Source organism: Pseudopipra pipra, chromosome 5 (assembly GCF_036250125.1).
Source record: "Pseudopipra pipra isolate bDixPip1 chromosome 5, bDixPip1.hap1, whole genome shotgun sequence".
NCBI classification, from domain to species: Eukaryota; Metazoa; Chordata; class Aves; order Passeriformes; family Pipridae; genus Pseudopipra; species Pseudopipra pipra.
In genome coordinates, this window is record NC_087553.1 from 41,327,311 (window position 1) to 41,471,489 (window position 144,179).

Below are 144,179 nucleotides of genomic sequence, written 5' to 3' on the forward strand. Positions count from 1 at the left end.
GGATATTCTGTGATTCAAATCTATGATTCTGTGACTTTAAATCTCACTGTAACAGGCCAAGAGACCATGCAAGAGCAAATGAAAAAGTCAGAAAAATCCTGCCCAACTTGCCTGTGACAATCTTGGGGGTGTTTGAGTTTTGATGCAGTTTCCTGAGCTCTTCAATTTGTGCTGCAGACTGTACTCAGCCACATCCCTGTGTCTGCTGCTCTGAGTACCTGCTTTTCCTAACTTAATGGCTGCATAATGGAAACTCCATGAACTTGGATGCAAACTGCAATATTGCCTAAAAAGAGAAGGCTTGTCACCTTGGTGGACTCCTGAGAGGAGGGTCTGAGATGAGGCAACAAAACCCATATCAGCCTGGCCCATGCTATGATGTTCCCTGTCTGGAAGGCAGGATTGCTGGTCTCCAAGTACATGGTTTAGTCCTTAGCTCAGCACAGCGAGTTCCAGGCCAGGAATGGGAATCTTTTGGGGAGCCTCATAAGATGTGTCCCTCTACTAAGCCCTGACTCCTGGTGCCCCTAACAGCAAATGCACTTCTTCTCAGGCATATGCCTATGGTCATGGGACAAAACAAAGGCTACTTGCATGTAAAAGATTTTACAAATTTGGTCATTGTGACCAAACTTTATTACTCATTTTATGGAACTGTGACAAAAGTTTAGGAATCAAACAACATGGGGATCACAGAGGCTATTATGTTTATTGTGCTGAACAGACTGTGATAATCCATTAAAGGAACATTTTCAACAAGCAAGCGATTTGAAGTACAATCATAGACAGCAACTCTACATGAAGAACAAAGCAAAAAGTTAGAAGATGCTCAAAAGCAAAAGTACACTGTAGTTAAACATCTTGAAGTGATTTTTTTTTTCCTGCAAACACACCTCTCTTGCAGAAATGGTAGAAGAGTTACATGTCCAGTCATAGTTAGCAGTGACCAATAACAGCAAAGAACAGTCGTATAAAATTTATCTCCCACAAAAATAAACTATACATATAAAAAAATTTTATGATGTTCTCACTGAGTCAATGGCCACATGCAATTTTTCAGTCTGAAAAAATGAGGTATAGTAGGCCCTAAGAGGTAGTAATGTGTTTTGATTGTACTACAATATATAGAAAATGTATGATTCAGTTCATCAGAGTGGTAAGTCTCTCGGAGGTTGAAGAGTGACATACACCCAGCAATTATTTCTGTGTCATCCACTGAATACCGTGGTTTTAGAAAATGCAAAAAAAACCCCTTAAATCCTAAAAGGGACTTGCTAAGGCTTGATTCAATGCCCTTTGATGTCAGCAGAATTCCTTTTACTGCCTTAAAGTGACACTGGAATTGGCCTGTTAGAGCTACTGTATAGCTAGGATTTCTCTTTTACTTAATATTAACGTGTCTAGTTGTGATACTCCGATCAGCTCTTTCTCAGCAACTTCCACTACTGAACTCTCAGTCTTTCAAGGAGGTCTGCATTTCTTGACACTGCCTCTTGGAAGAAGCCAGTAAGTAGTTATCTTTAACTGCATTTGGCTCAGTACTAAAGCCATACCAAAGGATGCCTTCCTGAGAAACTACCCCGGCCCAGTTATTAATACAATGGTACAAAGTACTGACTAGGAAAGAGAAGAAGAAGGGAAATAAAACAGAAATAGAGAAAAATGAAATTGGAGGGAGGAGAGAGAGAAAGAAGGAATAACAAAAGTCAGAGAGGGGAGAATAAAAAACCTCTACATTAGAAGCATTTAAAATAAATCTGGCTGAAACATTACAAAATCACATATGTCTAAAATACATGAAAATACTTGTCAAGTATTTTCTTACAATCTACTAATTTTTTTTTTAAACACATATTTGTGATTGCATTATGCAAAAGCTGAGCTTGCTGCTTTCCACCTACAAAGCTTCAAGTTTCTTTGAAGGTTTTTTTTGTTAGTTTTTTTTTTTAATATGAAAGTAATTTAAAATGTGTTCATTTTCCACAAGTTATTTTACAAAAATAGTTTTGAACTAGGGATTAGTTGCAGTCCTAACCGTTTCAAACATCTCAAAACTAATGCTGAAAGTAACAAGTTCATTCCATTTAAAGTCTGGAGGTAGGTCTTTGTCAATCAATTAGTCCATTCCTTTAAACAATTCATTTGAGGTACAAACTTGGACAGTAATATTTAACATTACAGCTAAATTTTTTCTATGTCATGTAGTGTCACTGAAGAAAATTATCCCACAAACCTCTCAGCAATTCAGTACAAAAATATATTCAAGTTAACAGTACATTACACAGAAGTCTAGCAGAGAATAGGGTAAGTACATAAAACAAAACAAAACAAAAAAACCCCCAAAATCCACACAGAAAGAAAAAAACCCAAACAAATCAAGCGAAAAGAAAAACACAGTCATGCTGAAACACAAAAAAAAACACTGCTTCCTTAACTGCAAATAATGTTGAAATAGAAAGAAAGGGAGAATGCAGATACTCATTATTATCTACCCAATAAAAATTTCCTGCATTGAATGTGTATAGCAGCATGTATTTAACAGTCTGTTGAGTTATTTGTAAAAAATCAGAGGTAGTATTGAATAGTGGGGTAATATTGCATCTGGTGCTAAAAGTGCTGCTTTGAATGAAAAGATGGAGAAATGCCACTGGCACAGAGGTGCTCAGTGAACCATCCTATGTCAAAATACATTGCTTAAGGTAATGCACGAGCTTAGTTGAGGTACATGGTGTTGGTTCTAACATTGTGACTGATGTGTAATGAGGAGATATTCAATTCTTTCAAAATACTGGTACAGGGTGAGGGAAATTAGTTAAAACAAAGCAAAAATCTGGATTATTTTTGTTCAGATAAATGTGTGATTAATTTTTAGGTACCATTCTGTATGTTTTAAAACACTTTTATCGATAAAGACTTAGTCATTAATGGCATAAGAGAGTTTGGTGTCAGTCATTTTTGTTTCCACAGAGAATGCCTCGCTCTATAGAGAGCCAACTCCCTGGCTTCCTATTATCCAGGTGATAAGGGCTGTTCATTTTGTTTACTACTATTTCTGCTGATATGTTTGTATCTATAACCATACAATGTATCTTTGTCTTTCTTCCCTTTTGCAAAATGAAAGTACCATTTTCGTGTTGATTTCTTTCTTCTGATTACCAGCTGAATGAAGTGAAAGATCATCTTTCATTTTTTTCCTGAAATAACAGTAAGTCTTATCAAAAAAATAAAAAATCAAGTACAAGTCTACAAGAAGGTTACAAAAGAAAAAGAGTAGTATCTATCCTTATCTTTGGTGATCTAAAACAGGGAGTTCACTAAGTAGGGAGTGGGTTGCTGGAAGTGTCTGCAAGGCATAAGTGTTACAACACTCAGCCTTTCCTATTTCAATGCCCATTGTAATGACTATGTTACAAGTTTCTTGTTTATATGCAGTGCAGTGATGACATAAACCTGATTTGGAGCTCTTCTGGACCCATTCACCCTTACTTAGCAACTCAAACAAACTATTAATAGGAAAAAAGAAAACAGTAATTAAAAGTTGCATCGTTAATCTGTGTCCCCTTTCTGTTACAGCAGTTTTTCACTAAACCTGGGACTGTGAAGGGATTACAAAGATGATTAGTCAAATCCTTTTTAAGGTTATGTGATTCCCCTCCCCTCCCCCCCCATCCCCTTTCAGGCAAAAGTGGAAAGATCATGGCAACAGAAAGTAAGTGGTCAAGGCAGTGTCTTCTCCCTTCAAAAGACTGCTGATGAGGTAGAAATTGCATGGTGCGGTGTCCTAGTCTTCCTCTGCAGACTCTTGTGAGGACGTTTCTTCAGTCTCTTCCTAGAATACATAAATAGGAATAATATATGATAATAATATGACCGTGTATCTTAAGCTGCTGCTTCACTGTTCCCTCATGCAGCTGACAATTACCTCCTGAGCTAATAAAATGCTCTTTACAGCTGCTGTGACACCTCAAGAAGCCACCTTGGGGAGGAAAGGAAGGTACCCTGCTCTCTGATCCCACCACTTTGCCTTGCCAGGTTTTTCTTCTACCCCAGGAGACGTCAAGAAAAAGTAATCTGTGCCATGCTCTGTCATAGGTCTCCTATGGCCAGCAAACATGGGCAGCTAGAAAAGAGAAAGCGTTTTGAGCAGGTATCCAATGGTAAGCTGTTGCTCTCCTTCTCCTCCCCATTGGCCCTTTTACTGCTTCATGTTTACCTTCAGCAAGCCTGACCAAATGTGATGCTCTTATCCTGATTTTTTTAATGAATGTGCAGTACCCTTCAGGACATGGGTGGTGAACTGGGGGCAATAAACATTTATAATAAAAGGGGCTGTCAGTGAAAAGTTGTTTTTTATCAAACACTGCACATCATTGCCTAAGACAGCACATGAAAAAGATCTATGAAGAAGAGGAATTTGCCTCCTCAGCCAACTGAGACCTTTGAAGAATGACCGCTTAAAACAGCTTATAACAGTCTTCATACTTTAATAGATTTGATTTTCCACATGGCTTCATTTTGTCTGGGTGGCTAACTGACACAATTTATAACTCTCTTCCTTTCCCAGGCCACTACAGTACACCATTCAGAAAAGCTTGCCTTAAAGCTTGCCTGCCTTATGCGACCAAACTTCCATTCATTAGTGTTTGAAACACCTCAGCTGTGAAGGGCTCCTAAATGCTACCATGTGTGACACTGCTGTGGAGGAGCAGCATCAAGGAAAAACACTGAGCTTTAATCACAGGCCACTGCTCACTGCAATCTTCTTTCATAAGGTTTTGACCTCCCCCCCACCTCACTGCAAGAAAAGGCTGAAAAAAAAGCTGTAAATCCAGGGAACAAACATAACTATAAATGAATGGATGACAGCTTAAAAAATATAACCATAGCAGCATCAAGCCATGAGATTTCACACTGGTTTTGTTTAGTCTGCTTTGGGTTATGTGGGAAAAGTGAAAAGCATGAAGGAAATGCTCCCTCCTCTTCCTTCATGCCCCCACTCCTGCTAAAGCTTGGGCCTCAGATATTCAAGCCAGTAGGTTTATACCTCTTGACTAGGACCCAGGCTGTGACCCTGGGGTACTATCTTGAGCACCAGACACAAAGAAAGATGTAGCATGATCAAAGCCATGGACAGAGGAAAGAGAGCAAAATCAAGTGCCAGCTGCCCTATGACACTGAATTTTCAATTAATACTTAAATTCCAAAGGACACTGATCTATCACAAGATGAACAATTTCTTCCTCACAATAACTTTTGTCCAGTTGTAGCAGGTTATATTCACAGTGCTGCAAAAAAAAAAAGATCCCCAACTCACAAAATGATCAAGTGAATTTTACTCTGTCCCTGGTGGCATGGGGCTGGGGGGGGATCTGAGCTCACACCCCATTGAATCCAGTAACTGTTACAACATTTCAGTCAAGAATAAAAATCGTATCTTCAGACACCTAACAGAGGGCTGATTTGGGCTGCATGTGGAGAGACAGTGCAAAATATGTTGGTTTGAGCCTTGGTAATTCAGAACTCGGAATGATCGTGGAAAACCCCAGCTTTGCCTCCAAGCCAAGTATTTCAGTTAAAAATTACAACTGTGGGTTCTGTGCTCTTATAATACAGGTAGACATGTTTTGATATTTGATGATGATCACATGCTTAATTTCTTACAGCACTGTGGTCAGCCCTGAGCCTCTGATTATTGTTTCCTGGAAGGCAGCAACACACGTGTGGGAACAGAGTGGCAGCTCTCTTTGTTTTATGCTTGGCTTGTCAGGAGGCTACTGAAACCTGATGAACTCATTTTCCATGAAGGTAGACTTCCAATCACAGTGTAAGAAGGATGGGGGAGAGGCAAAGTATGTGGAAGGACATACTTCAAAGCCAAGCCAGGGTGGCCACAAGAGAGCTCTTTTTAGTTAAAAAGCCATCCACTCTAGTGCTTTTTACTGTGAATCTCACAGTATTTTTTTTCTTGTAGCCCTGCTGTAGTGACAAAGGAAATTAATGAGAAGCTCTTCCTTCATGCAATGTTCATGCAATGAAGGCAGAGTTGCTCTCATCTGCATACGTGCATGCAAATGTGTATATCTGCAGTACCTTGAAGAATGAGAAACAAAAAATTAAGATAACCCACCCAAATATTTAAATAATAAACTAATTATTAAAATATATTTGAGACTGGCAGATTTCAAATTCACATCAGTCTTGGGAAAGACTTCTTCATGAAGAAAAGCTGTCAAAGGGTTCAGATTGTTGTTCATTCCTTGCAAAAGTCCAAGATAGCTCAGTTACAGATGAGTGGTTTTAAACCAAACTATCATGTAAGTTTCTTGTCAAGACAACAGATGGAGACATGATTGCTGCTCTGAAGTGCTTACAATTCAAACAAAGGGATAGTACCAATCAGACATATATGCATGGAGGGAGCCAAAGGAAGAGGTCAGTAGAGGAACTGAAAGAGAAAATACAAATGTATAAGGCAGGAAAAGAGAGGGATTTTTTGCACTTGTGAAAAACTGGTTGCGAATACCAGAAGGTTGTACAGCTGTGATCTTCAACCCACTCTCTAGCTCTACAGCACCCATACGCACACACACTTCCCAAAGATGGAGGGGGCTAGGCGTTTTGAGAACTGTGCAACCTGTGGAAATTGAAAACCAGCTCTGTGCTGAGTCATTTCAGTAAAGTGCATTGCTTGGCAGTCAGGCACTGGGCACCTCAGGGGAAGGATGCTTTAGCATCAGTAGGCACCCTCTAGGAACTTACAAGTCATCACAGATCCCCGTCAAGGTTGATGGTATAACCATGTATCATAGGGGATCCCTGAGTCAAAAGTTGAAGGAGGAACTGGGGCGGGAGTTAAACACTTTGTAAGTCCAGAAATGCTTCTGATAAAGTTGAAGAGAAGGGAAAAAATTAGGAAGGAAAGCATGGTCATTAGACCAGATATCAGAAATCCAAGTCACTCAGTCAGAGCATGATAGCCATGCAGAGCATAAATTCAGCAACACCACAAGAAGCTTCAGCCACAAAGCAAAGGTTCCAGGTTACATGGCAGCCTTAACTCAGGTTGTTCTCTCTTTAGTTGCATTCACTGTAGCATGGTGACATGTTAATTGAGCATAAGTCAACCTAATTTTGCCTTGAAGGGCTACTCCCCTGGTTTTTTGTTTTCTGCTGCAGCAAACTAGCAAGAGGCTGGGCTAGCAGACTGCAAAGAGAAACCTGAGAAAGCTACAAACCATGTCGAATCCAGCTAACAGGGCTGGATGGCCATGGCCATAGCCATGAAGAGCTCAGAGTGAATAGGATTAACACCTAAAGGGCAGAGTAAATACTCACATGCATAGCTCAGGCTTTATTCTTGCTTCTAAGACAATATCTCAGGTGACTTCCTATGCGTCTGTGTATACATCCTCATACATGTATCCTCAGGGACTGATTGACACAAGGACCTGCCACAGAAGCAGTTTTACTTGGCGCATACTGTCCTTGGTCATCCAAGGGTGCCATGCATGGGTATGTTTATCCTGAGTTGCTACAGGTCATAGCATGATATTGTATGACAAACTGCAAGCTAGCACCCTGAGATATTTCCACCCTTAACTGCTATAATTGCCCTGTCAAGCAGGGATGATAGGGAGCTGGTGTTTCTCCCAAAACAGAGCTGCAAGGCAGCTTTCTCCAAAGCTCCTATGTGCACAGATGTTTAACAGGTCTTTTCTTGAGCGGTATCACTGGCAAGGGGCTGGCAAATGAGGACACTAGCCTGGACCCTCAACTCTCACATATGTTGGACTCCAGCAGGAGGGAAAGGACATATGTTTTGCAATGACTCACAGAAGGTATCTGCCCTCAGAAGGGCTACTCTGTGGGGGACTGGTACTGTTGTAAGCCCTGATTTAACAGTGGTGAAGGTAACCAGGAGGCAGGACAGCAGGCTTCAGTTATGAGTACCTATTTGGGCTTGCCCAACACACGATTTTAAAATATGACAACCTTGGTGGCATCTGGTTGCCTGATTATAGGAGCCTGAGGCTGTTTTAGATGCCCTGGATATCTCATCTGGTAACCAGCAGATAAGCCAGAAAGGTGCTGGTCTCCTGTGCAATGCCCACCTGCTCTGTGTGGCTGCCTGTGATCCCTGCAGACACTCAATGGGCACAGAACAACTGTGTTAAGATTTGTGGATCCATGAACCCTCTCCAGAGCTATGAAGTTCCATCTCTGCTTTATAAGTTTCTCCACTGTGGAAAAACAAAATGGTGTACACTGCAGAAATATGCAAAGTGACAACCACTAGCACATGCACTTCACAGGTTCCTGGGGTGCATTGAGAAGAGTGTGGCCGGCAGGTCGAGGGAGGTGATCCTCTCCCTCTACTTGGCCCTAGTGAAGCCACATCTGGAGTGCTGTGTCCAGTTCTGGGCTCCTCAGTACAAGAAAGAAAAGGAGCTACTGGAGATGGTCAAGCAGAGGGGAAGAAAGATAATTAAGGAACTGGAGCGTGTCTCTTATGAGGAGAGACTGAGGGAACGAGTCCTGTTTATTCTACAGAACAGAAGACTGAGAGGGCATCTCATTAATGCATATAAATATCTCAAAGGCAGGTGTTGAGAAGATGGTGTCAGGCTCTTTCTGGTAGTGCCCAGCAACAGAACGAGGAGCACTTGCTATAAACTAAAACACAAGAAGTTTCACCTCAGCATAAGAAGAACTTCTTTACTGTGAGAGTGATAGGGCACTGGAACAGGCTGCCAAGGGAGGTCATGGAGTCTTCCTCTCTGGAGACATTCAAAACCCACCCAGTTGCATTCCTATGTAACCTGCTCTAGGTGACCCTGCCTTGGTAGGGGGTTGGACTAGATGATCTCCAGAGGTCCCTTCCAACCCTAACAATTCTGTGATCCTGTGATTCATTCCTAAAGCTCAGAAGTGGCACCATCTAGAACAAAGCTGTGCCACAAATGATTGTATTTAAACTTCAGCACCTTTTCAGGTCAAAGTCACGGCCTGACACCAAGATCTTCATTTGGTGATCCACATTTTGGTGGTGCAGGCTATTTTTCTGGAAGTACAAGCAGCCAGCCTAATGACCTCAAGAACAGATATACTTAGTTTGGTCTTTGTATGTCCTCTGCGTTCCTTTTTCTGCTGGACTCGCACAAAGTGGTTACAACAAAACCTGATGAAGAGACAATTACTGGTGTTTAAGAGAAGCATTCCCCAACCTGCAGAAGGGTAACTGGTATTTTTGTAAAAATGTTTGCTCTGTTCTAATACCCTGGGGCAAAGCTTTAAGAATAATTGTCTTTACCCCATGAAACTCACTGGCAATTCAGCTGCAATTCAGTTTTTTCACCTTTTGCTCATGAATTTCCGAACTGCAGATTTAAAAATTAGAACCCATTTTGTGAAACGAACTTCAGGATCATCGTAATGCTGCATGTGGAGCCTCTGAATTTGTCAGAGCTTTTATTTTATAATGAAGTATTAGCTATTGGCACAGATTTTGCTCGCTGCTTTCTAAGCCCAAGAGGGTAAGCTTGAATAGATACGTCAAAAAGAACTGCTGACAAGAGCAACTTGCAAACTGTGGACCATTGTCTGCTGTTAACTGCTCTGAAATCCACTGGTATGCAAGCTAGTATTTTCAGAGAAGACCCTGAAATACAGGGATAGGAACAGATGGCTTCTATAGCAAATGCAGGGGCCCGGACTCTGCTCAGCTGAGACACAGTGCCATCCCGATGGCTCCACAGCCAATGCACCAAACTGCTGTAGAAATTCTTACAGCACTAACACTCAGAGTGCTGTTTCCTTTGTATGAAGCTTAGGGTGGGATCTGCTGCTTTGAGCTACTGTACTCTCTGCAAAGCACAACAGAGAGCTCAGTGACAGTATCATTCAGCAGTAAGGCAAAGTTGAATTCAGAAGCTGGATTCGGAGCTCAAATTGTTGCAGATATACTTCACATATCACAACGTATGCATTTATTCAGGCAGAAGAGATCATCATGACCATATACAGAAAAGGCCACACAACTCTTCTTACTGCTGGATTAAAACACAATTTTAAGGAAACTATGTCAATACAGAAACTCTGCATTCAAACACATATAAGTAAACCAGCCCACAAGCAAGCAATTTCTGTGCACTGCAAGTGCTAGTATGGTAGGAGCACAAATTCTTTACCTTGGTGGGTAACAAAACAGTTAAAAACTCTGCTCAGGGTATCTGAGATACCCTGCCCTCTCTCAGCACTGTTTCTGCAGTCATAGACTAAGGCATGGGACAGCCCATGGTATAGTGAGCAGGCAGGTCCCCCTGAGGAAGTAAAACTTTTAGTACTTAAATGACACTGAATATAAACAGAGAGACAAACAGAGAGATGGCAGACGGTGGGGCAGTTTTGGGTTGAGATTTAGGGACTGCAAACCAATATTCTTGCTTTAAATGTTTAAGTTCCTATGACCCACTTTGTCACGGATTTGATCATAGCATGAGTTCAATATTTAGATACCAGCAAGCAGCTGCTACTTAACTTTACCGAAGCCCAAATGCTTTTTGGTGGGCATGTTTAGAGCTGTCTAATGCTCTTAGGAGCAGTCTAAGGGATAGCAACTGTCTTTAAGGTCATTTTGACTTAGCAATTTCCTCAAAGTTTTCACACTCAGGAAGGCAATCCATAACAGACAGCAAAATTAAGAGTGTGCATGAATGCAATAGCACTGGTTTGGATTCAAATGTAGACTTATTCTGAAATCCCCATGCTCTCATTTGAAGTAGATACTTCAAGCTGGGTTTCCTCTCTTCTAAGAGGAAGCCTCCTCACTAAACTGTTGTGTATAGAGGACGCATTTTCTTCTGTTGAAGACACTCCACTTTTATATAAATAATCAAATATTCTGTTAAAGACAGAAAGGGAGTAGAGGGAATAAAGCAAAAAACTGATGCTGTCCTGCAGGTGACCAGCATGTGCTTTTTGAGCTGCATAGTTAGTAAGCAAATTAAGTGTGTCCTCTCCTTTTACTGCTGGAATAGCACTGCTTGACTAGCAAAAAGGCTGCTCATGGGGATTACTGGATAATCCACATCCCCAGCTGTTGGAGGAAGTGAAGTAGCTGAGGCAGACAGACTGAAGTTGCTGGGGCTGTGCTGGGATTCAGCTGGTTCAGGTCAGAGAGAGTTACCATCCTTGCACATTTAGAAACCACTCCTACAGATCCCCTTCCTCTTCTGGAAGAAGTGTCTCACCAGGCTTGGCCAAGTTTTGGTCCTTAAGCAACAGGTTCAGGCAACTGGAGGGGACCAGGACACTGTGCAGGAGGATTCTCACAGGACAGGACAGGACAGGACAGGACAGGACAGGACAGAACAGAACACTCCTCTTTAAGTTAGAACAGCTTATTTTAAATATAGATTCAAGTATCTTCTTCCTGTTAGGTTAAGGGGGAATCAAAAACATTTCTCTATCTCCTAGCTTATCTCCCACTAGGAGAACTGTTTGATATAATGGAGTGATAATGAGTCTCTCTGGTTACTTTGATAGAAAGGGCTTATCTAACACAGGATTTTTAAATCCAGGAGGGTTTACACTGAGAACTTCCAGAAACAGGAATTAGGCTGCCTGACATTTAGATATCCTAAAAATTACCTGCCTTGGGTTCTGCCTCTCAGCTTCTCTTACAGATGGGCTTGAATGAACCTCAGCTTCAGGTGTCCATATTTGCCATGGATTTTAGAGCAGCCCTGAAGTTAATACAGCAAAGAAGTTTCTGCAAGGCAGCAGGTCGCTCAGCACCAAAGCTTGTGCGGCTGAAGCCTTGAAATTGAGACTCAGCTGTCTAAATTACGTCAGGCCAGATTTCTTAAACGCGTTTTGGCATCTGAGTAGAGCAAGTGCCTTTTTGACCTAAGCAGGTCAAAACACTTTGAAAAAAATCTGTTCCCCATGTGATTAAAAGGAGACTGAAAATCTCCAGCAAAATCTCAGTACTGGTCAGAAGAATTTTGCAGGAAACACCATTTAAAGTCTGCACAGGCCTAAAGAGAAAATGGTGCTTGAAGCAATTGCAAGTGCTATGCTAACACTGACAGAGACGTATTTTGTCTTGGAGAGCTTCAACTCTACAAGATACAAACAGTTCTGGTGGGAAGGAAATAAAATATTAAGAAAAAGAAGGCAGTGGTGCTATTAGAAACATATACAACTGAGCTGGACTAACCCCAACTTTGAGAAGCTGCTCTTAAAACCTCTTGTGGAGGCTTAAACTGTAGTGGTAAACTGCTCTGCATTCACAGCCAAAATCCAGACTGAAGCATAAGGCAAGCAGAGGCTCTAATAATAGTCTCTAACCACTAATATGTATAGTCCATAATTAGATGAAAGAGCAAAAGACGACGGATGCCAACCTTTAAAAATTCTTAGACTTGTCTAGTTCACTGAAATGCTGTGGGTGACTGCGTTAGCTCTGCTTTCTTGTGGCACTGAAGATGGAAAAGCCCAAAAGGATACTGGAGCCCCTACAGGTAAACCTGTAGGAGTCTGCCTTCCCCCTGAGCCTTTGAGGTACTCAAAACAGCACCAGTTTCTGTGCATATTTTATGCTGAATGACAGAGGAAAGACTACAGCAAAGGTCTCCCAGAATGGAGTAGGGAAACACTAGTAGAGGCTTTGAAACTGAGGTCAAACCCACATCGTTTAGGTTCTGCCCGCCCCCCCCCCCCCCCCCCCAAATTTAGAACATGAAAAGAAAAATAAAATAAGGCCTGTTCGATTTTGATTCTGCTTTTCTTCTCCCCCTAAAATCGACCACTGGTTACAGACGGGAAGCAACTGCCAAAAGTTATTCACCTCCAATCCTTTATCACTTAAAAAAGCATTGTGGCTCTGCCCACGGAGCCACTGGCAACAGCAGTTTGGGAGCAGCTATCTATCTGCAATTATAAATAATAAAATAAAGCGTCTTCCCTTTTGAATCCCAGCTGAGAGATTTTGTCAAGTGATCAAACTTGTCTGAACCTTGGAGTAGCAGCTTTGAAGTAATAAGAAAGAGATTGAAAACTTGCAGCCAAGAGCCGCACACACCTCATTAGGGTCCAGACATGCGGGAAGGCCGAGCAGCAGCCGCCGGGTCCAGTCCCAAGTACCCACTGGAAAGGGGCTGTGGGAAGGGGAGATAAAAGCGCCTTTCACACTGGAAGCGCAACGGTGACATTTTTATGAACGCCAGCCCTGAGGCTGAGCGGCCCATGCCATGCTGCCGCCCACCAGGGCAGCCCTCAGCAGGGCAGGGCACGGGGCTCTGCTGCCACTACCATCATTGCTCTTCCTCTCCCTGGCTTTTCCTTTCTTTTTTCTTTTCTGAAGGAGAGATTTGAATGTACAGGGCTCTACCTTGCCAGGGCCATTCTCAGAAAAGCCCTCCAAAATGAGAAACATATTTCTGAAAGACAGCAAGCTCTACTGAGCCGATTCAGTACAGTTCACATGAGACTTTCTGGTGTAATTCAGAAAATGATTTTTTTTCTTAAAAAAAGTGCAAACCAAAACAAAAACAATAAAGCTTAACAGACTTGTTAAATGCTTTTAAAAATATCTGAAGAGTTTAATCATGGATCTTGCCACACAGACACTGGCAAGGCTGTGTGCTTCCAGCAACGCAGAGTATTTAACTTTGAGAACTGAAGTTCTGGGTTTAATTTTCAGTTTCAGACTAAACAGCAGGTCTGCAGCAAAAGGCAGGCGACAGCTCCTGAACACAATGGGTAATGGAAATGCTTCTCTTGCAAACTTTACTGATTGTGTAACCATGGAGCACCTCTTTGTGCAGACGAAAGCGCAAAATCAGAGAGGTTTGTGTTGGTTTTAATAAACTCCCCCACCCCTTCTCTTTTTTTACTGCAAAGAATTCAGCTGCTATTTTATTATGTAATGCTGCAGGCTAAAAATATAACCCTAATTTAAGCCACCCTGCCAATAAATCTACAAATACCAGGTAATCAAAAAAGGGTAGCTATGGTTTAATGACATACTCTTCTTGTCATCTTAATACCTTCAACTGCAAAAGCATTTAGAGTGATGCATTTAAAGGTTTTCTCCAACTTCTTGAATATCTCTACACAATCTGGCGGAAAGGGTGAGAAAGTTTGGTCCCTTCTCAGCATAGAGCAACAACCCAACTTTTTGAGCTTGATCTACACAGTGTCCTGCTACCACAGGACAAAGCTTTTTCTTTCTCTAGGCAAGACAGCCTGATTCAAAGTGAGTGAAGCTGTCCAACTTAACAGACAGTGATTATTTCATTTTGATTATAGAACCTTTTATGGGAATTTCTTTTCCAGTTGATCACATCTATATTCTATAATCAAATCAGAGAAGGTATCCTGGTGAAAACGTGCATTCAAAACATGTTTTCTTTTAGGATCAACACAGATTTACTGTAATTTATACCTCAATGCTAATCTATTCTCCTCTTTCTAAACATAAAAAAATACTAATACAAATTACAGTTAATGCCTCACTATATAACAGAGCTCTCAGGAGACTATTAAAGCAATGTGTGAGTCCCCTAACTTACTTTAACTGTGTCTTTGCTGTTCTGATTTCAGTTTCCAGAATTTGCCTCAAAATAAGCATGGGAATCAGGGAAGGGGAAGGGGTAGAAGCCATTCACTGCCCTGAATCTGATATCTCCTCAGTCCTAGAGCTCACATGTTCCTCCTTCCTTCCTTCCAGATTCAAGTCTGGTTTCAATGGAGCTCTCATTTTTCTTCCCACTAATCCTGCCGTGAGATCAACCACTGGTAACTCTGTGAGAAATTAAATACCAGGATGTGGGAAATCTGAGATCTGAATTCAGGCAGAATGCGGGTGATTCTTTTTTTTATTTCTCTCTTTCTCTTTTCCCATGGTTGCTGTGTGTCAAATAACTCTTCAAACCTGAGATCAGAGATCAGCCCTGAACAATGTGACTACACTGACAAAACAGAGGCAAAGCAAGATGTACACTGGCAATATTATATCCTTTTCTAATATATGCAGCAGTCACTTCTAAAGTGAGATTTCAGCCAACATTTTCTGAAAACATTCTAGCACTTCCAGAAACGTCTTACAGTGAGATCAGTAGCAGAACTTCATCATGGTGACGCTCACCATCTGCTGGAGCAGACTTCATAAAGAATTTAACATTTCTTGCATTGGGATCCCAATGAAAAAGGATCCATGAGATATGGATCAACGCTATGATGATGCGAGTGCCATGAGATATGGATTAACGCTATGACTATGCGAGTGCTACAATGCCCAACAGTCAGGCAGTGGTTTTGAATAGCTTTTCTCCTTCCTCAGTCAGGGAAAAGCACATTTAGTTATTTAGGTCCTATAATGATGAACTCAAAATGCTTACAAACTGCCCAAAGGTTTAGATCCTTCATGCACTGCTCATGTCTGAAAACCACCTATGTATTTCTGTAGCCTTCAATGTGAAGTATCTAGGAGAATAATTCTCACTGCATGGTCTCCTATGAGGCTGTGACACTCCTATACTTCTTATTCTGTCTATAAAGACAGCAACCCCATGACTACAATATCCAATGAGCAATCTATGACCTGAACAGTCCCCCAAAGAGCAGCCAGCCTATCACAGCCTGTGCTTGCCATCTGTGTTGCTTCACTCCATCACAGCAGTAAGGAACAGTACAGTGAGAGCACCAACAGAAGTGACATGGGATAGAAGCTCCACCAGGAAAAAGATTTTAAAGTGTCTGTCATGATTTTGTTTCACACTGACTATAAATCCTTCACCTGAGTGGTCCTCTCTAGACTGCAATGGAGGAGGCATGCTCATAGCTTCAGCCTATCCCCCCCCGCCTTAATGTTTGGCACACGTGTCACAAGCGGACAGGCTGATCGAGGAGGCCAGATGTCACCCCGGGGTAGCATGGCAACACTGATTTCAAGGAACTAAATTCATCAAATTCCACAAATGCCCTACAGAGAACTGACAGAGTAGCTGTGAAATGCTTCTTATTTTTCTATTCCAAGACTGTTATTCAGGACAACAAGCAGACCTTGTAAAATTCCCCAGATGTCAGGGAAACCCCAAAATAAAATATTTGCTTCTTATTACTTCCTTCCGAAACATGTTTAAATATGTATATCAGTTAATAAGGGCTGAGTATACTACTCTTTTCCCTAGTCAAACTTTCATAGTGCTGGTATGCAAATACTGTAACTTTCTTAGCAAATTATTTAACAAACAAAAACCTATTTTCATAGGTCTTAACTTTGATTTTCTTTGTATTTATCTCATTACATATGCACCTCAGCATACCTCATTTTTAACATAAAATTTGCAACAGAATTTATACGGCCCTGAAATGGAATGGCAAAGATGGAGCAATTTTCAAGAATGGTTACACAGGAGGTTTGTTTCCCTTGTTTTTCGGTGCAGCAATGAGCAAGGATACAGCCCTTGAGTATCTGTTAATAATATTTAAGTCAGGAAATATGGCATCTTTCAGTGACTTCAGCTGGATGTGGAGGATTAAAAACGATGCTGACTGTTAAAAATGCAGAGCCTTTATGAAAAGCTCAGGAACCAAGCTCTCAGCAAAGAGCACTTTCTTCCTGCACAGCCTTCTCACGCACCTCATCTTTACTAATTAGCATTTTGATTATTTTTGTTCCTATAAGTCTGCAGACTGATCATTCTAGTATTTTCAACTTTCTGTATATCACTCTGTAAATACCTTAAAGGAATCCAGATTTTCAGAGGATAGCCAAGTGCTGCTGAGAATCTTGTATGTCTGTGAAGCAAGATACCCAAGTGTTAGCAGCACTGACTCTTGCTACTCTTGAAATCTCTGCCAAAATACGTAGTATGTGTATGCAAAAATAGCACTGTTCAATTTACACTTGACTGACATTTTTTAAACACTGCTCAGCCATGTTCCTCAATGGTGCTTCCCAAGTACACACCACAACCCCTTCTCTTCTGGCTATTATTAGTGAGACTTCAGTTCATGTCAAATCACAGCCAAGTTCTGAACTGAATGGAGTACTTGCATAAACACCTTGCATAGCCACAGCCATGGGGTCAAACACAAAGCCACCCTGTCCATACACATCACCTGCCCATCTTGGGCTCCTTCCACAAGCAAAGAGAGGGGAGGGAGGAGGTGGGGAGAGGGTGAAGAGGAGCCTTGCTGGCTTAGGGAAGTGTTTTAGTTTACCCCTTCCTCCTCTAGCCTTCTACCACCAAATTTTTATGAAGGTGATTTTTATAAAAATGATCCTATGGTTACAGTGTTCATTGCATGACACTGTACTTGGTGGCAAAGTCTTTGTCATCCCAGAACTGAGAGATCACTATGTACCTACCCACTATTAATAAACTATTAAAATCCAAAAAAATTTGCCTTATAGAGCAGCAACCTACCTCTTCAGATCACTGCATGTCTTTCCAACTTTTGACTCTTTAAAAGTGACTGAGTATCTGAATATATTCCTGTTCTGAAGGGTATTATTTTCCTTTTCTTCTGGTTTTATAATATCTCAATTTTTAAAATTTATTTACAGCCAAATTTCTGGATGCAGCCATCTCTAAAATGTTACTCTATCATAGCTATGTAATAAATGACAATCATAAATACTTACAGCCTTGGGTACATGAGTCTTACAATGATTTGCGTATTTAGGCATAGCCTCATTGAATTACATTATTCAGAGTCTATTCAGAAGTTATGTCATATAAATAAGAAAGTATTTGCTGTCAGAAGTATGTGACATCCCTTTCTAGGCCTCATTCTTTAGCCCAGGTTAGTGCTCCATCTGTTCGTAGAACTCGTAATTGCATCTTCTATATTTTCCCCCAGATTCTTTTTTGTTTTATTCCAAAAACCTGCTCTTTTTTTTTAAAGGCATCAGACAAATTATTCAGTCTCTTCCTGTCATAATAAACTGATTATAAAAAAAGAAGACTGAATATGTCTTCCTTTTGAAGTCACGTCATGCAGTTGCCACCATTTTGCCTTGAAAAGAGAAAGAAGGCAAGGATGTAAAGCCCAGTACCCTCCATGAGATTCCATTTACTGCATCCATGAAGAAAGCAAGAGGCTTTTCTGATTTCCCATGCTCCACAACATACACTTGCTCAGCCTGTGTTCACATGGTACCAAGAACCTCCAGTACATATAAGATGGCCCCTAGTGCTACCTTGGGGAAAACATTCAATATTTGCTTAAAAAAAAAAAAAAAGGCAATAATGAAAGAATGGTAACTTTCAGAGGATGTTCTGGAATGGCCTATATAACACATATGCACTTATCTTATGCTAAAGTACAAAATTCCATGTACTATTGGAAAAGCAAGTTTTACCCCTCTGGGATCTGAATTTCAGGAGTTCCCCTGGGAACTTTCTGACTCTCCATATCAGTAGATACAAAACAAGTCCACAACACACAACACAGCTTGCTGGATGCAGTGGGAAGGGCAATGAAACCCCAGGGCACTCGGTCAATTTCCAGGGCAGAGGTTTTTCAATATTTCTACAGTCAAGGCTCAGTGGAGTAAGGCTGCAGTATTCCTGGCTTGGCAGGACACAGGGTGGCCCCTTGGACAGTGGCACTCACTCTCTTGGATGTGTATGTGCACCTTGCTTGGGTGCAAGGAATTTACCATCCTGTCAGTGACACTGGAAGCTTCTTTTCAATCTATGGAAGTGGGTCTCGAGTACTTCTACCACATATCTGTCTGAGATTTCCCAGAAGGGAAAAGGCTAAATTCACATGTGGTGGCTAGCACGTAACAGAACGCCTGAAGCTTGTCCAAGTGCAGATTTATTGCATGGCAAAGAGAGGGGATAAAGTATTTGAACCCTAGGCCTACTGGCCAGGGTATCCCAGCACACTGGACCTGCCACACAACCATCATGGGTCCCAGGCTCAGCTCTGCTCACAAAGTCTGTGACTTTTGGGCTGCATATGAATGTGCGAATCACGGATGTAGCTCCTGGGCTGCAGAGTCTGTCTGATGCTTTCAGCATTTACTGTGTCCTACATTGAGTAGACATATGTGATGGGTGCAATTTGAGGTGTATATATATTATGACTAATTAACATGTATAACTTTATTGATACCAAGATTGAGAAATGAGTAGCAGCAAAAAATATAGCAAATCTGCATCTTCTTTCCTATACAAAATAACACTTTAAAATGTTTATTCTTGTTGGGATTTGATTTTTTTTTGATGTTGTTTTAAAAGCATCTACTACATTTTGCATTAGGTAGAGAAGTATACTTTATGTGTTCTTTTGGCGTACACTTTTTTGTGCACGCTTTTCTATGTACACTTTATGTGTACTTTTCTGACTGATACAATATTTTTTCTGATCTATACACTGTCCTGCCGACCTGGTATGCTGTCTTTTGGAATCAGATATTAAGGATCTGTGAGGATCTGAGATTTTAACAGATCTCCGAAAGAGATTATAAGATTTTCAAAGGGCTGTTCTACATGCACAGTACTTCTTCTTTCCAGAAATGATAAAAATAAAACATATCTTGTTTCCAGAAAACTTTGATAGCTTCAATTATGTTTCCATAAAAATATCTATTTCCTTTGTATTACTTAAGAGTGCAACTCCCCCATATAGCCGAGTCTACAGCTGCTACAAATTGCCTAAAAATGAGGAAATGGAGAAATTTCTACTTGGATTGTTTATTTTCACACCTTGATAAGAATATTACTACATCTTGATTGTAAAATCTGGCTCTACGTTCTTTGGGGACAGGGAAGATTTCAAAGAGTATTGTTTTGAGATTTAGGCAAATATTTATGTGGAAGTGCTAAACCTACCAATGTCATACAGTCTGTCTGGCTATTTTTTCTTCATTTACTCAAGTAAGTGTGAGAGTATGCATCAGTGATCACCACAAAGATGTGTGTAGACTACAGTATTCAAAGGTTTGTATTAATTATATAGGTGTGCAGCTTTCCAGTGGATTTTACTGGTGCTATTTACTGTCTGTCTGGTGGTAAATTCTGAGAGCTCCGGGAATGTTTTAAAGATACTGCAAAACTTTATACAGGCATCTGTATGGCCCCAAACTGGACAGCAGATATCCATAAAGAGATTTAGAGCATGGCAGAGCCCTGCATGATGCTTAAAATCTGGGAAATGGTTATAGGAACAGAGCTGTTTTTCATAAAATGAGAATTTTATCTGGTCCTACTGCTTCTGTATTTTAAAAAATTACACAAGCCCAAGAGATATAGATGCTAGCAGCAATAACAAGAGTAATGGTGATGTACACTAACGCTCATGGAAATCTTTGAGAATACACCTACAATTCAAAGCACATGAGAGCACTTGGGATGAATCCTGATCAAGAGTTTCTGCCACTTGTACCAAGGGAGGCTTACCATCACACAGCAGTTCTTGACTGTAACCTCTTACAGTCCCCAATAATGAAGACAGGATACATTCCTAACTTAATCCAGACTGCCACATGGTAAAGCCATCTGGGAGGATATTTTGAAGGAAACAGATGGAAAAGGAAGAGGTTGCTCTGAATGTAGTATAAGATTTACATTATCCTCCATGAACTTCCATGTAGTCCCCATGTTTACACAATTTATCACTATTTCCTCAGACAGCTCAGATTAGGAAGCCTGCATTAGCTCATGTTCTTGTTGTTAATTCTCAGTCTGAACCTTCCTACTTTAAAGGGAAATTCAGTAGTATAAAAAGAAATCAGAGAAAGGCAACAAGACTTGAGTGAAACCCAGCAGCACGAAGTTCCTGATCGTCTCAGGAATTACATTGTTTTACCTCTCCTTCTTTCAGCCTGAGGACAACACTGTCATGGGCATTTGCTCACAATAATAATTTTTGTTCTCTGCCATGCACCTATACCAGCAAAGCTGCAATTCTGTGCTACCATAAGCATGGGAGCAGGGTCTATTGATACCAGGAAGGGTTAAAGACATGTCAATAATTTCACTGAACGTCCTTCAGGCCAAGGATTAAAAAAAAAGAAATGTTCTTTGTGTAAAGACATGGCTTAAAAATAATTTTAAAAGTGTTATTTCACTACTCAGTTGCGACAACTGGAGAATTGTAAACAGCCTTCTCTCTCTTTTCATGTATTCTTCTGTGCCTCCTTGCTTTCTGCACAAACACTTCCATTATTAATGGGAATGCCAAAGGACTTTCTTTTCTCTCTCTCTCTTTCGGTCTCTGACCACAGAGATGCTGCCAAGGCACTGCTGCAGGAGCGGTGGCATCCTGGTTGAAACACGCTACAGCATCCCCACCAGAATCAGTGCTTCAGCAGAGGGACAGGAAAATTCATACAGGGAACACCGGTGCTTTGGTTCAAGTGCCTATGTCACTTTGCCACCAATTAAATCTGTCATTACTTTGTTCTCCTACCAGATGACAGAGTCCAGGTCCCCTCTTTGTCCTCCTACACCCCAGACCAGCCTCAGTCTCTGGCATTTCTTACTGTCTTGCACTCAGGCTTGCACGATTATTGTTCAAACAAAACTTGCAGGAGTAATGCCCAGGGATCTTGTAGACTTGGTGACACCACACAGGCCATTGGCAGCAATGGTTTCTGCCAGGCTAGGCTTCAGGCACAGCCACCAACTCTAGATCCCTTCTTCCTGCTGACCCCAGTGATACGTACTAGAAGAAAAGGCAACACAAACAGCCTCCCGGGAGTCTTTGCCTCCTGTATTTGGCCTCCTCTGCACAGCAGGGTTTAAGCCTCCGAGTCTCTCAGGTGCCACAGAGGAGATAGCTGGCTTTGTGCACTGGCAGATTTACTATCATGTTGTAACAGGAACAGCCTGATTGCAGCCATAACATTTGAAGGATATAAGCGAGACCAGGGAGGGGAGATATCTTTTATTAGAACAACTTGTGTTTTGAATTGTGTGGTATAGTCAGAAGGTTATACACAGTGAGTCCCTCGGAACTTACACTGTGTTTCTTGCATAAGCTGGCCCAATAAAAGACATTACCTGTCCTTGCAAAACTGACCTTACTTGAAAGTACTACTACATTCACTCTGTATGTTATGTCCACCATTCAGAGACACTAACCTGTGCATGGATTCGCACTGCTGAGACTGTCTTGATTTCTTTTGTAGAAATCTGATTCCTGCACATGCTTTGGAGAATTACATCATTTTACCCCTTCAACTTATGGTTAGGATGTTTTCTGTTTCTTATGTAACAGATCCTAATTCAGATTACAGTGGATATTACAACAATATACACTGTACAATAATGTATTAAAACCATAAGGTGGAAAAGTGAAAGTATTATTCCCTTCTGAAAGCAGACCTCTTTCCAGAAAAGCTATGGACCCCTTATGCTCCTGACTCAGCAATCATCCATCTGCATGGAGATACAGCAGCACAGCCCATGGACTCTGGAGACCCAAGGATGGACTTGCTCTCATGCCCACAGGCTTTTCTGCTGCTGCACATGTAAAAGAGTGCTAGAGTTAGGTTCTTGGGGTTTTTAACACAGGGCAGACTGGGAAAAGAAAATGAAGATGATTGTAACTGCAGTGTTTGACTGGTTTCACCTTGTGGCTTGCATCTGTCCAGAGTGTTAAAGAAGAATAATACCATCCAATACAAAAAATTCAAATGTGTTAGTCTTTATGACGGATCCAGTCTAGTTACAAAGTTCAGTCTATTTTATTTTGTGGATTTAGGGAATCTTTAGACCAATGGGGAGACTGGTTTTATGCATATGCCCCTCCTTGCTGTAATGCAGTCCCCAGCTACCTATGTTCAGGATACACAGAGATATCTATCACATACTGGACTCACACCATGGAGGTGTGCATGTGTGTCTGCATTACCATTGCAAGGTGAGACATGCAGAAAGAGGACAATTCTAAGCAAGCACCATCCACTGCTTCCCCTTCTCTTTCCCAAGGGCCATCACGTGAATTGCTCTGATGGTTGTGCCTAGCAAGCCAACAGCTTTCCCCCAGCTCATACGACTGATGCATTTCCCTTCTTTCTTTACAGTAAAAGAGACCAGCTGAAATACTAAAAAGCTATTTTACTTAGTCTAAAGAATTTAAATTAGCTTTTCTTACCTGACCAGGCTTCTTTTGAACCACTTGTTGAGGCTGAAAAGTAAAACAAAAGCACAGTGAGAAACAAAATTCCCTGAGAGCACTTAACCGTGATTTCACAAATGCTAGGAAAAATGTTTTCAGCAACAGAAATAAAACACAGGCAAAGCCCACATTCAGAAGTGGAGAAATGTACATACCCAGCTCTCACACCCAGCCTCTCCTACACCTATCTTGCTCTGAAGTAGTTCAGATTACCATGGAAAAAGAGGAGTATGTTAAGTTTGTATCATTAAAACCAAAGTGAAGTCCAATTTAGCATGTTACATCTTTCAGTTCTTCTATGGTACTGCTAAATTTCCTTTGCTGTATTAACTTACCAGACCATGGGAGTGGCCTGATTTTGTAACTGTATTTTTTTGTCTACACTGATGCTGTTCTCTCTTAGGACTCTCTCTCAGACATGAGTGGAGTGTCCTGCTGTGGGGAAGCCCTCCCTCTTGGTCATGAGCACAGCTGGGGCACAGCCTGGACAGAGAGGTGAAGGACACATAGCCCCATTCCTGAGCCATGGCTTCCCACATGACCAAAGCCATCCCTGCCAAAATCAGGAGGCTGGGGTGGGCAGTGGTTCCAGCCCTTGGAAGCTCTGGTTTCAGACCTTTGCATGAAGGTGATGCTCATGTGCTGACCCTCCTTGAGCCTACTGACGTGATTTTGGGGATGCCCATCCTCAGGCAGGTTGGCTGTATCCACCTGCCTATGCAGGACCTGGTGCCCCAGTGGTTCCTCAGCAAGTCTCCCTCCTGGCTGCTCCCACCCAGGACTGGGAAACATGGTCCTTACATGAGTCAAGAGACCCACCAAGGTGCCAGTGTACTTCATCCCCACCTGGGGGAGGAGGAGTACCAATTAAGGAACAAATACAGACATGCTTAAAATCCACTACCACTACCCACATGATGTGATGATGCTTGTGGGTGCTAGGAGCAGCATGGAACAATAAAACCACAGATGAAGGATGAAATCCTGACACAGAAAGAACAAAAGAGCTTTTCTTACTTCAGAGGGGTAAAGCTCCTGCCTACCCCCCTTCCCTGCACTGTTTTCAAAGTCTATGAATCGCACCCAATGATTTTCTTTCTGCCCTTCCTTCCTGCTTTATCCCAGTCCCAGCCACGATTTCAGTGCCTTGCTTGGGCAGAAGCCAATATGCTGTCCCTCTGCATGGCCAAAAACCTAATTTTCATGACAGTGTAGTAGGACATAACTGGAATATTTCTGAATAAGCAGTTCAATGTAACTGGCCTTTCAGAGCAATATTTCAGTGGGAAGGATCAATGAAAATGTAAATTAAATGTAACTGATTCAATTCAGACTGCCCATCACAAGCGTCCCATTTTAACAAGAGATGCTCTGTTTATTTTCAGTCTTTTTCTAACTCAGCAGAATCCTAGTGCTGTTATACTTTTGTATCTGTGCCTCAGGCTCCAAATTCTGCTCTCAAATAAATATGAGGAAAAAAATTACATGACGGCTGGGTCTGTCTTTAAACTTCAGGGTGGACCCTCTTTTTTCCATTAAACTCCCTTGCAATGGAGCAAGTATTACCAAGGCACACGTTTTATTGATGGCTTCTCCAGGTGGACTGCAAGCCCTGAACTCGATGGACATTTGCTGCCCTTGGGCTAAGGAATTATTTGTTTCAAAGGAATCTCTCATAATTAAGGAACTTACTGAGCTCTTCTGTAATCTGCCACTAGTGCTTTTACACCTCATTTTCTTTTTTTTTGCCTGCTGATTACACCTGTACATGTGTTTACTCCCAAACCACATGAAATCCACAGACATTTTTAGAGGCTGACTGTTTTCTCCTACTCAGAAATCCCCATATATTTTTGGCCAAGCACTCTACATTCATGTGACTCTCACACACTGTGGCTCAATGAAATCTTCTGAAAGAGCTGCCAACTCACCAAATTTTCCATGAATTAGGTCCCGTCCTGACACTTCAGTGAGAGGAAAGACAATGTCTGAAACAAGGCCAGCTCTGGCTTTCTGCCTAGTATGTGTCACAGTAATTCTACCAGCTGCCTTTCTATACAGCAGTTCATACTTTTCAGACCACCAAAAAGCCCCTTGAATACTTTCAGTGATAGCTGGGGCTTGAGCTGCCAGCATGTTTTTCCAGCCTCTGGCACCCAGTGGCTCTGGACTGGACCTAGAAAGGTTTTTGTGTGTGTGTTTGGTTTGTTTTGTTAATTTTTGTGAATGGCTTCCACAGGGGACTCCGACTCCAGCACAGTCCTATCCAGCCATTCATAAAAAGCAGAGGGAAAATATTGTACTTTGCCCAGTTGGAAACTGTCTCTCATACTGATCAAGGCTTGCAAGAATCTTAGTCATTCAAGACCTTTGCTATCATACTGCTCTTTGGTAGTGCTTGTTTACTGCCAGCTAGGTTTCCACTGGATCTGGGATCTGGAGTTCAGTGTGTGATATGCTTTCTCCCTTAAATGAAAGCAGCTCAGCTATGCAAGTTCAGAAGCACGGCTTAGTCCCTCAGCTGGTATTAGTGGCACACAACACTGACATGATAGGAGCCATGCCCACTCATGTCACACTGAGGGCTATGGCTTATGGCAGCTGAATCACTGCAAGGGCCAGTTTTCAGGGGCATTGCTTTTCCTGCTTCAGCTTGGCTGTGTGGGAGAGCTAGCTGGACAAATAAATCCAGAAAGGTCCAATCCTGTAAGGACTGCATGCTTACTTAGGTCACCATGCCCAGAAGAACTGAGGTGTAGGGGAGTAACAAGAAATTTCAAAAGCACCTCTCTCATTTCTTTAACTGTTGTGGATGTGATGCCTTTGGAACCTTTTTGACACACTAGAGATACTAATGCCTCAACTCACTAAACTTTGTGTTCACTGAGTTATCTTTTTGGAGCTTCAAAAGAAACATCTCTGATTTACAAGCGTGTTGCAACTGCATGTTCAACTAACTGGAAAGAAAGAGAATCTGCCTTGGTTATTGAGAAGACTGGAACCATAAAATACCCACAGACAAAAGACTTTAAAGAGGTGCTCTGGAGGAAAATAAAGTTGTACACAAGATACGAGAGCTCTGAACTATTCTGTATGCTCCCCGCCAGGAGCCTGCATAGTAACATGATAGAATTTCTACTCTGTCAGAGGCTCTCTCACTAATGTCAGTGATCCTAAGTAAGGAGAGGTTCATGCAACACAGCACTTTCACATTTCATTTTTATCCTAGGTTTGAAAAACAGCTGTTGTACACTGCATGTATATCAGCTGAAGTTCCATACACTTCAAAGCAAACTTCAGGGTTTTTTACAAAGTCAACATTAAGTATCTTTCCTAAATCTACATGAGACATAAAGAACAAGTGACAGTGTTGGAAAAATCCTATGACCAGGTCTTCAAATATCCATCATGCAAGAACAAATCTGAAGTACAGAAGTATTTCTTTTGCCGGGTTTTAAATATTAAGTATGTGAGCTAAGGCAAAAGATAACAATTTAGAACTTCAGGCTAATATTCCTAACTTTGAACAGAAAAAAACCCACAAAACACCTGAAAAGGAATGTATAGGAAGTTTTTGATTGTTTTATCTTTGCTGTAAATTTTGGACGTTCAAAGTCCAACTGTCTATCTTCTAGAAGACACTTCTTCCACTCCTCCTTTGTCACCACATCCCTCATTTTTTTTTTTTTATTTTCAAATTCTGCTACTTTACTCTTTGTCACTATCTTAGATGCATCCTTACAGCCTATCGTCACTGGTCAAACAATTTCCTTGCCTTCTATATGAGAAAATGTATATTATGTGATATATTAATATTCATCTTGTACCAGTGGTCAATAGTTGTATCAAATTCAATTTGTCACACTTCTCATTCACCGGAGTCCTCTTATCCTGTGACTTTTCATAATATTTGAAAGCTAAGGAAGGAAAAGGGTAGGATATGGGTAAGTCTATTTCAACTACTACAAGCAATGCTGGAACATATTTTTAATGATCAGAGATAAAAGCACTGGTTTCAATGCAAATCATCTTCTGACTGCTGTGCCTGAAGCTCCAAGGGCAAGCTGCACACTCACAGTGCTCCTAGATTTTGTATTTGTGTCTTCCTCTTCAAACTGAGTATTATGAAAATGTCTGACGGATGCTTCTTGGCAACACCGATTCTCTGGTTTTTTCCAACAACCTGACACAGACATGACATTTCCATGGAGGTAGCTCTGCTGGTGAGACTAAATGACCATGGTGTAAACTACTATTCAGTTAAGATGACATTTATAGTGCTGACAGCTCAGAGATCATTAAAATAATTTCATAGGTCACTCAAACACTTGTAGTTCTAAGTTAAAAGATGAGTAAAACCATATTTAGTCTTTTTGTCTACACATCTTTGAAAAATCAGCAAGTTCATATTATATCTGTTGAAACCAATATAATCCAAAATAAATCATGTCTTACAAGCAGTTCCATATGAGAGCAGAGTAACTACCATTTTGCCCTACAGCTTTAATTGGTTTGAGTCCAGCCTTTTTCTCCCTCTTCCAACAGAGTGATACAGCCCTGGGACCAAGGGCCCACACAACCCACCAGAGAACCCTCGCCTTCAAGCAAATCCACGTGCAACTTCTTGATCATCAGCAGGAATCTACCCCAGATTGCATGGGACAATGTGCCTGCCATTTGCTCCTCAGGTCAAGGTATGCTCATGGCTTGCTTCAGAAATTATCTCCCTTTTGAGGCAGCAGCAGAAATGCTTCTTTATCCCATCAATAGTGATGGTGGAAGTCCACTCTGCCCAAGTAGGACTAGCTTGTGTTTTGGAAGCACGGGTCATGAATTCTCCTGCCTCCATCACATGTTTGCAGTCAACTGGCAACTGTGATGTCTGTGTATGCACACTGCTGTGGGTCATTAGAATCTAACAGCAAAACCATCTGGCCCTTAGAGTTCAAAGGATATTTCACAGTTCTCTGTGCAGTCCCATAAATGAGGCTAATAGTAATCTGTGGAGAATTCTGGCAAAATCTATGGAACTATTCTTTATTTCCTATCCTACTTGGCAATCCTCTGAGTTTTGAATACCAAATACAATGTCAGGTCATTAAAAAATATTTATTAGCTTTTAAACTGACCTTCCTTGACTGATGTTGGAAAAGCCTGCAGCATGTCAGGAGCTGCACCAATTAGTTGATAGCAAAGAGTATTTCTATTCCATTTGTTGAGGAGAGCAGAAAGCATGAGAGTTTTCCAAGTACACAAAGTGAGTTTTAACAGTCATTTGACTGGTAACAAAGTTTTATATTTTAATTGGCAAATTCAAAACACACTACTTCAAATAACTCTTTCGGTAGTCTGAAAATTCAGGCAAAGGCACATATATCCAGTTAGGTATGTATATATCCAATGGAAGTCAAGCAGCTGATTTCATCAGGGTTAGGATTTCATACGTTTTGTTTACAGAAACCTACCTCCACTACAAATCATCTGTGAATTGCTACATTTGCAATGGTTTTATGTTCTGAGAGGAATAAAACAGTGAAAGGAATTTATTAAAGAATCAAATTCTGTTTTCTTTTATGCTCATATAATCCATTACTTTTCAGTTGCTTTGACCCAACCTTTCTCCCACCATTACAGATCTTCATAAGTACAAATTTAATGATTAGAAGGGGAAGGGAAAACCCATCATTTTTATTCATCTGCTAGCTGAACTGTTAGTTCAAGCACAACAATATTCTGTTGAGCTTATCAAGGATATAATCAAAACTCAAAGCACAGTAGCTGTCAGTTCAGTGCTCTTGATAGATTTTTATTAATTCTTATAATGTTTCAGCCAGTATTGGTTACGTTTCTATAAAATATTTAGGGTAATGCAGCTTATGAAATAGCCATTTAATAAGCCTTATATCTATGGTTCAATACTACAAGCAAAGTTTAAATTGGTGTACTGAGCTAAAATCAATACATTTTGTCAGCAGAAGGATCTGCTGTTGCTGACTGCTCATGTTCAGAGTCATCTCTGCATTATTGGGTTCCCCTGTTTCTTCATTATCATCCATCATGTACTTGATAAGCTTTCCTGATGCATTTGGCTTACGTTTAGTTTGGCATCCTGTGCATTTTCTGCTAAAATATTACAAAACATTTTCTGTCTTTCAGAATAATTCTAGTACATAGTTCAGCATTGAGGGTTTTTTAGATATATACATAAGGAAACATGAGCTGTCTCTTTTGTCTGGCAAACGTCATATGTGTCTGTCTATTTATAACTCCTTACATATAGTCTGTCGACTATTGAGAAAGCCAAAGGGGAATTTTCAGTTATTCTTACCTATAGTGTAAAGAAAAAGCCCTACATTTTAGTAGACAGAAATAAATTATAAGTTATTCGCAAAGAAACCAAGCCCTCATTATTCAGGGATACAGTGATCAGAAACTACTTAGCTTTATACCTTGCAGACCTCTCCAGACAAATAACTATTGTGCTATTTATCTCCAGACTATCTTGTCTGTTTGGATACAGCAACTCCTGTGTTCACCATGCATTTCTCTTGGCCCATGTGGAAATGATTTTTGGTCACGACTAAACAGGCTAGATTTGAATTGATGACCTAGAGGTGGAAAGCACTGTATCACATTACCATCTGGTTCCAACTTTCGTTTTAGAGTCTTCTCTCCTTGATCAGGCACCTCCTGCCATATGGACTGAAAACTCAGGGCAGTTCCTGCTGCAGAGGCCATTCTCAACAGAAGCACTGACGGCTGCATGGAGCTGATCAGAGCTGCAGAACTGTCATCAGTGGAATCATCTCTGGACCTGACTGCCAGGAGCTCTGGAATCCCCCTGACCTTTGCACTGGTCTCCAGTAAGGCAATAGAGTAAATGGCACACTAAAGTTCCAAACAAGCCAATCTGCTGCAAAATCTGCTGCTGTTTGGAAAGTGAACTCTAAACTTCAGTGATTTTGCTCAAAATGTAACTATTGTCAGGTAACATTCGTCTTTCTGATCTCCTATGTTCATTCTTTGCCTCATTTTAAGGTCACAAAAACCTTCACTCATTTGGTAACAGTGTCCTTAGTAATTTAGAAATTTGAAAACATGCACATCCCATTTTCCACAATGAAGGCTTATATACAAGTAATCAGCTTCATTTCCAGGCCTATGAAAGCTTCTGCCAACAACTGGCCCAAGCTTAGAGGCAGGAATGAACAAAGAACTGAAGTGGTAGTGATGGAAAACAAGGGTTTGTAAACTGCTCCTCTGGGCAACACTGGGACTACAGCAGTGTCCCAGCAGTATCAGGTGGCAACTCTAACCCTAACCTTCTCCATCTCCGCCACAGTGCTACTGGAATGGCCATGCCACAGCCCAGACCTGCACTTCATAAGAGCTCCTGAAGGAGGATACTGGTGCAAATACAGTATGCACTTCCCTTGGCCCTTAGGCACCTTCATCACCCTGGAAAGGCAGCCATTCGAGCTACCTTGAAGGTAGTGAGATTCGAGCTAAGGAGTCTGTGTCCTCCCTTGGGTAGTTCCCAGTGGCAGCCTGTGGCATGTTTCTTCAGTTTAGTTGCATGCTACATGAGAGATTTGCACTTCATGTTTTAGCGAGGCACATCTCAACCAGAGGAGGACAGCGTCAGAGTGGGCACTAGGTAAGGCAGGTGCAGGAGACTGTGATCTGCATAGAAAACCTTCAGACTTCACCAATAGGAGAAAACAATCCAGTTCAGGACCTCAGCCTGGCTTGCATACATACGACCTTTCCTCCTACCGCATGGAGCCATGTCTTCCAGACTGCCTAGAAGAAGGAGCCCTGGGTTGTGCTACTTCCTTAACAACATCTGTTATGTGGCAGAGGACAAGACGGCGAAGGAAAGAATGCTCCCAGCTGCATGGTGCAGAAAACTGTAGGGCAGTGCTTGACACTGTCTGTGTTCAGGCACTATTCAGCTCACTGAGCACAGACACAGCTCTAGACATTGTTAGGAAGAGCTATCTGTCCCCTCATCTGCACAAACTGGGGTAAGGATACAAGGGATATAGGCAGCCTTTTGGCACAGTCATTTCTACCCCTTCAGGGATATAAATAAAGCACCTTGTACAGAGCTTATGTGGTCAGCCCCAAGGGCGGTCCTAAGCTCCTGCAGGGGCTTCCTCTTCCCATCCAACCCATTGCCTCTGTGACCTCCCATTGCCCTGTGACGGCTGGGCAGGGTTTTTCTCCAAAGAAAAGGCACACAGCGAAGGAAGGCCAATCGACCGTGCCTGGCTGATTTTCTGCAGCTGAGGATCTGGCCTGAGGCACTTCTCTTGAACTTCTTTGTCTGAGCAGATCCATTGGTAGCCACATGGCTGGCTGGGGATGTTTTTCTATGTCTGGGATATACAGATGTCTGATTTCTGTCTCTCTATTGAATAGATTTGACAATTATTACTGCCTCCAGGACACTGATGCTGCTAAGATTGTCTGTCAGAGTCCAACCAGAGACTGCTGATATTCTGGCATAGTTTCACAAAGAAGTCAGTGTCCAAAACAGAAATACATTTTCCACGTACTTGAAATATACCAGGGGCTTGGTGATGAGTTGTTGTAATTAATCCACTTCCTGGCTTGATATATTTTGGGATCATTCTGGTGTGTGGCATGTTAAATACTGACCTCAGTTCATATTCTTATTTTTTAAATGGAAATTACATTCATTATGTTCAAAGGCCTGACTTCTAGGCCCTCCCTGCAAAGCAAAAAAACCCGCCTCCACCACATTGCATTTCTAGTGTGATTTTACTCTTAACAGCAATTTCATCACATGAATCGTGAAATCCATGCAACACAGTAATATATTTTAAACGACAGTGGCAAACCCATTTTCTCTTTTATCTAGCTAGAACTCATTTAATAAAAGATCGCAAAGTCAACATCTACAATATCCTATTGTCAGCCTCTCAACAGCATCAGAAATATGAATAGTGTCTGAGTACACATGCTTCCCCTGGTTTGAGAGTGAAAAAAGGGGGAAGAGAGGGAGCAAGAAAGAGATTCTGTTCTTGATAATCCTGGTGTAATTTTGAAGTTGTTCTATTTATGTCCCTGGACAGACTCTGAATTTAGCCCAATCTAGGAGAGAAGAATGTGACCATAATTTTACAGGACAATTACCTGACTGTCTAGCTATAGTTACTTAATACCCTTTTGGAAGCTACATATGACCTAAAGATCCTACTTGTTGCTTGGATCTAACAATGTGAACATCAAAGGTTATGTGTGTAAGGTATGCATGCAAATCTCCTGCAGATTTTTCATAATAGTATTGAAACCTGATACCAGATCAAGAATGCAGCGCCTGGAGCACCTTACTACAGCCCCGCTCCCTGGTACAGCTTAAAGTGGTTTCCTTGCTCACAGAGCTCCATTGGCCTCTTGGAAAGCAGCCGGCTTTTAAATGTTAGGGTTGCTAGTCAGGGCTTGTGAAGGTTTTACCAAATGCAGGTTATTTCAGAGAATAGGACTGATGGATATTTCATCTCACTTCCTGAAAACTCTTCCATATTTTGTTGCTTCTGTTGCTGAAGTGACAAAACCTGATTTTTCATGCTGCAAAAAAACCTAAACTAAATCCTGTCCTTGGCTAAATTCTGCCCTTGGTTCAAACCAGTTCCAGAGTCTACTCTGGTAGAGGTAAGTGCTTCCATCTCCCAATTAGTTACATTTTATTGTGCTTGGAACCTCGGTGGCTTGGGACATGCCAAAAATATACCAGCTGGTAGTATCTGTGGCTAGGTGGTCATAGCAGAAGAGGTGAAAGCAGCTTGCTGGATGAAGAAGGAGGAGAGCTGGTCTCCAAATGGTGCTGTAGTTGGCATAGAGAGGCACACCTTTTCTGGGAATTCGGTACCCTGGGTAGACAGAAACTTGATTCTGAACACAATGTGCCTCGGTGAGATCAGCACCAGACTGCTTAACAGCAGCTGCATGATCATTTTAGCATTGGCAGCAATGTGGCCAAGGATACTCTGCTACTTTAGATATTAACAGGTAAGGGTGATGGTGCGGAGCAAGGTCTTTCTGCTGGTAGTGGCTCCCAGGCACCTAAACGTCCCCACATTCTATGGTCATGACTGCCTAATCTCAAGCAAGGCTTTCTCTTGAGATTGGAGCCTTAAGAGTGTGCCTTGAGGCAAGCCCCATGGACACCACAGGTTGCCGTGAGCCCACTGCTCTCCCAGGCAAACCCCGTGGCCAACAAGGAGGCCACCAGCAAAGGAAGGACAGCATTTGGAGGAGGGGTGGAGAAAGAACTTGGGTCAGTGTGTGTACACCTAGGTGCTTCTGGAAATCTTAGGCTAGTAGGGAACAATGCCAGGAAGTTTTGGTTGGGTCGCACAGTGGGAAAGATCCAAAGGGAGAGGATGGAGGAATGAAAGTGGCAAGGAGAGATGGCAGGCAAGAAGGGGACCAAATTCACACCACCTCCTCTGCTTACACACAAATGGGAACAAGGTCTCTGCACTACCCATCATGTGGAAGGAACTGAGAGGAAAAACAGAAATACATTGTTCATATTTCTTTTCGTCCACCAAAGCACACAAGATGGCTGTATTGTGGCCATGCTTTTTGTATGAAAAGTTTAGATATAAATATCAGATAACTAAAAGCAATCACAATATTTAAATATGTAATCTTATATCTGAATATCCTTTCCATCCCTGCAGATCCTAAAGTGATTTGCACACTTGAAGTGACATGGGAACCTTTTAAAGGGATCTGTTTCATTCTGTCCTGCAATGCAGCCATTTCTGGGATGAGGGCTGACAGCAGCTTTAACAGCATAAGACAGTGTTACATACAGCTGGGGCATGAGGTGAAGAATAGTGTATCCAGTGTATGTGGCAGGGGAGGAAGGATGTAGTTATCCAGACTTGGAATTTAGCTAGTACACCAGGCTCAAAACCCCAACTCTTTTGAAAAGTGCCATGGGAACTCTGATGACCACAAATGGTCAAGGCCTTGATTTTACATCTCATCTGAAAAGCAACACCTCCAACAAAAACCTTCTTGAGTACTATGAAAAGATATTTTTCCTAAGTGAATCAGAAATAAAAGGGAATCTCAGCACAGCAGCCAGGTGTCCTTGGAGGTATTTCCTTTGTTTCTCATTTAGCCTATATAATCTCATAGCCATGGGCACTTGAAGAAAACAAATCTTAGACGTTCTAAAGGGTGAGCCAATATATTATATGTCTTCCAGCTATAAAGTTATATATATGTAGGAATATGCTGCAATGCCTCTTCACAAGCAATTTAAAATCAGTTATCAGTCTTTGCTTTAGGTAGGTGTTGGTTTTGAATGCACTTGAGGAAACAGTATTATGTACATAAGAAAATGTTAGATGGATTTCACTCAAATGAGATACATGAAGTGTAGACCAGTAAACCTAACAGTTTGCCTCCTTTATAGGAAATCAAAAACAAAATTGTGAGTTTTAACTGACAGCAACAGATTGTCCTATTTTCAAAGAAAAATCTAGTTAGCAGAAACACAGGCATGTTTGTTCCTGACCACATTGGAAGCTTGAGTGAGCATTTGTCTGCTTTGCTGGACACAAACAGGTATTATTTAACTCGTTACCCAGCTATTTTTTTATTTAATAATACTAATGCTATGAATTATTACGTATTATGTGCTTACGCCCTCAAAAGCAATTGAACTTAATGTTTAACATTTTCTCCTATTTCCTTTCTGCTGCTGCCTTTTCTGTAAAAGGAGTGTTTCTGCTTTTAGCCAGATTCATTGCCTACAGCATTAGAAAAAACCCCAGCAACAAACATACAAAATCCAAGCCTTCTCTTGCTTGTTACTTTACTCAGTTTACTATGCTCTCATTGTTTTACTTTAATCGATGGAGCTTGATACCATAATGATTTTCCTTAGTCAGTTCATAATATCAATTCTCCTGTAGGTGCAAAACAATATCTCAGGAAATAGCACCTGCTATTCAGGAATATAGCAGGAAATTTACATTTCCACTTTGTAAAGTGTTATTATTTTGGACTGACAACATTTATTTCATTATTCCAAAATATTTGGGTCCCTGAAAGCATGACAGAGAAACGGGTGTCCTAGCTGGTCTCTCACTAGCTTTTCATGGTCATTAGCGATTAATAGTGAGAAGACAAAACAACTCACTGCTGAAAGATGTGTGCCTCACAGGCAGCTCTCCCTGTTACCCTTACAGGAGTATGGGAGTGACTCAGCTGCTTCATCAGTCTACTCCTGCTTGGCCAGCCCTCCTTTGCAGCAGGGCTGATGTCTGAGTGCATCCTTTCTTGCTAGGCAAACAGCACTGAAGAATGAGGTGGCGGATGCGGCCAGAGGATTTATTTCCCTGAAGGAATACAGGATGCTTGAGCATGGTTTCTGCAGGCACTTGGATGTCTTCCATCTACTCTTTTATTCATTGAGTGTGAGAATGCAGTATTTTGGGACCATGGGCAGCGGAAGGAAAGCTGCCCCCACCTAGATACTTGCAAGCCTTGCCACGTTCACAACAGCTGTAGCAAATAGCCCCAAAATAAACGTCAGCCTTTCAGCATTTTTTCCCCCGCAGGGGCATTTTGCGGTGACCACCAATGCAAACTCCAGCAATTTTACTGCCTTAGCGTTCTCAGCACAGCCATGAGGTTGGGCAGGAAGGAGGGGACCTGTCAGAAGGAAGCTGCAATCCTGCTGCACATTTCTGATCCATTTCTATACCACAAGGAGTCCATTCAGCTTTAGCACCCTTCTTCCCACCACTTCAAACTTATCTTTGTCTGTTTTGTTTTCTCCTTCCAAGCTTACACTGGTGGGGAAGAGTCATGCCCTGCAGTGCATAGCAGACTACCTGCTTTGAGGAGCTGCGGCTGGGGCAGTGAGCGGTGAGGCTGCATGCTACATCCCCTCATGCTCGTGTCAGGAAACATGTGCTGCTTGAAATAACGGGGGGAGAGGGTTGTCCACAACAGCCCATTGTTTCTCCCAAGGAGACCACCCTGCCACCGAGAAACATACCAAATGGTGAGCATGAGGCAACTGGACTGAAGGCAGAAATATTTCTAAAAATGGCTTTATTTGTGGAGATCTGTTGATCTCGCTCCATGGCTCAGGAGGAAGCGTGACTGTGGGAACGTTCTTGCACAGTTTGCCTCTTCTCAGCTGAGAGAACACATCCCAGAGAATCACTGCTGGGAGGAATGCCTTGAAGCAATTTTTTGTATGACGGTGTTTCAAGACATATCTCTATTTCAAGCTGCAGCACTGGAGACTGCTAAGGGAGGGCATTGAGTATTACTGGCTGGTTTAAAGGGAACTTTCTTTTTGGCTGGCTGCATGAATGAGGTGCAGCATAGGAGTGCATTCATCACCAGCTTCCCTGAATTAACTGTCCAGCCCCATGCACACCAGGGAGCTGCGCTGCCATGGCCAGCACAAAGCCATCCTGCCGCCGGGGAGCTCCGTGTTACACAGTGCCAAGGGTAATGCAGATTCTTCTGTCATGGCTCAGGGACAAGACTGAAAGCTGCTGCTATGCCAGTAAGTCTAGGCTGCAGATGTGGCACTGGCACAAGCAGATCCAAAGCTATCCAAACTTGTATGAGCTTAGTTTGCTTCTCCTGCCCAAGAAGAAATGCAAAGAGGTATAAAGTCACCATTCCCTTTTCCAGATAAAAGAACTCTCACAAACCAGCTAAGAATTTTCCCCCCTTCAGGGAGTCCTGCCCAGGTACATAGATTCAGCAGTCAGTGTTGACAGCAAGGTCTTTCTGGCAGAAGAGAGCTGAGAGCTGGCATTGACTCAGAGGTTGCTTGCACAAGGGCTGTCTTTTAAAACATCATAGTGATAAAATTATGACTGTGTTGAGAGATGCTCATAAAATGCTGAGTCATTTCTTACTCAATTAAGGAAGATGTCACTGAACTTCCAAGGAGGCCTGAGTAGGTTGCTCCCCTCCACGCTGTGCTGAACTCAGAAATATCAATCTAGGTGACACTTTGGATGACCAGGGCTGCCAGTCAGAAAGTTTAAATGGTAAGGAACACCTCTCAACAGGAAGAATCAGTGATGAAGATTTGGAAATAACCCTTGCAATTACAATTAGCTGTTTGGTACCTTCTTCCTCCTGGAAGCTTTTGTGCTACTAAAAAGTTATCTAGGAGAGATGGCAAGAAATGACTGCAAACCAGTTAACAGTCACCTTCAAGGCTTATTTAAAAGTCAAGATGAGGAGAAATGCCAATGTTTAACATTTAAACAGAAAAATGTTTAATTTTAAAATATTTTATGATTGCTAAATCAATATTAATACAGAATATAAACCATTTTACAGCCTCCACACAGGACTCTGTTGTTGCTCCCTTCCCAAGTAGTTTGTTTTTTGGGCAGATGAGCACTATCAGTGGAAGGTTCAGAAATACTGGTCCTAACATATAACTCCAGAGAGAGATCTGATACCCTTTCTCAGACGAACTGCTCAACGAGTTCAGTGAGAGTTCTGGCTGAGTAAAAATACCAGGCTTTGGCCCATTACCTTCAAATGGATAGAACAGTTTATTTGTGGTTTGAGGTACTTCCTCCAGTCTGAACTTTCAGTTTTCCAGACTTAGCCAAAGAGGTACAAAGGGGGTTTCCCACGATCCCCCAGGTTGTATGTGCACTCCAAAGTGATCCCAAATTATTCTCTTGACTTTTGGGACTTGTGTTCGTACCTGCGACTGCTGCATTCACTGAGCAGAAGCTGTGGGTACAGATGGGACGTCTTGACAATGAGCTTTAACTGAGTTGAAAAATAATGCTAGCCTCCAAAGACAGAAATATTTTTTTAACATTCTTTAGCCTTTATTCCCTCTGCAAACTACACATGTTAAACTACAAATGTTAAAAGGCTCTTACAACCTACAGATGAAAACCAGGACAGGACAGGGCAGGAAAGCAAGATTGGAAACAATAGCCTATGGCCATGCTTCCACCATTTATTTCTGTGACTTTGCTGCAACAAGACCATCCAAAAAACAGTCAGTGAATATTCACGAGCAAACCTCACATGAGTCCACCAGGTCCTGCTAACACCACACAGCTGCCACCCTGTCCATTCACAGAATCACAGAGTATGCTGAGCTGGAAGGGACCCCACAAGGATCATCAAGTCCAACTCTTAAGTAAGTGGCCCATACAGGGGATTGAACCCATGACCTTCGTGTTATTAGCGCCAAGTTTTAATCAACTGAGCTAATCTCAAATTCAACTCCTTACACATTTGAACTTCATTCATTCATTCATTCATTTGAGAGAAGATTCTGCAGTTCCCTTCTGGCTCCCTCAAGCCCATTTCCATTCTAGAGAGCACCCCCATGCTGAGGGCTGCAAAGCAGTCCCCAGCTCCCCTCCTTGGTTTCCCCTTGGTCCTTGGGAGGGGAACACGGAAAGGAAGTGGCTCTGACATGTATTTTACTGATGGTTTAAAGCATATGGTCTGAATGCTCTGAATGCCATGGAAGATTACTGTCACATGTCCTAACCCATTGCCTATCTGTTGACATAGTATCACCTTTCATAAAATGCTGGATACCATTTTTCCATCAGCACTGCTCCAAACACAGGAATTACAGGCAGGACACAAATCCAAATAAGCCTTATATGCTAAATAAAATAAATAACAATCAGCCCCTTAAACATTTCCCCTTTGAAGGAATTTTCCTTATTTTAGATCAAACAGTTCCTTGGGATCCATGCTAATTTGTACTTTCCAGTGTCATAAATAACTAACACAAAGCAAGAAAAATACTGATTCAAAATCAGCCAGATTTATATTTTTAAATTCTAAAATATATGCTCATGTCTGGCTTTGTACACTGGCACAATTTCTGAATGAATGCAAACAAAGCAAGATCCGCTTGAATGCATCCGACCCCCTAATGCATACTTCGCATAGCTCCAGGTCACTGGACCCAGACCAATTTACACCAGTTCAACAGTTAGCCTGCAAGGTTCACATGAGTGTGGTATCTCTGTGAGTACCTTCTTCCTCCCCTCTGCCTCAAACTTGTGAATGGGTTCATGTCATGTATCTCGGTACACCTCTGAACTATTTGGATTCCATTCAGGTCTTGGACAGTTCAGTCAAGCTGGAAAATCCACATGCACCTCTGCTACCTCCCCTTACTCCATACGTACCCCCACAGATACTTCTCCAGACTGAAGGAGAGACAACATCACCTTTTCGTAGGAAAACTCATTACTGATACGCTAGTTTGGCATGGACTCTAAAATGTTACATTTTGGGGTTTTCTATGAAGAAAATATCTTCTGAAATGAGCAAGTACTTTCAATTCAAAATTTTTCATCTGAAACACAATTTTCTGATAATATTTCAACAGAAACAGCCTTGTCAGTAGCTAACAAAGTTTTATACTCTGCTGTAACAGAGCACCTCTGTGTGCTTCTACTCCTGAAACCCATATCATTCTCAATCCCTACAAATTTTGGCTTTCAATATGGCCTGCAGGTCCATGGATTCCATTCACTGACTTTGACTCGAGTGCCCTGCTTTTATTTTCTCATCACCTAAGCAAAGAGGAGGTTAGCACATATTAAACCATCGAACTTGTCAGCTCACAAATAGTCTGGGCACCAGTACATTGCTGCGCTCCCAGGGTTTAGACCATGTCAACTCTGCAGCCCCCAAATGGCCTGTAGCTAGAGAGTGGTGTGTAGGGGCTGTATGAGGTGTCTGTGGGGGCATCATCCTGCTTGTAGGTCATTTATTTACATCAAATTATCAAAAGTAGCAAAAGAAACTAAAGGAGAATGAATAGCAATTAAAAACTGAATTAGTGGCATTTGACATCTACATCCTTATATTTCAAGGCATCTGACAAGTACTGAAGGTCCATAAGACACACTGAATCTTCCTTGCAGGCCTCCTTTGTTAATAACTGTCTAAAAAGTCATGCATCCTCTTCAAATCAACAGAAACTACTAAAGCGAGACCAGATTCCCTCTTCACTTGACCAGATTACATTCCTTTAAACCTAGAATATCACTGCTGACTATGTAAGACCTCAGCCTCCTTAGTACTTAAGCTGACTTTGACGAAAAGATTAAACAAAAATTAGCAGTTCCTGTGAAACAAAATATTTGGATATTACACAGAATTAAAAATCAAGCCTTGGTTTGCTTCCTGCCAGTTGGACATGCTAGACTGAACATCCTTTTTAAATTCCACAGGTAATAAACTTGCACTAAATGAGGCTGGTCTCAGCACAAGTCTGTACTGATGCCAGGCCCAGTAATCTCTTTCATCTGTGCTGCTTTGCAAGCACTAAGGCTGCAAGGCATAGGGGTTCATGAAAAGACCTGCTTTATAGGTTCACTGATAACTTGATAGAGTTGATAATGCAATTATTGCTTGCTGGGAGCCGATAAACAGATTTTTGTAGTAGTGGCAGAGTAATGCCAGAAATGAGCAGGCCAGTACAACTCACAGGATGTGAACTTCTGCTTCCTAGATGAGTAAATGAAACAAATCCTTCTCCAAAGGATGTGCCTGTAACCCAGGCTCAACGCGGTGGAGGCGCAGTCAAGATAACTACAGTGGAATTCAGGTAAGGGCTGAGTGCGTGCAAATATGGCAACAAAAGGCCTCATGACACAGGATAATTAGATATGCAATATGAGAAGCCTAGTCATCTTTTCCTGATGAGACAGTCTCCAAGGTGGGAAGTGACCAGTGGAGAGGGAAAGTGAGAGCCAGCTCTGAATCTTAAGACAGGCATGCTTTTCCCACATGGGGACAACACCGCTGCTGGCTGAGAACTTGAGCTGCCACTTGCACAGCTCTGCCATCCGCATGCACTGCAGCATGCCTTCCCATCCCTTCAGACAAAAGTGGCCAGGCTTGCTCAGACCAACCATTTAAACTGATTGAACTAATCCTGGTGATTTTCCTTGGAGCAGATTAGGAAGTGCTCACAGAAAGCAGCCGGCTAATGTGGGGTCCTCCACTGGCAAGGGGCAGCTAGGACAACTTATCCTCTTTCCTCCACTGACCTCACCCACTCTGTACCATCCAGGCGATTAGTTCTCGCCAGCACACAGTTCTGGAAAGGAAGAAGCTTTGCTTTCAGATAATTTCTACTGCTACAACAATGTGAATTGTCTTTATGGTAACACCAAACTGAATAAAACACTGAACTGAGGCACAGTATTTAGGTTGTAGTAATTAACAAAGCCCCAAATACACCAAACAGACACTAGAAGGTGCCACTGCCATCACCTAGTCTGACCTCCTCCACAACACAAGTCTTAGAGCTTTGCCCAGCAATTCTTCCATCAACATCATAATTTCAGGGTGATGTAATGCATATCTTTTAGAAAAACATCCAACTGTGATTTAAAGACTGCAAGTCTTGAAGAATTCACCACATCCCCTAAGCAAGCTGCTGCCATGATCAATTGCCTTCTTTCTTCAACATGTATACTTCACGAGCATATAGGAACTGAAAATGCAAAAGGTGAGTGAGCCAAGTTCTGGTGTTCTGGCAGGAGCAAAGAATCAACCTCCAATCAGTTTTATGAGGTTATTGTAACTGCCTACAAGAGGTTATACTATCTTTCTGGAAGATCTTGTGCAGAATTTAGTACGAGAAGAGCATTTTTCTCTCTTTGTGAGAACTTTTCAGACTGTGTTTCCCTCTCAACACTAAAATGGACTTGACAAATTATATGATTTTTGCACAAGGTACATGATCTACAATAGCCACCATGATGGTAACAATATCAAGGCTCTTCTCTGGCCACAAGACTGGTTTGCCTGCCAAGCAGCTGGGGCTGAAAAGACAGCTCCTGAAGTTAAAAGAGATCGTGGTGCTATCAATCAAAGAGCACATTCTGCTTTCCAGCTATAGCTCTAGTTCCTCCATACAAGCCCAGACAGAGGGTATGCCACTAACATGAAACCAAAGTGACTTTGCCTTACAATCTGACAAATGTCATGCTAAAGGTCAGAGAAGTGGCAGTTGTTTGATGCAGCAACTGGTATTTCAAGTATTGAGGAAGAAAAGTTAAAAAGTCCTTTAAACGATCAAAAAAAAAGGCTCACGAAACAAAAACACCAACGCAATGAATTGGTTTCAACTGAAATGGGAAATTCGTTGAAATGGACCCTTCCTCTTAGGAATCTCTGATTAAACAATTTACTGTTTCTGGATGAAAAAAAAAATCCTAAAAAAATTCCAAGCCAGTTCCAGTCAACTCTTACTCAGGCTGAAACCCACACTAGCGCATCTCAAATTTTGCTGCAGTTGTAATCAGAGCCCTGTGCATAACACAAAGAGGACACATCTCCTCACATATAGTTGGTATTGCTCATGAACAACACCTCTACAATTGAGAGGAAAAGGAGAGGTGGTGCTGGGAACTTGCAGCAACAGTGGGACATAGTTGCTCACAGCCCAGCTGCACAATAGCTGTGGGCAGGAGGGAAGCAATGAACTTGGAATGAAGTCCAAAACAAACATGCTGTCATCTGTTCCTCTCTTGAAGACGACCTGAACCCATTAACATCACTGGGATCTAAGGAGACAATTGTCATTGTGCTCTTTCTGTAATGCCAGGTTTTCTCTAATGTAAATCTTATCTTCCACACAGAGCATGTATTCTCCTTCAAGTTTTTTTTTCACCTGGAGAAATCAGGCCACTCAAGGGTATGTTTATGAAGAAGACCCTCAGCAGACCCTCATCTGCTAGTCCACTCCATCCAGCAGAGGCAGAGGTCAACACCATTTTTCAGTGTATTCAAAGAGGCCAAGTGGCACAAGGAAGCACAGCCTTCCCCCTCCTCGTGCTAATATTTCCTATACTTCATGGGAAGGATAGCATTTTACTTGAGTCTCCACAGTTTTCAAACAGTTATTCTTACCCTTTTTCAGTCAAATACATGGGAAATAGATCTGCAGAAAATGTGAGCTTGTGGCTGAAGACTGACCTCTGGAGTGACCCCTTCATGACTCTACTCTAGTCTCCAAGTGAACATTAGAAGGACTTCACCTTCAATCACTGTTAACTGTGACCTCGTGACTACATTTACCTGCATCAGTTTAGCTGCAGGCCTATCTCTTAAAGTTCATCACTATAAAAAAACAGATTAGACACAATCAAGAATTAGACTTCAAAGACCTTTAGACTGTCAATTGGAATTAACATACTGAATCACAATTAAACTATGATTGGCACTTCATAGCACTAGTTCTCTGAGGACAGCAAAACTAATTCTTACCAACAGACTTGGAAAAAAAGACTCTATTATTTAAAGGTACCTCTAATATCTATACCACTCAAGATATTCTCAGGAGGTATGAAATTTGTCATTTTGAACATAAAGTTGCTTTCACATTTCATTATCCTTACGGTATTTTTGGCAATGAGTGTTTCAGTAGGTGAACTTAAAAAAAGAACAAATACAAAATAACGTCAGTGCACGACTGGAATTACAGCTAGCATCCCTTAATCGTGTCCCACTCAAACCATGCAACTCCGAGTCTACATGGCCCACGGCTGAATCTCCCACCATGGGCATTAAACGCTGTAATATGTTTAATTAATTCACCAAAATGCATGAAGGTCCTTGGACACCACAGTGACTGGTGCCAAGTGTTTATAGTTACAGCAACTGTTAATAAAACATCAGGCACTTCTGTTTCGGAAGCTGATATGGAAGAAATGAGAGGCTCTGGGGCCTTGAGGTCATTAATATCTTCTGTCTCCTTAAGGTTAAAGAAACTGGACTTTTGTCAAGCCAGTGCCTTGAGTCCTTTCTGTACTCTCTCACTTCTCTGTAGATGTCAAATTTCCACAAGCGCACATTGTCAGGTGTGGTCCCATTGCAAACACAGCACTTGGAAGCTGGTGAAACACACCCAACAGGTCCTGGCTGGGGCATGACCAAGGCAGGCATCCCACCAGATGTCCATCATGTCCAGGCCAGACAGCCTGGTCAGCTTACACAGCACCATAGTCATTCTCACTCCATTTTCCCCTTAATCTGTCAGATGCAACCTCTTACTTTCATTCACATTCATTCGCTCTTCAGAGCTGTCAGCTGGGTCTCTGGAGGCTTTCCATTCCTGTGACTGTCAGATCAGGCAGCCTTTCTTGTCTCCCAGGTACATCAGAAAAGCCTTGCCTTCTCTGATAGTTTTGCCATGAGACCAAGATGGATAGATGGATAACCAGATGAACAGATGAAAGAAAAAGGGAAGATTTAGAGAGATTTCTCCAAAAGAGCTACCACTAGGCCAAATTACAGCAAATCTCTCACATTTCCTCCAAACTAAACAAGCCCATCAAGTGCTTAAGGTTAAGGCTCTTATCTGAAAAAACGAGGAGGGTCTCCACAGTACCATAGAAAGGAGTTACAGGCCCCAATGACTTCACTTGTAGCCTGTTGATCTAAGTTTAATAAGAGGTCTCCAACATACTTGCAGTACACCCAGCTTTTCCCCCAACATTTTCCAAACACAGTGTTGTTCAGCAGGATGAAAATTTGAGAAGTTATGTGCAGCACATGGAAGACAACGTGCTCGTTTCCCTTCTATCTGATTCTTCCCTCTTTTAATTTTGGAGATGAAAATCCCAGCAAAAAATTCTTTTTTCTGGAAAAAGATTGGGTGACTTTAGTAAATTCTGAAACAAACCCAGTTGCTTCTGTTCACTTAAACATTTTGTTATCGGTTTAAAATATAGATAATTTAACAAAGTGGTGAATGTGAAAATTAATTGGTTTGAAACTGTCAATTGGAAACGGTGTTTTTTGAACTCAGAATTTTAAAATAAAAGTTTTTTTAAAAAAAAAAACCTGCAATTTTTTTCTCAAAAGGAGCTGTACTGCTCACTCAGGCCATTATTGTGATACGTCATCAGAAGGCGTGCGAGACGTTTCAAAGAAAGGAGAAGCAGTAGAAAAAGCAATGTGTTGTTTACATTTTATTGGGTCCCATTACACCACAAAGTCGAGCAGAAACAACTTCAAAGCAGAGATGCAGTTCTGCCTTATCTCTGGTTGCTGAGCTTATTTTTTACAAATACAACAACTTTTGTGTCACCTCTGTGAGTTTAGAATATTGCTTTTCACAACATACCCATTACTAGGACAGTATAGCACTTTTAAACAGTGACTAAAGAGAAAAACATCCACATATGTTGTCTAGAAGACTACAAAGTCACCATTACCAATGGACTTCAAAAGCAGAGGCAACTTTGGCTTTTACTTCAATACCAAAGTGAGTCCTTTCATAACTTCTTTTCCCTCTCCTCCTTGTTTGAACACTGGTTGTTGATGGAATCGAAACCCATTGATGGGAATGAAACCCATGAGAGTGAAGATGGGATTCAGGATCCATTGATGTTTCTGCTGTGATGGTCTATAAGACTCTTAGAGAAAACTGCCAAAGCTGAGCTGTTTGTATGGGTTTACTGCACCTCCTGGGGCCAAGCGCATGCAGTGAGCTAACCCACTGTCTCCTGAGGTGAGCAGAGCAGGGAAGATGGTCTCAGAGACAAAAAAGAATGCATGTTCATAAAAACAAGTAAATGATCAGAAAAAAATTAAAGGAAAATGGAGAACGGAGGGGAACAGAGAGAGAGAGTGGGAGGCAGAAAGAACTGCACTGCCCTACAAGAGCAGCTTTGTGATTCCTCTGGTAATGCTACTCTGTTTTGTTTATCATGAAAAGAACCCATTAATGCTTCAGCCCCATCAAACAGCACACCAAGTTCATGAATGGCACCTATCAGAGCCCAGGGTAAATCCAATGATTAGAGGGAATTTGCCAAAGGCCCTTTGTAGCTGAGAAAAATGCCTACTCCAGAGAGGAATGCAGAAAATTCCTGGGAGGACAGGCCCTCCTTTGTTGGCAGTCCAGCGGTATTCTGGAGCAAATAAAGGCACACAAAAAATGGGATCTTAGATGCAATGAACATTTGAAGAAACTGTTCAAAGACCTCCTTGAAACATTCACACGTCCCCCCCTTTCCCAACTCTACTCATTCTGTTTAGGATGACCAAACAGGCTATAATCAAAACACTACTGCTTCAGGTTTTCATAATAGAAATGTCTCCCGACAGCAACAGCTTCACTTAGTTTTTTCTACTGCTTTTCCTCCAGTTAAATCTTTTGTTGACACAAGCTTTTAGGGGCCCAGTTCTCAACCAGTGCAAATTGCTACAGATCCACTGAAATAAAAAGATCTCTGCCACCTTACAGCAGTACAGAATCTGACGTCAGATTTAGCCCATAAAATAGAAGAAATGTACCCAAACACCAGAATGGGCCTACAGTCAGTGGAGAAGGTACCTGGACACCTAATCTCTGATTCATTCATTAATACCAAATGAATATGCATCACCTATGAGCTATGCAGGGGCAGCTAAGGCTGTTCTGCAGAATGAAAAATTTGCCTGGATAGATTAATTTTAAGAGTATAAATGCATCCTGGCAGAAATTAAACCCACAAGATCAGACAAGACAAGCATTCACTTAGCAGCTGAAAAGGACATGACATATGGGTGTTGATTCCTTTCAGATTCACACGGTGGATGCTTTTTACTTCTCTTAAGTTAATAACTTATTCATGAGAAACACATTTATACCAGAAAAATTATACAGAGATCCAAAAATCTCAGCCAAATATCAGCAAAATTATATTAAACCTGCAAGTTGTTATATAATGTTGATCTGTATTTGCTCACCATGACCTTTTCAACTACATTACAGCAACACAGTTTTTGTACTAAAATAGCCCCAAACCATACTAGATCTACAGAGATGACATTCTGTCTGCCACAGGCAAGGTTCTAATCTCACTTACATCAGTGTAAATCCAGCATATTTACAACAATTTCACTGAACACCAGTGAAAGTGAGATCAGAATTTGGCCCTATGCCTCCTTCAGTCTATTTTCTTCCAGAGAAAATAAAACCATTTTTTGTTATTTCTTTGGTGTGAAAAATCAGATACAAATTTTATGGCTGATTTAGAAAACCTTATCTGCTTCTGAAATCTTGAATTGCATAACCTGCATGTAATCTTCACATAAACACATTCAACAAACACGATTTCCTCCCTCCTCACTTCCTATGGTCTGAACAACCTTAATGCCTTTTTTTGTTCACAATGTGCACTTAAACACAATATGCTTCCTCACAAACATTGTTAACTACTTTTATTTTTTGTCCTGCATTAAAGAATTTGCTGTGATGATGGAGTGAAGGAATATTCATTCAGTTGGAAGGGGGCTGTGTATGTGGGCGTATGCTCCATCTGTTTGTGTGCGTGCATCTGAAACCTAATAAAAATATTATTTGCAACTTTTAGAGGGTGATACTCAAATGTTTTACAAAACGGGCATGAATTGTTTGCAAAGGTGTTTCCTCTATGGCTCTGCAAATGTTGTTCATTTTCCTCTTTGTTTTAAAGGATCTTTTACTGGTCCAAGTGGGTTCACATCCATACAGCAGCACAGTGGCATCGAAGGCATAACGAGCCGGGTGTACAAACAAAGCTGGGTTGTACAGGGCACCACCTCGTTCTGCAGTTGTGTGAAAAAAAAAAGCAGTCATGTTACAAGAGCTCTTCCCCTTTGTTTTTTAATGAATGAAAGCATCCGAAGCTTTTTGCTAACAGCTAGGTTCTGCTTTCTCCCGAACATTCCCCTGAGGGAGCTGGTTAGGGAGCTCTAGCTTACCTCAGCATCAGTGGGAGCACTGCCACTGTAACTGACTGCAAAACTTGGGATAGTATCTCCTTCTCTGGTAGGAAAGGGAGAGCTGGAGTCTCTCACCCTCATTCAGGCTGACCTGTTTTCTTCAATGGGATTCTCCTGAGAATAAGATACCAAACTGCCCTCCTGGGTGAGTTGCCCTAAGAATGGATCCTTGACAGCAAAAATGGCATTAAGGCGGACAGGCTAGAAGATATGTGCCACACATCTTCCCCTGGGCCCATACTTAATGTAGACACTGAGTGAAACAACAGATCTGAAGATACATCATTCCTCCAGCAAATGGACACCTACAGTGTCCATTAAATGCAATGGGAAGTGCAGATATTCAGCATCTTCCAAGGTTAGGCACTTGGCTATAGTGAAAAAAGAAACAGACTGAGACATAGTCTCTCCAGCATAGTTCTTTAATTGTCATCAGCTGCATAAATCCTAGGAGCATCTTCTGTAAAATAAGTATCAACTGAGATAACTGGTCATTGGAGAAGTATGTGAAGCCTGCACAACACAAGCACACACGTGTGCGCACTAACCTCCTCACGCAACCTTGATTTATTGAGCCTCTGCCTAGCAGATGGCTGACATTTTAAAGTAGCCTCCTAAAACTACAAATCTGTTTGTCCGTTTATTTGTTTGTTTTCCACCAAATGGACTATAACAATTTCAGTCATAATCCATTAAATCCAGGCTAGCAGGGTGAATGACTGTCACTGGAAGCCTGACTTGTCACACTGCCATAGAGCAGAGTGAAGTCCTGGGCTCTTCCTCCGAAGCCAGGGTGACATCACCTCACACATGCTCCATTTTGTTTTGAGTTCCCTTCAAAAACATCCATGAATGACACAGTGATTTACTTGAATGACATAGTGGTTTACCCGCTGTCGTGCACCATCAGGATCCCTCCCCTAGGGAGAAGAAGTTCCTTCTCTACCACAAACTTCCTCTGTATCTTTGGGAAGAGGCATATATCCAGGCATTTAAAGATGTCTTAGGAAACTAAAGACACAGACAGATGTTTGTAATAGTATGTCAGCCCAAAAAACCTGTGTTAAACCTGTGCAGACACCTTGGCCGTTCAGATGTCCCAGCTCAGCCAGAAGCACAACCTCTGGCACAGTGGGTGACACACAGGCTTGGACAGGAACAGTGTGAAATCACCCTGCCTAAGGTGGCTGATGGGTGAATCACACATAGTAACACAGCAGTGATTTCTGCTCTAAAGGAAAAAATAAAGACTGGCTGTTTAAAGAGAGGATGTGGTTCAGGAGATTTTGAACTCTCCTTTAAATCAAAGGTGGAGTTATTTACCACTGCAAACAACTGTTAAGTCTTAAGCCATTAAAACCTGTAGTGAAACAAGGACTGAAGCAAGAAATAACTGACCAGCCTAGATTCAGAGGCTGGTACAGATGAAAAGAGAAGTGGATAGGCATCCTGGAGGCACCCTGGAGGCATCCCATGATTTCTGGGATTGGTTCAGTTTCTTTCAAGGAGTTAGGTACCGCTCATGTCCATTCTTGTCCTCCAGTCTCTTGGCAAAGCAACCAGAGCCTACAATAACAAGCTAAATAAAAAGGATGTTTGTCCAACAAAGGTAAGAAGCAAAAATATTTACAGAGGAGAGAGGAAAGGGCAAGGTGTCACTGCCTCTTTCTGGTTACTGCTCAGCATTGCCTCCTGGTTTCCAGTTTAGACTTAGAATTGAGAAGGAATTATTCCAATAAAAATGGTAGTGCCAAATCGGTATGAGACCAGAAAGAAGACTGTGGTTTATCAGAGCAGCTTCATGATGAGGTTCTTCAAATACCCAAAGACACTGGCACCACTCCTAAAACACACTGGGAACCTCTGAAACCCTCACTGTAAACATCAGATTTTTCCTCCTCTTCTGTCACAGGGAAACAGGGAGAGGGCAGAGCAAAAGGAGGATAAAATGAAGAAGTATCTGGTCCTAGCATACTCTGGAAGAGCTGAACTTGACATTTACTTGGCTTTCAGAGCTATGGTCGGTGTTCACACCCAGACTTGGCAGCCCAGCCCCAGCATGGGAGGCAGGAGGAAGCAGTCACTGTCAAGGTCAGACAGAGGATGTGGTGATTGCCCCTCTGAGCCGCCTGGGAGTTCATCAGGATATGAATGTCTGTGCAGGAGTAGGCACTGCTTCCAAAATGAAATCTGGACAGTGTTAATTTATCATGTCTAAGCCCGAGGCCTGAAATAACAGTTACCAGCATTTGTGGTTTTGTGTACACTTTGAAAGTTCTGGGTAGCTGAAACTGGCTGGCTTTTTTCAAGAATTAAAGCACTTCTGACCTTCCTTTCAAATGCCCTCTGTAAACAGTGATATATATAGGCACACATTTACTGGTTTTCTGTAGGAGGGAAAAATGTGAACTTAACATAAAGTGAACTGGTAAAGGGAGGGCAGGGGTAGCTCCAAACACAAAAGGTCTTGCTCTGTTTCTTAAAGGTTCTCCTGTACTAACAGCAATTAGAAAGTTCAGCTGTAATTTCACCCTTCATTCATACAGGACCTTGTCTCACCTTCAGCAGGAAACAGGGACTGAGTTAGGAGAGCCTGAATATAATAGAAGTCTGTGGCTGTAGTGCACTGCTGCCATCAATATAAATCTGTCATAAACACACTCGGGGAGGAAGAGGAACTTCCATACGCTGTGGCCTCTACATTTTTGGATGCAGATGCAGATTTATGGCACATGAGAAGCAATCAGCCTTTGGGCCAATTGTGGACCTTGTGAGTGTGCAGGGCTGTGCAGACTGGTGTTCCTCAGCTGAATTGCACTTCCACAGCTGTGTTTGTAACCACCTCCTGCTGGACAGAGGAGCTGGGCTGAAATAAGGCTAAGGAGATGGTCTTGTTATGATGGATTTTCACAAAAATGTGGCCTTCAAAAGGAAAGCTAGAATTTTTAAGCTGTACTGGAACTGATTTCTTACACAGTCTTCAAACTGCCACCCTGCACTTCCATGCATACTGAATGACATCTTCTGTTGCTTTCATTCCTATGTGATATGTGAATGGTACACACATGCAATCCAGGGCTAAGAGGCTATCCTGTATGAGGAAAGGCAGAAGAATTGGGACCAAAAGTCACCACAATTCCAGTACAGCTGTATTCAGCAACCTTTCAGCAAACTACTAACTCCTGACAAAAACTAGAGCCCTATCTGGAAGGCAGTTACATCAAGTGATTGGAATAAGGTGATTACTCTTCTGAATCATGGTATCTTAGGAGTGTTTTTGCATAAGGGGAACTACAAATGAAAGCAGTTTTGAGCAAACTGAAAAACAGCTCAGTGTCACTAATAATTAATGAAAAACAATTTTTCCAAGTCAGCCTAATAGAAGGCTTCCTACATGCAACCAGTAACTGATTGAGTGACTCAAGCAGTAAAATCACAGGCCTATTTTCATCCTGGAAGGCCAAGTTCAATATTTTTCCTATGAGACATGCCTTACTATAAAAAGAATGTGATGTTTGAACATGAACGTCTCTGCTCTCAGTGCTGGCACAAAAAGCCTTTCCTACCCCTCCTGCCACATTTCAAGAGTGCAGGATGAATCACAATCATGTGGTTTACCTCCCTGCCAAATTCTTTTCTTCCGCTACCACTGCAAGTTCCTCCCAGACTGCTGCCAATAGTGGCTGTCCCCTAGCCAAGACCCTGGGGGTGAGTGTCAGCAGGAGAGACAGGGCTTCGCTCACCCAGCCTCCCTCCCTTCCTCCCTCCTTCCTTCCTTTTCCTCTGAGGACACAAGGAAGCACTTCGTTAGAGACCTGTAATCACGGGACTAGTTAGTTAAATAGGTGGTGGAGTAAGGCGAAGGAGAAAAGGAGCAAGAGTGAGGCTGAAATAGAAGGAGAGAAGGAAAGGGGGATGTGTGAGGGTGGCTGGATGCTGCAGCCTGCACAGCGCTGTGAGGTGGCTGAGCACCACATCCTCCCTCCTATCCACCCATAGACACACTCTTCATCTGTCCATCCCTCAGCCAACAGTACAACACTGCTTTCAACCAGGCAATGGAAGCCCCTTCACAGCAGAGCTCTGAGGCTGCCTAACTCCATCATGGGCTGTCTTCTGAGACTGTAACATCAGGGCCCAATCTATGGTGAATGGCAGAGTGGGAAGAAAGGTATTAACTGAGAGGAGTTTGAGGAATATGAGCACATAGGTCACATCCTTTCACTGCAAAAGGAGGCTCATGCATTATTCTGTTTTGTGTGCCAAGGTCATGATTTCAGCTGAGGCAAGAATAAACACACTTCACATGTGAAGGAAGGGAGGTGTGCTGCAATTAAAGCACATGAGGTGAGGGCTGAGGGTATCTTGCAAGACCAGCAAGCACCCTCAGCAGGGTGCAAGAGCAGCTCTCACAGCTTCATCTGAGCTGCCCAGCCATCAGCTCTCCTGCCAGCCAAGCTCACAAACCCGTGCCTCTGACAAAGGTTTTCACCTCAGCTACAGAGATGAATGAGAGGTTCTGTGCCCTTCTCTAGGGTCTTTGCTACTGGCATTGATTTTATCCAGAAGGCATCCAGGAACTCCACTAAGGGTTGACAATACAATCCTGAAAGACGGTTTTAAGGAAAGAAAAAAGATAGTGCACAGCACTTGCAGGTCATCATCAGCTGAATGTACCCACTAGCTGTTATTGCGTGCCTAGAGCACAAAGAATACAGTGAGTACTCCTGGTAAAAACAAAATTATGGAAAATCCAAGTACTGTTTAATGCAGAGCTTTCAGACAAAATAATCCTGCTTTTCAAATAACGTGCTGGTATTATTTACCTTTGCAGAAATCAATGCCCACCTTAGAGAAAATATTTCCTATTCGTGCAAAGAATGGCAATGACAGCCCAGAACACTAGACATACAAGCAAGATTGGAGATTCAGGATCATAAAAGGTTCATTCTTTAAGGCACAACTGAAAGCACCTCTACCTGGCCTTACAGATTACTAGCTTGTTTCTAAATGACTGAAAAATTATCAAGAGTAATGCTTGGCCACAAGAAAAGTTTTACTAATCTTGGATGTTTTTACTTGCTTTAAGTTAGTGAAAAGGTTCTAGTTCAATAACACTGAACTAGCTTTATTTTTTTTCCAAATTATGCTCTGATACTTAAGCACTGTCTCCATCTCTCTGATGGCACTGCAGTGATTTACACAGAACTGCAACCTGGAACTTTTACAGCTTACCTTGTGCTACAAAGAATATGAAACTTAAAACATGTACAGTAAATCTAGACTTATATTATTCTCCCAGGTTCATTCATTATCCATAAAAGCAAGGAAGGAAAAGCACCCCAACAGATATTAAACTCTGGAATCTCTGAGCTCTACTGTTGTGTTCTGCATACGCAGCATTCCCACATCCAGACACCCCAGACTCAAGGACATCCCAGAAGTGAATGTTCACCTTCCCCAGACATTGCAGGTATGCTAACAATCCCCTTTTTTCTAAGCCTGTTCCCATACCTTAATCTTTTAAATTGAATTTAATACCTAAATCCCATACCCATGTCTTAAACTTTCCCTGCCAAATGTTTCTAGAGTAGGTTTTTACTACCAACTGTCTGCCTCTGGGTCAGTTCAAAACAGGAACTGCAGGCACAGTCAAGTTTAAGTGATGCCATTTACCCTCCATCTGCAGCAAACTAACCATACACATGTGGCTGGCTACTGCAGATCAGCCAACAAGCAAAACCGACCCTAGATTCCACTCCTTTTGTGAGTTTTCTCTATGAAGTAACACACAGAAATAATCACAGCTCCAACTGGCTTTGCGGAAAAAAGATGCTGAATAAGAATACATGAAATGCCCAGGGTCAACTCTTGCTCTTTTTCTGTAACATGAGCAACCCATTAACTAGATTTTCCATTTTCAAAGTATTCCTTATTATGGTGCCAAGGCAGAAACTGCTGGCTCTCCACATAACAGAAAGGACAATCTTTGAGAAAATGTGCTGTCAGTTTCTGAAATACTTTCACAATAATCTTTTCTTCCAGCTGAGGAATAAAACTTTTCAAAATAAATTACTTTTCTTGCATGGAATAGGAAGTATAGCTTTATAACAAAATTTAAACTTCTGAAACACACTTATAGGAAACAGAAACAGCAAAGTCTATCAGGCACAGAATGAAGCACAGAAAACTGAATAAATCATTGTTACCTCTGCCTTGATGGAAGAAAGCAGTATTTGCAGGCACCAATAAATTCTCGAAATAAAAGTGTCTGACTACAACAAGATCAAACTATTCATGTCAGAAAAATTCCCTTCTATTATTCTCAATAGCAAGTTGCTTTAGAAAACACAGCAGATTGATCTGAGTCTTTGAACTAAAGCTAGTCAGTGGCTTCACTAAGGTTAGCACAGGGCACAGCACCTTGGGTGTACCTTGACCGCCATGGTGATCACATAAGTTGGTAGTTCAGAATGAGTGTGTGGAAGAAAAACTGAAAGATTATTTTTCAGCTTCAGCATCAGTAGGTACTGTTCCCATGGGGGAAGGCTAGGATAAACCTGTTTCTATCAACAAGTGTATCCTTTCAAATCAAGCAGTCCCAAAATGATGACTACCTCAATGAACAGCTTTTCAGTAAGAATTGCATTCATATTGCCAGCTCACATTCAGCATCCCAAATGTCATTTGCAGGCTACTTCTCTAGAGGATGTTTTCAATTACTTGGCTGTTCTTCTTGCTTCCCTACCCTCTCTGCTTCTCCCAGCTGTTATTCAGTCCCCATAAAAGTATTTCTGTTGAGGCTGTAACTTGGGCATGAGACACACCAGTGTATACCCCATCTGCACATGCACGTTAATGACTCAGATTCTCTCTTTACAGGTTGTTTGTGAGCTGCTTTTACCTCTTCCCAGTCAGAAGAGATTTCTAGTTAATTTTTGGCTGTACCAGAGCTCAATTAAACCATCTAATCAACTTCATCAGTTCATATCAAGTTCATTTATCTCCACCTAAACTTGACTAGTAAGTGCCTCAGGGTTTTCCTTCTGGTGGTTTTTTTTTTGTTTCGTTTTGTTTGGGTTGTTTTTTTTTGTTTTGTTTTTGTTTTTCTAACGAGATCCCTGTTCAAGTTTAGAGAAATACATGCCACTTTTTCTTTGGACATTAAATAAATCTAATGCCTTTATTGCAACTGAAGAGGAAGGGAAGGTCTGGGACACTGCTCCTATACTATTCAATGGACCTATCCTTAGCACACACAGTTGATGTGATGGGGTTGCTTTGTTTTGTTGCTGGATCCTCTACAAACACAAGCCATTGGCAGTTCAGTCAGCAACATATGAGAACGGGCTTCCTCTCCTGCCGTACTGTTCCTGGCTGTTTGAGCATGAACAGAAAAGGTGGACAGATGCCAACTGGCAAAACAGATAGAAATAGCAGTGCATGATTCTAATATAAGCAGCAAAAAGACCAAACATCTCTCTCTCTCCCATTGACTAAGGTTCCTTTTGGCAAACAGCAGCAGGCTTTTGCATGCTGATTTCCCGCTGGTCAGGAAAGATAGCTTTAATGATGTATTGTACAGTCCCTGGCACTGCTGACGTACTAGGGTAGTAAATAGAGGGCAAAAGGACTGATCAGCTACTAGTCAGCTCACAGACACTCCCCATCTCGATTTTCAAATTAAATTCCACATAACTGGAGGACTACTCAGACCAAATTGCATGCACTGCAGGAACACATGGGAAAGGGTGTGCACCTACAGGGAAAGGAAATGTGTCAACAGCAGTGACACAGTAATCCTGGCACATTTATGAAAGGCATGTTCACTGGGATTCACATCCTTTCTTCATTAACAGACCTTCATTAATAACTGCATGGAACCTGCACGTGTTTCAGCATGTACAGAGCAGGGCAGTGGGTGGACAATAATATTTTAACAGTTTTCTTTCTTCTATTCTTTTTTTAGTGTCCTGCAGGATATTGGCAGCTAAAAACTGAAGCAGATCAAGGCTGAACTTTCTAGCACTTTGCAATAAGTACTCACAGGTTTTTTTTTTTTTCATAAATTATTCTTATGATTATGATTGTTATTATCATTATGACCATGAGTATTACTGTGTTCTATGTTCTTTTTCTGCATATGCCTAGAAAAAGGCCACACAGAGAAAGGATAATGCCCTGATACTCTTCGAACCTTTAATTATTTTAGATTGTGGGAGCTCCTCAGCAACATGTGGTCTGTCTATGTTTAGTAACCCTCAAAGGATCTCATGAGTTTCTCCTCCCCTGAATTTCTCCAGCCTTCACTTGAACTCTCATGAAATGTTAGTATCCAATGCCCTTTGGCAAGCAGTTCCACTGATCTACAACCTGCAGTGTGAAGAACCATCTCTGCCTGTTCTGCAATAGGCTACTGCTGATTTGATTTGATACCACTCACTCCAGTGTTAGAAAAACTAGTCAAGAGCCAATCCTTACCAACTCTCTCTACGCCTCTCGTGACTTTGTAGACTCTTCTAAAGTCATCTCTCTTCCAGGCTGAAGAGTCCCAGCTTACTCAGCCATTTATCATCGAGCAGCCACCAATATGGCAGCCTCCTTGGTCACCCTTTGGGCTGCCCTCTGTTCTACTACTCACTTTCTAGGATGAGCAGACCAGAACCACATGCCTTATTTCTAACGACAAGCACATTAGCTTACAGATTCCAACTTACCTTCAACTTGCAGGCAACAATTTTTGGTGGGGACCTCAATACACAGCAAGTCTAATCATAGCAACCGGTACCCTATAGCACCAAAAGTGGTCATGTCATGGTTAGGCTTCGCGAACGAAGATTTGGGACGGGCTGTACCCACGTTTGTTACAAGCGTGCTGGTGGCTAAAAAGGCCAATACGAGACAGGCACGTCCGGTAGCAAAAGGCACAACGGAAAGACTCCATAGGTGGTATATTCTGCAAGGCACCAAAAGTGGTACCACCTAAATAAAGAGGTTCTCTGAAAGATAAGTCAAATCTAAATACACATCTCTACTACTACCTTGCCGTAGTGGAAACCAGTTCAAAGAACAGTTGGCTGAAAAGGCCACACTACATTAGAAATCTCATGCTTTTTGCTTGGCTATGTAGGTGAGTGGGGAAGAAGGATCAGGGTGGACTGAGGGAGGGGAGAATGGTGTGTTTTGTTTATAACTTGAGTGATTTGGAAGTGTATGTGTTTTCCTGTGCACAGTACCTAGCTCTGTCTCTAATGATCTAAAATCAGTGTCAAAGGTTTGTGAATGGGTTACAGAATCAGCAATGGTACCTCCCATTGTTAGCTGTCTACATTTTTTATAACCACTTGCATACTTTTGGTCAACCACTGTAAAATAAACAGTCCTTCCCAAATGTTTTTGTTTTCTTTGACAGCACAGCAATAATTCACTTGGAATGCTGCAGAATATAATAGCACTTTAAAGCTGTTGTAAAGCTGCCTTTTTATGATTTGAGTTGTTTTCAAGCAAAAAAGATGCCAGAGCTACAAGCGTATATGAAATTCGAAGATGTAACATGTGTGCATGTGCATGTATGGATGTGTGTGTGTGGGGCTCAAGTGGGAGACATTATTTTAAATAAGTCTCATTTTGTGGGGAAGATCTGATCATTTGCCTGTGTCTTTGAAAAATGACTCAATGCAACAGCCAGAATAACTTCCGCAACTACCAAAATCTGATCAAGATGACTGGAACAAGTCTCTTTCAACATGAACTCTTAGGACCTCATGTTTGCTATTCCCTTTGAGTAGAAAAACACTCTCCTAACTGGACATTCCATCTGACTTGAAGAAACATTTTACAGAGGGATAATTATATGACTGCAAATACAATTGGCAATTATACTCCAGGCCAGTACAGAAACCTGTGAAAATGACACCAGTCAGTGCCTGTTATCATGCACTACCAAGATGTGAGTGCATGCGACCACAGATGTTTATAATCACCCAGCATCAGCCTATTTAGCTCTCTCTTTTTTTTTCTGAAAACCCTTGTCTCCAGCCTGCACAACAGAGACCCTAAATTGTACTGTAGAGGGAACAGGAATAAGCCCTACGTTAAGTTTGCTCTTGAAGGCTCAGAGGTTATCAGTTTGGCCATCACACCTGCATTCCTGACAAACAGTTGGAGACCCAGAGAGGCCTGGCCCAGCTCAGTGCTTCTCCAGCAGAGAGCAGTGATACACTGTCGGTGAGCTCAGTCCTGGAAAGCAGGGCAGCTTCCAGAGAAAAGGCAAAGCTCAAAGCTGGCAAGCTTGCCAATGGGAATGTCAGAGGAGAAATGTTAGAGAAACAGATGAAAATGTGGAGTCATCTCAAAAGAAAATCATTAAGAACACCTGCAAAGGCAGAACCTGAGCCAACAGCCCTCACTTCAGTAGAAATACTCAAATGAGAGATGTGATCCTTGCAGCATTTTGCACTGTAAGTCCAGTGCAGAGGGCATTTGTACCATAAACTCCACCCCACTTCAAATTAGTATCGAATATTCTCCAGCGACCATTGCTAAAGATGCACAAACCTGTTTGAGTGATATCAAGGAGACACCATGCTGCCAAGAGAACAGGCACTGTAATATGACCAGCTCAGGTTATGAGCAAGGCAAGATTTGCAGGCAGAAAATGACTCTTTTTTAGACCTGCCAACACTGACTTAAAAAACCTAACAAGCTTGTCCTAGTCTTTGTCCTGTATATAAGATGCTCCACATATTACAAAAATAGGCTTACACATATACACAGGCACATCCACGCATATTGGCACTTCTCCATTTACACCTTGCGTGTATTTTATCCTTGGGTATATTCTCTGTATAGCCACTACGAGTAATAAAAAAATGTCAAAATGTCAACCCCTCTTAGGCAATGAAAGGTACTGAATGTTAAATTACAGATTTCAGTCCTGTGGTCTGAGCAACAGGCAGATGATTGCTTTAACTGTTCCAACTCCAAAGGAACTGATCTGGACCCCTAGAAGCAGGCTTTCCCAAGTAGAAATGTTTTCCTCTGTCCCATGTGCCAGTAAAATAAATGTCTGGCTTTTTGTCTAAAGATGTCAAAATATTTCATAAAGCAAAAGACTGGAATTACCATTCCTATTTTACACATGATGAAAACTGAAGCACACGAAGAATACTGTCTGGACTTGAAGCCGGTCAGGCAAGTTTTATGTTGTATGCTGATGCTTCCCAACCTGCTTGTAGTCAGGACACCTTGCCACTGCTTTTTTGCCTACATCTCCTCAGCTCTCTGCCACTGCCACCTCAACATCCCTCACTATTTCACCATTTCCCCTCTCTCCTGTCAACATCAACCTGCTCTCTCCTCCCTGGCTGCTGCCTCATTTCCCCGCCATCCTCCTATGACAGCAGCATTGGTGGGGATGCTTGTACTCCTTGCATAGCTTTCAAGCCAGTGCTCCCCACAGTACCCTGGCTCAGCAGGAAACCTAGTTTAGTGAGAGTCCCCTCCTTGTGTGAAGCTGATTTAAACCATAATTCATCTCTTTTGGCTTTGTGTCCCACATATAGATACAAGTCTGCTCTTAACATGAAAAAACCCCACAGAACATCCAGTATATCACACAAATTGTGTTCTTTGAAAAGCATTGCTAGTTCAGCCTTAATATTTGCACTATAACGGAATTTATGGAATGGGTCAGGTTGGAAGGGCCCACAGTGGGTCATCTGGTCCAGTCTCTCTGCTCAAGCAGGGTTATCCTAGAGCACCTTGCAAAGGATTGCACCCATACAGTTCTTGAATATCCCCAGTGAGGGAGACTCCACAACCTTTCTGGGCAATCTGTTCCAGTGCGTGGTCACCCGCACAGTAAAGAAGTTCTTCCTCATATTCAGATGAAACTTCCTGTGCATCAGGGTCTGTTGCCTCTTTTCGTATTGCCTGGCACCACCAAGACGAGCCTGGCTCCATCCTCCTGGTACCCCTGCCTCAGACATATAGGCATTGATAAGGTCCCCTCTCAGTCATCTCTTCTTGAGGCTGAACAGGCCTAGTTTGCTCAGCCTTTCCTTATAAGAGATGCTCCTTTAGCAGCTTTCTCCATCATCCTATGCTGTACTGCCAAGTGGCATGTTTTATCTGTGGATCACTCCAGATGGTCCTGTAGATCAGCATATCAGTAGTATAGATGGTAAGAAAAATAACCATGAAAGGAAAAACTAAGGACTTTATTGGAAAGACCCTTCGCCACACACTGATCTTACATACTCCCCTTGGAGTCAACATCTTGTTTCTGTTTGAATTTAAAAATGGAAAAAACCCTTTCTATTTGTCATCATTGTCCTGAAATTTAAGTTTGGCCCCCCTGGAAAGGTAAAGAGGTGGGGGTTTTTAATTGTTATTATTATTTCAAAGAGAGCTGATACTATTTCAAGGACAGCCTCTGTTAGGGCTTTTTGATATCCTCTCAACAAGAGAGCTTAAGGATGTAATGTTTGCTTTTTCACAGGTACCTGGAAGGCATAATATAATCAAAACACTCCTCTGTACACATAGCAGGAAAAAAACCTCTGAACAGATTGTTGTCTGCTCCAGCAAAAATTCTGGTTTTAATTGATATTGTTTGTAGCTCACTGCTCATCAGTACCAATATGATTCATACTGGCACAAGCCTCAAGCCCTTGTGGTGACCTCTTGTGCTTTCAGGAGAAGCAAGAAAACAAATTTCTTTCATAATATTGAGGAAATTTGATTAAAAAAAGAACAACACCCCCCCCAAAAAAAAACCCACAAAAATTCAGCTAGAGTTTTCATTCAGGATAGTGAGTCCCAGGATAGTGATGAGATGCTACGTCTGTGACAGCTCTTGTTACCAAGCCCATAAGAAGGAAAGTGATGCTTTCAATATTCATAACATGTTCCACCTTCAAGGAGTGGTTCTGGTACCAAGAACTTTAGGCCACTGTCCTAAGTTGAGCATTCAAAGATACAGTGGGGGAAGAAGGATCAGAGTGGTACCTTTCCCAAAAGGCACACACAGAGCAAGGTGAATTTTAGAGGACTGGCTCAAATTAAGTAAAACTATGCTTCACATTCATCCTGGCAATTGTGATCTCCTGCCCTATGAGAGACTCCTTTTGAAGTGATCCAACACTGGGGCCATGCTTTTGGGCAGCAGCAGCAAGGAAATCAGTGCTTATCACACCTCAACCCGGGCTCCCCAGCTAGGGAAGAATGCAGGCTGCTTCAAGGCTTGGGAAAGTGCAGCCCTGCTGTTTCATGTCAACATTCCTCCCCCTCTGCCTTTCCCAAGGTCTCGGCAGAAAATCCTTTTTTGTTCTTATCAGCTCAAACAAGAACAATGAATTCCTCAAGCCCACAAGAATGTGACAAGGTGCCAACAAAGCCAACCAGGAAGGTGATGTATGGTCTATAGGCTGCAGCTTGAATAAATTGCTTTACAAACCCATGCTGCAAGGAGGGAATTGAAACAGCTTAGAGCCTCTATTTCTAGTTCTTCCCTTCAAATATTCACCTGCCAAGTATTCCAGATAAAAGCAGTATGTGTGATGCTAAAACACCACATGCCCTTTGCCTTTGTTACCAGGAATAACTGATTTAACAAAGCATCTAATCAAATTGATATTACAGCAGTATAGTCTACACAGCATTAGTGAAGGTAGAGTTGCAGTTTCCATTATAAACCTCTAAATGAGAGAGTTTACAACTGACTGTAAAACTGGCTCACTGGGTACAACTTGGTGCACACAGCTGTCAGATAGGGAGCAAATTATTTTTACCACATTTCAGAAATAACTGTTTGGCATTCTTAAAATCATACTAATGTTTTGTAAAAATACTGAAGTTACCACATCTGGATACTTTTTAGCATATATCTTCCAATTATACCAAGAAACACCGATATCCTAGTCAACTAGTCTGACTGGGAAAATAAAAGAATAATGACCAACATATTCAGTCGTAAAAATGCAGCTTAGGAGATGCATATTTTGGATGTGCAGGGATTCAGATGTCTCACTCTGAATATGCCTTCTAGATAGAATTCACATAATGCTCGACACCGAAGAAATTATAACTGTTTCATACTAAATTACACACATGATGGTGAAAATTCACAGCCCAGACAGAATGGCAAGCAGGTGTCTTAAGATGCTCAGCCCAGACATGGGCTCTTCAGGAGCCAGTGACTGAAACAAAACGTGCCTAGCCTTGCTGTGAGTTATGCCTGTGCATTCCCACCTGTGCAGATGCAGCTCCCACAGTGCATGTGCAGGAGATGCTCAGCTGTTTAGGAAGCAACTGGTTAGCTCTCTGGAGGAGCATGGATGTTATTGCTGGTATGAAGAGCACAGCTTTGGTTCTAGGGAGAATACCTTCTGGAAGAACCACCCATGATTCACCATAAAACTCTATCGATAAGATTGCCACATCAATGGCACAGAATGGCTGCAGAGGGGGAATCCACCAGCCAGGGCTCCCCGTGGGCAACCATCCTGCACCACTGTTCTTGCCAAAGGTGGGATTTTGTAGGAAAAAGTGGCTTACAGCTTGCCAGTGTGGATTTGTCCTACCTCCTCAACCCTGTACCTTAGCACTCCACCTATGTAAGTACGAAAAACTGTGTTGGTGCTACACCTCTGGCATCCAGCTGTCTGCTTGCAGCTCCTCAACATAACCCTGATAGATGCCTCATTGGTGCAGGGAACATCTTCACCACAGATGGATTTTTCCTATTTTACATCACCTCAGCTCAGGAAATGCACTACTTGGCAGACACTCCAGTACTGCTCCTGCTCCATCACCAACCTCATCTACATCCTATCCCACAAGTATACATCCCTGTCCCTACATCCCTGTCTTGCTATGTATCCTCAGAAAAGAAAGCACCACTGTATCTCCTGCTATTAGACTGTGGCAACCAGACTTTGCTGGATTTCCTGGGGTCTAAGTTGGCTGTGTTTGCCATCTAGTGAGTGAGAAACAGGGTAAGGAAGAAGAAATAACATACCTGCCTAATGGAGCATGGTGCTTTTCAGGTGAACTTTTACTGCTTGTGATAATAACTAATAATGCACCAGCAAATGGGCTGCAGTGTACTGAAAAAGCTGCAACATCTCTGTAATGAGAAATCTTAGTATGGCTCTGGATTACTTCATTTTCCCAAACAAATGGGGAGAGAGTCGGCATTGCATGAGGCTCCAGCATACTGGTCATCTCATAAAATAGCTTCAGTTGAAGCAGGACTTGGTCTTCCATCTTTAATAGATAAACTTGCACATCTTTCAAGAAGCAGTTTTCTTAAACTAAACACACGTGTGTGTGTGTGTCCCAAAAAAACCCAACCCGAAATCCCTGCTCTAAATTCTTAGTTTATACAATACACCAAAGCATTCAAGAAAGTAATTTATATGCTGGGTGGAAAAGGCTTATTTGGAACTACTGCAGTCTGCTGAGTATGCATACGGGTCAAGAAAATGTCCTCCTCAGAGATTCTCACATAAAACTTAGTCTAGCAGAAGGGGAAATGCTTCCTTCTGACATTCACCTTACCACTTGTACTGACTGGAGTAGTACTTGTGAGTGTGGACCTAAGCCTGGAAATACTCATGCATAAGAGTACTCCTGGATTATGCCAGTCAAAACCATCGTTCCAGAAATGCAGCATTTCTGATGGGTGAGGTGTATTGACAACAGAGATGAGACATGGCACACAGCCCAAGCTCATTCCCGGACACATCACGACCAGGCTGACCTCTGTGCTGACCTCTGTCCCTGCCTTGGTGGGACTTGATAAAAGGCAGGGAACAGGAGAAGGAAGGGAAAGCTGGGCTACTGGGACCAGCAAGGTAGGTTATGGAAGCAACAATTCTCACCAGGAGTGGACAGGATGCTGAAGAGTAGAGAGGATGGAAATGAAGGCTGGTAGAAGAACAGTTGGGAGCTACCACTTTGAAAGACTGGTTCACTAAGCTTCATGATGTGTCCTGTGGTACTCAGTGAGTTTCTCAAAATCTCAGATGCTGGAGTCAAATGCATATATAAAAATACTAAAATACATCAAAATTAAATTATTTTTAAAGGAAAAGCTCAAAATCCTGAAGGTAAATATAAAATCAGCTACTTTTAAAAGTCTCTTATGATTTTCAGCCATTCTCATGAAGACTGGTGTATACATTCTTCTTATAAGAATTTCTGTACAGCTACAGAAATTACATAAAGAAGGCACTGAGGTACTTTTCAAAGTTACATATATAGTTTTTATACGAGAGAGTTTTTTATGTTTTAAGAGAAATTACAACTAAGGGGCAAAGCAGAGGAACACCAAGGAACAGAAACTGTACATTATCACTATACATTTATATTTAAATTTCACAGGACTTATAGTGTTGAGTGTCTCTATCTGCTTTACAGTCTGCTGGCTCAGCTAAATGGAAATTACCAAAACATAGAGCCCTTTCAAGTAAAATATACAATTTTACTGTACTCAGTTCACTTTGGTCTTTTAATTGTAATTCAGACCTTACTAAATTGTTCATCTACACTACATAAAGATAAAAAAGCCTAAACCTCCCTGAAATTAGCTCCAGATTTCTATTAAAATCCTTTTTATATCAAACTTGAAGAACAGCAAGGGTATTTTACCTAACAGAGACAGTATGTTAATCCATTTCACCTCAACTGCACAAGATGTTAACACATATTACAAGCAGAGATGCTGTTTGGCAGCCTCTGTTCTCACCTCATAAAACAAACAAATGAATTTGGCACAGTTTGGCACAAACCTCAAACAGCTCAAGAAAGGCCCCAAATGACATAAAAGCTGATGTGACAGGCTGGGGTTGAATTGTAGTAAATAACCTCGTCAGCACTATCTCCTGCGCCTAACACACGCATATCCTGCTGCAGCATCTTATTCAAGTAAATAAATATTTGTATACCAAATGAATGCACATTTTTAATATAAACAAATGATGCAGTATGATTAATTAACAATTTCCCCTTCTGAAATGGTGTCAAAAAATGTCAACTGACCACCTAACAAAATTACAGCTGCAAAGTAACATTTAACAAAATCCTATACACAGTTTATCATGTATTAATTTTGTGATGTCTGAGAGAGAGGAGAATCTAATTTAACGTGTGACCTAAATAAGCACTTTCATCTGAGGAGAAGAGTGATTAAAGACCTAATCCTGCTTGTCGCCAGTTTGAAATCACTTTGCTTTCAGAAGGACTTCCTTCACTGACAACTGACAGTACTCAGCACCTGGAGCTCAGGGACATCACCAAGTTTCCAAACAGCTGGAGCAGGGCTTCAGAGGTCTCCAATAATAAAAACAAGTGACTGGCAATATGGTATGCTTCATCCTCTCCTTTCAGTTACAGTAATGCCTCGTTTAGTTGGTTGCTACTATCACGCTATTAGTAAAATGTCTGTATCATTATTCAGATCTCAAATGCTATCTTTTCTCCATATCTCTTCCTAAAAAAAAGAGAATGGGCATTTCTGTTACACTATCAAGGCCAGTATCCCTTCTGAAATGGTTGCCAGTGAGGGACATTTAGGGAAGAGTGTATGAGTAAGACAAGCACATAGAGATATTTGCCATAATGGTACCTCAGTTTTCACTGATTTATGGCTCTGGGACTTCCTGAACATAAGCTCTGATATTAAATAGCCCAAGATAAAAATGACATTCTTTGAGCCTATCCAATTAATCTTTAAATCTCCATAAACACTTCCAGTTTCTGCAACATCCTGTAATAAGGTGTTTCAATATGCCTTGTATGATAAAGCATCTTCTCTTGTTTCTTTCAGATCTACCAGCTACTACTTCCATTAAATGATCTCCGTTCTGCTACCAGAAGAATGATAGTGAACATTTTTCCTTCTGTGTGCCACGACTGATCTTTGAGACCTCCTAAATGTATCCCACCCACTGTCACCTTCCTCCTGGCCAAAGAGCTCTGCTCTGTTAGATTCTTCAGCTGAATTCATTCTACACCTCTAGCTGTTTGGGTAGTTAACAACTCCTGTTGCTCTGAGGTCATGCAGTACATGCAAAGTCACACTGACTTTGTCCTTTACAACTCAATGGAGCCGTGATGCTTTTCCGATTATAGCATGAATTCAGGCATCCTAAAAATCCTGCAAGTCCTTTCAGTACACTGCTCTAGGAAGAAGCCTGTTCCTGTCTTAACTTCCCAGTCACATAACTTTGCCCCAAAGATGAGATAAACTATATGGCAATGGCTTGAAACCTGGGGCCAGCTCATTCCTTTTGTCTCTTTTCTTCTCTGGCTTGTTGACCACAAGCCTTTCCCTTTGGCTGTACAGAACACAGCACATTTTGGAAATAGCTGCACTGGAACTGCCACACACCAAGTCTCTGTCCTCTGCTGCAAAACATCAGCTTAGCTGCAACCTTCCTTGGGGCCTCTGGCTTCCCCAGAAGTTCAGTCTGCAGAAGGCAGAGGAGGTAAGGTAAAACTGGGGACAGGTATGCAGGTTTTACCTTGCTCTCTTTATAGTCTACCAAGATTAACGAGGAGAAAAAAAAAATATACAGCCTGTGGCTGTTTCACCACATTACCAGCATTTTCAAGACTCTCGTTAAGCATGAAGAGTACATATTCTCACTGTTTATTTTTGTTTATGGTTTCTTTGCTTTTTAAACTAACCTTCTTAAATTCCCATCAAGAAATCAGGCACTGCATGTGCAGGTTCAGCTAAATTAGTTTTGCAGCAACCCACCTTTGCCCTGAGCTGCTCTAAATTGCTCCTCACAACATTCCAGTTGTTTTGGAAACCTAGGATCTGTCAAATGGTAACATAGTCTTCCTGCTGTTAAACTGTCCCCTTCAGCCAAGGAGACAGTAGCTTGAAGGATCTGGTTTCTTTTCTGACAGCAACTGGACCTAAACTGGAATTAGAGTAGAATTTTGTGGTGAAAACGGAATCAGTGTCATCACATTGTCTCTGCATGGAACTCCAGGTAGATTTGGACACTTGATAGATTTTTACGTCCACTTCAACATCTGCTATTCTCCAGAAAGTTAAGAAAACAGGGAAACTAAACAACCATTGAGCTACATCAATATGACAGAGGCAGATACTGCCGTATTTGGCCCTGTTTAATGCTTTAATTAACTTAATTATAAACATATTTTTAAAAATGTGTAACTGCCCCCCAACTTTATCTGGAATCTCCACAAAATATTACATGAATCTACCTTGACATGTTTCAGTTTCACAAATCACTTTTCAAAGGTTTCGTGTCTACAGTGCAGAAGTTGATGCAGGAGGAACAACCCTAAAGATAGCAGGAGTGTTAGATTTCAGCGCTGTTCGTGGTTGCGCTATTTATTCCTTTCTATATCCCTTTCTATATTCCTCTGAGCAAACCAGTGAACGCTATTTTTGCTCACTATAAAAGGAGATATTACTGCCTTGTATCTATTCCAATTTAGGTCACAAACCTTTATGAAGTGCTCAGACTTTACTGCGATAGGTAAAGACTATGTTTCCAAATGTTATAGGGGATAAAAAGTCTGGTAGAACATGTTAGAAAACATCTTTAATTCATGCAACCTTCCACTGACATAAACCAGAGAAGAAGGGGGGAAAAAACCCCTTCCTATCAGGTGGGGACAGTAACTGTGCCATACTGCAGAACATGCTCTAACCCAACACTTCTCTGCCATCCCTGCTGCCAGCAGAATTTAACCTCTACAAAGGAAAGTAGCTGCTACTCTCCCTGTAAGCCCTGGAGGAGAGCTACCATAGGGGTACCTCTGCTACCCCATCTGCCCGGGGACCTGCCTCCTCGCGTGGCAGCACCCAGGTGCAGTTCACCTCCCAGCACCCACTGAGGGCATTCATTTCTCAATCATGTAACTGAAATTTTGTTTGTGCAAAATCATCCATGGAGTAAGTCAACTGATGGCACAGACTTCTACCACAGGTATATCTGACTTGTCATTTTGAAAGGGTGCTTTTAATTAATTTCTTTGATTTTTTTTTGTTGAGTTGGGGGTTTTTTTGTTTATTTGTGGGTTGGTTTTAAGGTGGGGGGGTTGGGTTTTTTTGGTTTTTAGTTTATTTGTTTGTTTTTAAAGAGGAAGAATAGAATCATAGAATCATTTAGGTTGGAAAAGACCTTTAAAATCATTGAGTTCAACCATAAAGGACAGCAGCGCAGTAGGTATTATTTTCTTGCTCTGCCTGTATTTATTACATCTCACCTCATGCTATTGGGATGAAATTCAGTAAATCCCAGTGTGATCTCTACCACAATATTACCTGAAATTCAGCATATTCACAACTCTTTCTATCTAATAAGTACACTTCATCACGCTTAACTAACACTGAACATTTGGAAACGTTTGAGTATTAATGTGGAAAGTTTTTCACCTACAGAACTTATTTGCAACATGTTAAGTGTTTTTCTCTCTCACAGACACATATAGATGGGTGTGTATATATATATATGATAATGGAAAAAGAGATGAAGATACGCTGTTAGGGAATCGAAGATGTGCTGTAACAGGACAAATTGTTCCATACTCATGTTCATTAAAAATACTAATATTTCTATCCAGTGTTCAGAAAAATTCTCCTGCAGCATACTACCATATACTACCATATCTAAAGCAGGTAAAGAACTTACAGAAAGCACAGGGAACTTACTGCAGTCTCTCTGCATGTAACAGAAATTATAATCTTTACTTGAGTTACGTAAAAAGATGTAAAAGTTGGGAGACATAATTCCAGTATAGGGGTCCCAGATACTTTATACCCATCAAAACACATATTCTTCTTTGTAGGAGATGCTGGAATTACTATTTCAGCTGAAATTTCTTATTATTTAAATATTAACTATAATACAGAAGCATACTGAACTAGAAATTAAGACCTTAAGAGCATTTGCAGTGAGTCAGAATAAAAATCTATTTCTAGAGTGGTGCCAGCTCAGACAGTGGCTAATAATGGATGCTGAGGAAGGATACACGTGGCAAATATGGAATGTCATTTCCTGCATTTTTAAAGTGGGATACAGCATTAAGTCCACTGAGTTTAAAAACACTTTCTGTACGGTCTGTAAAAATCCTTCTTCTGTATCTTACTTTTTTTTCCTTTTAATTTGCCTAACATTTTTGTAAATCAATTTACACATCTGACATAAAGAATTTCCATGCTAACAAACTCAACAATTTAACTGCATTGTGTGAAAAAAATACTCCCTTTTGCTTGTGCTTACCTAAACAATTTCTGTTTGTCTTCTAGTTGTTAGATTTTGGGAAATAATAAATAATTATTTTCCATTCATGTTCTATACAAAATTAATTAGATGTACAGGTCTCAGTCCTGTTTCTTCTTAAGTTTGTCTCTTATTTTTGAGAAGACCTATTCTGTTTATCTCCCCTCGTGGGGAAATAATTCTGTATCTTTGAACAATCTAACATTCATCTGCACTTCTTCAGATTGATTATTATTTGTAGTGTTCAAATCCATTAAAAATCCAAGTGGGTCAATGAGCTATCTATGTCAGAATTATGTTTTACATTTTATTCTCTTTTCCTTTCCTAACAATTATTAATATTGTATTCCTGCTTTTGACCACTGCCCTAGCAAAACTGGTATTTTGCAAGAACTATTCATCATGACTCCAAGTTCTCTTTTCCATTCGGCAATAAATACCTCAGAGGTCACCTTTGCAAAAGCAGAGCTGCTTCTCATCACCTTGAACACAGTAACACAAAGCATTGCCTGCCATTGCATTGCCAAGCCTTTAAGTAGCATGAGTTCCTTTTTTAACTGTTCATTATCTATTTTAGTATTAACTAATTTTTTTATCATCACCAATTCATAACTTCACACAATTAGTTCCAAATTATTAATTTTGAGCAGCATAGGTCTCAGCACAATTCCTATTGGAAATATACAGGTATATTGTCAAAGCAGCCCAGGAGAGAACCTTCTCTCTCATTCCCTGACACTTAATTCCTTTAAAGTACTCAATGAATAACACTGAAATTAACTATTTTGGAAAACAAGACACATCACACTGATTGAACCATCCCTGGCCACACACTTACTAGTTTTCTTTCAGAGAACTGCAACAGGTTTGTGATACACATTCCTTTCTAAAAAAAAAAAGATTACTGCCTTTTTTTTTTACTTATTGTACCTATCAATATTATACTTATCCAAATTTCTATAGTTTTGGGGTTTTTTCCATAGCTTATACCTATTTGCCTGGAGTGGTGATCAGACCTACTGGCCCATAGTTCCAGGAGCTTTCTTGATGTCATAACGGCTGCCACCACCTTCTCTGAGGTTAAGCCACCCGCCCTATGCCCTACAGCTACGACTTTACCGTAGGAAGTTTGGAAATTTCGTATTTCAGTTTGATCTGACTTCTTTGGAGAACAGTGTTTGTTCCTGACAATTTGTCACTACTGATTTATTGATCTGTTTGAAAATTCCTTCACCCGTATTCCAACACTAGACAGCTCCCCCAAATCCTTCCCTGTAAAGAAAGGTTCTGATGTGGAAATCTTCTTAAATTCTTCTAAGATGCCTAAAATTTGTGTCGCTCTACTCCTGTGGCCTTGCCTTACTTGAGCTCTTCTTTTACTTGTTCAAGATTCATTGTCTCTACATGCTCTTCAAGGATCTCCTGTTTCCAGCATGTATGAAAGTGTTTTTATTAATACTTCCAAGCCCTTACCAGGTTATTCCTCAGCACCTTTTTAGTCCTCCTTCATCAATGCTTTCCATTTAACATGCTTCACATTTAACATATTTTCTTGTCTCCTTCATTTGGACATGACTTCTACTTTTTGTGAACTATTTATTTAAAATTCTCCTCTCCACACATCTCCTTAGAAATGGCAACCTCTTCATAATCCTTTTAAAGTAATTTTGATAGTTGGTATATACATACTTGGAACACTTAAGATGTCTGTAAGCAGTCTTCTTGTTGAATGAAAGTCACTTCACCCTATTGACCCTTCCTTTTAACCTCACTGGTATGTTGTACCTACTTACGAACTCAAATATGACTGGGAAGAAATTACAGTGAAGTAGAAGAACAAGACTGATTCAGTAGGACGTCTTTGCCCTGTACCACTATATGACTGTATGAATTTTATATATGCTCTTTTTATATAAGAGAATTTGAGGTTCCTTTTCCCAAGAACAAATGAAATGCTCTTTGCTCTAGAATCACGCATTCATGTACAGACTCAATGACACATGACTGTGTATTGCTGGGCTTTAAACACTGGTTGACTAGCTTCCATTAAATGAGTCTGTGGCATCAGATTCAACTTCTCATAAACAGTATTACTCAGTTCAAGGACACATTTTTGAGGATTTCAGAGAAAAGACTCCAGAGACTATATTTAAATCTATCCTTCAACAGCTTTAGGCAAACAGGTAAAGCAGTGTGGGCCAACCTGCAATTCTTCTAGCCATGATCAAATTTTTATTTGCATGTAGAATACTATTTCAGAGGCCATTTATTCATCACCACCTTTAATTAATACCTTTAATTTCATTAAGATATCTATATTCTAAACAAGTATTTTTTTTGTCAATACTGTTACTCACTGCATTTCTGTATTAATCAAATATTTGTATCATCATTCACCTAAAAAAACCTGGGTCAATAACCACTTTACAAGAAAACTCATTTAGTGGCTCTGGGCTTTTTGCTGTTACTGAGCGAGCCTGACTTCATTAATTTTTTGGTTGGAATTTCGCTTCCAGAAATACCTGTGAGGATTATTTCAGAGGTTCATTTCCTAGTTCTTAGGTGTTTAATTGTCTAATTTGTAGATGTGACTGGGTAGTTACTGTTCTAAGTACTATAAATGGCAACCACAAATATTTCCTGAGGTGAATTTGTAGGCAAAAAAAGGAAGGCCATTTTTCAAAACCATACTAGAAATGTGTTTTTAATTGTAGTTAAAAGCATCCTCAGCAGTTCTAAAATACACCTAGAGGTGTCATGCCCAAAATGGCAAAGGCTAGGCTCATAATTGTAAGACATTGGCTATGTTTAGTGAAGCCGTAAATGTTATGTGGTGACAGGTACTACTTTAGGCTCAGCCGTTTCAAACTTAAGTTACTACGGACTGAAAAAACCAGCTGGACAAATGCACCTAGGACCTGTTTGCCTATTTGTACGTCACTGCATGGTGTCTTTTGTGTGTATACCCATGTAATAAAAGAGCAGGTTCTGCTTCTTCTAACTACACAAGGTTAGAAGACAGTCTGAGACAAATGCTACTCTGAGATACTCTCTTTCAACTTCTGATAATTTCAATAGCATCACAGGTTCTGGTCTATCATCCTCAGGTCATTATCTTCTGTAGATTAAAAGAACTAAAGGCAAAGAGCATGTAAGCTAGACATATATAGTCAAAAATCTCAGCTATATACACATATATAGTCTGATACAGTCTTCCTTCTATAGGATATTTGGGCTGCACACTGCACTGACATCAAGACTCCTAAAAAGATGACATCTGATTATTGAAAGTGACTAGTAACCTTGCTGGCAGCACCTACTACAATTCTGGTAGACCACGGCGTTGCTGTTCTTCAGTTTTCTGGTGACTTATCCCAACCTATACAAAAATCCCAGAACAACAAAACCAACATTATTTTTAAATAGTGAGTGCACCCTGCTGGAATCCTCAATTAGTATAAAATGTAATACCTCGTGGGAGTTATTGCAGCTTGCTGCAACTAAGAAATCTTATGAAAATCCTTCTCCACCTCCACTCACTTAGAGCCTGGCTTCTGCCAGTAGAACTTAGCACCTTTGCATAAAAGAAGGTCAGAGTAACATGGACCTTTAGATTCTCTTGAACACTAAACTGTGTCTATAAAATCTTTCCATGGGAATAAAAATCCACAATAGACAAAAGGCATTTTGCCTGGTTTTGTCTTGGATAGTAATGAAAGGAAATTACAAAATCAGCACTTGAATACAGAGGCAAAGCTTTCTTTAACTTCTATTTCTTTAACTTCTATTTCTTTAACACAAAGACCCATCTGTGGAATGCTGGAACTGGGAAACTGAAAGTCTGAATCAATGTAAAGCACTTAATTGTCATTAGATGTGAAAGTGAGGGGTATCTCTACTATATTTCCTGTCCTGGAACCTTAAATGGAACATATGGCACAAGGGGGTGGAGAGCCTGAATGTGAAAATACAGATAACAGTTCTCTTTCAGAAAAGACCATGAAGAGTAACTTACTAATCAAATGATGGTGGAAATTCACAGCACACCAGATATGGACAAGGAATGTCAGAGTTTTAGCAACTGCTGATTAGTTACAGAGACCTAAACTTGCTTAAAGTTGTTGCTTATCTGGTACCCCTTAGGGTTAAACACATTATAAACAATCAACCCATCTCTACAGAAAGGGAAGGAAACAAAGACAAATTGGAAAACAGTATCTGGACTCTTAGTCAGCCTTTCCAGCTGATATTATTAAGAGAGAAGTATGTCGCACTGTTGAGTACCTAAGATAGGAATGCCATATAAATACTCCTTGAGTGATACTAGTGTGTGGTTTGCTGGGTGACGATGCTAGAACAAGTTCTGAGTTATTTCCTTTACCCCTTAACCATGGACACTAATAGCAGAAATATTCTGTCTCATTGCTCTTATATAGAGTTCTCCTCCTACACCAACAATTTAGTCAGAAGACAGGTCAGTGGGCAAAACATGCTCATGACTACTTCCTCTGCTTCAGAGACACTTGCCAATTGTAGTGGCAAAAGTTCTGCATTTGCCTTTCGGGCTGAGTGGTCAGAGACTCTGGAAACAAGCCCATGTGCAGTGGGACAGTTCTGACCACACTGAGCTCCTGATTAGGCTGTGAGCATTGTCTTCAGGACTGCTCAGTACAGCTTCCCACATGAATAATATCTTTAACAGTAGATAGCTTCACTGAATCTCCATCTAAATACACAAGTATAAACTCAAGAATTCTGTGAGTTGACACTCACAAACTATGAGGTTTCCTCTAAAGTTTTGCCTTTTATACACCACTCAAACTGTTATTTAATCTGTGTCCCTCCTTTGAGCTTCCCTCCCTACTTCTGCTTCCTTAGTATCACAGAACCACAAGAGTCTGGACTGTGAAATACTCCTCACCTCATCTAGTCCCCTGATTGCAGGAAAGCCCACTGACTTTCTACTACATTTTCATATAATGCAATGTAATATCCTGCTTTTTTTTATCCCTTCTGGCTTTGTTCCACTTTTCCTTTATTTTATGTTGTACAGTAGATTACAGCCTATCTTTCTTTCCATTTGTCTTTAATGTCTGTTTCCTCTTTCCTTTTCATCAGGTTTTTAACTGTCTAGAGGGTACAACTCCCTCTTTATCTGTCCTTTCAGCCTCCCTTGCTCTGAAAGCATGTTGTCATTTGCCCCTTTTCTTTTTGTGCATGCTCAGTCCCACAGTCCATGGACTTTCTGGAACTGTCCACAGTCACTGTCAGATGCTCTACCTCAATTTTTTCCAATTTCTGAGAAGAAACACGGGTCTAAAGAAAAGGCATAACAAGAGACTAGGTGTTGGGAAAAGCTTTTAAAAATACAAAGGTAAGGAAGACAGGGACAGGCCTCACAGGAACAGGAGGCTTTAAGCAGGAAAAAGCAGCATGCTTTCCTAGGGGGTAAATGTGTCTCACTGCTAACTAGCTGAGACAGATAGAAATTCATTGCCAAAAAGAAAGTGATTCTACAGATCAGAAAAGAACAGAAGTATCAGAAAGAACATCATAGACTTCTCACATTCTCTTTCCCCATAAACCTAAGAACAAGCTAAAGCAGGGAAATATGTGTGGACACCCATTATTTTGCTTAGGTTTCCATAAGCTAGGGCATCTTGCAACGCTTTATGTTTAGAAACTCTGAAATGTCCATTTTCTTTCAAAAGTGTATAAGAATGTCACACTTCTGTCAGGATTGGCCCTCTGGGACATTAAGAACCTGAGAAAGAGTAAGGGTGATCAGTGGTTGCATGGGCCACCTGACTGCACATCTGTGAAAAGCTGCAGCTGTAACATCAGGAGAGACTGAGGCAGACCTTGAGACAGTGCTGTAGATGCTCTCCTAGACTGCCAAAGTGTGGGACTGCGTCTGCTGGGGTGTCAACGCAGCAACCTGGCACGTTCTAGGGCAACAACTGAGATGAGTGGGTTGGATTCCACCAGAGCAACAAAAGGCAGTGGGGAAATGAAGCAGCTGATCTTGCTGCGATGACTCCTGATGACGGGAGCGGTGTATTAACAGGCATAGCTGAGCTTAACTCCAATTTCCTCGCAGTTTGGTAGCTCTTCTTTAAGGGACTAAAGCAATTTGCTTTCCAGTACAACCCCTGGGAGGCCTAACACATTTTAGAAATAAATTTTTAGAAATACTCTTGATATCCAAATTAAATTGTCTTTTGTTCAGTTTTTCCTATTACAGCAACTTTATCTGTTAGTTTTTATTGGTCCTTGTTCATTTTTATATTAAATGTGCCAAAAGTGCTGGACCTCTGCTAACAGCTTTTATAGTATAAAGCAATAAGCATTTCAGATGCTTTTCTGCATATTGACTCTCAAGTTCTTGATGGGAAAAAAACTCCCAACTTTAATTACAAAAATCTTTGCATCATGAACTCCATTACTAACATCAATAAAAATATCAATAGTAGCAAAAGCAAAAAAAACCCCGAAGCTAGTGTACTGAAAAAATCATTGCATTACACAAGATATGGTATTATACAGGATACTTTACAAGAACATATTTTTCTACTATTTGCTATTTGTTTTAGAAAAAAAAATCCTAACTAAATCTCTAATCCTAACTAAACTCTATAGCCACATCAATTTCTACTACAATCCATCATTAATGATTTTCCTATGAAAGTGAATTTTCAGGCCTGCTTTTTAACATGTGCAAAATTCCTTCCTGGAGAAGAAAGCTGCCAAAATAACTGAAAAAGAACTACTGAAAAGCAACCACGTATCCTTGGGGATTTTCTGCATTGATTTTATGACTCATTACTACTAGTTCATCTATTCCTGTTGTTATATTCATTTTTATTACATAGAAGGAAAAAATTTTAAAGCCATAAAATTCAGTTACTGCTACGTGAAGAAGGTGATCTTAATTGCAACAAGCTAAGACAACTCAGCTTCTCCTCTCTGACCTACAAATGCCACTTAAAAATAGATGAAAAAAACACTTGGAAGTCTGCCTAGAGAGAAATGGTTTTCTTGTGAAAGACCTTGTCAAACATATTAAAATCAAGGTTTTGGACTTTAGCTGAACAAACAGCTTTTATTGCTTAGCTCTGCTAACTGCATTCTAGTACTTAAGGACACATTTCGGTAGTAATAGCAAACTGACTACTTTACATCAGCACCTCATGACTATTCAAAAATCTCCACTGACCACCACAGAAGGCAATGTTAATAAAGGTCAAAATTACCATCTATCTACATAATCTCCTGTAAGAACTGTGCTGTAAAGGATCAACCAGCCTAATTGTTTAATGTATTTGCAAAAATCTGATTAACCCACACTAAAGTCAGAGAAAACTCTTCCACAGATTTTAAATACTTGATTCAAGCCTGAGAGATGAAGGTACAAGGGTTCTTTATCAAATATTTTAGTTTGATATTAAATTATTTCCATTCCTTTCAAGAGTACATTAGCTGACTTATTAAATCGACTAGTTACTCATTTCAAATTACTTCCTCAGTTTGTGGTACTAGGAAATGACTCTTTAACAAATATTCTTGTATCATTGCTCATTCACTCGGTAAGATAAGTTCATGCCTTTTAAAACAGCATATCAACTTGCAACTTTTAAAATAAAAACTGAGGCAGCAATTAGCACTATAAGCATGCAAATAAGTGAAAGACAGGATTGTTCAATTCTGATTATATACCTAACCTTAACTCTTTTCACTAACCCTGCCAAACATTTACTTTTCATATTTATTTTGTAAAGTGCTACATTATCATTATTTTCCTGAAGGAGATTAGTTGCTGCTCAACTTCTTTTTCCCAAGCACTTCAAGAAAACCAGTGCACATCAGTGAACTAAATGGAAAAGTCACAGGGAGCTGAATGCCACATGTAGGGCATGCCATATTAAATGCAGTCCGAGCTGCATACACAGAGAGTGAGATTGTTTGCCAGATCATTAAACACGGCTCTTGGTGCATTCGATACATTTTTTATATTTTGCACATAGCACTCTGTATTATTTATTCCATAATTTCAGGATTTGTATCAAATCATTTTCTATTTAGAAAGACAACATTTTGGTGTCTAAGAATGCAGAAGTAATTATTGATCAATGCTGCTGGGTATTATGTAGGACTTCAGGAGCAAGATGGACTCCTTTTTTTGCCAAGAAACATGAAATTAAATAACTTTGCTATCACTGGGTACAAAACAATGATGCCTTCCTCACAACCTGCAAGCTGAACTTGACCCACGGACAACTCAGTCTCCAGGCCTGAGCATGCTCCCCACACAGTCAGGCATCAACAAGAGCTACCACAGTGACTCCAGACAAAACATAATCCATCAGATGAAATGAAGTCAGAAGGTTGGCCATCTCTCTTTAAATGATATCCTGGTACACATTCTGGATTCAAAGACAAGCTATCTAAGGATAAAGTAAAAATCTCAGTTAAAGAAGAGAAAAAGAAAAAATGACAACTAAACACAAATTATTTCACTGGGGAGGTTAACATTTTGTCCCCACTAATGTCTGCCACAGCTATAATGAAAAGTAACTTATTTTTAAAAAAAATGCTTTTACTATTAGGGGTCACTACTGCAGTGCCTCTACAGGAAAGGTCTGTGTTGTGAGGAATGAATTCTGGTTGTGAGGAAAGGGACATGAGGAGGAGACAAAGTTGACTGATCTTAACGAAGTGTTTGCATATTTTTCCAGCTTTGAGAAACAGCATATGGTGGGGGTTTGAGTTGTTTGTTGGGGACTTTTTTCCAAGTGTAACCTCAATTTTCAGTCTCTCAGGCTTAAAAACATTAGAATTGGAAATTTTTAACTGCAATATTATTTTCTATATTATTTAGTATTTTATATTTGTATATGATTTAATAAAATTTAATTTTATGCACAATTTAATATTTTCTATTTCTGTTGTATTAATGTTTTCTATTCTCTATATTAAAAGGTATTTGCCTTGGAACTTCTTTGATTTGAAAATATGCATGTCTGTCTGAGTGCATACGTATGTAGAAAAATTGCTCCAATACAGGCACTTCAAAGGACCTCACAAGCCTCATACAGGTTGATCTGTTCTTTCTCATATGGCATCCAATTCACACAAAGGGTATCTCTTTTTGACTTCTCATTCAATATTTCATTCTGACCAAATCAGATCTGACTGATCCTTACATGACTCCTCACCACAGCCACTCACAGCCTCCTGACTTCTTCAAAGAAACAAAGGCATTATTCAGCTGTTACAAAAAGACTGCAGGCCCTTAAGTATTTTTGTACGTTATATAAATATACTATAATGCGTTCATCAGCCATGGTTGTTTTACATATGTAACATCTGAAGAGTATTTAGCTGAATGAAGACTAAAATGCCATAAGAATCCCATTAGTCTCTGGGAGTTCTCTTCACTGAGGCTAATGGAATAAAATACTCATTTAAGAAAGAGAAGCAGCTAAGGAGAGGCTAAAAAAAAAAGTCAAGCCCAGAACATGAGACTAATCTCAGTTTTTTTTAATGTTTAAACCTCCTACAAACTTGTCTGTCTCCAATCCTAGCTCCACAAGCTTCAGGAAATTCAGTTTCTTTCTTAGCAGAGATGTTCTGGTGCTCAAAACTAAATAGAAGCTACTTACTTGGAGGCTGTGAGTTAAGTACTCCCAGCTGTGGGAAGCCCCGATGTGCAGCAGGGCTGCAGTGGAGGTGGGAGTTTGAAAGATTCCAGCCTACTGCCACTCATCTCTGCCATTTGCATTAAGATGTTTCACATTGTTGCTGGTGTAATCATTCCAGGTACAGTTACTGTGAAACTGAGACTAAAATAACTACCAACATCACGGTTTAGTGCGTATAAAGGTGAGTGACTTCACAACAACTGCAGCAGGATTTCAGAGTGCTTCTGGACCAGGAATGTGAGTGTGTTTGCATTTATCCATTGACAATCACAGATTTTCTAGGTACCTGATAAATACAACAGGTCTTCTTATTATCCTCTTTGTCCTTTCTGGCATGCAAAAGCCTCAGCGGATACCATCTGTTGGTGTCTGCACATTTCCTCACAATGCTAAAGGATTTTCTATTTTATCTACACAGCCAAGGGAATGCAGTGTCTACTAGGGTAAATATTTCTAGGAGTACTATTCCCATATATCAGGTTTACTTAGCTGAAAGAGGATTGGAAAGAGAGGTTTACAGCAACCTGCAGCAGGCTGGAAGACAGGGCCCAGGAGACAAAAGGGAAAACATGATAGGCGACAGGGGAAAGAAGAACAAAACAAGAACCTTACAACTAGTCTTCTCATTTCTTCATGGCATGGCTTTATATTCGGACCACAGAGGCAGCTCAAGGGATGGTGGATCACCTCTCATCTTGACTCATTAGTCATTAAGGAAAAGTGACTAATCACCTCAATCTATCCTAGTTACCTGAATATCACTCACACAAACCTAAAATAGTCCATGTCCCTGAAAAGATGTCAGCATCACTGCAACATCCCTAAAAGCTACTTCTGCCTCATGTGTTTACTTTTATACAAACTTAATTTTCAAGCACCTGAAGAAACTGTACTGCAGACAAAGTTACCAAAAATGTCTTAATTTTCAAAAGGGAAAAGGTATCATCTTGACAAACAGTTGTAAAGGCTACATAGAAATATGATTAAAATGATGTGCATAATACACCCCACTCCCCAGAAGGACTGTTCTATCTCTTCTCATCAAAGAGAGCAAACTTATACAGGTCATTTCCTCAGGGTGGATAAATCAAGAGTCAGCAGCCCCTCCCAAACTGTCCTGCTGCTCAGGAAAAGCCCAATGCATTTGTAGTTCTTACTCTAATGCTAGTTATGACAAGACTCTGCTGTCTTGGGAGCAGCAAACAGAAAATTCCTGTAAGAAACCTACTGCACATGACTCCAGTAACAGGCCATGGCTGGGCACAGAGGATATAATTATTAAAACTCCAGGAAGCAGAGAGTCCCTGTCCAAACTTTGAAATGTTAGGGGGAAAAAAAGACAAATCCTAGGGGAAGTATGCCAGAGAAACTAAGAAATAGCACCTTTGGGAAATTATAAGGGAAAGGAAATTTGGAAAGTATTTAGAGTTTCAGAACAAGCAGCCCACACAGAAAGCCCTCCTGTTGTTATCAGAGGAGGGAAACGAGTAAGACAACGATGCCTAAGGAACACAAACAGAATTAAATAAAGCAAGACCTAATGTAACTTTATTAAATGCCACGCCAATAAACATGAGTCCTATCTCAAGGTCTGATATGGGAAGAAGCTGAAGAAAAGCATGGGAAGAGGAAAGCATTTGCTGCCCATTTAATGAAATCTTCACAAACCTTTCCAGGTGCTTTTTGATAAACACGCCCAGGCATGGGGTAGGGGGAGATCACCACAGGGAGATGAAGTGGTTGAAGGGTGACAGGTACCCATCTGAAGTGAGCTGGGGCCATGAACTCTGCAGAGAGTCTTGAACCAAGGCCAAAGCATGGACATGGACAGGCTTCCATCTCTGTCAGCAGCCAGGAAGAAGTGTAAGAAACAAGCTCCTAAAGCTGCTGTGATATATAAGCTTTCCCAGAAAGCTGTCCAAGGAAGAACAAGGACTACAGGGATACGAACACAAAAGGACAGCCACAGGAACTACTTGGTTGTTACGGACTCAGTCCAGCATCTCATTTCTTGTTTAAACTAACAATTCCAGTGTACAGAGGAGGAATTAAAAATCTATCTGCTTGGTGGGGACATAAGGCAGACATTCCTGAACGCTGAGGACTGTCATGACTCCTTCAAATGGGGTTATGAGCCCCACTAAGCAGCAGAAGTGAGCTGTAAACCCAAAAGTGAAGTTGGAGGTAGGAAACATCATCAAAAAGATCCGGGAACTTCTGGCAACAAAGGCAAGATTACTGCTGGTAGAATTTCTCTGCTGTGTCCCTTCATTCCAACAGTGAATGTGATGAAGTTCATCAGAAATGCTTGCTGCTGATAATCTGAGGAAGCTTTTGCAAGAAACTCATCATGGTTGTCGCCCACACATGGATCACACTCACAACGAAGTTCCTGAGGATTCAATAGTACCTTTTTCAATAATAGTTACACCTTGGGGGTTTGTGTTGTTTTGAAACAGCACAAAAGTCAGGAGGTAACTTCATTCTGACAAACACTGCAGCTTTAAATAGCAACTTCAGCATTTCCAGCAGAGAATAATTTCTTGCAGATTCATGTATTCTTATGGCCTTCAAACAATACTACAGCCTCATAGGAAATCCTAACAACTGTTCAGCTTGAATCACCTCTGTTGGTATTGCACATCATCTGTTTGGGGATTTTACCCAACCTTCTCATTCTTTATTAATAGAGTCATTTGCCTGAAACCTGTTTCTTAAGAGTTTGTCTGTTCACTCTGCACCTGCAATCATAACCTTTGTTTAAACTAACCTTTGTTTTCAACCTCACAACTAGTTGCTGTGGAAATCATTACGATGTCACAAAAAATAAGGGTTAGTAAAACTGCAAGTAGGAAATAAACAGGTTGAACAGCTGAACTGTTAAAAAAGTTTTACTGCAACTATTCATTGAAATAAAAAAAAAAGGAAAACAAAAACTTTCCTCCAAACCTGATCTATGACATATGTTTATACAGTGCTGACATGGACCAGGACAGAAGAATTTTCCTTCAAGACTTTTGGTCCAGCAGCAATGTTCAAGAAAATCTACTGGCTGTGGATATATTTGCTGCATCTTGCTAAGATACTTCTAGAACACATGACCTTACTTTCAAACTACTGCGAACCTTATGCTTCTCTCTCATTCTAAAAAAAAGAACAAAATAACTGTTCTGTGGCTAATTTGTGGATGGACAATTTTTTTTTTCCCTGGAAAGTAATGCATTTGGCATAGTGGTAAAAACAGCTCCTTGGTGGACTTCAGATCAAACCTGTTCCTCATGGTGCCTACCTGCTGCAACATCCATCAGAGCAACTGCTCTCATGCATCATTGCCATGAGATACCCTAATGCTCAGACTGGTGAACTCTCTCCCTTTGGCAGGTGACAGGGCATGAATGAGGCTTGCCAGCTGCAAGGTCAGCGTGGCAGTACAGGCATAAGCTTGCAGCTGAAGCCTTTGCCTGATGGGGTCTGAGCGAAGACCTTTCCCATGAGCTCACTGACCACTGCAACCTCTCTCTCCCAGTCTGGCAGCAGCCACCTGAAGCAGTGGAATGGCAAAATAAGAGATGGATAACTTAGGCACTCACCCTACACTGAAAAACTCCTAATATCACCACATGGGACACAACTGAGCTGACAGCTGGTGAGATTAGATTCAGTCCAAGAACCTAGGAGTGAATATTTCCCACTGCTCCAAGTCTTACAGAGTCTTAGGCTCTTTATTCATTCACTCTTTACTGTAAGACTTTCTCAAAGATTACCTGAAATTTCTCATATTCTCATTTTTGTCTAGGACTAGATGTTTATTTTGTTAGATAGCTCCCAAATAAATCCAGTCAGACTCCTTTTTTAATTAAATAAATGCCCTTTTCAATTTTTCAACTGCCTTATCATGTTCAAATTATTCAAAATGAGAACTTTTTCAAAGTTTTTATCCATGACATTTATGTAGCCCTGAATAAGGAGAGCAGGTAAGCTAAGTATTCAAACATTGACCCAGAGAAGACAAACAGAGAATGGAAGCAGCTATGTTCACCCCTGCTTCTATACTTGTGAGAAGTGTCTGGAATGCTCACACCACAAAAGTGCAAAGAAAGGAAGGAATTCCTCCCCCTCTTTTTTTTTTTTTTGTTTTAAGGTCACCAAAAACTTTTCTGATAACTAACAAGCCAACAAAAATCAGGAAGATAAATAAATCACTAGAGTTCTGCCTCCCAGTTATGATTACACTCAACATAATGGCTTTTGGGGATGTGAAGGAAGGTGTGCAGAGCTTTGAAATGCACAAAGCTTGCTCTGGGACATTACTTAATTACTATTGAAATTTTAATCATGCAAAGAAAACTACAATGATTTAGAATTATGCAAAAATATCATGATGACTCTAACTTCTCCCTTAAATACCTTTCTTAGTGATTTAGCACAACAGAATTAACAACCTCTTTCTTGGAAACCAATGGCTTCTGGTTTGCCTACAGAGGTTCTGAGACCTTCTACTTCCTGAAATGAGCAATGAAAGATATAAAGTAGCTTTCTGCTTGGAGCAAAATTATTATTAAGGATATAATTTTGAAACGTTTCTATGCTCATGTGTGAACTTCAGTTACAACATCATTTCTCTTTGTTGTTCTCTGTGCAGTGGATATTGTCTTTACCTAAGGAATTTGTTCTAGTTGAAACAAAAAGTACAATGTACAAAACCTTCTCCCTCAAGATATACTGCAGATTAAAGGGCAAATTCTTTCCCTTACTCAAAATCATAATCAGTGGCTTTTTGTCGGCATAACTAAAAAAGGGTTTCCAATTTATATATCACCATTTACAAGTCCTTGGAGACAAAAATCCTGACTTCAACCAAGTAAGTTGGAGCCTTGCTTTTGGATTCACTTCAATGGAGTCACTCCTTTACACGGACTCAGCTTTAAAAGAATTTGTTTCAGTAGTAATACACCATTTATATGTGCCTACCTATGAACACAACTGAGTATATCCTTAATGAAAGTTATACACGTGGAAAAAACAAGATAATTCAGGAATTTCCAAAACCACATCTTTGTGTATCTTTGAAAAATTTGCTGAAGATTACAGTACAGAGGTGTCCATATCCCACTTTTCAAACAGTCCACAGAAATGATTAAAAAATCTACTTTTAAAAAGAATTACTGTTTATATGGCATACAAGTTTCCTTATGAATAAAAAAAGCTTCAATAAAAATCTTCTCTCTGTATCTCTGTACAAGTCTACTCCACCTGTTACTCCTGCAGTGACTGCTCAAAACTTACTGACATTAATAACAAATTTATCATATTCACAGATCGATTCAAATACTATTCTTGTTATGTGAGAGTCACCATTAAGTTTCTGTTGAACATGTATAGATCTTCTTCCTCAAACTACCTCGGTTTTGTGCAAACGTGGCTACTTGCACAATTTATAGAGAATGTAATGAAGCAGCAGACACGCTAATGTCATGTGTCACCGGCAGACCATTTGTCTGTCTACCTATCTTGATCACACTTGTAAAGCTTGACAAAACAATTGCTTGAATGGTTATTCCTGACCTGAATGGGAAGTTTGCAGAAGTACCTTGAAAACTGCATACACCTCTGACTTCTCTGAATAGCTTATGAATGTTAATGAATGTTAATGAATGAAAGAGCACATGCCACATCAGAGAAAGCCTTGTTTCCTCTACATTTTTAATACTGTGATCCAAGTACTGTATATACTTTGTCAATTGTGTGAGTTGTTTTTTTCAAGAACCAAACAGACAATTGGTACGTGGAAGGAGAGTTCCCAAGCAGATTTCTCAAGGCATTTAGTATCATTAACAGGAAACAATGCAGCAGGAGCAGCCAGAGCCTGAATGGGTTCTGTGTGAACACTAAGGAAACCCCAAGAACACATTAACACAATGCAACTTTGATAAGATTGTAACAGTGAAGCTCACATATGTGTTTGTATTACATCTTGGAAAAGGCTCCAATTGCTCTCTATTAAGATAATTGATATAACAGTCAAAAAGGATTAGGGTAATATATTAGGTAAAGACATGATTTCTGTGGTATACAGGGACTACCAGTCTGTTTTTAAGCTCTCAGCAGTTACTCTGAACAGACAGGATGTAAAAACCCTACATTGTGCCAATTCACTGACAGTCTTAGAAGCTCCGAAACAGAGACTGCCACTATTGGCCAATCACTTTCAATCAAAACAAACTCATTTCTGCAGACCAGACACCATTCCCTGATACTAATACAGATACACAAGTAGTACATTACAAAAAATTTAATTTATCAGTACTATTATTTAAATGATCATAAGTAACACCAAAGTCTAACCCTGCAGTTCCACGGTTCAGCAGCTGTCAGGATTGACAGACTTGAATAAAACAAACTGAAAATAGAGAGTTTAAAGAAGTAAAAAGAAAAAGCAGAATAAAGACATACATATTCATTACTAATCTCCTGAAACCGCTATGGAAACAGCAAATATACAGATATATAACTGAACTGCCAATAAACCCCCCAAAACTCTACAATACTTGCAATAATAACAGAGAGTACAATTTGAACTGGTAGAAGACAGAATTAAAATCACATGCAAATAGATTGCAGCAAGCTGTTGCCAACAAAATCCTAGCATCCATGCTATAAAACACACAAATAACGTCTTATGTGTGTGGAGATTTCACTAGCACAAGCTTTGATCCATCTATTCCTGTAACTGTCTATCTCTGGACGTTTCTCAGTTGCCTAGTATTTTCTTACTTAACCTTCAAGCCCTCTGCAAACTGAAGTTTAATTAGCTGAACATGCTCAAAAGTATTAGTCTCAGGTAGAAAGCCTTACCTTCTCACTCAAATGTAATTGCATTTCAAGTTTCAATTGACAGCCACCCAAAATCTAGCTCCATCCCTGGAGAAACCTTCAGAGCTACATAAGGCCAGGACAGAGCACAGCACCGTTCATAGCGTTCATGTGCAACCTGGCCATAAGCATCTCTGAGCAGGACTGCTCACAAGGGGTATGTCTATTAGTAAACATGATGAAGATTTAAATCCACACCTCCTATACAAGTGTCCTAATCACAAACTCCTGAGTCTTCCTGGACGAGAAGCATTCTCCAGCCATTCTCTTGAAGCTGAAATGCAATGCAGAGAAGCAGTTCCAAAATAAAAACAAGAAAAAAAGTGGTATCTTTTGAGCACTAGTTAAGGTCAGTTTTCAAATTGAGACAGAAGTGAGTTCCAGACTATCTTCTCCAGTGTCTGCATTTTAAATCACACAAAAAGCAGCCCTGGAGATGTCATCTCAGATCTTTACATGCACAGGTTTCCTCTTGTTTTCTTCATCTCCCATGTGGTTCCACTACTTTTAACTGCATTAGTGACTACAAGCCCTGGGTCTAAAGAATTGTCAACCCAGACCAGCTCATGGCACATCACTTCTCTCGGCACACAGGTTCAGCCCCAGCTGAGAAGCATCTATGGTCTCTCAGTGCTTCACCTATTATCCTATTATACTAAAGATGGACTTACAGTCCTCCTCCACAAAGTGTCTATCCTTACGATAGGGCTAAGCAAATTGGTCCCGAGTAGCATGAGAGGAAGTGACACATCTCTGTTTCCCCATACACAGAGTGGAGGGGTGGATGTGTTAATTCCATGTAAACTCAGTGGACCACCTGGTAGAGAGGAGGAAGCACATAATCTAAGGGAATGGATCCTTCTCTGCAGTCCTTATAAGGCACCTATGTCAAGCACTGATTGTATAAAAACTAAGTAAGAATGAGTTTTGTCCCACAGATTATATCATGCATCCTCTTCCATGACAGGCTCCTAAAATCCTAGTGAGGCAGGCTGTAACTTGGGTGTAATGGATTTCCCACAATGTCAGGCTATGAAAGAAAAGGGATGAAATCCAGAGATGTGTGTGTCTGGGAAAAAAACCCACCTTCTCCTCCTGTCAGCATAGGTTGGTCAGTGGCTGCCCTTGTGGGGCAGCAAGATTTCCTTTTTAAAATGAAATCACTGCAGCATCAAAACAACCGAGAAGAAGTCGAAGAAGGAAATCATATCCCACCAACAGCCTCCAGTAACAGCAAGGCTGATTAGCATCTTCTGAGCAACCAGAACCATTCTGAACAGTGAGCAGTAAAAGAATGCAAAACAAACAGTGATATCAGCATTATCAGCCTCTACTCCACAATTACTTACTTCTCAACATAGGCTTTATCATTCAGCCTGTCATCTTCCCAGGCTGTCCTGGTTTCAGTTGCAGGGTTCCCCCAAGACTGAAAATATCTGGATTCTCTTGGATCTGAAAAGATCTTGTCACTACTGCAGCTTTAAACCATTAAACTGCATATCCCAATCTGACTATTTAAGCAATGCAGCTTATGAAGTCACAATTTTCAAATATTAGGGTCTTGTCCCTCTATTTTATTTTGGTTTTCTTTTGCAGTCTGATGAATATCTCACATAGGCCTTGGGACAGAAGAACAGGTATACTTGTAAATGCTATTGTAAACTATGCTTCATTTGTATTTTAAACTGGAACTAGCAGAAAAGAAATTCAAAACAGCACAGCCAAAAAAAAAAGGTTTTTTTCCTCACTCAATGTTGTGTGCTATAGAATTAGAAGACAACTCCTGGTGAGGATATTTTGCAGCTATTTACTGAACGAAGCCCACTTTCTTGCTGAGAATCTAGCCTCATACCTAAAATGTAATACTGAACTGTAATTTGAAGTGAGGCTCAGTCCTAGGATTAAGGAAGAAGGAATAACAATACTTGCACTTAAAGCATATAATTACTTTCATTCAAACACCTGAAAGTACTCTCCAAATATTAATTATCACAGTACTAGCCTCCCCCCAACCCTTCTAAGAGAGGATCAACTGTGCATTCCTCTGGTATCCGCATCACCTGTTTGGGTCTGTAAAGAATGCAGAATGAAGCCAAAAGTATTACCCCTCTAATTATTATGGTAACTCTTAATCGATGGGAGTAAATTCACCCACACAGGGACAAAAATGTGATATTTTCCTGTAAGCTACTGCACTACAGGGGCCTGCAGTATAACGCAGAATTAAATTAAATTGTATTAAATAAGATGCACAATTAGTCAGAAATTATAAGGAAACCTAGTAGTCTTGACTCTGAATCTTCTGTCCTGTATTACGTGTTAAATCATAGGTTTTCATTCCCTCTGCAGCACTACATTTTAAGAGCACAGGGAACAGAAATACCATCTCTGGATGAGGTGACTTGGAATGGCCCTGTCCCGCAACTATAGCTCAGGTCAGCTAATGCTGAATAGAAAAGTAACCATATTTAAAATATTCAAGGAACCAAGCACCTTGGTTTTGTGACTACGTTTATAATTTAATTGATTGGTATTGGACTTCTGTGTAACCAAGGTACAAAGAAGAGAGAATACCATCAATATGCATCAAATACCTTTCAGGCTTATATTTGGGATTGGTTCAAAACCCTCATGGTCCTAAATCTCTTCACTCTATCCTGTATACAGAATCATACAATCACAGAATAGTTTAGGTTGGAAAAGACCTCTAAGATCATCGAGTCCAACCATTAATCCAGCACTGCCAAGTCAACCACTAAACCATGTCCTTAAAGCATCACATCCACACATCTTTCAAATATCTCCAGGAAGGATATTAAATAGCTTACTCCTACCCCTCACTGCCCACCAGCTGCACTTATGCTAGAGATACCAAAATACTCACACCTGAGTTTACAGAAACAGGTAAAAAAAGCATATATGGGTTTAAGATACAGGATTGAAAAGTGTGTTTCCCTCCCTCCCTCATCCAACCTGTTCTCAAGCAAGCTTTACTGGAGGAGGATGGCCTTGAGCTGAAGGCATAGGGCAGGCTGCCAGGAAATCTGAGTTCTATTCCTGGCTCTCCCAGAGATTTCCTTGGGCAAGGCAATTAACCTTGTGGAGTACACTTTCAATGGAGGTGGGGCCCAGCTTCTCTTTTTGCATTCATAGCATTTTCAATGGTGCAAATGAAATTGTAGGAGCAAGAATGAGTGCCTGTACTTTTCATAACCTGGTATGTTTTCTCTGTCAGGTATTCAGATGCACAATTGCCAATAACTACTAGTGAAAAAAACCCTAAGAATTCAAAAATCACAGGTGCAAAAAAGCTTCCTGATGTTGCTGTGAACAGCCTCAGTGCTCAGTTTCCTCCTATGTAAAATGGGCAATGAGGCTTATAAAGTCAAAGTATATAGCCAAACAGAAAACTAATTTTTAGAGTCCTTGAACATCTGTTATCTGAGATCATAAAAAGGAAATAGCTCAGAATTTCAGTTTGCCTTTCACTAGAGATGCTAGTGAAATGCTTTCTGCATTTTTTGTCTGCTAAAATTTCCTCTCTGGACCTCAAACAGAATAAAATATTTTCCTTTAAGGAGTCTGAAATGTCAGCTGAAGTAAAAATATTTTTTAGTTAAACTGGTATCTTTTAATATACGTTAACCGAAGTGGAACTGAACTAGAGAAGGAGTGAAATATCCTTTTGGTAGTATAAATGCGTTTTAGAAAAGAAATATCATGGCTAAATTTTCTGTTGTAGTCTCCTTCAAATAAATGGTGCCACATCTATTTATACCAACAAGGATCAGGACTCTGAAATTCCAAGAAAGGACACTATTTCTTTAGACAAGCTTCTAAAGAAATGAACACACATACCTCTCTGAACACTGGTGAGACAGAACATATTTTTAGTGACTTTTTTAATGCATTTGGTGCAAGCATGTAAGATTTTTTTTTCCTTTCCTAGAATGGTGAATAGAAAAAAAAACCACAAAAGCAAACAAAAAATGGCAAAAAAAAACCCCAGCATCTGTTAGTCATAGGAGAAAAGTTCAACAACCAATGCTTTTGTCAAAATTTTCAGGTTTTGAGAGATGATTTCTTTTACAGATCATCTCAACTGGAAAGTAAATTTATAGGTATAAAGCTTTTAAGGCTTTCAATTCATGTCCTTCATCCACTTCTTAAGTTTAGGAATTTTAAAGGAGAGAGGTCAATAGTCTGTTTTTCATAATTATAAAAGCCCCTTCAGGCTCTTTAGACAACTGAAACAACAAACCCTCTCAGGTGATTTTCTTGCCCACACAGATGTAAAACATGTTCAAGAAAGAAGGTATTTTATTACCAAGTTACAAAATAGCATCTATGATCTTCACAAAGGAGCTAAGACAGTTTAGAAGATTAAATGAACAGCAACATATGCAAATTTTTATGACATGCTTCACACGAAGCAGTAACACCTGTTATATTCTGGCCAAAATTTGTAAAGACTCAAAGTAACTCAAAGCGACGTTATTCTTCCCCGTACAAGAAACCGAACTTTTATTTTTACTATCTTCTATAATTACAATTGTAATTTCTATAATTACACAAATAGTAACTTTTTCATTCATCATCCAATACATGTGACTTCAGTTTTACCTCAATCATGGTTTGCTCCAAATTGACCAGGTAGTAACTAATTTAAACAAAAATGTGTTCTCATAACAACAGAATCTCTATCCTAGCTTAGGGATGCACAGCTAAGCACCACATCAAAGGAGAGAATCTCTCTAGATAGGTTTTGCTATCTAGAAGTCATATATGTGCCATTTCATTTTCTAGGTTGTCTTCCATAATGTCAAAAGATTGCTATCTCCAGATGAGAATTCATTACAACTATAACAAAGCCGTCTTTAGGGTAGGATGAACTATCATCTCAGAACATCCTTCTCCCTCTTTACCACCTAGTGAAGAAGCCTGCATGACTTTAAGCACCTCCTAGACCATGACTTCATATAAGACAAAAATGACTGCACTGCATGAGAAATAAGAAAAATTAGTTAAATGGCTTCACATCACAGAGTATGTCACTACCAGACATAAACTTGACTTAGAAAGTTGACTTTGGTATGCAAAGGCTCAATATGGTCAAGAAATATCGTCAAAACATTGATCAATTCTCTGAGGCAACAGGCTTCTCTTGATACATATTTCTTCAAAATTCAGAAATTTTCAAAATCTTACAAGTTAATGAGTATTAGAAGTCCTTGCCCTGCCACAGGCCTTTTGGAACTGCTGGCATAGAAATATCTTGCCAATTCCATGTTTAAAGTTTGATATCTCATCTATGTCAAAATTGCACTGGGAAATAACCTGAAGAAAAATTTATTATAAAAAAGCATTTTTGTAATGATTTTTTAAATGTGGTTTGGCACTGCTTAAACTGACTTTCTGTATAAAGTGAAATTCTGCCCTCATTGAAAAAGAAAGCTTCAAAAATTACTATAATCATAGAATGGTTTGGGTTGGAAGAGACCTGTAAGATCATCTAGTTCCAACACCCCTGCCATGGTCATGGACACCCTTGACCAGACTAGGTTGCTCAGAGCCCCATCCAGCTTGGCCTTGAACACTCTCAGGGATGGGGCATCCACAGCTTCTCTGAGCAACCTGTTCCAGGGTTGCTCAGAGACTCAGTTCCTGTCTCATAACCCCCACAGTAAAGAATTTCTTCCTAATAATTTCTTCCTAATACCTAACATAAACCCACCCTCTTCCAGTTGAAAGGCATTCCCCCTTGACCTATTGCTACAGGCCCTTGTAAAAAGTCTATCTCCAGCTCTTTTGTAGCCCCCTTTAGGTACTGAAGGCTGCTCTAAGGTCTGCTCAAAGGCTTCTCTTCTCTAGGCTCTCAGCTTGTCTAGATGATTGTGACTGGATCAGATTAAGCCTCTGCTTAAGAAAATTAAGTTAATTTCTGATTATATTTTATCTTCTACCAACCTGAAATGTGCTATATATACTATCTACCAGAAAATAAAATTACTGAAAGAGAGAGAAATTTTCTGATCAAGTCACAGTTGTTACTTAGGCATCAGTGATGAGATGCACAAGCAGATACTTCACACACATCCTGCATATCACTGGTCAAGAAAGTCACTATCTTCTGCTGTCACAATCATGCAGATCCTATATCTTCATCTATCCATCCTTTAAAACAGCTACATGGCATGGCATCAGCCATCTCTCCTCCTCACCCAAGTCCTGCTCAAGGCTATAAAAACTCTGAACTGTTCCTTGGAGGGTTGGAGCAATTGTGCTATGCCATGCAGAGAGCCTGTGGCTCAGTTTAAACAATGTGGAAATGCCCAAAAATTCTACCTAAAGACATAACACCAACACTGCAAATTAAAAACAAATACTCTTTTAAGCATCAACTTCAGAACTAGGTTTCAGGTTTCTCCATTAAACTGATGCCTGAGAGCACTAGAAGCCTATGAGATTTCCAGAGCTTTTAGATGTAGTTCTTCGGAACAAACAGCAAAGTAATTGATTACTTAGTCTCCCGATCTACTCATAAACCTTCAGCCCCTTGCCTTCAGTGAAATTACAGGCATACACAAATTAAATAAATAAAATAAAAAAACTCTGATGGCACTTTACAAAGGGCTATGTGAAGCCGTGAGCAAAACCGCTGCTGATTTCACAAGCAGCAGCATCAGACCTCAGTGGCAAACACCTGGCAGTGATGAAGTCAATGACAAACCCTTCACTGACTTTTGGGAATGCGAATCTCCATGGCTATGAATTTGACTTTATGCCTGTGCTACATAAAATAATTCTGCTAATAAAAACCAGATTGCTTCATAGCCTCTTTCAACCATCAAAGGCTATAGTCCACAATATGGACCACAGGAGATAAAAAGGCTGGTGCTGAGGACCTAAGTTCCACACTGTGCACCTTTCTAGAGGTTTTTATTTCACTCTAGCCTAGTTCTATGGGTTGAATGTCTACCAGACTGCACTTCTGCAGCACATCCTCCAATTTTGTTTCATTTGAAAGTAGTCCAGCCAACAAGCTCTGGGACTGCTACACAATGTATACAGTAAGTGGGGAAAATTAGGAGATGCATTTCCAAAGCACACTCATGACTAACACACTAACGCAGATACATCCAAAGAGCCCAGAATATATTAGTGCAATAAAACATCTAAAATTAAGGAGTACCAAGGTCCCCATGAAGAGGGTTAATAGGTAATAAGACTCACAGCCTTCAGTGCATTTCACGTGTGCAGCAACCTACAGTGAAGATCAGTTTTAAAGCAGCAGGCACTGTGTTTCTTCCAAATACGTTCATTTCCCACCTACTTGACCTTGTTATCTTCAGGACTTTTATTCAATTAGCTCTCCACATTTAGAAGGTTTTTCTATGTAGCTAAATATTTTATTTTCAGAAGATTTTGGTGATCTTTACTATCTTTTCTATTGTCTTTTTCCCTTTGACAACTTTGCAAAGTACACATTATTGCATTAAAAAGATCATCTGATGTCTCATATGCTTGCGATAAATTGGGATCCTTGCCCTCTTCACTTGGGCTCTCCCTCCCCCTTCTCAGTTTTATACTAGTCAAAAAGATTCACTTCTCTTCTAAAAAATAATACATAAATAAATATACTGTGAGTCACAAACATTAAATACTTAATTTGAACCAGCAGAAAGACCAGCTACCGGAATTCTACAGTGGTCTGTTAGCTCATACGTCTCCGCATGTGCATATTGAAGGAAATAGCAGAAATAATACTTTACAATTTGATGAACAACATATGACACAGAACCTCTAGACTCTCAAAAAAAGGGTTACAAACTTAGGAAAATACCTGTCATGTAGAATTCTGCCCTCTCCAATAAAAAAAAAACAAACCACCTACATACTCCATACTTTTGCTAATACTGAACTGTCATCATTAAGGCTTGATACACAAATAAATTGGATTAAGAAGAATATAATCATTAATTCAACTGAAGTATGGGTGATAAAAAGTGACATTTTCAGAGTACGTGTTGGATGTCTAAACAGAAAGGATGATTCTGTACCATCTGCTTTCGGGCAGAATCCTCCTTTGATTTCAAATATAAACTTTGCTTATAGCTGGCACCATAGTGGCTTATAATAATTTAACCACATTTCTCTTTGGAGGAAAATATAACATCACTCTCCATTTTGTCATGCACAGAGAAGGAACCCATGAACTTAATTTATACTGGAAAGAGAGAAGAAAGAGAGGAGGGAAAAGGCGTATTTGATTATCATGGTCTGTAGAATTATCTCAATGCAAGCTGCAGATAGGAGCATTATCTCCAAAAATCACAAGAAGCAATCATATAGTTGGAATAAGAAAATAAAAAGACTACACTTTCAACAGGCACAACAGCAAAGTAATACCGAGTTTTAAAATACGCATTAGTTTCAAAAAAATGAACAAAACTGTTGTAAGTATTGGTCTCACAGTAAAGTAATGCATATATCTACTGGATAACTAGTAATTCCCATTTCTGCAAATCAGATTCCTCACCTGACAAACAGCCCATTCCATACTGAATGCTCCACTGACAATGCCCATTCTTTCTTCCCCATGAAGAAAAAAAGGGAAACATTCTAGCCTACAAGACGCTACAAGCGCAATATATATTTAGCCCTTTTCACTGAAAACTCACCTTAGTTTCTGACTATGAGTGCTTGGAAGAGAAAAATCTTTTTAACACTTTAGACTGCTGCCTTTTCCCTCTTCCCCAAACCATTTAACCATTCCTATTCACCTGTCACACATTCCTAATCCAGTGGGGATGGCCTGCCTGTTATAAATTATTTACTCTTATAGACTAGAGTCTGTTTTCCCTGGGATTGCACCCAGGGTGAAGATCAAGCAAGCAACACTCAGCATCCACACGTGCAAGGTTTGAGCCAGACGGGAGGAAGCAGACAGGAACTGATCCATGTTTTACTGTACTTGGCATTTGCCTTCTGCAAGTTGCTTACAAGAGGATCACCAGCACAGGTATGTTTCGATACACCATCATTTCTTCTAATGCCAGTGAGCTTCTTCATATACCTGAAAACTGCCTGACTTGAAAACTACAGGTATAAGCAACTCATCTAGTATGCAGTGGTCTGTTTTCTCCAAAGAAATGTCCTGGGGTACTTTATCACTGGACAACACTATGGAACTACTAGGTCTTTAAGTGACTGTTAAAGCCAACTTTCCTGTGTTCAGCTGCTGATACTATTGAGAACCTCAGCTGTAGTTTTCAGTACCTTCTGATGTTGTTTGAGCTCTTCCAAGCATATACCTTTACAGCTCTGTAAAAGCTATGCAAAAGAACTGAACAAAATGAGGGGAAAATGACAGGACTGCAGAGAGGAAAGAGAATGCAGAGTGAAATAAGGGATTAAAATTGAGAGGGTGGGGGTGGATTTAAAAAGAAGTTTAAAGAAGAATGTTGACCAGCTAAAGGGAAAGGGAACTGGAAAAGGGAAATCAGAAATGTTAATGTGTGATGGAGCACACAGCCACACCTTCGTATCTTCTAATATCCAATCATGTTTTCCAAGTGACATCCCAATCACTTTTCTTATGAAAGCTCATGCATAAGGAAAAGACATGGAGATGAGAGCTGCACTAAGCAGACTCTCATTAGCTGTAAACATCAGTGAAAACACAGAATTTCAAGTATCCAAGACTGAAATATTTACACGGTCAAAGAATAAAAACACATGTGTCTGATAGACACATCTACAGACTAAATGGGGCCAGGGAAAGTGGAAACTTTTAATGAAATGTATTACCAGTCACTACAAATATATGAGGCATGAAAACAGCTCTGAATGGAAAAAATAAATTCTAAGTGCAAGTATCCTGTTGTTCATCTGTAGTCTTTCTTGCCGGATTTAAGGAAAATATGCATGTTTCCAGGCAAGGTAGGACAAAGACATTTTGGGTTTAAACATTATCTTGTCACACTACATCTGAATCTTATCACCTTCTGATGTCTGATAGTGCTCCTTTAACCTTCGGTTACTCAATTACTGAACAAGTTATCTCATTGTTACTCTCTTTTGAAGGAAGAGTTGTGCCTCTTTTCATGCTGATAAGAGACACATAAACATTCACTCCCAGCAAACATTTAATTGTAAAGTGTCTTGAGCAAACTACTAGAGTCTAAAGGTAGGAAGTTGTGGTTAACTTCTCTGCTATCTTAACCCTTTAGTCAATCCACCAGAACAGACACAGAAGATAGATGCTCTTTTTTTACAAATGAAACAGAAATTATTGTTCTCTAAAAGAATGGACTTAATAACATGGTTTATAATACAGCAAATAAATCTGGAAGTGAAATACTTACCCATTTTCTGGGTCGGCCTCTGGGTCGCTTTTCACCAGCGGCTTCTGCTCCCTGTAAAGGGAAAAGAAACACAGCATATTTTATACCTCAGCATTACTTAACAGCCTCAGTAACTAGGAATTCCTTTCCTGTAACATTAGCTACAATTATATCTCTTGGGTGGCACTAGGCCTCCTGCCTAATCTATGTGTTTTCTGGTAGAATGTGATTATGTCAGTTTTACTGACATTTCTTAGCCAGTGTGGCCAGGTGATGCCTCACCAGCGCCCAAGGGTGCCCCCCAGCCCTAATCCACACCGTGTGGAAGGGCATGGAGGAGTGTGGCCACATACACACACAGCTGCTCAGTGCCCACAGTAGAGCCTGGTGTGCCTGAGCCTAGGCCAGCCATGGAACGTGCAGGCTGAGGATGGGGGCACAGGGCAGCCTGGAAACCTGAGAAACCCCAGAAGCATCAAATCTAGTCTTTCACAGACTATCAAAAAGTACTTGAAGTTACTAAATTAAAAATACTGCCTGTTTCAAGCCTGGTCAAAGCAGTTTATAGCAGCTATAATTCCTTTTTTAGTCTCATTATGTTCAGGCATGAAATGGATTAGACAAAATATCACCATGAATATGTCTGTGTTCATAGTGGGAAATAACTTCTCTACTTTTCACTTGAAGTCTTCCAGGTAAAAGCACATCCTTAAGCTGTAAGTGAAACTTTTACTGTCCAAAACACACCTTTCCTTTCCAGGTTTAAGGAAATGGCATGGAAGGGTCCCTAAAAGTGACAGCTGTATTTATGGAAGGCCTGTGCTTGTTCCTAGAGCTCAGAGTAAAGAAAAAGTCCTCTTACAGACTCTTCCATTAATTTACACTGTGACATTGTGAATAGTACTACAACTAATACTAGTACTTATGCACTACACTAAAATACATACAGAGTTTAAAATGAAAAATTCAGGTTATTTTCTCCACATAAGCTATGCCCATCCATACACTCCATCAGGTAAATAATCCTGTTCCACTGAGGGAGATGAGGATTTTGCCACTACCTTTAGTCAGGGCAGAATTTGCCACGTACGAAGTCCCCAAGAATGAAGGCTTCTACTACACGTGAATTGCTTTTCTTTTCCTCCAGTTCACTGTGTGTGTATTTGATTTGCCCTTAGAAATCAACTGTGCCATTAAATAAATCACTTGCTGGTCAATCTCTGTAACATATACTGTAACCTAATGCTGTGTAAATTGGATCTCTCTAAAAGAGAACCTGAGCTGAGGAACTAGTGGAGGAATCTCTACAAAAAAACTGCCCTGTGAGTTAAACACAATTACTTTGAAATAAATACCTTGCCAATAAGAAAGCTGTGAAAAATAAAATTCACACTCCTAAAGGGCAAAATTATCACTCGGACTTGTTAAAAGAGTAAACTTGAGCTTTAATCGTTTATACCAGTGTTACATGTAAGGTGAAACCCTCTTATGAGAATACTTGTTAAAGTGCATTTACTATATCCTGTAGCTGTCTATTTCAGAGTTTTCTTTCCTGTAAGTGTTCATTTCTTTATACCTTGTAACATGATGGATACAAAAAAAAAGATGTGATTTAGTTTTGATAAGCTTTAGCCCCCTGCATCTATGTTTACTTCATGAAACACTGGACATAAATTTTAAAAGAAAATATTGGTTAAAATTGTTCTTAACAAATCAACACCTGATGTGATCAAAGCACTAATGCCATTTATTTTCTTCTGTGTATTACCACACCTGAAGGAAAGATCCTTTTCCAAAACTCTATTAAAACCAAATTATTAAAAAATAATTAACTTTTTGGAAACAAAAACTACTTTGTCTCACAATTAAAGTTCCTACAAACCTGACACAAATTGTAACTTCAACTACAGCACACAATCTAGTTATCTAGTCTCTAGAAAGAGAACATGAGAGATTTCTCTGAATAACTAATCTTTGCTTCCTGCCATAAACTGTTACACAGTGTTGCCACTTGCCACGAGCAGTGCTGCGCTTTACCACTGAGGAAGGTCCATGCCAGAACAGGCTAGTGTTCCTCCTGGCTAGTTTGGATATCAGTTTGTCAAGTGCTTGGGGACCTTTCAATTGAAAGGCACTAAATTCCTGCTGTATATCACTTCTACCTCATGTTAGAAGAAAAATATTTCCATAGTTTTTATCAAAATTAAATCTTTCCCAGAGGTGAGCTGAGCAAACAGTCGTCAGGCATGCCAGAGATGATGTTTTGGTACAGAGTGATTCTGTAAGCAAAAAGCAAGGTTTTCACAGACTAAACTGCAGAAAATGAATGACAAGAACCTCCAAAGTGGATGTTTGTATCTCCTTTCCAAGAAAAGAGAAAGACAAAACACTTCTGGAACAACCAAAAGGAGTAGTGCCAGTACAGTGGTAATGATAAAGTCATGAAGTTTAGGAAAATATTCTAACTTTTTCCCTCTGGATTGTTTTTTAGTTCGCATTTTCTCCAACAGTACAAGACTGCCTTTTAATTTAAGCACTTGAAGAAATGTTTTACTGCAAATCAGATCAATAACACAATGTTTCTCCATATAATTTTCAATTAAGAGAAGGAACACATAAGTGCCAAAACACTGCCATTCCTCTGCACAGGTATTTACATCATTAGAAACATACCAGTCTGTTGGCTCTTTGCTTTGATTAAGTGTTGCCTCTGAAGCTAGGGGCAAATCCAGAGAGAGGGCCAGGCCACTCAAAGGTGGTGTTTAGTCAGGGTTTTTTTAACATTTGGTGCTACACTATGAGGCATGACCTTGCTCCATACAGCTAAGACGTGAAATCACCAAACTTAAAGAAGGGTTGGGTATGTTATCAAACACAAAACATATTCTATGAAAAAATATGAAATTTCTTATAAACAGTAATATGAATACAACTATTTTGGTATGTCACATTTTAGGAACAGAATTAAATTTATTCTTTATATCCACTTTTAAGAGCATGATCCATATGGGAAATGTTTTTTATTTGTCCCAGGTGAGAAAGATTACCATTCCAGTTACTGCTGTCTGGAAGCGAGCTAACAGTTCCCAGGCAGATTTGCAATCCACCTAAGCCCTGTACCACAGGTCTATCAAACCCTGATTACAAATAGCTCCAGTCAACCCTCGGACTTGACTGCCCACCATCTCTGCCTCCCTGTTGCAAAAATGTGCTGTGCCCAGGCAGAAACTGAGGCTGTACTACTGAAAGCAATTAACAAGACAAGACAAGTATAAATAATTGGATGGCTATAAAGCGCTCTTTTGGGCATCTATCCATTGTCAAGGAAGACCTCAAGTGCAACAGAATCCAAATCTGAAGAACTCTATCCACTTTGCAAACTGATCTGCTGGGATCTCAAACAAAATGTGTCAGAGCTGTAAGTCAGGTGAAATAAGCGAGAGTTTGGGAGGAAGATCATCGTTAAACCGTGTCAAAAGACTTGCACAGAAACATGTCCCTCTCAAAAAAACCCCAGTCATTCGGTAAAAAAAAAATACTCTTAAAAAAACCTTAGGTATTGGCTAAACACAAAAATATCACGCTTTCCATGTTCAGTTTTATCCACTTTAAGCAAGAGTCTTTTGCTTTCACCATCTTGCTCAGAATACCTGATTTTGATATCTCTTCTTTTTTCAGTGCAACAGCCATGCTACAATCACTTGATAAATCTGATCATGTTTTCCCTCTAAACCTGTAATGATTAGTTTGGTGAAAATGAATGAAGCACAGAGAAGCCAACTAGATTTTTGTGAATGAATTTAGGGCACAGTTCTGGTCACATGCACTTCTCTGGTTTGGTGGTTTTCTGTTTGTTGTTTTTTTGTTTTCTTTTTTTACCTTTGGACTGCTTAACCCAGGGACATGCACTTCTACATACCAAACTCTGGCCACGTTATGTAGAGACTAATGTAGAGACAGTAGCAAGTGTAGTCACACACAGGATCACAAGTTCTCATTTTCAGAAAATGATCTATCAAACTCTGTAAGTATTTTCAGTGAATCTCAATACATTAATAACTACAACAAAACTCAACATATTTTAACTGAAGGTAAATTTTACCAGAGAGCTCTTACCATTAGATATTCCTGGGATATCCCTTGACAATTTCTTGAAAGACAAAAACATGGTATCTATCGCTTCTTTTTTGACCTCACAAATGTGTTTCCTGCTTCCAAGTAGGAGAGTATTTATGCCTATACAGTATTTTTGCCAAGCCAAACTACACTAGCTAAAAAAGAAAAGCCCTTGAAAGGGAAATGTGATGGGCTGGGAACCCAGCTCAGTATAATACATAAAACTCAAATACAGAACACCCAGGAAATTAAAAAGGAAGATCCCCACTAGCATCTTCCTGGAAAACTAGTTGTGCTTTAGGGGGAAAAAAAAACCACTTCACGTTTTGCTATTTTTTTACAAATATTTTAAATTAATAACAGAATAACTTCTTTAAAGACATAAACTGCAATAACAACCCAATTGTGGGGACTCAAGTGGAAGGTGATCAGGAATCTTTTTGTATCTATCTCTTCTCATCTGCTAACACATTCTGTTCCTTCTGTTTGTGAAAATTAAACAATTGAGAAATGGTTTGGTCTTCCATAAAACACAGCTTACCTTCTGTGTCCAATTTATAACAAGTTAGGTATGTGTGATATGCAATTCTTAAAAAGAAAAAAAGGCATATTACCTAAAATTAGAGTAATTGCCACATTATTAGCTGTTCAGTTAGTTTTGCAACATTCTGTATGCATTGTCAAGTTTCACACTGCTAATTTCCTACCAAGCACTTTGTTTTCAGATGCCCTAAGGCCAGTTTACTAAGACCAAACATAAGCTCTGAAAGCTTAAAAAAAAAAAACAAAAACAAAAAACCCCAGAAAAATCCTGTCTACCAAGAAATTTTAAATACACAACATTACCATGATTTCAGGGTAAATTGTCCATCAACTGATTTAAGGGTATTTCCTTTCTGAAGTATAGCAAAACAAAGCCCCAGTTCTGGAGTATTTTTAACTCACTGCCAATGTGCAATACATTTTTAATTGTGATGTGTAATGCTTTGCAAGAGAACACCCAATCAATTAATCATGAGTGCCTTCTTATGGCTGCTCGGTGGGTTCTCCTGGTCAACGTTTATCTAACATGTTGTGAACACTCTAAAGCATTTCAATGAGCTCCCTTTGAAACACACACTATTCTTTAGAAATTCCAGCAAATTCCAGTTGGGTGTATAGTACACCCAGGTTCAAATGTAGAGGGGCTTAAGCTAAGATAGACAGTCCTCCTTCTCAGAGTTGAGACAGGCTGGAGAAAATCTTAATAAATTTAAGTATGCATATGTATATGTAAATATGTTTAGCACAAAATCAAACATATAACTCACTCTTTTCAGAGGTGATACCCTCACCACCAAATGAAGCTTTCTTACAGTGTCAAAACATTCCCATGCATATTACTGTTAAAAAAACTATTGGAATTAATATTACATTAAAAGATACTTTGAGATGCCTGGTGAGAAGCCAAACCATTTTAGAGAGGGTCAATTATCAATTTGGAAAAAGAGTTAAAATATTTATTTGAAATGGGATCCAGTCGCTTTCTTCTAGTAAGGCTTTATAAGTGTTTTATGTTTTAGAGGATTTATCAAACATTTATATACTTTATCTACAAACCCAGAAACCAGTAAGACTTGTAATTACATACTCCTCAAAGTTTTTTTTATTATAAAAAAAGACGTGGTCTTTGGTCAATTTTTTACATTAGCAACACCCAAAAGGGTTTGCTTTAATTACAGCAGTAACTTGATGCATTCTGAAAATCAAAATGTTATAAGGAAATTGCTCAGTTTGTAAATTAGATTAAGAAAACACAACTATGTACCAAAATCATCTGGAAAACTTTTGACTTGATAAACCTACACATATATGGATGTTTTAAGTTATTTTCCATTTATACTGATTTCCAAATTACTCATGTAAATGAAACAATGTTAATATTTGTTTTAGAAGAATATTTTTAAAACACATTTCTATGAATTACTTAAAATCTAATCTTATTACAAATATTTCTCCTAGAAAGCCAACACTCCTAGGAGTAATATTCAAAATACTAAAGCTCACATTTGGATTTGCTAGACTAATAAAAAAAAATGCTCTCTCTCTTCTCAAGAGTGACATTTAAGCTATTTCAAAGTATATCTGAGGAATATTTTTATGGTATAAAGAAAAAAACCCAACATTTTAAGCACGTTACCTTGAAGAATGACTTTGACATATTTTAAATACTTAACCTGTAAAGCATTTTTTAGTAATTCGTTAATTTCTTGATAGAATATACTGGGGTTTTTTCCAGCCCAGAAACTAAAAAAAAATTAAAAAATCTGAATTTAAAGAGTTGGAAAATTCACACAAATGTTGAAAACATTTTAGACAAAACAGACATGAAATCATAGTCACCTCCTAATGATTAGATATTTATCAGTAGTTGCTATAGTAATTTATACCACTGAAAACTATAAACTTAATTCTGGACAGTACCATAGGCAATTGAACCATAATTAGATGAGGACACAAATACCTTTGACACAGGTTTTGTCACAGACCTCCTTAAAAGATACTGATACGAGTAAACTCTACAGTTCACTACCAGATTTTGTAAGCTTTTGTTTCCAATTTAGTACCTGTAAATTAGTGCTAACTGCTGTATAACTATCAACACAAACAAATTTCCCATATTTGTTTTCAACTATATACAACTATTTGCCTTCCCTAAAATATTTCCTAGAGAGTGGTATTATTTGCCTTGACAGTATAGGTTTTTAATGCTGTGCTTTCCCCAATTCAAATAAAATTAAGTCACTGTATTTGTGATGTAAAGTCCATGCACTAAATACAGTGACTTCAGAGAGCTTCTCCTATAGCTAAATGCATTCAGAACCACCAGAATAAAAGTTTGCTCCTATCATCAAGCAGAAGTAGTGGTTCAGAAGACTAATAGCACTTCCAGTAAAAGTCTCTTTGAAACTGATTACTAAACAAGATATAGCAGGCTTTTACTGTAACTCACAGTTTACTTTAGCATCACATTTTAAAGCTGTAAATTTCAGTATATGCACTTATTTCAATCAACACATAATTGGATTTACCTCTAATTAACCTATGTTTGACAAAGCACTCAGCTTTAATATACAGATTTGGTCTGTAGTAGTAACAACTGTAAGTGGGCAAGAAATTAATCTTCCTCTTACAAAAATTTTAATGAAGAAAGTAATATCCTTAATATTGATTTCCTTACTAGATACAGGATATCTCAATGGTTTCTCATCATATACATTATGTTATTTCACTAACCTGTACACTACTCAAAAAGCAAGATGCCCTTATAGGTTCTGTACTTATGGTCTTCATGTTAATTCTAGTTTTAAAAATGCAAAATTCATGTTTTATGTAGCTTCCATTATTAGAAGGATTCCAACCTCACAGTTCACAGCCTAAATGATTGGATTTTTTCTTACCAGCTGATGAAAAAACAGCATTAGTAACTCTTTCCCTTTAATAGTCTCACCTTCTGAGCTGCTTTAGAGGGACTCTTATTTTTGCTTCCTTTGGGTCTTCCTCTTGGTCTTTTAGGAGATGGTTCACCAGTTGGTTCCTAAACACAGGAAAACATGCTATTGTGGCAAAAGGCAACAACTAACCCAGGAGATCTGAAGGATAAACTATAACAGAAGTTGCTTAAAACATATGAATTAATAGTATAAATAACATAATATTAAAAATGCAACATGAAAAATTAAACAACTCCACTAAAAAAAAAAAAAAACACTTTTGCACAATAAAAGAGTTTAACTTCCCTTATAATCGCATTAAAAAACTTTTAAAAGTTTGTATATTCTAACATAAGTTATAGGAGGAAACACATTTTTTAAAGATAGCTATGATTTCCCTCATATAAGAATGGTTATTCACCAAATAATACAGTTACCCATTTAATTGCAATTGCATTTCGTTATAGCAAGATAAAATTATAACATGTAGCTTGTAGCACAAACTTTCTTTGGGAAAAAAGTTAAATACCGGATTACTGTAAAATAAGCTGAGACTATTTCTCCCTCAAGGCCACAAATATTGGGGAGGGGGGATTTTTTTTCTGTTGTTCTGAAGTCAGCATTATATTCACACCTATTCTAAAAACAATTAATTTGTATTAAAATGCAAATGTAAAAGTTTCTTCAAATATGAAAATAGTAAGCCAGAAAAACTCAACCAAAGAAAAATCTGAAACAAAACCCCAACTCTAAGATGAGTTGACAGGAACACTGATTATTTTAGCTATTTTCTTAACTAGTTCCTTTGCCCGACAGTAAATATCCAGTTCTTAAAACTGGGTATGAATTACTAAGAGTTCGGATTCCAAATATTTATTCAGTGAATCATAAACACTATAAAACTCTTCCAGTCTTAAATATTATACATTTCATTCAGGTTACAGGATGTGGTAAAAGTAATTAAATGCAGTTTGCTAACTTAAACCAGTTTAAACCCCTTCAGCTTTTATAATTCCCAGGTAGATTAAGAGGAGGCTGGCGAGAGGACTCCCCAAGTGCTCCAGCTCAGTGGTGAGCCTCGCAAGCACTGCACATCTGGGCTGACCACGTTGAAGGAGACGCGCTTTTCTTTCACTTCCATACATTCAAATGCTATAGGAGGAAAAAAAAAATAAAATAAAGAATACGGAAAAAAAAAAAAAAAAAAAAAAAAAAAAAGAAAACGGACCCCTGGCGCAAGTCCGCAGGGCCGGAGGGTGCCGGCTGCCGAGGCTGGGCGAGGGCAGCCAGAGGGTGAAGCGGGAAGGGGGACAGAGCCCGCAGCCGGTTCGGTGGAGTGTCACCGACGGCAGAGCGAGAAAACTGGGGTCTCCGCTTTTATGGCTTTCCAAATAGTACTTTCTGTGCAATTTACAGGACCATATCGGAGAGGGGGATGGGGGGTGGGGGGAAGTAAAGCAGACGGTTTCCCCCGGCTACCGGCTCTGCTCCTCAGCTCCCTCCGTGCTTAGAGCTCCTCGAAGGTTCTCGTGGCAGTGGGGCTGATGCCAAATGAATGGGAGTAAACATGTTTAAAGCCCGCGGAAGCTCGCTTTAAAATGAGCTCCGTGGACAGCCCTACTCCTCAATCGTGACTTCCGAGAGAGGCAGGGAAAAGGCTGCGGGCGGCTTCGCGCTGCTCCCGCCGAGCTGCGGGAATTAATTGGTTGCATCCGCAGGCAAAATCCCCCTTCGGCGGCGCCGCCGGAGGGGCTGCAGAGCGCGGAGGCTCCCGCCGGGCCCCTCACCCCGCGGCGGGGGCTGAGCGCGGCCCGGCAGCTCCAAACGATGCGACAATGGTACTTCGGGAAAGGAAGGGAAGGTGGTGGGGGGGAGAGGGGTGTGGGAATAATGCACGGATCTAGCAACCTTAGCGTGGATTCAGGTCTTGCAAGTCAAAAAGAGAAACCCAGCGCGTCCCTTTCGGGGCCCGGGAGGAGGCTGTAGGTGCGGGTGGGAAGGAGCTCCCCGCACCCAGACACCCGACAAGCGTTCCCGTCGCCTCGACCTGCCTGCAAAAGCGCCGAAGCAAAGGCAAAAGGTGTTGCAAAAGGAGGGCAAGCCTCCTCCGGCTACTTCCCCCACCTCCATCGACAACGGGGGCACCTCTGCATACGATGACGGGGCGAGGGAGGGAGATGAGGAAGGGGGGAAAGCCGGGGGGCGGGGGGGGAGGCGAAAAAACCTATGCGACTTTCTAGACACCCTCCTCTCCCCCCAGCCCCAGGATCTAGGGGCAGTCAGGGGCTGGGCTGGTCAAGATCGGAGGCGGCAGCAGCGCCCGGTGGGACCCGACACACGCACATGCACGCACACACACGCACGGACTGAGCTATTGCGAGGGCTGAGAGAGAAGGGACAGGAGAGCCCCGTTCCTTGCTCCTCGCTTTCGCAATTTCAAAATCAGCTCGAAATGACCCAGCGAACGCTGGTTGGTCGGAGCCGCGCTGCTCCATGTTCCCCATTTACATTGAAAAGCCCTAGCTCGCTCCCTGCACAATAGTGAAAGTCCCGAGGAGGCTCCGAGGCTCAGCCACGAGCAGGCAGCGCCTCGCCGCTTCGGGCCCCAGGGTCTCCCCGCCAGAGCGCCCGGCGGAGCCCCTCGCTACGCCTCTGCACCACCTCGCCGGGAAGCAGCACACAACAAAGCCCCCCACCCCGTCGCCAGGACTGCTTCATTTGCAGCACAATACGTACATGTACATGCCTACAACACTACAGATCTACGTCTCTACGTTTTTATACGATACTGACTTCTGTTTGTTTCCTGGGTCTGCCTCGTCCTCTCTTCTGAAGCTCTGCGGTTGCAGGTTGATCCTGGGCAGCAGTGGAAGGCTGACCGGGTCCCTCACCTTGTGCACTCATCGTGATTTCTGCTGCTCAGCCTGAAACCAGTCTCTCCAAAGCACCTTGGAAGGGGAGGAATCAAAACGAGCTCTTGCTGCTTTTGCTGCTCGCTGCCACCACCACACCGGACGTCCTGGTGCTGCCAAAAAGGAGAAGAGAAGGGGAGAAGGAGGAGGAGGAGGAGGTGATGGTGGTAGTGGTGCTGGTGGTGGTGGAAGAGGAGGGGGAATTAATCTCTCTTACAATTTAGGAATGATTAGTAACATGAAGCAATTCAAAAGAGGGGAGGAAAAAAAAAAGAAGAAAAGGCAGAGTAAGTTGCAACCCTGGAAATAGAAGGAGAGAGGGAAATACTCCGAGGGTAGTCGGGAGCAAACCAAGAAGGGGGGAAAAATCCAACAAATTGAAAGCAAGTGGTGGCTATCGCGCTTAGATCGGATCAGGACAAATTAAGATAAGACACACTGAAAATGGACTGAGAACACTGCACAATCTTGCCAAAAGCATGCACCCTGGGAAGATGGGGATTTCGGCAGCAGCAGGAGCAGCGCGCAAAAGGAGCGATCACTTAAAAAATAATAATAAAACGATTTGGGAGATTGGGAGGAAAAAAAGGGGGGGGGCGGTCCTGAGTTCGTGTCTGTGATGCGAGTTGCTGAGACTGGAAATATTATTATGCGAGTCCTGCCCACGGACTAAACTAGGATGAGGGTTAAAAGAAAAAAAAAAAAAGAGGAAAAGAAAAGCCACTTTTACCCGTGGGTGGAAAAACCAGGAGGGGGCTGTGCGGAAAAAAAAAAAAAAAAAAAAAAAAGGAGGAGGCAGAGAGAAAACCCGGCGATGGGGGCCTGGCGGCCGGCCAGATAAAACACGAGCAGCACGGCAGCCGGGGCAGCGGCGGCAGAACGCGCCGCCGCCTCACGTGTCCCGCACCGGCCTGGCCGCGCCGCCACGGCAGGTTTAAAGGGCCAGCCCGGGGTCCCGGCGCGGGGGGTTCTGCCGCCCCGCACACACCGCACACACCGCGCACACCGCACACACCGCGCACACCGCACACACCGCACACACCGCACACACCGCACACACCGCGGCCGCCGCTGCACGTGGGGCCCTGCGGAACAAAGGCGGCCGCGCCGGGGCCGGCCCGGGGACGGGCCCGCCGGGCTCGGCCCCGGGCAGCGGGGCCCCCTCCCGCCGGTGCGGCTGCCAGGAAGGCGCTGCTATTGCGGCACAGGCTCGGCGCCTCCCGAGACGGCCGCGCCGGGGTAAGATGTGGGCGGTGTAACCCGACAGCGGGTCGAACCTGTCCTGTCGGGAGGATGACGGAACGGGGAATGACCTCTTGCGGAGTGCCCTGCCCCATAAGTAGTTTTTCCCATAAGCACGGCGGGGCTGCAGGCGGTACCTCTTCACAGACGCGGTAAGCAGGGTGTCCAGCAGCCCTCTCTCTCCGCCGGTGTTAGGTCCTCTCCCGTACAAGCCATGCGTAGGCGCCCGTTCTCTGTGGCATAAGCAGACGGCCACAAAGGCCAGGGAGGACCACGCTGTCTGTGCGTCCCCCAAAGAAAACGGTCGGACCTGGGCTTCATGGGCACCTTGGGCATTTCCTCCAGTCCCATACATCCCTCAAGGTCAGATCGCATCCTTCCTCCCCTACTGAGAGGTGGACGAGCACAGGAGAGTCCTCAGAAGGAAATAAAAAGTTGCATTATCGTATATAATACTGAAGAGGGCAGAGATACTGCTGCAACGCTCCTTGTACTGGCTATCGAAATACAGCCAGTTGTCTTGATACCTTATAAATTCTTAAGTCTATAGATAAATAACATACTCAGGCAAAAAGTTATTACAGTAAAACATACACAGTCATTGACCAGCAAGGGCTGCACTGAGGAAACAGCTGTTTTCTGAGGAATAGAAAAAGTACACTACAGACAGATGGGCTAAAGAAAGAGTAATCCTAGAATACTTCTTAAGGCTGAAAATATTCCCAAAGTGTTCTTAATCCAGTCATAAGGCTCCCAAAGCCTGCTTCCCTCCCATCCCCAAAAGCAACCAGCTATGGAAGATAGACACAGTCCACCTGTTCAATGTAATAGCTATAAGAAAAGTCTTGTAGTCCCAACTACACTTCGTACAATACTCAGTTACCATCACACCATGAAGCAATCCACAGGGCCCTACATCTATTCTGGATATCAAATGATAAGCTGCTGTATGAGATCAGGATTCCAAGCGGAGGCTGTGAAATCTATAGTTTAAAGTGTAGCAGCACATAACTTCTATAACATGCATTAATCTCTTTAAAGCATATTCATGTATTCGTTTCTCTAAAAGAAAGTGGTACATGAAATTGGTAAAAGTCTGTAGCTCCAAAATGGCCATCTCCGCACAGTCATTCTATATGGGCTATTAATAGTTCTATTAGTCTTCCTTTCAGTAGTTTTAGTAACTATACTGTAGTCCAAAGATTTTTTACATACAGTTATAAACAAATAATCTTCATATGGAAGCAGTGTTCCTAAACTCACTGTTTGAAAGCTGCTTCAGACAAAAAAGGTCTTGATGCTTGCACTGTCCCCAGCACAAGAGTTTGGGTCTTTCTACAATCTGCCAGCAGATGCACCATCATAAGAATTATGTATCCAAGATCTAAACCATGATGGGTCTTTCATTTATTTGAAATTGTCCTGATTACCTCCTTAACCAAAAGTCCTTAGATTAGACCAATGTGATACTCCTGATGGCAGCTCTGGAGATACAAAGCTGTCTAGACTAATAAAAAAACTTGGGTTTACGTCATGTATATTCTGAGTATTTTAACAGAGGTAAACAACATGATATCCAGAACCCAGAAAGCCTGGCTTCCTCAAGTGGCTGGTAGAAGCTGAGGAGCCAGAAACAGCTCTTGGTTTTATCCCAGGTTCTTTTCCAAAAGAGATGTGGTAGCTGTTCCTTCCACTGTTCCAATCCATTTTTCTGACAGTATAACTATATTTGCGCTATATTCCGTGCAAACACCAGTGAATACAACTGTATAATTAATTTGAGGGAATCCTGCAAAGTCAGTGGAGTAGAGGTGACCTACTTTCCACCAGCTTTGGTCTGAGATTTAAGCTTTGGTCTATCAACAAAAGTATTAATTGTCAGTGTTTTTTTTTTTTCTTTTCCACCCCAAAAGCATTCATAATAAGATAGGAAATTAATAGGCATAAAATAAGGCCTGGATTCACTCTCCATGGGTTTAAAAACTCAGGAAATTTCCAAAGAAATTAGAGGAACTTCCTAGAAGATTAAGAAGAAGACAGTGAAAAATAAGGTGCAGATTTTGTTACCTAGCCCAGAACACTTGGAGGCCATTTGTTATTCTGTAGTCAGTGTGGTGGCTTGTAGAGGGTTAATTGTCTCTGTTCTGAGACGATTTTTTCAATTGTGTATTCTTAACAGCAACAATAATATTTTGCATCAGAACAAAGAACCCAACATTGCAGGAAAGTATCTTTTAGGAAGACAGAAAATTACAGGTTAAATAGGCCTTGGAGCTTATAAATAGCACCAATAAATGGCTTTCCTTGCTCACTTTTTCATCACCTCCTTTCTCAAAAGTCCATGGAGGCCGAAGAGTCACAGCCTATAAATCAATAGGCTCATGCTGTGCATGGTCATGGGGAGATGTCACCTATAGATAGCAACCTAACATAACCCATACATAACTAACTTCCACTAGTGAAATTCTGTGGGCTTAGATGGTCTCAACTGGAAGTTCTTTACACAAGGAGAGAACATTTTTTTTCCAAGTTATAACATTTCCCTGAAGGTCTGTGATGGAGACTGTGTGATAGAAAGTTTGTCACCAACTTTACAGTGCTTGCTCACCATGTGTGTAAGAGTGCAAAGAGTCACGGCACCTCTCTGTTCTGCTCAAGGAGGTCATGTTTTCTCCACCCTAGTTCTCATGGAGTATAAGATACTCAAAAGTGGTAGTGATAGTAAGTTTAAGACCTTAGCTCAGGGAGAGCAGCAATATTTTAACTTTGAAAAGTCTCTGGCCATGGTGGGAGAGCAGATGGTAAAATTTACAAGGATTTTTCTGCTCATTTCCTCAGCTTTTCAAGGAGCTTACAGCTCTACACTGCCTCAGAAAGCTCCTTAGAGGAACAGCCTTGGTCTACCAGTGCTAGAGATTGCCATGTCTAGAGGAGTTGTATATCGGTTGGGTATTTCACTTTTGTGGCCAGCCAGAGCAGCCAAAGATATTTGTGTACTCAAAGGCTACACTGGGTACTCAACGAGCTGGGAATCCTAATACTCTGCTTCTAGAGAAACAGTCCTCACAGGAGAAGTACATTTTGCAAACATTGTCTGTATTTCTGGGAAAAGTTAACTTTTGTTTTCCCTTGTTCTTTTTGAATTGGCTCCCTCTGGTCTTTGGGGATGCAAGACAGAAGAGAGAGGAAACTTGAGTGCACCTATCAGATGGGCCAAGGTGAATCACCACTCTTCCACTCTTTTCATCTAGCTGGTGGGACCAACAGTGGTCTGCTTCATAATCAGCAACCTGGAGATGGCTGGGAGAATGCTTTAGGGAAGCATGACTGTGACTGACAAACAAGACCCAGAGAAGAACATTAAGGCTCACTCTCAGGCCTTGCCTGCACTGGGGAATTTTTTTCCCTCCTCCAAATTCCCACCATTGCCAATATGAATGCAGCTGCACAATTGTTAGAGATGTTGGGAGGCATAATATATGAGTTTTCATGTAGTCAGACATTTGCAGCACTGTGTCAATTAACCCTCCTCAGAGCAGGGTTAACTGATACAGTGCTGAAAATGGCTGCTGGAGCTGAAAGCTGTTTATACTAAGGTTCCCATTGTTGCTAACTCTGGTGCAGCTGCAGTGGAATAGGCCCACATGAGATTATTTGTTAACAATTCTCCAACCTAAAAGCTACTTCAAAATGCAACACAGCCACCTTATGAGCCAAAACATGCTTCCACTGCACCTCAACAGCTATACATGTAGGCAGTCACCATTCATAATAGGATTTCTTTCAGTCCAGAAGTTACTTTTTGCATTTCTATATGAAATACTCAGTACTTCATCTCAGCAAATCGGTGTTCCTGTCCCCTCCATAGAACTGCCTCTGCTCATTAGTTCTCACTAGCTCTGGGCTTGAAGATGTGTCTTGAAAGAACCAATTTTCTGATAGTGTCTTTTCATTGATCCATACATTCATTAATTCAAAATAAAATTTGCCCTTTCACTCACAGAATCTTTGAATTTGTTTTTGGTTTTAATTTCTTAATGCAGATTCAGTTCTTTAATTTATGGTTGTAGTTTCTTGTTCACTAGCAATTTTGCTTTTTTATTGTTAACAAGTAAAACCTGATTTACGCAGAATAGCACCATGAAGACTCTAGCTGATTTCTGATAAAGCTCTATTTTGAATGAGCAGAGTTGGCAGAATCAGTCCCAAGTGTTTCCATGTGCTTTAGGAAGCAGTTGTGAAACAGGCTGCTGAAGTGTGGGTATTTCACCTTCTGCTGAGTAAGACTAATACTTCTAAAAAGCCCCTCTCTATCCTTCTCCCACATCCATTTCTAACACTAACTAAAACAAGAAAGTGTTGTTTGGCATTTGTTACACTTTTGAACAACTATTTATCAGACAGATGCTGGCAGTCAGGTTTTTTAAGTGCAATCTGCAAGTGTGAAAATGTTGAAGTCCAGGCTCAGCAAAAATCTCAGTGAAAAACTCTAGCTCACTAAAACCCTTGATTAATGACAAGCAGGTTTCAGTTCATACACAGCACTATATGCAAATATAGAATACAGCTATTTGCAGAATTCTGGGCAACTGCCTATGCCTGTGAATATCTACAGAGGCTCAACATATCTGCCCAGGGAAATGGCAAAGGGGCAGACACAGAGGAGATGTAATCCACAGCCTCCTAGCTGTGAAAGTGAGCAATAGAGCTCAGCTTAGGGCACTGGGATGTTGAGCAAAAACTGATTTGGCAGAAACTTGGATACAGCTGGATATTTTGAGAAAGGGGAACGGAAGTGGCTCACTCTTCCTTCATCTCTGATACTGCTGTGGTGACTTGTTTTTCCCTCCCAGAGATCCCTTTGGGCAAAGGGACTGGGCACAGTAACTGAGTAGCCTGCAAAGCAGGTGTGACAGCTGTCTGTGGAGGGAAAGAGCAGCAACATACTGACTACCCCTTTAGCTCATATTGAGCTGTGGGGATGCATGATAAGATTCACAGGTCACAGTTGTCATACAACTTGGCAAACATATTTATATGTTTGCTTAAATGGTTTTCATTAATTCCTGAAAGGTTCTTATAAAAATGCTAAGCAACTCCCATCCAAAATCCCAGTGGAACTAGATTTCTCCTCTCCCATAGCCCCTTTCCTTTTCCCTTCAGTGTTAGGCTCTTGCACATGGTTTTATATGAAATTCAGTGATTAAAAGTACTTAAGACTGGCTCATTTTTCTCTGCAATGAATTCAGTTATTTCCTTTTTATACTTTCCAGAATTTACTATACCATATCTAAGTATTGGCTGCAGTCCACATGTTTTAGATCATTCTCTATAATAGTCCTGTTGTTATAGAATCCTTTGTGTGTGTGTGAGAACGAGAGAACATGCATATGTGTTGGAAGCAAGGCAGGGTGCATATAATTGTTTGGAGGGAGAAATCAGGGTATATCAATTCCATAAGGGATTTCTGAACTGATAACATGAAAGTGATAAAAATAGTGAGCACTGAAATTATAGATCTCCACTTCATTGCCTTGTATATGTGATAAATAATACTTCTGATCCCAACATGTTACTCTACTATATATATTCTAACAATAAAATTACTCATTCACCTTTTGTTGCTATATAATTTTAAGGATCAGATTTATTGTTGCCACATGTCCTTATTTTTACTTGTATTTTAAATGTAGATCCTTTGACCTGAGTTGTACATAGTCAATGGTAAGCTACATGAAGATGAAACTAAGGGAGCAGTGGAAAGTCCTTACTCATTATACCAAAAGCTCATTATCTGCTGAAGACAGAGAACATACACATGTAGGGTAAATTAGCGATACAGGGGGAAAGAAGAATTTGATGCTTCATTTGACAAATCATAAGCTTTAATCAAAACAAATAAAAAACTCAACTCACAGTGTCGTAATGTATGGACAGAGCTCATGAAAATGTAACTGAGAAGTGCCTCTCTACTCCCAGGACAAAATGAAATTGGTAGCCCTGTTGCCGTGGGCACCTTTGACTCTTGCCTGTGACTCCACACATAGAGGATGCATTTAAGTGGCAAACGGACAGCATCAGTCTACTGCATGTTTATTCCCTACATGGACTGATTTTGTGCCCAGCAAGTGTGCCTTAGCCTTCCAGATAAACCAGTTCACACTCACAGCAGGTTGGGCGTCCTCACAGTTGCATGTATGGAGTCACAAGAGCATGGCAAATTTGCTCCCAAATTTCTTTAAACTTCTCATTGCGGACAAGTGCTAAGACAGTCTGCCGGTGCTGTAAATTCAGACCTCTTTCCCATGTGGAGAAGTTCTCAACCACCCAGAACAGAAAAGATGCAAAAACCCCTGCACTAGCTACTCCACTCTTGTCCCACTCTGTAGGGCCCTGAGTTGGAGATTAGGCAGTTACAGGGCTGAGTGGATATCATTTTGTGGAATGAATTTTACCTAAAAAGAGTATATTTAGTTTCTATAATTTTTTTTGCCCCACAAGCTAAGATAAATTTCTGCTTTGGTCCATTAACAATACTTGTATTTTTTATCAGAATTATTTTGTACTATATTTTCTTTGGAAATAACAGTAATACAGTTTATGTGAAATACAAACAAATGAGGGAACGATTTTTACCTAAATGTATGAACAGCATTTTGCAATTTGTCATTGTGATATATTTATCTTTTGAACTTTAAGTGAGCTCAGCTGAAAAAAATGCTTTTCTTCATCACATGACTGGAAAATATATTACACCAGAGAAGTATATTGCTGTTTCAGTTTAGAAGTTAGTGGCTAATTATAATTTTCCACTATACTTACTTTCACAAAGTATGGAGTAAATTATTTACATTACAGTAAATTCTTAGTACATATTCCAAAAGGTGGTAAAATTGGCATTCTCGCTCAAATTAATGGATATTTTGTGAATGAGCATTAAGACCCTTAAGATCTTGTGTTGCCTGCTGAAGCCTTAAAACCACTGTAATATGGCTAGAACAAAACAAATTTGTTGAAAAAATGAACTCAGAAGGAAGGAAAAGAAACTAGTATGGAGCAGAAAGACACAGACTGGCCAATGGAGTGACGACAGTTTAAGCAGGTGAAGATTTGGGTCTGCTGTCTGTTTTGATACCCATCCCCTTCCAGAGGCACAGCATATGCTAGCCACTGTGCATAGTCTTTCTAGTCAAAACTTTGCACAAACCCAGAGGTGCCTATGTTTTCCAACCAGGCATGGTGCATCACTGATTGCAGTGGCAGCGGGAGCAGAACAGTGCAGGAACTCCATGCCCAGGCTCCCCAGCTGCACTGGCTTCCCCACACCCCTGCACAATTCAGTCAGTCCCTGCTTCAGCAGGTTGAGCTGCCTTAGCAAACAGGGCTGCCGGGAGCAAGCTGTGGCCACAGCAGCAGAGCCCTTCAGCCTGTGCCTCGCTGCCTCACTTTCCCTGGACGTCTTGGGAACCAGGAGAGCTGGCTGCATGCTGGATGAGCGTTCCCAGCAATGGCAGCTGCTCCCAGCCGCCATTTTGCCCAGGGGTCATTTGCTTGTCACATCCCAGACATTTAGCCCCCATGTGATGGGAGAGCAGCCAAGCAGCCATCAGGAAAGGCTGGGGCCGGGTGGGAGCTGTGGCTGCTGCCAAAACAATTCATCTGACACACAGCCTGCTCCTTACATGCTCCAGCACTGTACCCAGGAAAGAAGGCTATGGGAACAGGCTGTGAGCCTGATAAATTGTCCCACCTGCCACGAAAGCTGGCATTCCATAGGGTGAGCATGTGTTTCCTACAGTGTACAGTCATCATGTCTCAAACTGTTGCGTTTCTTTCATAATTAGGTTGCTTTTTGACCATTTTCCCTGTGTGCATATATGGAATGCAAAGGAGGGTCCAGGTCTTATAGCATCAGTTGGGAGTTCAGGAAACAGAGACAACTCCTGTTCATTCCTGACTGACCTTGGGCAAACTGCGTACACACAATTCCTTGGAGGTGTTTGGATGTCTACCTCACACTGAGCCAAGCAAGTCTGTGCCCTACCAGGAAAACGCAGATGTGAGTATTCCCTATCTTCCAGGGCCATTATGAAAAGACATTTCTGGACTAAAAAAAACCTAAGGTGATGGCAGACATTCAAAAATCATATATATGAGACAGTAGTGCAAACACTGAAGAAAGCTGCATGGCAAAGAAACATTTTTAGATGTTTTAAGTTGGGGCTCAGAATTGGTAAAAAGAGGTTTAACAAATCTTAATACTTAAAAGTCTGTCTGAAAACATTCCTAGACTTTTTTTTTTTTTTGAATAATGACATTAGCAAGAGTCCATTATATAATCACAAGAAAATTAAAACTCTCCAGGGCATAATCTTGCCCTGTGTAATTAACAGAGGTGGTTAGAAGTACAAAGTGAACCTGAAGCAAAATTTGTTCCATAACCACACCTCATTGTGTTTTTCTGCCTAAGTCTGTCATAAATGGAGATATTTATTACACATCGGCAATTTAAAGTATGTATTACATGCAGTGTTATATTTTATTTAGTTTTAAAAATTTAAAAACACATGATGACAATCTGTGTTACTATTTAAACATGCCTGAGGGGCCAGGGCTGCACTTTCACTTTGTGCTTTAGGTTATATTACAGTTCATTCACTCCAAAGTTAGAATCATTTACAGAAGTATATTGTGTAATTAGTGTGCCTAATTTCAGTCCATGGAGTTTCACTGGTGTGAAAGAACAATCAACCCTGTATATTCATTCATATTTATTAGACCAAACTTTGTAATCTGTCCTTAGAGCATCATTCCCTCCTCTGCTTTCAACAGCAAATGGCACTAAAATCTCCAGAACTTCACAAAGCAAAAGCAGTTATTCACTGTCCTTGTGATTTTTTTTTTCTTTGATTCAGTATTGACTCAAATGCATGGGCAGAAATGGCAAGAGATAGTGCACCCGTTATACGCTTCTTAATTCTGTCTTCTTTAGGTTTGCTTGCCTAAAGAGACTACCCTCTTGGACTAGCTCCAGGGCTGGCTTTGAAGAAATCTTTCACAGAAAAGCTTTCACAGAAAATCATCTTGACCAGGATCTGCATGGAATGAAGTCCCACTCTAAGCATATGGGTTATTTCCAGAAAATCCTGAGCAATTCGCTTGGCCAACGAGGAAAAACAAATGTAGTTTCTTCCATGCAAGAACTTTGATGAAGAAAAATGCTACCTACTAGTCAGCTTTTCTTTGTAAGCTGTTTATCCAAAGTCAACCTCTATCACAATTTTTTAGTTATCACATTCTATTAACTGTGTGTTAGGGTAGGACAAATTTACATCTTACATATCTAAGATACGTATCTGCATCACGAACAATTGATATTCGTATGTTTTGGCAAAGAATCTTAACCTTTAATACCAGCCCTGTCAAACTTTTCTGTAGTGTTTCATAGTATGGATCACCGGGAGCCCTGAGTGATTTCTAAAAAGCTGCAGTAGCAAATATGAATGCTCCAAAATGAGTCAGGACCATACCTTCAGACTAAATTCAGGGAACTATGAAGTCCAGTAGCACCTTCAGCACCTTCAGTGCTTACCTGAGAAGTCTTTCAAAGTTTAGTCTCTGCCTGACCAGTCAATGTGCAAGACCTAGCAAGAGCGAAAGAGAAAAATGCTAGCAGTTCATGAAGCCTGTCTGTCTCTGTACTTCTTCTCATCAAATATAAGCAGCAGAATCACCCATATTCCTCAGAAGAAAAAAAAAAAAATTAAAACGCTATCTGAGCTTAACAGGAAAAGATGAAGATGCCTCCCCTGGCAGAAAAGCTGCAGTGGGATCTCAGCAGTCCTCTTCTTAAAATAGAGGAAGGTCTGTCACCACCCCTTAGAGTATTCTCAGGCTGGTCAGGCAGTAAACATACATATAGCATAGAATCACAGCATACATATGTACTCTCTTGACCATTTGATTGTCAGGGCCAACCACACACACATAAGGGACAGAGGATATTGAGGGAGAGGTAACAGAAGAGGGAAGGGTCTACATCTGTGGTCACAGATGCTGAAAAGGGCATATCAAGCATAATGCAGAAAATTGTGTCATTTATCCCACTCACGAGACTACTTGGGATTTAATGACAATATTTTACACACTCTTTTTCTTGTGTTTTTGAAGTATGACTCCCTTAGTACTAGAGGTCTAAGTACCTAACTACTTTACTTAACTGATGGAAGGAAAAAACCACATATTAACATAGTAGAACCCTCTTAATATTATCCAAAAATAGCTTTTCCATAGAGTAGTCTAATACACAGCAGTCCAGTTGCAGTTCTAGGGTATACTTCTCTTTGGCTATGTATAACTAATGCCTTAGAGATTCTCAGCTCACCTGTAGAATAAAATTCTACATTACCTGATAGGCTAAAATGGACACCAGAAATTTAACATAGATTGTGGCAGAGTATTGTTTATCCTACCCATTAAAGGATGATATTCTATATTTATGGAAAAAGATAAGTGTTTTAGTGTAAGAAGAGAGTGTTTGCAGGGTATACATACCTGAGTTTGGACCACTTTCAGTACAGAATAGCCAAAAGCAAGCCACTCCAAATAAGTACCAGTAAACTATATGCAACATACACAATGTGTCCCTAGTGTCTACAGATATAGTCTGTAGAAATACATATCTCAATGAAAATATGAACTCTGAGTTTAAGAAACAGAAAGTTAGTTTTTCTTCTTTGTCCTCAAAACCAAATGTTTAAACTTCTGTGAGTCTAGTAACAAATGTTTTAAATAGAAGCATAAGTCACAGTTTCATACAGAATTTTTTTACAACAGAGTATCTTAACTAAAGGTTAGAGTAGGTGCTACATCCATATTAGAACTGGAAAAGTAGTAACTGTATTTTGATTTCTGACAATGTATTAGGTAACATTTGTGCAGTAAGATCTGAGAAGGTATTAGGTAACATTTGTGTGGTAACATCAGTACAGGTGCTTCCACTGAGTTGAGCAGGATACTTGGAATGTAAATTCTAAGGAAATCCCAAAAATCTAGACGCCAGATGTTCGAATGTTGGTATATTGCAAGTGTGTATGTCCTTTAAAATAGAATATAATTATACTGTTTGACAGATTGAACACATTCCTAAATGCATGAACTTTGTGTAAACAAAATAAATAAATTAAAAACTGATGGGACATTCATACAATAACTGGCATAACTAAATAATGGAATAATAGACCTGCATGATATATAGTAGTCTCCTATTTCCAAAAGTTTCTCTCACTCATACCAAGACAGCTTATTTTCCCTGAGAATTCAACACTTTATAGGCCCAGTACTTTGGCCAGGAACCAGTTGACTACGTAATTCTGTTCTTTTCAGTGGAGTTACTCACATGCCTAAAATTAAGAAAGAGATTATATGCTTTGCTGGACAGAATGCAGAGTACTCCAGTTCTTTCCAGAGTATCATTTGCAGGCTGCATATATTGACACTTAGAATTTTTTGTTGTATAGGGCTGCATAGAAAAGGTAGAATCAAGAGGGAAACTCATAAGACTAGGAAAAAAGACTTGAAATTGGTCTCAATTTTGATCCAAAAGTGACCACAAAACTGCTTTTGCAAGATTCTGCCAGTGCTGCAGTCATCAAAGAAATCAACTGCAACCATTTTAGTTTTGAAGTGCTATTTATATTGCATTACATTAACATTTACTGCAATCTGCAAGGCACTAGTAATTTTGCAGGGACTTGAGAGTCTCAATACAGAGATGGTTTGGAGAAGACTGCAGAGTACTGGAATATTTGGGAAACACAACTTGCTTTTGATGTCATGATTTGATAATTTATTTTGTTCTGTGGGAATAACAAGCTTCTCAGAATTGTATGCTTTCTAAAGAACTCCTCGTACAGTCAGCAAAATGCATGGCACTCCACCAGCAATCATGTTAAGCCTGTCCTTCTAAAGAAAAAATCCATTAATTTCAACCATATTTGAAAGAACAGTCAAAGTCTCAAAAATAATTAGGCTCCTACAAATAGATAAGGGGGATCTGAATGACTACTCTGACAGAGGGAAAGTTGGGCAGAATTCAGGTGTAATATGTTAAATTTGACAGTAGCCCTTTATCCATTCAGTAGAGATGATTGACTGGTCATTCAGAACATTTACTGTTCCAAACTTGCTGCAAAACTCCTTTTTGACTGGTAGGGAAAGTCAAATGTCAGATTGTTCATAGCAAAAAGGAGGAGAGAAACCGTAGGACAACCAACACCCACAGGGAGTATGTTCAGACTTCATTAGATAACCACAGAACAGTGTGCATGGTTGCTCCAGATTTAGCTGTCATTTAAGACTCTGGAGTGTAAGTGGATAGATAGAGAATCCAGCAGTAAACAGAGCAGCAGAGTGTGGAAAACAGTATGAATGAAGTAAAATGGGATTCAAGTGATCAGTGTTTGTGGGTAGGAACACTAGTTATAGAAAGTAGTTTTCTCACACTGGAAACAATAGAACAGTACGCACCAAAGAAACATTTATTGGATAAAAAAAATACAATGTATTTCATGTATAAAAAGGAGATATAGGGAGTTATTAAAATGGAATATTAGAGAAGCCAAACCACATTTATGTGCGAATTTCCTCTAAGAAATTTTACAGTGTTTGAAAACTAAGATTTGTCTTTTAGAAACAGCAATCAAGTGTTCTAATGGATTTCCAGAGAACAACACTCTGGGACATGATGGACAAGTAGAACATAGTAAGTGGGTAGACAGACACAGGTGCAGTTACTGGTGGCTCTGCCATGAAGGTCCAGTAGGTTCTTCATGACAGGTCTCATTGTGGGATTATTAGTACCACATATTCCCCTTTTCCAATCAGTTTTGCATTTTTATTTATTTCTGGATTTCTGCTCATGTTCATGAGATGCTCTTTTGAAAGATGATGCCTCAAATACAAGCAGGGGAATGGTAGCCCAAAGACATGTTCTTTTGGATGTTTGACTTCTCTAGGGTTTTGCAGAGAGAGGCATCTAGAAGAACTGAGACTCCTTCCTTCATTTATAATGTCAATGGTTTTAGCAAAACAGTGGAACAAATTCCTTAAATAAAACAATACTGCATCTCTCCTGACAGTTTAGAAGACATTAATATCTTGGGGCCAACATTTAAAGTTTTTACTTTGTTCTTATTCTTTCATTCTTTGGGCAGAACTCCATTTATTTCAACAGCTTTGCCTAAGGAATAACCTCAGGATTCACCTCTTAGAAAATACCAAGTATCTTAAAGACAATCCTAAGTGCAACTAAGATCCTTCAGGCCCACAGCATTCCAGTGTCTAAAGGAGAGGTCATCATAAGTCTTTAAGCAAAAAATGGAAACATCATTATTTAAGCCTGGAAACACTGGTTAAGGGCAACACTTCTCTGCTTTGATGTTCTAGAAAAATGTAAACAAAAGATGTAATTTGTGAGGTTGAGAATTGATCAAGTTTTCAGAGAGCAAAATAGCCCTACAGGAATCTGGTGGAAGTATCTGATATTACTGTAGGGAAGAAATTTGATCTTATTTTAAACCTAATTAAAGCCTTCTGCATCTCCACAAAAAAAACCTCTAAAACCCTGGAGATCTCTGATGGTTTACCCTCTGGGGAGAACACACAAATATGAATTTTAATAGTGTCTTTTGGTAATGTGGTGAATAAAGACAAATTGATTTCAGCAGTCTGGAAAAAGCAGGTGATGCATTACCAGGGCCACTGGGTTCATGTTTTCCCAGACATGGTGAAGGCCACCCAGATTGTAAAAGAAAGCTGATATCTTTGAAAACTTGCATTCTGTGATTTGGGGCTTGATATGGCTTTCTTGTTTCCAGATACACTGAATTATATCAAAAGAAAAATAAGAGGTATGGTCCAAATTCTGTTCTCATGTACACAAAACCAAACCTAGGCTAAAACTTCTGAAACCAATGGGTTTGCTTCAGATTTATACCCAATGGAGGAGCAGTGCTGTCCTTCTGATTGTAATGATGTCTGTCATCATTTAGTATCTGACAAGCAATGTCAAACCAGCAGAGTGTGTAGGTCTAAGAAATCCAAACTCTGAGATAACTGTTTCTGCATAACTGCATGAAATACCAAATAGAACAGTCCTGTAGAAGTCTCTTATGAAGATACTTGAGCCTGGTCTCAAAGGACATAGTTATTCAAATTTTGTTTCCAAGAGAACACTAGACATGCACCTTGATGGAACATAAACTGAGTGTGTTGTGATAACCACAGGCTCCTTTAACTGTCATTCTTTCTAGACCATTTGGATTTATACTAGGACAGTTAGATGCAGATGTATAAATAGAAAAGACAATTCACTAACATGCATGAATATTATAGCAGATGGTAAGCTGGATGGCAATCCTGTTGTTCAATTATCTAGATTTGAACTTTGTCTGATTTTGCTGATTAATATTTGGTACCTATCGATATACACACACCAGTTCAAGTTTGCACGTATGGATCAGGTTGACATGTGATCTCCTTTCAGATCTAGCCATTTTTCAGTACCATAGGTAGCCTGCAGCCTGCCAAAGAGCCATGAACTTGCTATGCTGAGGAGCCTCACTCATTCCAGTGTTCCATGATATTAGCCTACATTTGGAAAAGAACATGGACCAAATCCAGATAGAGACTGTCTATACACACATGTGGCCCTGGAAAGCTGCATCTAACTGAAAAAAATAAGTCACCTTTTTCTGTGCCATGAAAAATCCTGAAACTTCTCATTTTCCACATGTGCAGGGTTGTCCTTTGTCAGAGCTACAAATGAAGTAAATCTTTCAAAACAAGCACAAAGAGAGAAATCCTGAGTTCTCATCCTGTCTGTCAGTACCATTCATATTTCTAACAATGTTAAATAGTCCTCAGCTAAACTACAGCAACTACATTGAAAATAGCAAGCAGAACTTTCTCAACCACTAGAACTAAGTCATGCTTGGCCTTAGACTCTTATTTACATTTTGCAATGGCACAAGCCTAACAGAAGAAATAGAGACAGCCCATTTTCTCCCTCATTCTAGTAGCCTTTAATCTGGCAGCTGGATCACCCTGCTGGAAGGCAATTCTCTTGGGCATGAATCCCCACCAGCAGAGCCAGGGATTGTCCCAAGTCTCTTGTGTCAGAGGAGTGTGCTCAAACTGTTATATCAAAAGCAAAATGGCAAGGCTACCAGAAATGGAGACTCATTTCAGAAGCAAAATGAACTGTGTTGAATTCCTGAAAGAAAAGATGCTGCTAACCTCATTCAAGAAGTGGCAGGCTGTAGATGCAGAGTGAATAGAAACAGTTCCTGCAGACTTTATGAGGTCCACTGGGAACAAGGTGTACAGATTTACCTATGTTCTTAAAATTTCTTAACTGGAGAAATTCCAGGCTTTTACAGCAGCTCAACTTGTTGTTGGCTCTTTTGGAAGCCAGCTTCCCCTACTGCAGAGGGAGTCTATGCATCTACAAAAGAGCCTGAGGAGCAGGCTGGTGTTGCAAGAATTAACTTTTAGGCACCTGAGTCCTCACTGGATCTGACCTTATATGTCTGTGAAGCATTTTGAACACTGAACCACTAGTCTAAATTCTTTATGTCTTGCTGGGCAGAGTGGTGCCTGCATACCTGAAAGGATCTAGGTCATTCAGATTGCATTTACAAAGGTGTGCTGGCTTAGCTGCACTTGGGTGCAAGTTGAAGGTCTAGTCATTGTCCTTTGTCCACCCAAGGAACCTGTGATACAAATAGGCAGATTTTTAATTTTATTTGGTTTGCTTTTTTCCATGCAAGGTCTGAAATTACACAGGTCTGTAATGGGGATTTTTCTTCTGAGTTGCAAGCCAATGACATGCCTTTATATAAATACTATTTTTGGTCCAAATAGGTGCTAAAAATGCTTAGCTGCTATACTGCAAGTTAGTATCAATCTTTTGATCCAAAGGTCCTACCGTATGTTTTAAAATAATACTCCATTATGCAATGCTCAGTCTGCATCAACCTTTCTCCTCAATAAAATATAATATAGTCATCCACCTCTAGAACAGCAGAATGCTTTCATCTCATAATAAGCATCAAGGGATGGTAAACAAGGAGATGACAGTGTTTTCCTACACAACAGAGTGAGTCTTTAACTTGAGAAATCAAATCAGGAGAGGAGACTCCTAGGCACACAAAAATTGTGTAAGAACAGATGTCTTTTCTGATAGATTTACAAGACTGGGACTCACTGGCTTCAGAGAGTGACTCAAAACACAATCAAGACTAATTGAAATAATGTTGTGTAATATCTGTTTGTCATAGATGGTATGATTTTACAGCTTATTTGCAATCTGGCAGAGTTTATACAATTAAAACAATGATCAGTTAATATAGCATGACAACAAAAAACAACCCAATAAAAATGCCCCCATGACTTAGAGATGCAAGGATATGCATTTCCCACAGAGTTGTGACAAAGAGTCTGTGAATTATGGGGGTTTTCTCCTTTTTCCTTATTTTGCTTTTGAGATGAAACATTGACTGGTTTCTCCTATACCCATTCCAGCCCTGGATAGCTGAACTTGTTACAGAACTAACCATAATATGCTAGCATCTTGGCTGCCATTGTGTAATGATATTGCCAGAAACACTGACAAAAACTGCCATATCATGGCTTTGAAAATAGGAGGATGTAACTAAGGAGCATGCATACTGATGTGGAGTACAGTCCCATCTCCAAGGTCAGCAGCTGATGAAGGATCACAAACCCAAACAGAAGGAAACTAGAGGTCATTTTACTGACATATAATGCTTCTTGTGCTCAACTCTTTAGATCAGCCACTAATAACTTGCATTAGAATAAGTTCAGCTTCACAAGTTGAGGGTTTGTCTCTCTACAGCTCTCATTCTTTGTTCACTGTTTTAAACTGAATATATATGGTTATAACAACCTAGTTGCTTTGTTTGTGCTTGCTAAGTTCATGGTCTGAAACTTGCAGCAATCAGTTCCTTTAGCTAGCTGTTTACCACTTTAAGTCATACTGCAAAATCCCTTCACAGTTGAGTGACCTTCAGTTACACTGAGTAAGCAGAAGCAACTTATTTGTCCTCCCTGCATTGTTTGCTATTGCATGCAGCCTGTAAAAAGACACACAATAAACAGTTCCTATTTTGTCATTTGCCTTAGCTGGATCTCCCATCTGACAGGCACTCTAACATACTACCTACCCATCTATACCCTGCTTTCTTGCCTTTACAGCCCAGAGTTCAGATTTGATTGTCATATCAGTTGCTTTGACTAGCTACAATAAAGGGGGAAAAAAAGCCACACAGCTATAACTACATATTGCTCTTTCAAAAAATGTGACCAGCTTTCAAAAGCTATCCAACACTGTCAGAAACTCACTGATGTAACAGTACTGCTGCCAGAAAACTACCAGGAGCAAAATCTACCAACTGAAAACATTAATGAACTTTACTTTAAGAGAGAGAACCAAAGACCCATCTTCAAAGACACCAGCAGAAATAATACAATTCTGTAGTATGGTTTTCATGTGATGAACTAGCTGTTCCAAAAGCCAGTATTCTTTCACAGACTGCCAAAGCTGACTGAAGGAAACATCCAGTCAGAGCCTATAACTTAGTACCAGTTTTCCAATTGCTTGGGCAGTTTCTGACTTGTACAGGTAGCAGTAAAGAGCAGTGGATTCAGATTTCACAGAGCTCTGGTTAAATCCAAATATTGATGAGGGTCTCCTGAGAATACTTTGTGGGGTTTGCATATACCTTTTTTTTTGTTTTGACAATACCGGCAATAATCTGCAAGGAGTTCTTCGCTCCCTGTGGAAATTTTTGACTGGTTTATGTTTACAGAATCAAAATCAGAATCAGTGAGAAGAGAGGGAAAGCATGAAAAGTTACGCAGAGCACAAAGAGCAAACAGGGAAGTACCTACCTTTGCTGGTACTAAACAAAACCTTATCCATTAGCCTTTGTTTAGTCTTCCCACGTAGCATGTGCTCTGTCTTCTCTCATTTTTTGCAATCTAACAGATTGCAAAAACCGAGGGGATCTAACTCTATAAAACAGGGAATTCATTTTAGCAGGTTGAGTGAGTTAGTTGGCTGGTCGTCCCATTGGAGCAATTTGCTAACAGCAGGAGAGTATCCAGCAAAATGTAGTTCTTCACACAGACCTCCCAAGTTGTCCCATCTCTCCATCAGAAAAACTTTTGTGAGGCCTGGGGAAGGGAGAGTCCTGTGAAAATAAAAATAAAAATGCCATGTCTAGGTGGAACCCTGGAAAAATTCCACAGAAGAATATCTCATTATGAACTCTTTCTTTACACACTGTATAGCTAATCTGAAATATTAAAGAGGAAGACAATATTGGTGGGGAAAGCAGAGAGGCTTCAAGTAAGTGGGATCTGGCTTCATTTGCTTTCTCTTTTTCAGACTGTCTAGCAGATCGTGGGTGAGAGACACAGCTGCTGTGCCTCATTTTCTCCTAAGAAAATAAAAATTAATTAATGCTACTGATATGCCTCCCAGAACCATTGAGAGATTATTTACTAGTGTTTATAAAAGTCTTGTAAGGAAGAGCAATGTATTTTTTAAACAAATAAAGTAAGTGTGGCACACACTCCAAATGGCTAGTGCAATACACAGGACAAGGATTAACCTGTAAGCATAATCCTTAACATTACTTGGTATGATGGGGAGTGTTCCACTCTGAGATGCTATCTTCTTGTCTGCATCTTTTCTTCAAAATAGTTACACTATAAAATCTATGTCAGACATAAAATCTATCTCAGATCAGCTGACTGAGCTACTCATTGGCAGAAATCAAATGTGTTTGATTGGCAATTGTTTTGAAGGTTTCTATACCAGAGAGTTGTGTTCACTCTAGTCAATCCTTAAAGCTGTCAAGAGGAGAGCTGCACAAAGACATATTTGATGCTGTGAAAATGGTTATATTGGCTAGTGCATCTGACTCGGCTTTCAGGAAAATAAAATGGTTTATATAGGCGTGGGGGAGAGAATGACTTAGTGCAAGTTATGCACCGAGACTATTAAGCTGTTTGTCTCTGTGTTTCTTAATACCTGGTTTTTGTCTCCAAAAATGCACACAGGAATATTTTCAGACTAAGGAAATGTTACAGTCTCACATCAGTTATACAAGTGGGAATGAAAAATACCAGGTTCTCACTATTTCTTTGCTCTAATGCCTGTTTCAATGGAGATATGAGTTCTGGGAGCACTGTATGACTTAATGTTTTTTTTTTTCCAGTAGTAATGATAAAGAAGTAACATGAAAGACTAGCCCAAACAAACTCTTTGAACTAGAAGATGAACCAGATAACATTTTCCAAATCATTGCTATTTGTGTTGCACATTTTTGGCAAAGAAGTGCTCCCTTGAATTCCCAGATGCCGTATTCAATTGGAAATCTTAAAGACACAACCCAATGTATGGGAAATGTTTAATGAACAAAGAAAATGGGCAAATAGCATCTATGGATCAACGTTCCTGAGTGCAAGGACCTTTTAAGTTAATTTTGCTTTATATTTAAGTAAAAACTTTGCATACAAACTTGCCAGTATGTATGTTAGTCAAAATGTATTGTGCTCCCCCTCCCCACAAAGGTTTGCCATTCCAGGTTTGGGGGAGGGGAAGGGTGTCGAGCGGGTCGAGGGGGTCCCCGGAGTGGCAGGAGGGTGAGCGGGGCAATCCTGTATGAAGTGTCGCAGGTGAGCAGTGCGCCTGAAGATATGTGGTAACACAGTGGGGGAAGGATAAGGTCAGGGTGGATAGTGGGCTCTTTTAGAGTGATGAGGGTCCCGGCCGGGCTGGGGCCTTGAAAGGCACCCCAGCCTTGGATGGGTATGAGGGCCAGAATGGTTGGTTTGTTTGGTTGGTTTTGGCTCACCTGCGGCTACTGCCCAGGTTCGGCATGTTCTGGATATATTTGCTTTGCTTTGTTACATCCTGAAAGGGTGGTCAGGACAAAGGGTTGTTCCTCGGTATTTCCTTGAGATTGTATATAGATAGGTGAGAGTAAAGTAGGAAATTAAAGACTTGCCCAAATCGTTCTAATAGGAATGAAGCCTGGTTACAAGCTGGTCTCCAGGAAGGCCTAGAGTGAAACCACCACAGTAGGTAAGAATTTTGAAGCCTGGAAAGGAATATTAGGCAAGCATGGTGTTGGAAACTGCAACGATAATGGTCAACTTCTGCTAGAATTCTGTGCAGAGCAACAGTTCACCATCACTAATACTATCTTTCAGCAGAAAAATAGTCTGAAGACAACCTGGATGCACCCCAGATCTAAGCATTGGCACCTCACTGATTATGTCTTGGTGCGATGGAGAGATGTTCGCGATGTCCACCATACCCACGTGATGCCCAGTGCAGAATGCCAAACAGACCATCGGTTTGTGCACTGTAAACTCAACTTCAATCTTAAATTCAAACCTAAAACGGGCAGTATCCCAAGGAGAAGACTCCAAGTTAACAATCTCCAATCAGCCACAGTGAGAGACAGATTCCAGGCAAACCTTCAAACTAGGCTGGAAAACCATTCCATAGATTCTACAGATTCCTCTCCTGAAACAATTTGGCACCATATTAAAAACAGCATCCTGCAATCCGCTGAAGAATCCTTAGGGTTCTCCTTCAAGAAGAACAAGGACTGGTTTGATGAAAACAATCAAGAGATCCAAGAATTGTTGAGGAAGAAGAGAACCGCCCACCAAGCACACCTTGCACTGCCATCCTGTCACGCAAGAAAAGTGGCCTTTCGTCTTGCATGCAGCAAGCTCCAGCAGAAACTCCGTGACATCCAGAACAAGTGGTGGATCGATCTAGCTGAAAAAACTCATTATGCACAGATACAGGTGATCACAAAGGATTCTATGAGGCCCTGAAAACAGCATACGGGCCTACATACCAGGTACAAAGCCCTCTACTCAGCGCTGATGGTCAAACGCTTCTAACAGATAAAACCTCCATTCTGAATCGATGGTCTGAACACTTTCAGACTCTTTTCAGTACCAATCGTGTAGTCCAAGCAATTCAGTCCATCACACAACAACTGGTGAAGTATGAATTGGATACTGCCCCCACTTTGAGAGAAACCCATACAGCAGGTGAAAATTGGCAAGGCAGCTGGGGTTGATGGAATTCCACCCGAAGTCTGGAAACATGGGGGCCTTGCACTCCATGCTAAATTTCACAAGTTTGTGGTGCACTGTTGGGAACTAGGTGAACTACCATCAGACCTTCCTGATGCAGTCATCATCACTTCATATAAGAAGAAAGGAATTAAATCTGATTGCTCAAATTACCATGGTATTACTCTGCTCTCCATTGCTGGCAAAATCCTGGCAAGAATACTCTTGAACAGACTAATACCCGCTATAGCAGAAGGAATTCTTCCTGAAAGTCAGTGTGGTTTCAGAGCCAACAGGAGTACCACAGACATGGTATTTGTTCTCAGACAACTGCAATAGAAGTGTAGGGAACAGAACAAAGGTCTCTATGTAACCTTTGTCGACCTCACCAAAGCTTTCGATACTGTGAGCAGAAAAGGTCTATGGCAGATTTTGGAAAGTTTAGGTTGTCCCCCCAAGTTCCTTAAAATGATCCTCTCACTCCATGAGGATCAGCATGGCCAAGTCAGATATGGCAATGCACTTTCTGAGCCCATTCTAATAACTAATGGTGTGAAACAAGGCTGTGTTCTTGCTCCAACCCTATTCACAGTCTTTTTCAGCATAATGCTCCAAAGGGCCACGGCAGACCTCGATGATCAGGACGGTATCTACATTCAATATCATACTGATGGAAGCCTTTTCAACCTAAGGCGACTGAAGGCCCACATTAAGACCTTAAACCATCTTGTCTGGGAGCTGCTTTATGCTGATGACGCCGCCCTTGTTGCCCACACAGAAGCAGCTCTGCAGCGTTTAACATCCTGCTTTGCAGACGCTGCTGAGCTCTTTGGGCTGGAAGTCATCTTAAAGAAGACAGAAGTTCTCTATCAACCGGCACCTCAGGAAGTCTTCCATCATCCCCGTGTCACCATTGGTGAATCAGAGCTCAAATCAGTTCAGCACTTTAATTACCTAGGTAGCCTCATCTCCTCGGATGGTAAGATTGACGGAGAGATAGAGAACAGGTTAGCAAAGGCATACAGTGCCTTCGGAAAGCTTCATAAAAGAGTTCGGCGAAATAAACACTTGAAGAAAAGTACAAAGATCAGTGTTTACAGAGCCATAGTGCTGTCTACTCTGTTATACGTATCTGAATCATGGGTCATCTACCGCCACCACCTGCGTCTCCTGGAACGCTTCCATCAGCACTGTCTCCGCACAATCCTAAACATCCACTGGTCAGATTATGTGACCAATACATCTGTTCTAGAACAAGCAGCAATCACAAGTATTGAGGCCATGTTGCTGAGAACACAGCTGCACTGGGCAGGGAACGTCTCAAGGATGAAGGACCACCACCTCCCTAAGATGTCGCTTTCTCGTGAACTTGCTCACCGGCTGCCACAAGAGAGGAGCCCCAAAGAGAAGATACAAGGACTCCCTGAAACAACATCTCAGCCTTGGCCATACTGAGCAACATAACTGGTCTACTCTGGCCTCCAATCAGGAGATCTGGAGACACACCATCTATAACGCTGCTGATGCTCTTGAGAAAGCATGCAGGATCACTCTTGAGGAGAAAAGGCAATGCAGAAAGAATTGTGCCTTGCAGAATATACCACCTAAGGAGTCTTTCTGCTGTGCCTTTTGCAACCGGACGTGTCTATCTCATATTGGCCTTTTTAGCCACCAATGTGCTTGCAACAAACGTGGGTAGTGCCCTTCCCAAATCTTCGTTCGCAAAGCCCAGCCATGAAAGTGAATGATGAAAATGAAAATTGTGCTCCCTTAGAAGGAGCCAGGGAGGGAGAATATGAACTGCAATGTTCCCTGGGCTTCTGCAATATTGCAGCTGCTCTCAATTAAAGTGAGAGGTGGTTTCTAGGGACTGTATTTATGGTATTTATCTTCCAACCATTTTTTTATTATTTTGCAATGATTTCATGAATTGCAATCACAGCTTAATAAAGGAGTGTTACAGCAGTGACCATATTGTCTGCATATTTCTTCTGTTGAGAATCCCAATACACATTATGTTACTGTCAGAGATTTAAGGTACAGTTGTCTATAAACTACCAGGACATAAATAAGGCTTAAGTAATTAAATCCACTACAGCCACAGAAAACACTCTCTATTGAGGGATGAGAGGACAGAAAATGTATGTGCTTTCAAGAGCCTAGAGAAAGACACCTGGCAAACCACTGCCATTAGGTTATGCCCAGTGGAAAAAAAAAAACCACAGACTAGCCTTGAACTTAAAACCCTAATTTTAAGTGCATAAAATGGGGTTTCATCCTGCTGCATTATTTTTTTCCATCTCCCTTTCTCTGAAGTCAGTGGGGTACTTGCATCCTACTTAGTGACCAGCTTGAGCATTAATATGCAAGGGCTAAAAAGGGACATTCTGTTTATGCAGGATAACATCCACTAATGCACTGATCAATTCTAATTCAATCCCAAATAGTTTCTAAAAACAGGTCTATTCATATTTGTCTATTTTCTGTTTGTCATGTGAAGTCACTGGTTGCAGCATATGGTGAGCTGTCAGAAGATCTGTGTTATAGCATGTTTTGAGTTTCTTCCCTGAGTCTGGATCATTTTTTTAATATTTACCAGCTTTGTGTGAAAGGGATGGTCACAGCCAAAATTCATTCCTTTCATTCAGTCCCTTTCTCTTTTCAGCACTGTCAAATTGTTACCCTTCCTGTCTGGGTGTATGGTACAACGAGGTTGCTCTATTATCTGCTGACTAAGGTGAAAATACCCACCTTATGCTTATGATGTAGGATAAAAAGGAGGCCCCAAACCAAGTATTAAGAATTCTGTTATCCACACAGCATCAGCCTACACTGCCAGATGTTATCCTCTCAGGTATTATCCTGCAGCTCAAAAAATTCAAAGAGTGGGGATCTACTGCCTATCTGGGCTATAGCATGCTCAGCCCCATGCACAGAAACTAGACTATATGAACAGAAATTAGACAATATGAGTGCTTGCAGACTCCAGAGGGCATAGGTACTTCTGATGAAGTGACCTTTACAGGCAAACATGAGGGGCCAGAATGATCATAGTTGGTGGGTCAGAGTTTGACAGCCAGCTCATCCTCTTCTTTGGACAGCACCACATATGTCTCAAGAATCTAATCAGGCTAATTTGCTGCCAGGAATATAATGTTGATTAGAGAATGTGAAGCATAAAAATCAAGACTCCAAAGCCTGTAATAGGTGCAATAGCACAGAAAAAAACCACTTTCTGTTGTGATCTGCTTTTAAGGAATAGCCCTGCCAGCAAACCACAGAAACATCAACAAGCCCATCATTTAACCAATATGAGCTTTGTAATCTTGTACTAGTTTAGTTCACAGAGTTTTAAAGAAAAGTGTTAGTCTAGAAATGTTTCCCCAATAGAAATATAAATTATCCAGAACATTTGGTCAGAAGATAGTGTAGTAGGTATGCCCATATAATAAAACATTCCCATTTTTGAATGGTTGAAAACACTCTCTTTTCACATAGCAGCCACTACAGAGAAAAAGGTAGTGATCACAGGTTACCAGTCAGTGGGGAAGAGAGTAATCTTTCCAAACCTTGCAGTCCAAGGTGATTATCAGTAGCCAACTTAATATGAAGATTACTTTTTAGACTTTCATGCTGCATTATTCTCTATTAATATTGAAATAATAACTTCTAATTACAGCACAGCAAATTACAGTTGCTCCTGTGCTCTAACTGAAATATTTTGGAACATGAAATAGTTGAGAATTTCTATATTCCCAAAAAAGGGCCAAGCAGCAGGAAAGGCAGGCAACAGTTTGTGGTTTCAGATGGCCCTGTCCATTTTTATTTTAAGTACTTGACACTTTTGCAGCCAATCCTTGTTAGCATTAACAGACTACATTAGACTAGTACAGTGATGTTGTAGAAGAAAAGTGTCACCATCTCTGAAGCAGCTGAAGTAGTAAAAAAAAAAAAAAAAGAGAAAAAAATGGAGATAAATTTGTGTCAACAGATGTGTTTTACCACTAATTATCATGAAACCATGACACAGTTTTAATTACCCAGGCTTCTCTTTATTATAATGGCCCCATAAAATGCTGACTAAATAAAAAATAACATCAATATACATAAGATGGAAAGCAGATGGCTGGGATTTTTGAACCAGAAGCCATTGCTAGAAAAGAACAAACACTTTTGAGAGTCAGTCGCCTATTTGTCTAGATATATTCTTTTAAAACGTTTTACTACATGGTTAGAAGGTTTGAAAGAGTCAAATGCCTGAGGATTGTGCTAACAGACACAGAAACATGAAAGAATGACTTCCCTTTAAAAATGGTGGTCCAGACGCTGTTCTATACTAGAAGGCACAGAGGAGGGCAGGGCAAAACAAACTCAGACACTGCCTTCCATACTTTCTATTATACAGAACAAAATTTTGTACTAGTGAGTCTTGATAGCAGTATCTGTAGAACATAAACTTCACAACTGCTACCACCTCCATCTCACAGTGCTCTCCACACTGTCTAGTTCTCTAGCATGATTTTATGACTCCTGCAAGATGGCTCCATGATTCCCAACTCCCAACTACCAGCAGGTGAACAATCACTAGGACACAGAATAAATTTTAATGCAATTAAAATTTATACTTAGGACGGCAAAGTTAGCAGTTGGCATTAACTATTATCAATGTGCCCGATTCTTCCTAGTATTTTGCATTATCTTTCTCACATGTCACAATATGCACTTAGCTAGACTATAGATTGTACTACTGTGCTGTTAAGATTTGAGTTTTTGAGACCAGACAGTAGCTCTGATCCTCCAGGAAAAACATAACAGCTTGCAGCATTCTGGCCCTGCCACAAGCTGATACTATCACTAATGGGAAGATCCCTCTGTAGCCAGCTCCGTAGTCTTCTTGGGGCTTCTCAGGCATCATTAAGAAATCTCAGTTAATGAAATCTAGAGTCTAATTCACAAACCTAACAGACAACATTACACAACTGTCACATGTAAATAAATGGTTCTCAGAAGAACTTCTCCCAGATTCAGGTTCTGCAGTTAATCAGAAGTGATGCAGATACCAACATTCTGAACTGGAACTGAAAGACAAATTCAACATCCTGCAAATGCTGGCACATATAAAACCTAGTTATGTCCCTCATTATTTTTACACTTACAAATCATGTGATTGTGTCTGGAGTTGATAAAAAAATGTTGCAAGAATATTCTGATACTGTAAATAACAGTTTTCAGGGAAAATTCTATTCAGTAAAGGTTTTAACATTATCACTCTAGTTGTAAACACTCATCAAAATATTGGAGTTGCTTTAATTAATTTTTCCTTCTCCATTCTATGACTCCTTTCCATTTTGGAATGCAAAGAATTTTATTCCATTTTGTGAATTTGAATGGGTATATTAAAGACTATTCATTCAACACTATTCCATCTCCTCTGAGACATGCAATAAACCTGGGTGGTGTACTGGTTGTTAGGTTGTACTCTTCTTCTTAGTCCTCATCTGCATATCCACAGCTGAAGTAGACATCCAAAAAGGCATCCAGCTCAGGCAGACAGAGATACTATCAGCCTGACTTTAGTGAACTCTAGTTCAGATCCTTTGATTATTTTCATCTAAATCAGTTTTTCTCAAGAAAGTTAGACCTCATCCATTTTTATGAACCTTTAGTTAAAAATATATCTAGATTCTTTCTGGGCTGACAGCCCAGGAGACTTTGCTCAAATTGTACAAACTCAGTTTCTGCCCCTATAAAATCAGAATTGTATCTATTTTTCAGATATAGGGGGGCTGAGATTTCCAGTAAGACAGTGTCTTACTGCAGATTTGACATACTGCACACAGATAACTTGGCACAGATGTCATAAAACATTAATTTTCTTAAGATTTCACTAAAGCCTGACAGAATGACTTCACTACTTGAAAGTGCTATCACCTGATTATTTAAGCTATCTGCAAAAAATAGAAGCTATTCAAGTCTTTCTTAGTGCTCTTATTGGTCAGTGGCAAGTTCAGAAAGCCTCTCTTGACACGGTAACATGCCACCAGAGTGCTTCCAGTGCTTTGCAAATTGCCCTGTAAAAGAAGGTAATTTTAGTAGGTGTGATTTTGCTAAACTTTCAGCATGTGCATGTTCTAGGGTAGCTTGTCAGGCCAGTAAAATCTCACAGAATTAAAACTGAACACAGACTGACCTGCAAGAAGTTGGCACACTAGCTATCTGGTGCTGTCTGTATCTTAATAGCTAGAAAATGGATCCGGTATGCAAGGAGGCATCTTTCCAGTTTCTCAAAGTTGACGATGTGAAGCAAAATGCAATGCAACGTAGCCTCAGATCCCAAAACCACTCCTGCAAATTGAAACCAAAGAAAAAATTGCCCTATGGATGTGAACTACCTCATATTTCTTCAAAGGACTTCTGATCTGTCTGTCAAACGACCCGCCTTTAGGAGTCTGGTCATACAGTTGCCATTCTGCATTTGTTAACACACAACAGTTCTGGAAGCTCAAGAACTCAAAATCAAAGAGCAAGATCTCTTGTATTTGACAAGGAAAAAAAATCTTTTATTTCTCAATTGATTTGAGTCATTTGTTCTGAGCAAAGAAGTATAGGAGAGGATCCCTTCAGACAGACAAATCTTTCTCTCCTTGCTGAAAAGGAGATGTCTGCTGCGGCAATTTCACTGCACAGATGTTCCTTCGCATGTACTATTGCTCCATCTGTTCCTAGGACTTCCAGCAAACACTGTTTAACTAAAGCAGTAACGCACAGAAAGGCAGAATGACACTCATTCCTACAAACAGCTCTTACATCCAAGAGGAGCATCCTACCCAGTAAATCTTCACAATTGTTAGACAAGGTTAGAAAGCAAAGGGAATTCAAAATTCACATCTCCACCCACGAATCCATCTCTCCAAAACAAATAGTCCCTTGAAAACATGGAGGAGAATTTCACTATCTTTTCTCCTCATCTTTCTGAGTGATCTTTCCATGTGAGGAGGCTATATGCTTCCCGATTCACCCAGCTTTGGTACTCAGTGCTCAAAATACAAGTGGAAGATATATGTAACAGCACAGGTAGCAGGACAAGGACCTACTGGCTACAGCTGAGGCAGCTCAGGAATATACATTAGTCCTTCCACAGTCAATTCAAACTTTTTACTTCTAATTATAGTTGCTTTGGACAATAGCATATACTAAAGCTTTCTGTTAAAATTGCCAAATTTAGATCAAAGCACAATGCTTTTGGAAACTTACTATCATAAAAGTTGAAGATGTGAGTATGATGAACAATGCTTTCAAGAGGAAAGTAAGATATTGCTGGGTGGTAATTAAAATTCAAAGATTGCTTCAGGCCTTCGATCACTTCAAAAACTGGACTCTCCCACACATTTTGAAGATAACCTGCTCAGCTCTAACACTCTCTTCTTTTTTTCAACTGGCATTCCACTGTGTCCCAGTGTTGACTTCTGACGCTATTTGTTGTGATCAAAATTATAGTTGTTTACAATGTGAGGGCATTCAGTGGTCTCAAAGAAGGATTTGGATTCCAAGTACAAAGCCAAGTTTCCCTCTTTCTGCTTATACAAAGTGATACAGATTCAAATGTGAGACCTTCCTAGTCCAAGAAGTTGTGTCAACTCTTTCTGTCACACCTCAGACTTAGATGCTAGAAATCCTTTCTGTGTAGCTGTGGGATAGTCTGCCCTCATGAAATTGCATTCTAACATCTAAAAAGTTGTCTTAAACTCTAAGTGATAAGAAACTATGAAGTATCAGATTTTATACCCTACTCAAATTAGTCATCTTTTAAGCCAGGACATATTTTGGTTATCATATTTATCTCTCTTGGAATATTTTGCACAATACCTCCTTGTATAAGAAAATAGTTTCTTGGCTGATTCTCCGTTTGCCATCTTTCACTGAAAAGACCCCTTGTAAAAGAGGTTCCCAGTCAAATATAAGATTATATTTAGGATTGTTTTTTTTTTATTATAACCTCTGTTATTTGTCTTCTGAGTGGGTACATTGAATTCTTCCAGTCTCACTTCAGTCTTCCCATTGTCACATCTCCATAACAGTCATTCCATTTCCTTTTGGAAATTGCATGACTAGAACCACATGCAGTATTTTCATCAAAGAAAAAAAGCTGTTGATTTTTCTAATAGTATAAAACATTTTCTGTATTGTTCTCCAGACCATTCTTTACTCAACCTACAAAGCCCCCTTCTTGAAGACTTTACAGCCTAATTCAAAACAAGTCCTTTCCCTGTCAAACACACATGGAAGTTAGGAAGGAAAAACGTAATGTTCATGCAAAGTCATTAAGATGACAAATTCTAATACTATGTTATTTCTGTAATTTTCTTCAACAAAAATGCTTTATTTTTTCTGGAAATTCTTAGGGAATTATTCTCCATCACGTTTGTACCATAACAGGGCAGCTGGGCATTCCCTGATGTAGGAAATCCCTGCACAAAATAAGGCAGTGTAGGAGGCCTTCATAGGTGGCCAAGGCGGAAAGGAGCAAGTGGCATAGGATAGGCCCTTGGGAACTGTTCTAACTAGTGTAATTTAGAGCATTCCTACTCTCAGTTATGCCAGGGGCCACTTTGGCATCTAGTCAACCTAGAATCCAGGGAGATGAAAAATGGCTTAGAGCCACTTTCCCGCTCTGTATACCCTGGGCCTGCACCATGTGTGGTTTGGCTGGCTCCGAGGATCTAGCCCCTACATTTTTAAATAGAGCATTTTAAGTTGAAGTTGAAAAGTGAAACAAAATGGAATATGAAGAGTAAAAGGAGTAGAAAAGCACTAAAGGGAGAGATTAAAAAAAAAAAAAAGAAACAGAATGGGTGGTATTGCTAAGTGTGAAGCAGAGCTCCTTCAGCAAACTGAAGGAGCACTAGGGAGGTCTGGCTTCACTTTCCAGCTATGCCAAAGACTTTTTAATGCCAACACTAGTCTATTAAGGTCACTTTCAAGGTGACCATTGAGCTTCTTTAACCACCTATAGTAACGATGTTTAGTTTATTCCCTGAGAACCAACCAGCTTTGCCTGCAAGCAGTCATAGAAGCTGAGGTCAGAAGTGCCTTTTAGCCCTCATTACCTACAACAGGGACATATCTAGAAAGAAGGACACTACTGTCTTGAGAAGATCCACAAGACACATGCATGGAATAACTTTGGTGCAAGGCTGCATGAATGGAACTCAGGAATGATGCTCTGCAATGTAGCTTCTCCTCTATTGTGTGATACAAGATCATGCTGTATCACACCACTGTAATAGAGAGCTCAGATCCCACAGTACATCTGCACTCAAGTCTAGACAAGAGAGGGAGGTAGGAAGGGATTTTACAGCTGGGAGACCCTGAAGTTTCATTTCAACATGTGCACATTCATCAATATTTACTTGGAGTCTCTCTTCACCTTGGTTTCTCATCTGCAAAATGGGAATACTAATTTCTCTCTAGCAATAGTGTGGTAAGGATGCATTGGGATAGAATATGTCCAAACTCAACAGCAACATGAAAAAGCGGGGGGGCGGGGGAACATACACTGATGAAACTTCAGCCTCAGATTTATGTGTACCTTGACAAATAGACAAAGCACAGATGTTAATAGAATTATAATTCAGAATGTATCCAAACATTAAAGTTACAGTAAAACTTTAAAATTCTTAGCTGAAAAAGGTGGATGATCTTATTGGAATCTTAAAATATCCATTATACACAAGTTGTGCCGCACTGTGCAAAGTGCTAGAGCAGGAATGCTACGCATATGAATGGAGGTAGGAGGGGTACAAAGATTAATTCCCAGAATCTTCAGCATACCATGTCCTGCAGCCTTTGCCATAGGAGACTCGCAGGAATAAATCCTACTCTTCCAGCAAGATTAACTGTTAAGCAACAGTCTAAAAAACAAAGAATGGAAGGAGGGAGAAAGAGAAGTAGTGATGGAGCATAATTCCCACTTACAGCCCTCCCAACCTTACTGACCATGTCTAAAGGTTTAATAGTATCACAGCAGTGGTAGTGTTGTGACTTGTTTCTGCAGCATATTAGTAGAAGGTCCATATGGTCTACCCACCACTGCTGCTTCTATGGTGGGAGGTGATGTTCAATAGCCCTGAATGTGTTCCTTACCAGAACCTGAAGTCCTTGTTAGAAGTGCCAGGGGGATAATCCTAAATATTCTGGACTCAGAAATCCTCTAACTGCAAGTCTGAGAGGGCTGTCAAACCCCAACCTCTTGTACCTTTCCCCAAACACTTCCCAGACTAGTGGAACACTACTCCAAACTTCCCCTGTGCCTAAAGCCCCTTCAAACACTGGCAGTGTTCTCCTTATCATGCTAGCCTAGGTCATCCTCTCTTCTAAGCATGAACCTCCAAACTCCCTTCAGAGGTTTGGAACTACATCAAGCTGTTTCTCTTAGTGCCTCCATCTTGCTGCTATTGCACTGCTTGCCTCTCCCCCTGTCCTATGTTACCACTCTCACTAGATACTACACAGGGCCAAGCCCACCCCTTTGCCTAGTTCTTTCTGTAGCAAAACAAAGCAGAAAGAAGAAAAAAAAATCTAGACAGAAAACAAAACAAAAAGCCCCAGTTGCCACTCTGGCTGAGATTTTAAAACACAGAGTGCAATTACGAAAAGGTTATCCAGATGGGACCCAGAGGATGGGTGAGGGGAAGGAGAGCTGTCATCCGAGGGGAAAAAAATCCTATGTATGATAGCTCTGTTCCTATAATATGATTCCTATTCCATGTGCGAATGTACAATGCAACGACAGTTCTCTTAGCCAGCATGGGCTGAGTTAATTGGATGTAAGGAATTGGTTTCTTTAAATAACCCCTTAATTTGATAAATCAATTTGATAAAAAGTGATCACATCAACTACAGCTATTTCACTAAAAAGGCTTGTTTCTAATTGATTGAGATTTCTTCCTACTTTTAACTCTCTACTCCACAACACTGAAAAACCAACACTGTTGAGAACATGGTTACACTGTAAAAACATTAGTTCTTTTACCATTTTCAAATTTTCTTTGTATTTAAACAGAGCTGAATATTTTTTTTCTGAAATAGCTCCTGAAAAATTCACTCTGGGAAAGAAGCCAGACAGAAAATTATGATGTAAAGGGTGAATAACTGAAAGGCTGCAATCAACTGAGTGGAAATGGGCTTTATAATGTCCCAGCACAAGCACAGGGTGTTGCCATAAGCTTCACCTGTACTATGTGACCACACTTATACTGCAACACTTGAAGCTGACTATATGAGGGGAAACATATTTGAAGGGTTATTATGTCTGTGAAAGGTGCTAAAATAGTATTACTTATTAAAAAAAATACTATTACTTACCTCAAAAACTCAGAGAATGACTAAACCCATGTCCTTAGCATAACTGAGTTGACACCTAACATATTGAAGATGCCAAACTGAGTTGCAGTTTTCACTTCTCCTCTGTCTGAGGCTACTCAAGTTCCTGTCACAAGTTACAGCAGCCCCAGGCTTACCTGAAATTACTGATGCTGGCACAACCCAGCACTCAAAATAGCTTGCTTCAGCTACATGCCTGCTATGTGCTATCAGGGAATCCCAAAATAGGGTCAGAGAGAGCCCTGGGTAGCAGCTTCTTTATGCATTTTTCTACTGCTATATGGGCACAAACTGGAGCAGGAGGAAGAACCTAAATTCTACTAAACCCATCAAATTCTGTAATTTCCAATTTTGCACAGTTAGCTAGGAGAGAAAAAAAAATTATACAAAGCATATTTAAGTGTTTAATCAAGGCCTATCAGAAAGCCGTATAACGTAACAACATCACCGAACACAAAAGGTTAAATTCAACTTTCTCACAGTACAAAAAAGTTAAAGGTATTGTGATAGGCAGGTGTGGGGAGGGTAGATGTAGATCTGATTGTGTGCATTTTTCTGACATGCCAAATTTTTTTTAGGAAATGTCTTAAATGACACGGCAAAAATAGTTACACATTTTTTCTACTCTAGTCCATCAAAATGGTGTTCTAATGCAACACACTTCGGTGCAAGCGCATATTTCCATGACTTCAGATATCCCTTCCTAGATGTCGTTTACACATCTTGGCAGATATGACCAAAGTCCCAGCCGCAGCTGGCTCTGAATGGCAGATGTCCATAGAGCGGTTATGTATTGTCTTGGCACCAGCTGGGCTCCCCCCTCCCTCCACTGCTAAAACTTCGTGCCGTAGTTGATTGCTTTGTACTACAACCCTCAGCTGGTGCTAAGCAGCTGTTTTTTTCTTCTATAGTAACTTACACAGCAAACTGTACAGTCCTAAAATTGACCTAGAGAGGGAAAAAAATAAACGAAAAGGCGAGCCACTATTCCATATATAACTAGAATGCAGCTATTTAGACAAGAGAAGATAGGCAGAAAAAGCGCAGTCGGGAGCCTGTGTGTTTGACTTGGGAGCATTAACGCTCCCAACTCTTTTCCCTCCCTCTCTCCCTCTCACTCCTTCCACAAAGTCTGCATTTTATGTATTGATTGGACGTACTTTACAGATCGGAGGGCTCTTCCCCTCACACCCACCCCATCCAACCCCCTGGCTCCAGCAGGAGTAAGAGGGGGAGGAGGCAAAGTGGGTGCATTACGAGCCAATTGTGGTCTTGCCCCGACCTCCAACAGCCTGATTTGCCTTTGAAGTTTTCCACCCCTCGACTTGAAGTGAGATCGATTACAGAAGAACAACAGGGACAAAGAATCTGCTGCTTTACGTGCAGCCACTTTCCCACGATCGGGGTAGCCAGCTTGACAGCAGCAAGAGATCACTGCTGTCCCTATGCTCCTCCTTGCCACCATTCAGAAAAAAGGCAGCCCCCGCCCCGCTTCGCTTAGGAAAGCTGAGGGGGGGAGGTTACAAAACCGAATCATGTTAAGAACGAAGTAACTACGGCACACGGTGGCACGGTCTCGGTCTTTGAAAGGAAACAGCAAAAGAAAATAAAATCGGTGCTGAGTATTGGGGGGGGGGGGGGGAGGGGAGGGGTGCATTTAAGGCTCAGATAAATTAAAAAAGACGGGTAAGTGGCAAAGTTTAGCGAGAGGCAAAGCAAGCACCTCCTCCCTTTGCTGCGGCGTTGGGTGCTCGGCGCGGGCAGGCGAGCACCGGGTATGGAGCCCGACAGCGCGCCCCGAGGAAGGCGGCTGCGATGGGGAGAGGGCTGGGGAGCGGGGCAAATCCTTTAGCTTTGTGTCTGATAAACGTGCGTGTGCGTGTGTGTGAGCGTGCGTCTGTGTGTGTCACTACCGCTGGGACAGTCTATAAAGCGGGAGAGGAAGGAGAGCGCCGGCGCCGGGAGTTATTAAGGACAAAGCAAAGATGGTAAATGCCTTACCATCGGCGAGCGGAGATGGCTAAATCCAGCCCGCGGCCAGAGGTCCTAGACCTTGCCGTAGCCCGCGGGGATGCCCCTCCCCGGATGCCTTGAGGAGCCCCAAATCTCCAGCTGGCCCCGAGGCCCTGGTGGGGCTTTTCCCCTCTGCCTGCCACCCGCCGGGTCAGGAGCCTCCCGGCCACCGAGACCCGTCGCCTCGCCTACCCTGGCCATCCTCAGGAGATCGCTCATCGCCCCTGCCACAGGACCCGCAGCCCGACCCGGCCCGCGGGGGGCGACGGGGACCGGGAGCAAGGACATCTTTTCCCTCCCCGGCCCGCGCGAACTGGGGAGACTTGTTGCTTAAACTCGGTTTGAACCCACAGCACACCGCTTGGCTTTTTCCAAGAACAAGAAACAAGCGGGCATCCAGTCTATTCATTAAAAAGGGGGGTGGGGGGGAGGGAAGCGGTGGCTGGGCGCAGGGACCCCCAAAGAAGGCGGCTGGGGCGGGGGATTTCTTCCCCCTTCCGCCCGGCCGGGCTCCTCCTCCCCAGACTGCGCGGCGTCGGGGCGGCGGGCGCGCGGGACGCGGACAATGAATAGCCGCGGTCACAAATTACCGCAGGAAGTGTTAGCTGCGCACCAGCTCCTAAATAAGATCGATGGTCTCCCGCCGCCGCACAGCCACGGGGGGCTCGCCCACCCTTCCTCTTCTCCTCCACCCCCGGGTCGGCGAATTCCGTCCCGCTCAGGGGACGGGACGGAGGTGGCGGGGCCGGGAGGCCGCCGTGTCACACACAGAACTGCCCCGGGGAGGACCGGGCCCGCGCCCAGGGGACATGGGGCGGTCGCTCCTCCGCCCGCGGCCCCTGTCTGGGGCGCGGAGCTGCCTCGGGAGTCACCCGCGCCCCTGGCCCCCGGGCAGTGACTAAGGCCCCTTGTCCTTCGTCGGTGGCCGCCGCGCCCCTTCCCCCGGCCGTGGGTGACACAGGGAGCGCTGACCCAGCGCCCCCGCCCGCGGCTGCCCCGGCCGTCCCCCGCCGCCCGGCTGCTCGGAGAAGCCCTGGGGCCTGCCCGGGCCGTGCCCGTCGCTGCCGCCCCGGCCCCGCCGGGCCACCCGGTCCGTCTGACCGAAGGAGGCGCCGGCACCAGAAGCGCGGCAGCGCCTGAGGTCTTTCGTGAATGGAAGCGGGTTGGGGGCGATGGGGAAGTAAATAAACCCGTAAGAAGCCGTGTTGGTGGGGGAGCCGATGGGCAGCGGCTTCTGGGAACGCTGCCGTCCTGCAAACGCCTCGGTTGCCGCTTCCAGCTGCTTAAGCGGGCAACCGAGACGCGCTCCGCCAGGCACCGGTCTGGCAGGAAGCGGCTCTCCCTTCTCTGTCCCCGCTGCCCGAGGTGCTGCTACTCAGGCCTTTGGAGCGCTTGGTGTTGGCCTGCGGAAAAAAAAAGCTGCTCTTTAAAAAGAAACTGCTTCTGTTCCTTCTGATTGTAAAAATCTTCTGCTTACATGGTGGGAAATCACCTGTTCGCTTTTTGGGTTTTGGTTTCCGTTTTGTTTTGTTGTTTTGGTTTGTTTTGGTTTTGTTTGGTTTTGGTTTTTTGTTTTGTTTGTTTTTATTTTTCTTTTTTTGCTTCTTTTTTTTGTTGTTGACTGTTTCAACATATGAAATGTTAAGGCAGGTTTTATTTCATAATGTCTTTAAGTATTGCTAAAACCAGTCTTTCATGTTGATAA

At 40.9% G+C, this 144,179-nt stretch overlaps 1 protein-coding gene across 1 annotated transcript; it reads right to left on the reverse strand.

Annotated features, from left to right (window-relative positions):
- Positions 1-599: 599 nt before the first annotated feature.
- Positions 600-108,010, reverse strand: HMGA2 (high mobility group AT-hook 2). Its single transcript, XM_064655766.1, has 5 exons — positions 106,530-108,010; positions 103,754-103,840; positions 96,169-96,219; positions 23,125-23,157; positions 600-3,829 (listed from the first exon to the last, which is right to left on the reverse strand). The coding sequence occupies exons 1-5, from the start codon at positions 106,638-106,640 to the stop codon at positions 3,782-3,784; spliced, it is 330 nt and encodes a 109-aa protein (XP_064511836.1). The 5' UTR covers positions 106,641-108,010; the 3' UTR covers positions 600-3,781.
- Between the last annotated feature and the right edge of the window lie 36,169 nt (positions 108,011-144,179).

What these genes read in the sequence shown, in the direction of transcription:
- HMGA2 (XM_064655766.1), bottom strand. Translation starts at nt 106,640, where the DNA reads ATGAGTGCACAAGGTGAGGGACCCGGTCAGCCTTCCACTGCTGCCCAG. An exon ending in GACCCAGGAAACAAACAGAA is followed by an intron (nt 103,841 to 106,529) that starts GTCAGTATCGTA and finishes TCCTGTGTTTAG; the next exon opens with GAACCAACTGGTGAACCATC. An exon ending in TTCAAAAGAAGCCTGGTCAG is followed by an intron (nt 3,830 to 23,124) that starts GTAAGAAAAGCT and finishes TATGTATTCTAG; the next exon opens with GAAGAGACTGAAGAAACGTC.